Source organism: Colias philodice, chromosome 10, assembly GCF_061535455.1.
Source record: "Colias philodice isolate Cphi_HAF_F1 chromosome 10, ilColPhil1 Martin Lab GWU primary, whole genome shotgun sequence".
In the NCBI taxonomy this organism is placed as follows: Eukaryota; Metazoa; Arthropoda; class Insecta; order Lepidoptera; family Pieridae; genus Colias; species Colias philodice.
The window spans coordinates 5031204-5156612 of NC_143095.1; the positions used below are offsets into that span (position 1 = coordinate 5031204).

The following is a 125409-nucleotide window of genomic DNA, read 5'->3' on the forward strand; positions in this document are numbered from 1 at the left end:
AAGTCCGCGATGGTATATGTCTATCTCTAATGGATAACCCACAATAACTTTTTTTTGTCATTGTTTTTTACGACAAATAATGGCTAATTTTCGATGCGATTTTAACCAATACAGCATTAATTCTTAACCAATTAAATACCTTGAATACATTGTTCATATAATATAGATCTATATGGCCCTTTACACCGTATGATTTAAGTGAATATTTTCGAAGATATTACAGATTTAAAAATTGCGGGACGTAGCGTTTGCGGCGGTACCGGCCGGCCGCGGCGGCCCGGCTATCTACATGCTATCTACCGTGTATTTTATACCCGTGCGAAGCCGGAGCGGGCCGCTATGTTTTTTTAAACAACGTTCACAGTTTTTCTGTAGTGTATTTAGTATCAGCATTGCACCCGTGCGAAGCCGGGGCGGGTCGCTAGTTACTTATAATTGTAAAGCCGCCTTCCACCACTTTTTTAACAGTTTATAAACTGTCATGTGAAAGTGCCCGATGTCGGCATCTGGTGTGGCCTGCAGCGGTGGCGAATCGCGGACGCCTTGCCCGCGTTTTCAAAGAAAAACCTGCATAGTTCCCATTCCTGTGGGATTTTCGGGATAAAACGTTCCTTCAGCTACCTATATACCAAATTTCATTGTAATCGGTTTAGTAGTATTTGCGTAACTAACATCCATCTATCCTTAGGTACAAACTTGCATTTATAATATTAGTATAGCTACCTACCTAGGAGATAAGTTTTAATTTTATCATCAAATCTAGTGATTAATGTGAAGTTAACAGAATTATTTTGCTTTGTAGGTCGCGCGCTTGAACGGGTGGTGCCGTGGTGGTGATGGTGATGTTTACGATATTTATCTAGCTTATCTTGGAGATTTTTTTATTATAATTGGATTAACTTAGTCAATTGTCTTTCTTTAACATAACTACCTAGGTGAATAGTTCGACTTCTTAAATCATAATCAGCATAATTCAAGTTGGTCTCATAGTTCCTAATTCATGCACTTTAACATTAAAAGAATAGGTTTATAGAAGTATATATTTCAAAATAAAATGTACAAATAAATTAATAAATCATCTCTCACACTATAACATCGTTGTATATAGACAGTACAGAAAATACTTAGGTATTTTTTAATTTTATGAATTAGACACTCTTGTAGACTGTAGAGAAGGTGATGGTAAAATTTCTTCACGGCTTGAAAATGTAAATGCTATCAGGTCGACGATAAGTAATACTGTATTTATCATAGGCAGAACACCGTTAAGAGCAAGAGCAGGCTGTTTGTCAGTTATCCCAGAACCTTTCAATTCTTTAAATACTGTGAATGATAATGAAATTTGGACAACACAACAAGAGACTAACGCGTAAATATGGAAAAACCAAGAGGCGTATGCTTGTCTTAGAGATCCTAGTATGAAAATAGATATAACAATATAGGTAACCATAATAGCCGATGGTGCTATAAGCGCATGAGACATGGTCAATGTGGGCGTAGCTCTCTCGTTGATTAGATTTCCCGTGTTTATAACCAACGTCAATATCCTTATTTTTAATGAGCAACCTTCAACGCTCATGAAAATGTCAGTGCTGGTACTATCGTCTCCCTTCATGTGTTTATTTTAAATGTTTGAATATATTATGGCATATGGTAAAGACTTGACAAAATTTTTATTCTTGTAGTATTTGCGGTTATGTTAAAATTCAAAATATGTAAATAGTGTCAAACCCGTAAAACCACTGATAAGGTAAAACCATAAATAAAACTCATTTTACTAATAAGGTAACCTTATAACTTTTAATTTTAAATTTAGCCCATGTTTCATGGTGAAGATCAAAATATGGCAAAATCCATACTAATATTATAAATGCGAAAGTAACTCTGTCTGTCTGTCTGTCTGTTACTCAATCACGCCTAAACTACTGAACCAATTTGCATGAAATTTGGTATAGAGATATTTTGATACCCGAGAAAGGACATAGGATAGGTTTTATCCCGGTAATCCCACGGGAACGGGAACTATGTGGGTTTTTCTTTAACTGCGCGGGCGATGCCGCGGGTGGAAAGCTAGTAATTTATAAATCAGTTCGGTAGTTCTTGAGTTCATTCCTAACGTACAATAATAGTTAATATTTTTTTTTCTTTATAATATTAACGTAGATTGATCTTTTACCTTTACCCTGCTTAAATGTTTAGCTTATTCTAACGCAGCCGTATATGTTCTTGCTATTACGGTATTTACGTGTTTGTTCAGTCCTTTTCGATGGAAATTCTCGTTCAACATCTTCGTGAAATATCAGGAAATGAAACAACTTTTTTTATTATTCAACACTTTTATTAAAATCGTTTTCGTAATAACTTAAAAACTCAAAAATTGAAAACACTACTCATCAATAAATACTTAAATACTAATTTGTATGCGTGGAATATTATACACTAGTTTCATAAATTAATTATAATAGCGAATTACGATTGGCCCCATTAGAGCATAAAATTATTATTGAGAAACACTTTAACTTTACTGTGTACAAGTAAATTGGACACTCTGCTAATAATAATAACTGGAAGTGCCAGCATAAATGGCACTTATTAGCAAGAAGAGACTAGATTAAAGCTTCTTTGAAATTTCTTGTGATATTTACACATTTTGAGAGCACCCCTTAAATTTCTTGTCATCATTTAATATCAATATCATAAAGCTGTCTCTAATGTACTTGGCGATGTTTTTCCTCTTTCTGGAGAAGCTTTGCTCCTCGTTATGGGTTGTGGTCGCATAAAAGATGTCAACGCTGGGGGAGATAATTTTGGAGACGAGTTGAAAAATTCTGCTCTCTTTGCCTGTAAAATTTCTGATCTAGATAGTCCTTGTGACATTGTACATTCACTCGCCAACGGAAACACACCTTGACTAACCGTATCAGAATTGGCTATCTCTGTATTTTGGTTGGATGGTTCGCTTATAGGAATTAGATTTCTACGCGCACCGAAATGTTGATTAGTAACTATAGGAACTGTATTAGATGGTGGGCTGATAGGAGATGTATCGCGTTTTTCACCTGAACTGTTAGAATTATTTTCATCTTCATTATGTGCCTCTGGTATAGGTGTAGATAAAACGTCAGATCTTGGACTTGAAAATCTCCACTGCGATTTTGGCGAAAGTAGTATTTTTGGTGCATTTTTATGATCCTTTAACAAAGCATTGGTTCTTCCAGGTGATAGTGGTTGATTTGATTTCATCATCTTCCTCTGCGCGTATATTTTTGGAGACGAACTGAGATCAAGAATATTAATCTGTGACCTGTGCCCAGGCGGAGTAACGGGAGCCTGGATTTTTTCTTTTGATATTTTTAGTTGCTCTACTGCTGATAATTTATTGGACTTGTTTTGAGGGCTTAATGTGTTTAATTTTACGCTATGCTGAAGCAAAAGCTTTTTAAAATCTAACCTTGAAGTTTGTTGTATAGGCCCATAGCGATCAGCGCATGTGGTTTCTTGCTTTTGAATCCCAAATGTATTGGGAAGTCCACTATGTTTGTCAGCAGGAGACCATGACATTCTACTTTTTGGTTCCCCTAAATACCCAGTTTCTGGATGTCGTTGCGAAGTTTTGGTATATAAGGATGTCTCGGAACTAACTGGCGATAAACTTACTGTCGAAAGGGCTGGTGAATCAACTCTATCAGGTACTTCCTTTATGTTTAATTTCTTTTTACTTTTGTGTATTACAGCGTACAACTCTTCGTTAGTCATTGTGGATTTCACCGGAGACACGAGTTTAGATGTTAAATCAACAATATTTTCTTTTGTGGTAGGCGTAGACGACTTGAAGGTTGAAGATGTTCGAGGATCTATTGGTGATATCCTTATCGACGGATCATGTATTAATGCAGAATTGTTTTTAGTGCTCGATTCTGCTTTAGTGACAGAATCTGTGGGATATTTAGGGTATTGCAGAGATTTTGGGTACAATAAATCAGCCTTCAAGTTTTGCTGCTCAGTTGTGTTTCGCTTTGGTAGAGTCCAAAATTTAGGATTTGAGTTGTCGGTCACATAATTATTTCTACCACCATATCTCCCATTTACATGAGCTATGTTGTTATGTCGCTGTGTATTGGGAAGCGAATTAATATCTATTTTTGGCCCGATATTTCTTACAATATTTTCTTGTCCGTTGAGCAAAGTTTTGTCAGCATTGGAATGTAGATAGTCTGAAAAAAATAAATATTTTATTAATTTTTTACGATATAATGTAATGACTCCTTAACTCCACATTTAGGTTTTTTTTGTTTGTTTCATACTTTTTACATTTAAAAGCTTGCAAAAATACAATATAGATACGCAGAATATCACGCCAGAGGCCAAGCTTGCTGTACAATGCAGTGCATAAGGAATATTCTTTAAGTCGTCTATATCTACGTTAGACTATTGATAATACGTGTATCTTTTTTACTTCATTAACATAACCCATATAAAATATTCCATAATATGAATAACGTAGTTAAATAATCATAATATTTCAAGTACATAGCTTAAATATAATATTGTGCAATAAAGTTTTCTAATGTTTAGTATCACTAGACATATTACTTTTTACGATTGTAAGTTAATTTTATATTAGAGACTATACACAGTAGCGCATTACAAGTGCATGGTATTATATTCTTATTCTAGAAATACTCTTTTTACATTACATAATATATACCTATTGTTAGTAAGTATGTGTTTATCATTAAACTATAATAAATGTTAGGTGTGGTTATATAATATATATTAAATTTGCTTGTATAAGGAAATTCAAGTAAAGTTAGTCCAGAAGCCAAAATACACCGACGAGCAAATAAATTAACGCATGCCAAAAAGCAACAAAATCTTTACCTTCGAAGATCTCGATGTTAAAATGGAAACCATTTGAAGCGGTCCTGTCGACTGTGCAAAAGCGATGTTTTTAGATCATTTTGGGAAAATAAATAATTTTCTGACTGAAAACATCCCTTTTCTAGGGTGTACATTGTAGTGTATTTAATTAGTTGTGTTAAGTGTTGAAATATTATTTGTGTAGGATTTGATTGCATTGTGTTATTTACAATTTAAATCACTAATTAATTTATTTAAAACTTTATAAACATAATTTATAAAAAACATCGAAAAATTTTTTCACCATATTAGAAATACTTTATTAATAGAACTTCAAAAGCATTGTGCATGTGATGATGAATGCGGTGAGGGTGATAGAAGGAGTGAAAATAAATGAAAAGTGCAATTATTAATATATTTTCTATTAAAACATTAATTATTTACAAAACACAAACATACAGAATATCACACCATGCACTTACAAACATACGTAAGAACACATAAGCTGGGCATATTACGGCGAAGGGCGCCATGCAATATTTTATTTTAGTTATAAATCTTTTATTTATCTAAAACTTTCACTTCAAAAACATTTTCTCATGATATAAACTCTAATAACCACAAAATTAACATTGTAAACATGGCAAGGAAGACGAATTTATTATTATTATTAAACTAGGACGGATCAATTTAATAACCTATTCTAATATATTAACTATGAAAAAAAAAAACAAAATAATTTCATTTTATTTGAATAGTAAGCGTACTTTAAGGCAGGTAACTGCTGAATGCTCACCAAGTAAATTTTACCATATTTCTGTTCCATAATCAGATTCTGATAGTGACAATATTCGTGCTCTATGTGAAGTTGAATCAATGGGTAGAGTAACTTTACTGGGTGATAGCGGACAAGCGGGCGGAGAGTGCAACACACAAATATTATCAGGATCAGAGTCTAATATGGCTGTTAACATATCTAAGGCGGTATCTCTATTATCAGAAATCAAAGTCATAGAATGTCTTTTAGGCATGGGAGTTGTCATTGGACTGAAAGTAAGTGCCTTCAATTCTTTTTCGAAATTATTGTGATCAATACATGCATTTTGAACATTACACTCACAAATATTAAGACCATCAAAGACATTCTTATGGTGTGCTTTAGGGGAAACTGTAATTGGATAATTTATTTGCTCTCGTAGCAAATCAGCGGTTATTTCAGCCTGAATCATTTCTAATGAATTCACTTTTTTGGCATTCGCACTAAAACTATCTAGTTTTAAAAGTTTTTTAAGTGGCATTAAAGGCGAATTTGCTAACTTGTAACTATCACTACGTTTTATTTTGTTATTTGATTTAGAACATTCAAATAATTCATCATTAGTCTTATTTGTAAATAATCTCATTACTTCTGCTACTTTTTTACTGCCTAACTTATTTAAATCATTGCCACATTTTGATTTAATCATAGGGGTTTGAAAGTTAGGAACGAACGGAATGATATCTTCACCAATACTGGGGGATCGTTCAATGTTTCCTAAATCATGACACACATTATCGATCGATAAATCTGAATATATATTCTTACCTGTTGTATCATCTTTCGTTGGTGATAAGCCGACACCCTCTGCATCGTGTATGTTTACATATGCTCCAGTTCTTGTGATGGCTTCAACGATTCGTGGCAAGTCTGAATTTTTAGTTGGTACCGTCATTGGAGGGTTATTGGCAAGAGTTGGCGTTTCTGTTACTGGGGTAGCAGTTATTATAGTACTTGGTTTTGGCGGTGGCAAGGTTATGAACTCTGTTGTTACAGCCCCATGCGGTTGAAGAGGAGCTTTAATAATCATCTTTCCTAATTGTGGTGACGTCGGTTTACTGGATGGAGAAGGTGGTTCATAAGGAAAATCTATTTCATCTGTTACTGTAATAACATCTGCGTTTTCGCGTTTAATGACTGTCGTTGTAGGTGATATTTCTTGTACAAATGGACCTGGCTCAAAAGTGGTATGTGCTCCTTTTCTTCTCTTTAACGTGTCTGAGGAATAAATGACTTTACCCTGTGAATCTAAAGTGACTTTGGCACCCCTCATTTGCATTTCTTCCATCGCGGCTAATTGTTTTTCTTCTAAGCCATGATCCAAATAGTCCTTGCTTCCGGTTAAACAATTAGGGAGCTCATTTAATGAAACATACTCAGTTTCTGGTTTTCCAGACAATACCGACTGGAGATTTTTTCCGATAATGTCATTATTAACATAGCTACCTCTGTTAAGGCAAGTTTTCTGGTTATTGTTTTTGACATCAGCTATAGTAACGTAATCTCCGGTATCTAGGAAGTCTTCAAAATGATTATCTTCTTCTTTCATGATTGGCGACTTTTTATTTGACAATTTATGTGGCAAAACACCTTTTAGCTTACACATAAAACTATTGAACGGCTGCAATGATGATTTAAGATGGCTTTGCGGTTTGTTGTTTTTAACCGTCTCATTGGTTTTAGGGTCTGTTTGTTTTTCAGACGAAGGTAAATCTAACTTAGGTCGAGTCTGGAATTTATTCGTGTGATCATTAGGGTTTTCATAGTGTTGCTGTTTGTTGGAATCTTTATGGTTTACATCGCTCTCATCGTCTGAATTTGTAGGGGTAATGACACACATAGATGGAATTCTCGAGCTGTTAATAGTAGTTTTATACCTGATTCGTTCTATTCTGTCAGTACCTTCTAGATCGGACGATTCAGAGTAATCTTGCTCAGAGAGGCTATTTTTACCATGAGCACTTGATACAGAATCTTCAATTGGAGAGCTCGAAGTATTGTGACCAGAATCTGGAGAACTAGTTCCTGTGCTCTTTTTTGCACATTCCAATTCAGTTTCTGTATGTACTTCTGCAACTGCGGTTATTTCACGATGATTTCCCATATTTCTTGTATTAGGCATTGAAGGATTAGAGACAGTATTAATTTCTGGCGATGATTGATTATAAATATGTTTATCTGCATATGATCGCATTGCATTGTAACGCAAACTGCTATAAGGAGACTTACTAAAGTTAGACCCTCTATCTAAACTGGCATTTGCACTATGAATATTATTGCCTCTATTACGATTTATTTTAGTTAGTGAACTTTTACGTTCAGGTACTGTTGGACCTATCGCTAAAGATCTATCACTTCCAGCTGCCATTAATGTCGTACATACCGTTCCAGCGGAACTTGTCGTAGTACTTGTTGAACCTTTTCCAAATAATTCATATTCATTTTCGGCTGTTAGGTTTTGGCTATTGGAAGAGTTAGAAGATAAAGCAGTCGAGGTATGTAAAGGAGTACTAGGGGATATTTCTTCTTCTTTTAGCGTTTTAAGCCCAGAATCCATATGGAAAGACGTATAATAGCCTTCGGTGTCACAAGAAAATTCAGAGCTAGTTTCTAGATCTTCATGTAAGTCGTGAATAATATCAGGCGTAAGAGTGCCTTCGCTAGTGACACTACCAGAACCTGAAGTATTGAGAAATCTTCTTCTACTAATAATCGAGCTAGGTGGACCGTGATGAAAATTAAGTGAGTTATTGGACGTTGCCGCGGAAGTTGTACTTTTCGGTGGAACGGTTGTAGTCGTTATTTCAGATCCTATACTAGTTCGACCTGATTCAGAACTTGCAGACCAGTTTCCACTTGACGAGTGAGGTTCTTCTTTATTAACAGCCGTTCGCCTCAATCTGCGCTGAGTAGATGTACCTCTTAATTTAACTCCACTATTAATAGTAGCTGTTGGTGGTACATTAGCTGGTACACCGATACTCTTTTCAGATGATGAATAAGATGCACATCTTTGATGCGTTCTTCGGTCTTCATCAGTAGAACGTTTCTTTCGCATTGTGACTGTCGTTTCGGGTACATCTTCTGTTGCTGATGGAGATATAGATTCTCTGCTCTTTTCAATTTTAGATGTATCTCTGAAACTATCTCTACTGGCACTTGGAGATCTTCCGATCAATTTAAGTCTGTTCTTCCCCCATTGCTTCAAGCTATTGAAATGACCTTTCTTTATAATTGGGTCTATGGGACTTTTCTTAAGTAGATCGCTTGATCGTGATCTTATTACAATGCTATCTTCAACATCTTCAGAAGCCTCAGCATTTGGTGTATCACTATGATAAAACAAACCAAGCAAAGCATTAGTCACACGCTAAAGGCAATTTATGAGTAAGATCTTTAAAGCACTCTGCTTAGTCTTGTAACAGCTGAATTCTTTAAAGATATAATTGATAATAATTCTAATGAATTTGGCACTTTTACTGTTATAAATGCACAATTTTTAACTGTGATATTTTATTTGTTAAACATTAATGACAAGTGGGCAACGACAACCATAAACAAAAAATTATGTATTCACAAAAGCACGAATAGTATTATTGACAGGTTAAGGTGCTCAAGTTTAAAATTAAGCTTTCCACACGATACTGTGCTTTAAAATTACGTATTAGGTTCAATAAAATTATATTATCTACTTCCTTGGGATAAAATATTCATTTAAGAATGTACAACGTAGATAATATAATCTTCTAGATTGTGCAGACTAAAAGCTTACCCAGCAATAGCCTCTCTAAGCTCTTTTTGATCAGTGCCCGAAATGGTGTTTCGTCTTTTACCCCGTGGTTTTCTGGTGCGAGTCCGCCGTTTTACTGTGTCCGTCTCACCAGTACTTATTTCTACGTGAAGTGATTTTCGGGAACTACACATTCTATCGAAGAACTTTCCAGACGTATCTATGGCTACTAGTTCGGGAGGGAATCTGGAAGAGAGACAGGTGCAAAAATTATTACAAATGTAGCAGAGCATCCGAAGGCGTGAACAGATTGAAAATATGTCTCGCCTTTTGTCTAATAACAACTATTTATGGAAATACAAAGAAGATTATATGTATTATGATAACTCCGATAGTTAAAGTCCAGCTAATATTTTGTATTACTCTATGTAAAAATTTATATGACAAATAAATATTTATATTTCTGATTTATTATATCACAAGATCAGAAACTTAAAAGTCAGGCAAACTTTAGAGCTTACAAAATTTGAATTTATCAAATAGTTTGATGTTTTCTATGAACGTTCGTTCTTACTCTGAATTTTCACTTACTTAGAAGCAATAACGCGCAGTTGTTCTTCAGGGCTCGGCAACCTGTGGTCTATCGGCTCTTCGTCCCCAGAGCCGCACTCGGAAAGCTCATCCGGGGTCAACGTGACGCTGCTCACGATCCTCATGGACGAATCCGGCAGCGCTGTGACGTCGCCCACCGCTTCCCGTGACGTCCATTTCCGAAGGTGCTCTACAACTGACGGCTGCGGAATTGGATTCGTTGTTATAATGGTTTGGTTAATACATTAAGTATTAAAAATGGCTCTTTCTTATCTTCTTTAGATCTATTTATTCATTTTTATGAAGATTATAAAAGACGCAATTTAATTTTCTTTTTCATTTTTTATTCATTTTTATTCATTTTATTCAGCAAAATAACATATAAAGTTACACATAAAGTTAATATCATAAACTTATTTGAAAAATTATACAATAAAAATAGGAGGAACTCCGGTATCTGTGGTAGTAAAAACTGTCACTGCAATCATAATCGGCTGTAGAAAAATAAACTAAAATGAATCCAAATTGTTTATTTGAAGCAATATAACGTACTACTGTACATAAACTTAATTAACGTTTAAAAATTGAAACCAATTAAAGATTAAGTAAGCAGTGGCACAGGTGCCAACGCCCGCCTCGATACATGTAATTAGTTTCATTTCGTTTGTAATGCGGCTGCGAATTATACAAATTTATAAATAGCCTTGCTGCAAATCTAAATCTATTCAGTATTTATATGCATGTTATAATATCTTTTTTAATTAATAATATTTTTAATAGCGCATCAAATCCGTACAAATAATTAGATAAACGTATACTTACAATACGAGTTTCGATTTCATCAACTTTATGATAGACACGTCTTCTTTTTGTACTCAGTACGGGCGTACACAGTAAGAAAGGTGAATACTGCGAATCTTTTCTGAGTTGATCAAGAATCGACGCCGAAAGTCGGTCGGTAGTTGCCTTTTCGTACAACTTGCGTAAGCTTGCAGGCCTGGAATTTTGTATAACGTATATTGTTATAAGATTCTTGGGTGCTAAGAGTTTTATAGATTCTAAAACAATAAAACACCGGGGAAATCAGGTTATCAAAACTCGTTACTCTATGTAGGTAAAGTAATTTACAATGTACCACAATGTGACTTATAGCTCTAGCGTTCGCTGGGCGAACAAATGAATTCCGGTTGTTGTTCGAAACAAATATGAGCAATTTGAATTTTTAAAGTTTCTAACAAACCAAAGTGAAATCATGAAATTACATATTACATTTTTTTCATCAATCATCAACGACGATTAAAAAAATTAACCAACACCAACATTCGCAATCTATCTTATGAAATAATTAATTATTTACCTCGTATCCGGTGTAAAAAGTTCTTTCTTGAGAGGGTTACTAGCCGTGTAGTGGACTTTGCGTAACGCAAAGTCAGACAGGCTTCCCTCCGCTGAAACAAGAGATAAAACTTTAACATCCATGTGAAGTGTATCGACGTTTTATATTGATGTTGGGTACGTCTACAGAGCTGTAGAGTGGTACTTTGTATTCATTAGGGCATCTAGTAGTACTCTAAGGTGTTATGTAAGCTATTTCCAGTGAGATGGTTACAAAAAAAGGTACTAAATGGAACTTTTTGGTGCCTTAAGACGAACGTGATCGAAGTTCCACTTCGGTCCGTTTCGTGACTGAATGTATTTCGAATTCCGGATAATGAACACAAATTACAGGTTCAATTTGCTGTTATTAGGATGGAGATGGACGTTCTCGAGAATACACTGTATCGATATCATATATCTTAGGATAATTAGCACGTAATCTTACTTATATTACAATGTCGTCACGCAATAACAGTGTAAAATGTTTTTTATTATGTCATAGTAATAATGAATAGACGAGATACAGAAGATTTCTAATGATTAAGTAAACAAGTACTTATACAAATATGAAATAGCAGTTATAAAATTCAATAAAATGCTAGTATTTGAGACTGGTATAGCGAGCACTACAGTACGGTCGACATTCCAAAGCAGTCGTAGAGAAGCGCATAAATTTAAAGCGCGACGTAGCGTTTGTGTCGTCCAACTTAGACCAGACTATTAGATTCCGATTGCAGTTGGAGAGAATATTTAAATATTTATCTTTACTCGAATCATACGGAAGCGATAACAAATTGACTATAAGTAAATATGAATTCATTGATACTTCAGGTTTTATTAATAGTAATTTTCAAAAGCATAATGACCAAAATAAAGAACTTAAAATGTTTGTAAACACTAAGAATGCAAAAGAACAAAAACAATCGACCGCATGGGATACCATCGACTGCATTTCCTGAGCTATAACCATCCTGAATATTGTTTAGTTGAAAACAAGGCATAATAAAATTGCTTATTGAAATCCCGTCAGCATGCGAGAGGGGACCGGCCGCGGAAACTAGTTCTATATATAAAACAGATAGTAAGATTGAATAGTATTGGATCGCAATAAGAAATAAGTGAGCCAAAGGTATTGTGTAGCGGCCTTGGCCATCGCCGGATCAGAAATCAAGACGACGTGGGGGGCATACCTCCAACACTTTTTTATAATGTGATCGCCATCGGTACCTATTGACTTGTGGTTATCAATTAATTTATGATTCAACTGATAGCATAGTGAAGATTACGTATTAATGAACATTATTGGCTACGATAGAACGGAAACACTATACTTTTATTTATTTTCAATTTATTTCTTCCTTGGTGAAAGCCCAAGTCTGGAGAAAATAATGAAATTTTTTGTTTTTTACTTTAATATCCATTTTAAACACTATTTATCTAGTCCTCTATGCTTTTTTCCAGAAAAATAATCTCCTTGAAAACGTGTAGGTACATATATGGTTTAAAAGATACGATGTTGTAAGTCAATATAATAGGATAGCTTGGAGAAAGTATCTACTTATGGCAGACATGAAGGTCCTGCCTGGTCACGACTTTGAAAAGACCTCGCAAGGACACCACAATATTATCAGAAAGTAGAACTGCGAAAACTTGTTTGGGATGCACAAGGCAAAGGAATGTAGTTATATAACGATTCCTGAAGGGAATTTTAAATTTTTCTTCAAAATTGTTTGAATTGTTATCATTTGCATACATAATATCTTAAATAATTCGTACAAGAATGTAAAAACCATACAAGTAATAAGTGGTAACCGCAAGATGTATAGTCAAATTAAAGCTTAACAATCTTGTTGGCTTCTTAGGAAGCATTAAATATTCATGGAGATAGGGTGTCGGCAACTTTTAAATAACAGAATGAAGCCTTTATACGTACATACTGGATTGCATTACATGGATTAGTGAAATCATGTGTGTCGTGTAAAACTTGAAACTGATTACGTTTGGCCGTACTGAGCTCAGGTAAAGTTTGTTCTTTGGAAATGTGTTTGGGTGGTCGTAACTCGTAACAAGTAAAAAAAAATATTGATATAAATTCCTTTTTTACTAGCTACGGGCACGCGACATTTAACCACGACAATTAATTGAAAAATATGTCTTGAGACTCTATCAGAGTCTCATTTATCAAAAATAAATCTAAAATAAATCACATCTATACCTACAGTATCTTATAAAAATATTCCTACAGAACTGGAAGAATCCTCTTGCAATAAATGCAACGTATGTGACATTATTGAATGCATGTACATATATTTCTAGTGAGTCATTCGTCTTAGTGATGTGTATTTTGGGATCGTCTGGGAATTGCAGTACTAATGTCTGAAGAATCTTTGAATGGAAATCTTGAGATAATTAAAGATACGGCGCGGCTTTCGAGTGCTTGATTATTATTACTTGTTATTACCAATTTTGTCAACAGGAAATTTTGTTCATTATGGACGGAACATAAAATCCCGCAATTGTACGAAGTAAGGCAACACAAATTACTAGACATATAGATACGCTAAAATATATAAACTATGGATAACGAGCTTTCTATTTTGTGCATATTTTGTCTCCATAAATGAAATCAATAGAAGGGTGTATTTACAATATCGAAACAAAGATTTTTTTAGAGACTAATAATTTTGTATTATTGCTCTTACTACATATAAACGCAATGTTTTCCGCCCATAACCATACGATTTATAAAAGGAATGATGAGAATTGTCTTTTTCTAAATAGGATAACGTTAACCGCAGGACGCTGTAGGCTATTGTCAAAAGGGTAGAGCAGCCGGGTTTGTACGATTATGGTCGGTCACATATGTGTGAGAGTTATCACTTGGACATAACCCTGGGATGAAAGGGTCCGACCCGGTAGCTCGGTACCCTATCAATATATTTTACATTTCCCGAAGTCCCTTTTCTTATTGGAAATGCTTTGAAAAGTAAAGCGTTCAAAATACCGGCTATATAGTATTCCTCCAATCTTTTAATCAATTTTTATTTTCATTTTGAGTTTGAAACAATTATTTGGTTAATTCATTTCAATATAATTACGAACAAAAATTGTCAACGTTATAATAAAATATAGATAGAGAAGCTTAACATTTTAATTGCATATGTATTTTAATTGTAACATGCGTTCATTCATCAATCAACTTAATGCCATTGTAAGTTGTACAAAATTTTACGAGCTTAGATAATATTGATTGATATTCATATCGATAGTGACATACTTTGAGCATTATCTGTCGCGTTGTGAAATATGATGACGACCAAATAATATTGAAACTGACTAAGGATTTTAGATACAAAATAGCATGCATGTTTTTTTTTCGTCACGTCGGTTTGTAAATTGTTTTTTAAATTACTAGTTTAGATACCTCGTTATTTACAAATTAATAAAGAGTTTAAACCGATGACAAGACAACTATAAACGTAATTGCTATTAATAATTATTCCGCACCTTAAAACTTGTTTTACTGGATTGTGTCAACATGGTATCAGCTCTTATCTACGATTATCTGAGCGTGAAATAATATGGATTACGTTGTTTTTAAGTAAAGAAAACAATTTAAAAAACAGTGCAAGATGTCCTAGATAAGGGTAAGGAAACGGTGTGCTAGTTACGTCTACTATAACCGCGTGTCACAACACAGTATAGGTACTAGTACATACTTTCTAACACAGTCACATACGTAAATTAAGGCGCATACATTAATAGTTAACTCGAGTTGTGAAAAGCACTTGCGTTGATAAAGATTATGTATAAACTACATATTAGCGATAACTGCGATAATAGCTTCAAGCGGAAGGTGACGCCAACTTATACTTAGCGCAGCGGCAACCATAAAATGAGCCTGGAAGTTGGAACCCACGATTTATCCGACAACTTTCCCAATCAAATAAGATTAATACACTTAAGATAGTAATCTTAATTGCTCGTAATGCTAACATTTTCTGATGTTTGCATGAGTTTATACTGCGCGGTGTTCGATACAAATATATGTTTTAATTATTGGATGCGAAGTGTTGGTGCTGTAAAATATAGGGAATAAGCGGGCAGCAGCGCTCGTTTAAAAAATTTACGATGTAGCTGCGCAAAAAGACGCGCTCCTCAAGTGGCTTTGAGCAAAGTAATTATCTAAAGCAGTAAAGATTGAATGAATTTTAAATTGGTTGCCTCTATTTTATTGTTTGCTTTCTTAAAGTCACATAGGAAACTTGTTGAATGGCACTTTTTCCAGCATATAAAAGTCTGAAAATCACTAAATCACTGCACATTTATTTACTCGTTTTACTCAAAATTTGGATTCGTATCTTTTGTTATAGCAAATGCGAGATATTAATTGCGTTTGTCAGGGACAATTCAGATAACATAAAGTATGCGGATTAAAATAAAGCACACAGCGTAATGGCTGGTTCACACTTTGATTAGTGCGAGTGCAGGTGATTAGTGCGAGTGCAGGTGTGTAGTGCGAGTAGTGTCCAATTCAACTGCGAGTGCAGGTGATTAGTGCGAGTGCAGGACAATGGTGAAATTCGCGACGCTACACACTACGCTAAACACTAAACACTAAACACTCCTGTCCAGACGTGTTTAGGCAGGCACACTGCGAGTGAGGGGGAAGGGAGGGCGCGCGGGACGTGGCTACTCGCAGTCCACTCGCAAAAAAATAGAATACGCTTCTATTCACTTTACTACACAGCCTACTAAACACTCGCACTAAACAGTCGCTGTCCACACGTAGTACTACTCATCACCTGCACTCGCACTAATCAAAGTGTGAACCAGCCATAACACAAAGTAGCAAAACGCAGAGCGCATATTGTGCCAGTTCGTTGACCAGTAGAGTCAAGGCAATAACGATTAGCCACTTCTTACGGCCTCATTCAAAAGGCGTGGCAAAAAGTTGAATCGAGAAAATTGTCCGTATCAAACGTAGCATAGGCCCATTTAAGGATCATAGCAGGAAGCTCTCAGGTTCTAGTTCACTCCAGGTCGTCTCACAGTAAAAATCCAAAGAAAAACTAAATGGCCTCTAATTAACTGGACTTTCGTATAAGGGATGCTGGATTGTAGTTAGAACGCCTTGTACGCGAACCTATCAGAAAATCCGCTATGTGTTCATTATAACTGTAATAAAAGAATAAAATGTTTGTAGCCGCGGCAATATTTACCCGCTAACGATAACATTGTAGAGCCCGCATCACATAAAACTGACGATGGTATGACAACCATAACTTGTGCAAAACAAAGGGGCATGGCCGGAACGACTCGCAAATTTTATTTGCGGTTTATACACAATACCGCTGCCACTTATATTATTTTCTAAATATTGGATACGAATAATAACATCGTTTTGTTTGTGCTGTAACAAAAAATAGTCAAATATTTCTTATACTTAGATGATAAATTGTTTTGATAATCAGATATAAATATGGACGCTTCGTGTCTCAAACTTGCAAAACTATTGTAGTTTCAATTGTATCGAATTTGGTAGCGACTAGCGTCCACGTATTTATGAGAAAAAGGAAATTCAAATCTATAAGTTATTTTTAAACGTTTTATTGAATGAAGAAAAAAAAAATGTTGTGTGGTTTTATGAAACCACGGTAAAAGTGAAACTGTTCGAACGGTTCCGAACACTGCACAGTATTTTTTTGACCCTTCTTTTGCGACAGCCTAATTTTATTGAATGAATGTATGGATATATACATGACAAACGCAAGAGTAAAACTCCCATGAAGCTCACTATCATACTTTTCGAAAAAATTCAATCTGAATAAAAAGTACCGGTATTTTATATAATTCAATTTTAATTTTTTATTAATTTTTCTACCATTATAACACATTTTTTTGCATTGCGAGCGTCAAGGCTAGCCATAGGGCCAATTTTCGATCCATTCGGGGAAGAGCTGTGACTTCGCAATTTCGAGATAATCGCATAAATAACAAAATTTCATTTCTTTTTTTGTGACTGAACTTTTAAGAATAGGCAAATTATTTTTACTTCAAAACATAGTTATATGTATGGACTACTTCCACAAAAAAACCGATCGCGAAAAGAGCGGGATTCGCGAGATATTAATTTCTGAAAAAGTACCGGTTCTTTAACGAATTTTTTGTATAAAATCCACAATATAAATTGAACTTATATAGAGTTGCGTTTCTCAGATGACGGAATACTACAGAAAATTTGATGAGACATATTGTTAGTAAATTGAAGTGTCTATAACAAAATATAAAAAATAAAAAAGTTATAAAAAAAATTGAGTTAAAATTAAACAAAATTTCTTTATGCAGTAAAATTACATCATTTACAAATTAATCTTAATTATTTTTTTATTGATGTTATTTAGCGTTTATCGCGACATAAGGTGTTATAATAAAAATGTTTTTGCTTTAAAAGACTTTCAATAAATTCTCTATTTGTTTGGTCGGATGACATTTAATTAGATAAATAAAAATAAATAGTTCAAATTTTTTTTATTCAACTCATCCATCAATTGAAATTGCTTTCTCTAGGCACTAGATATCAAGATTACGACTATTTATTTCAACTTATTAGTTGACATTATCGGGGTGTGTGGAGTTTTCGCAATCCAGACTAGAGGGCGCTTTTGCGCGCTGAATCGCGCTATTGAAATGTTTTGTTAGTTACATATAAGGTGTAAGCTGATTTCCATGAGTTGGGTTAATTGGTTTGGAGAAATAAGTAAAAAAAAGTAAAGTTGGTAGTTTGAAAAGTAAGGTTGGTTGAATTAGCGTTTTATCCGCTTTAAACGAAAAATCGGTTGGTTTTATCGGTCCAACCGTTTCAGTTGGTTGGTTGTGGGTCAAAACCCTAATTAAATCTTCTATTTCGTTTTGTAAAGCCATTTATTGGTTGTTGATTTTTGACTTTTCTTTTTTACTTTGTTTTTTAATTTCTTTAATCCAATTATTTTATTTGATTAAATACTTTCACTGCCATTCATACAGTTTTGTATACGTAAAGGCTATGGATAACGCTGTAGCTGGAACCTCTTATCCTTCGGAGGTGGCCTCATACAGGCTAGATGTAGAAACAGGCTGCCATACACTAACTCGATATGATATATACATATATCTGGATCAAGAGAGTAAAAAACTCCATGGTCGCTATGGAAAACCGTTTGACTTATCCAAATCGGAAAGGAATATTTTTGTAAAATCGATTTTTGCAACTATATTAAATACACCCCTTTCAGAACCACAGGAGAAAAATTTTAACATTGCTATAAACCGTTTTATCAACAAAGTTGAGAAAAGATATAACGATAGCAACAGAATTTTGTCACAATTTCGAAAAAAAAATAACGCTTGGTTGAATAAGCCTTTTATAAATGATCTTCCTCAAGATGTCATTTCGAAACCTTCTGAGGTTGTGAATGTACCACCTGCCGTCTTGGATGTATCGCCTATGGTTTTGGACGTGCCATCTGAGGTAGCCGATGAACACCCAATAGTTCCCGATCCTCATCGCTTGGTCTTGCGTGAAATTGCCTGTTGTAATAAAGATGAAGAATACGCAAAACTTCATAAACGAACGCAACTTAGAAAACAAAAATCACTAGAATTATTGATTCAGAATGAACCATCAGCAAAACTGATTTCATCATTTACTAAAGTCATTAAATCTCATGACAACAAAAAACTAAGCAAAAAAAGTGCCCATGACTTAGAAGCTGTGATAAAGATATGTTTGGAGTCTGCAAATAAATCAACTGAAGTGTTGGCAAAAATAAATCAGTACAGTAATCCATACTCTCCAGAAGAAGCGCTTGGTATACTTATTGACCGAAAATATAGTGTCGAAACATATAAATTTTTACAACAAGATTTAAATAAAAGAGGTTTTAAAGCTTTTCCACCGTACAGACTTGTAGCAAAAGCAAAACTGGAGTGTTACCCAGAGGATGGAGTCTTGGCAAATGAAGTTGAAGCTTCTGTTTCGCTACAAGGTCTGCTTGCACACACATTTAAAAGAATTGTAAGTCTCTGTGATGATGTCATTAATGCGTATTGCGAACGAATGGATTTGGACGAATTGTCTTGTAAATTTGAAGGCTCTTGGGGCTTTGACGGCAGCACAGGCCAATCATTATATAAGCAGAAGGCACCCCAAGATCCTTTGTATGATGAAAATACTATATTTGCCACAACCTTCGTACCATTAAAGGTCATGGAAACGTGCAGCAGTCAAATTCTCTGGGTAAATCCAACACCTCAATCATATCGCTCTTGCAGGCCTCTACATATTCAATATAGAAAAGAGTCAAAGTCTCTTATTCTCAGAGAAAAACAGTACGTTGAACAACAATTAAAAAATTTGTCCCCTATCGCAGCAGCCACATCAAAAGGCTTCATAGTAAAAACTATTTGTAATCTTACATTAAGTATAATAGATGGCAAGGTGTACAATATCATCAACAATACCTTTTCTCAACTAAGGTGTCCAATTTGCGGGTTGACAGCAACTAAATTCAATGACCTGGATTTGGCGTTCTCTACACAAATTAATAAAGAAGCTATAAAAAATGGTCTGAGCCCTCTTCATGCATTTATAAGATTTCTAGAGTTCTTACTCCACTTGGGATACAAAAATGACCCCCGAGTAAGACAGTGGCGAGTCTCAAAGTTGTCACCTGCGGGCATAATTACTGAAGACCGAAAAAAAACAATTCAGGCGCAAATACGGGATCGTCTGGGTATACTAGTAGATGTTGTACGTCCGAACTCTGGAACAACTAATGACGGAAATACTGCTCGAAGAGTTTTCGCTAATGAGGAAAGTCGCGGCATATTTGCAGACATATTAGGAATAAGTAGATGGCTTGTAGATGACATACACGTAATTTTAGTGGCAATTAACTGCGGTCTACCGGTAGACTCAACGAAGTTCGGAATTTTTTGCAGAAATTTAGCCAAAAAATATGTAGCTAATTACAACTGGCACCCCATGACGACGACAATGCACAAAATCCTTATTCACGGCCAAGAAATTATAGAAAACTCGGTACTGCCCGTAGGTGTTTTATCCGAACAAGCTGGAGAGTCCAGAAATAAATATTGGCGATATGACCGCGAACATCACAGCCGAAAAGACGACAGAAAACACACAATGGAAGACTTATTTCATAGGGCATTGGAATCGTCCGATCCAGTTATATCGAATACACGTTTGAGTATGCGCCAAAACAGTATGAAAAAATTGCCTTTGCCCTCTGCTGTTATCGAAATGTTGAAACCATTTCAATTTAATGAAGAAGAAGATGAACACAACGAAGAAGAATCATATTGTACTGAAATTGAAGACAGTTCACTCATTCTAACAAATGAAAATGACGTATTTTTAGTTTAGACATTTTCACATTTCATTTCACTCCCTTAGCTACATATTTTTTCCTGCCAAATCCAAGGTCAAGTTTATTTTAATAATTTTACAAACAAGGAAACTTACAAATTTATGTAATCCTCTTCATAGTATAATGTGGTATAAGTATATAAATAAAGAAAAGAAATAGTAATTGGGGTACCTACTTACCTTTATATGAAAGTATGAAATAAAAATATTGATAAAGTGTGATTTAGGATTTTATACAAAAAAATCGTTAAAGAACCGGTACTTTTTCAGAAATTAATATCTCGCGAATCCCGCTCTTTTCGCGATCGGTTTTTTTTGTGGAAGTAGTCCATACATATAACTATGTTTTGAAGTAAAAATAATTTGCCTATTCTTAAAAGTTCAGTCACAAAAAAAGAAATGAAATTTTGTTATTTATGCGATTATCTCGAAATTGCGAAGTCACAGCTCTTCCCCGAATGGATCGAAAATTGGCCCTATGGCTAGCCTTGACGCTCGCAATGCAAAAAAATGTGTTATAATGGTAGAAAAATTAATAAAAAATTAAAATTGAATTATATAAAATACCGGTACTTTTTATTCAGATTGAATTTTTTCGAAAAGTATGATAGTGAGCTTCATGGGAGTTTTACTCTTGCGTTTGTCATGTATATATCCATACATTCATTCAATAAAATTAGGCTGTCGCAAAAGAAGGGTCAAAAAAATACTGTGCACTGCTTTGTGTAGCGCATGTCGCGTGCCGAGTAGGTATACCTACTCGGCAGCCGCGATGCACGCGACATGCGCTACACAGACCAAAAAGTTTGAGACGATGTAATAAAAGTTTCACTTTAATATAGAAGTGCAATGTCAAAACCTGTGTTCGAGTAATAAAATGTATTATTCCATCATAACAATCATTCGAATCCATTTAGTTGCATCGTTACCGTTTATATTACGAACGCAATGACCATGCGAATTCATAAAGTCATCCTTTTTTCAATGACATGATCGTCGTTAATCATAGTATGCAGAAATGTTTAACTGTATGTACTTTTGTTGAATATTTCTTATTATCCCTATAATTTATTACAAATAATGCACATATACTATAATTTTAACACCTTGACAGCGGCAGGTGCAGGATTAATATACGCTCAATATCAATATGTGTTTATTTTTGTTTTATAAGGAGAAAATTTATGGGTTTTAATGTTAAACTCGGAAAGACTTTCGTAATGACGTTAACTACATTTTTTACCTGCTATAAAGAATGCGAAAATAATTAAGTACAATAATAATTATTTCAGAATAAATCTATTATTCTTCCTATCCAAGATTCATGTTGTTGGTTTTTCCAATTTCATGTTTATTAGATTACATCTGAACCGTAAAATAGCTTTTAAGATAGATAATTGAAACACAATTGAAAAAGCACAGGTTGGGATTCTCCTAACAGTAAATAAGACTATTTCCAGCTTATTTAATTGTTGGTATTTCACAGTTTCAGAAGCGTTTCGTTGTCGATTTTATCGGCCCGTTAGGGTCCAATTATAAATTTAAGACAGGCACACAATGGACAGGCGTGGTTCCAACTGCAATTCATTTTTCCAGATAATTGCTATACTCACCATCGACTTACTTTTATTTATTTAAATACCGTCAATTTACTTGTCATCGCTTACAATAATAAAAAATGTGTAACCTTATAATGACTACAGTTATTGCAGCAGGTGCAATGGGATAATTAAACATTGTAAAGGTTGTATGTTATATTCAATACCATATCTATATATTTCTCGAATCTATTTAAACAATATAATTTAATTCACGTATTGAAAATGTTTTGTAACTTTAAAATGATTAAAAAGTGAAATACATTAAAGTATATTAAAACAAAGTATAAAATAAACCATTATAAGCATGTGTTACAAGTTATGAAAAGTAACCCTTTCGTGATGAATTTGCTAACGATCACCACTTTAAATTATTGATCCATTTATATTCGACATCGGATGCCATCGCAATTGCTAACGCTGTCACGCAAGCACACTCTTTCAAAATACCAATTAACTTTGAATGATGCTTTTACAAACGCCGATTCGGAATATTTGTATAAAATATGCGTTCAGAAATACGACGCCGATGACCAGGCAATAAGCTTCCTTAGATATTGGTTGGCATTATCATTTCGATCCCAGCAAATCGCATTTAGTGATTAATGCAATAAGGCTCTTAAGAATATGTATATAGAGTGTATAGTAGAGAGTGTTAGGACAGCCGGAGGCTTTACGCTACATTGCCTCGCTTGCGGTGCCGGTATGGTATTGAATGGCCTGTCCTTATTTTACGTTACATTCACGTCAACGTGAACATCAATGAAATGCGTTCTATTGTGTATTTTCAATTATTCACGCCGCCACGGAAAAGCTTTGCCAATCGAGCTCATATAAAAAGTACATAAACTGATCTGACTTCTTATACAGAATAAATGCTGGGGAATTATTTTCTTTCTTAAATTATTTTGAAGACTAAATTATTCAGAATTATCGAAACACTTAAATGTATTTTTTAACTCAGTCAGTTTTCCGTTTGGATCATCTCTCAATCTAAGTCATAATAATATTCAAATATACCTAATTGAAGAAATACTTGAAAGTACCTCTATAATTCCGTTTGATTGTTTTATATGTCTTTGAACTAAAGTAAATAAATCATTTGTTTGGCATCCGTTGAGGAAACACGGTACGGTGCGGCAAACCAGCATCCCACGAGGTGTAATGACCTTTGCCACTAGGAAACCTAACTCGAAATTAATACCACCTCCGCTAGTAATAAGTATTAATACTTTTGCCATATTTTTATCTTAACAATATAAATTCCCTAATTTCTATGAAAAGGTCAAAGATAAATATAAAATAATACGAAAATTTTCAAATGCCTTTAAAATTTCAGTGATCGTTCAAGAAATTCCTATTAAAATTAACTACCGACAATAACGAAATTTAATGCCCATAATATTCCACATCTACTCTAAGTTTATTCGAATGCTAATTCAGCAATCACGATTTAGATTTTATGGAACGGAAGTTAATATCTCTCTCACGGTTACGTACAGACACTAAATTCATCAATATGACATATCACATTCAAAATCGACGAGCGCTACGGGGAATTGGCTAAGAATCCCTTGAGGCTGGTGGGGCTGAGACGACGATGTAAATCATTCAATGTTCAACTTGATTGAGGACTGATAAAATTTGAGGAAGGGTTTTATGGATACGATTTAGATACAACGCCATGAAAACGCCGTGTGTGGTTCGGATGTTCCATTGATTCGAAATTGTATCTAAACATCATAGAAAGTTATCTTATTATTACGTAGGGATATTATAAAATAATTTGGAAAATCCAAAAGTGCACGCCTCATAATTTTTTTTTAATAAATATTTATTAATTATTATTTTTGTTTATTTAATAACAATTAAACCACATCGAATCAGACCCTGAAAAATGAAAGGGTTCTATTCCTGAGCATACTCAAGCGTAAGAGAAAAAAAAAGACTCGATTAGTAAAGTATTTCGGTCGCTATCGTGTTAACAAGAAAAAGGATCCGCACATACAGACACACGGACGTCCAAGACAGAACTTTTTTAAACTGTTTTTTAACTAGTTTAAATAACAAAAATGACATCAAAAATATCATGAACGTTAAAAATAGTGTTTTTTCTTAATATGTGTGTGTATGTATTATCTTACAAGTGCAATGTATGATACATAAAGACATTTTAAGTTAGAAAAATCAGATGTTTTGCGCGAAGTGACAGTAGTACCCACCTCAACGCTTCGCTTATGAGGCGTGCAATAAACATGTAGTTACGTAAATTCATTTTCAAATGTGACTTAAGAACATTCGGTCGAAACTATGGTCGAAACAAAAGAAATAGTATTACAAAACAGTTACGCTTCAAGAACACTGACAAAGACTGCAGTTTATTTATCGCCGTGAGTAAATAGTACGTTAAAAGAAAACCACCAATGCAGTGTTAGCGGTATCCGATGTTTGAGCACGCTCTTTGAAGTGCCGATGTGCGATGTCAGAGCCAAACAATGAGGCTTCATAGACTCAACACCTCAGCTTTTTAACGTCTTCAACGCTGTCTGTTCACTGTCAGGAAGTGTGAACAAATTGAGACATAGTTTCACGTCACGCCTGCAGTTAATACCATTATATCTACGCTACACCTCTAAAATGTTACTTAATAAAATTAAGGACATAATTGTTATTTATTGGTTGATTGTTGATCTTTTGTTGATTCATAAAAAAAAGGTAACATTAAAGAAAGACAATATTTAATTCTTACACAAAATGAATATCTCTATTTTACGATTGATTTGAAGTACTTCATGAATTTGAACCAGACTAACCAGATGATCATATTGCGCAAATGCAGGCTTGAAATTGAAAACCGTCTGGTTTTCTTTACGCTTAAAACACTGAAATTTACCGTTTTGTGTATCATGTATAGTTTGATCGACTTCGATTGACCTAATCATGTCAAAATGGTTTACGTTGTGGGATAATTAAAAAGATTTCTTGTTTAAAAATAGACAGCACGTGCGCAACGAAACTACGTAAATATTATTAAAGCTTTCATTATGGATATTTCGGAAAGCTACCGTTAATAATTTCATAAACATCCCGAAAGTGATGAATCATATACACGCTAACCGTTGTGCGGCGGCTAAGATTTCCTGTGCTATAATATATTACGTTTATTCACAGCTTAGCACTTATAAGGTGATTTAATTACCCTTCATGTTTAAATGAAGGTTAATTAAATAAATAAACATGTCTCCATATTGGAAGAGAAAGATGCTCAATGTGCTATCCTCCAAGGATGGGGCTATCTAATGTTGTCATCGAAATGAAATGTACATAATTGTAATTTGTAACCAGCACATTGTTAAATTTGCAACAATCACCGACAAAATACAAGCAGCGGATATGAATCAAGGTTGTTAACCCCCTTCCCGTCACGCTACGTTCAGATACTATCTGTTGGTCTGGCTGTTCTGTCGCTGGTGCTCTTTGGCGAGCATTATCAATTTTTTATGAATTTCATCTTGAGTATTCCTATTCATAAAATTACACAATGTTTTCCATATTTCATCCAGTAAGATTTTAATTAATTACCGCCGCGGTAGAGAATATTAATTACTGTGAAAGACAGATAAAAGAAAAACACGATAGATTTTTTATTTTTGAGAATAAATGCTATTGTTAGGGGTGTTGAATTAATTAGTACAAGTCAAAAGCATTTGAGAGAACATTTCCACTCACTATTGTTAAGCGTTCAATATCACGTGCCGCATGGGGCTCTGCCAAATATGATGTTTTGAACGTGCGGCTTGTTGTGATGTTTAGTAATATTGGGTTGTATGTCAAAGCAAATAAATGACTTACCCCCTTTGGAGAGCTTTTTCTACAAGAGTTGACTAACAGGGCTTTAGGTTTTTGTTAGCTTCATATTCTTCACTCTTTACTTCAATTAATTTACAGACATCATTACTCAATTACATATTACTTTTATACATTTTTTATACACTCGTGGGTACTAATGTGTAATTTTTAATACAACTTATTCAAAGCCGTTGGTTTACCGAGAAAAAAATACTCATCCGGCTTTTGACTCCATTCAAGGCTTACCCAGGCTTACGTATGCGGTCATAAAAATATTGTCACGTATCCTCAGCAAAATCTCTAAATATATTTGGTATGACTTCATTACATTTTGCACGAAGTATATTATTCTGCTTTAGGGAAGTACAGATTACAGATTAAAGACCACGATTAAAGTAATAAAATCTCCGAAATGCATAGAATCGATCGTGACACGGGATTCAAAACAGCGTGTTTCGGGTATAACGGCGTCTAGACCAATTGATCATGGGCCAAAGTCTGCGTTCTTATTTGTCTATAGCAAAATGTTTTAAATATAACTTTAACCACTTTAACTCTGAACCACCGAGAGGCTAGATCCGACCGCGACACAATAGATTTTCTATTGTGTCTGTGATTCCGGGGCCTGATGGATTAAACAGCACTTCGTACTCACATCCTAAGTTTAAAAGTTTTCTATAACAATTATAGAAGCTTTATAATTAAACAATATTAGGTTGTATTTAAATTTAAAATGTATCGTCAGTTAGTTGGACAGTTAGTACACATTCTCCATCCACCTGGACAGGTAGGCGTTAAATGTCAATCAGGTAAGAAGCAGAGCTCTTCCGACATTCCTGCGGGCGCACGAATGAAGTACGTTCACTGAGACTGTAATAAATTTTAATTTAACGTGCAAAATAGAGCGAATATAGATATACAATCTTCTGGTACAGACGAGGAAAAATACAAGGCTAAAATATAATATTAAGTTATTTTCATACACATCTGGTATCCTTGATTATTTTACTTTGCTTATGAATTATCTGTTAAAATAAAAAGATCTTATTACGATTTCTAACCTTGGCCTAAGGCAATATAAAATGAGTATTAAATTGTAATACATATATGTACTTAGTTTGTTATGTGTGTGGTCTCTGTTACATATTAAAATTTAAACTATTCATAAAGGCTGATCTTTGATTGGTTACCTCTACTTTTAATGAGGACGACATTATACCGTAAACCGGTATCGCTCTTTGTACATCTGAAGCGATTACTCTTAAATTATCGCTAAGGTAAAATCTAAAGTTACGAGATTAAAAGGTCGCGGGAAATCGCTGAAAGTGGACAATATTATGAAACCAGCCTCATTAATATTGATTTACATATTGAGACTAAATAATACAGGCCAACAGTGTATTTTAGATTCACAAGTTCAATTTAAAGATATAAGGTTGACGTTTTAATTCAAAATTAATTATCTCGTTGGTATGGCTTTATTAATCTTATTTTGTTCTACCCACATAAAGTCGAAATTGTAACTCGCGTTTCGTTTTGCGACAATCGCGCAATTTCCTTAAAGTTGGTAGAACTTGAGTAAATTTAATTATTGCAAGTTTGTCTCGTAACGGCGACTAAGCATGGAATATGTAGATTACAATTTGTACTTTGCCTACGGCAAGCTGTGTTGTTCACCTTCGGAAGGTATTATGATCTGTTTGATATACCACTCGCTTTTTTGACATTCATATACCTAATCGGTGTTTGAAAGATCTTATCTGAGAAGTAATAAACTTTTAGTACGGGATATTAAAGAAAATAAGAATAAGTCCTAACTACGTTTTCCTTTAAAAACAGCCGAGAGACCAGGAGAAAAGCAGTCATAAAAGAAAATTGGATGATGCCAATAATAGTTGAGTGTTTAATAGCAAAACTTTGTGAATAAATTACAGTTAAGTATTTAGAATACATTTATTCAGAATATTAAAACATTGTCTCAATTTAACTGTAGCATACTTAGTCATTTTCATTTTTCGTTATGTATTTCTGATCCACATGGTGAATTGTTTTTATTTTTATTACGGTTTTTAAGATACCAATTTGGCGTATATATCTAACCCTAATTAAAGTTGCAATACAAACAGAAGACACGAACACAAAGTGTAGTTCGCTTGCCTTTTGTCAAGCATCCACGTTAATTAATCAAAGCAAATTACGGATTTAAATGGAAACCGTGCTGCGTCAGACGAATTTGCTGAGAACGTAAAACATTCGTAAACACTAAGTCAACATGAAACAATACCTGGGGTTCCTTTTCATCCAGCTATTACTAGTAACATGACTTACCCAATCTACAGCGTTCAAGGAAAAAAAGGCTTTTGCGTGTCAAAAGCCGTTCGAAAGGAAAGTTTCTTTGTTCCGATATGGACGTTTCACAAAAGAACTTCGAAAGTATCCAGCATTTATGATGTTTCAGGAGTTCGAAGGAACGTTGTGCCGTAAATAATTTTCGATTTGGTATTTTCATTTCTATTGATGATCGCAGTTTGCAAAGGGAAGACTTTAAACGTTAAACTTGTTAATTAAATTACGATTTGGGAATTCTTGTAATATAATTTATGAGAATGGTTATTGTTTACCAGTCTATTTAATAAAGAGTTGTTATGATTTAGTTACGGACAGAAGCTTAGGAATCAAAAAATCTCGGTAACATAAATCTATATAATAAAAAAAGACTTCCTGCTACAAAAAAAAAACCCTCATAAATAACACTATGTTTTATTGATACAAGATGTGACATTTATTTAATCAAATTCCAATTAGTATTAGCATATAAATGGTTTTAAGTTAGTAGAAAAAACCCAATCTCAATAAGTCAAGGTGAGACCGTGGCTTCTAAGTTCTAAGCAAACTAGTTTTGTGCGTTCAATTCAAATGTTTCAAATGGGAAATCATGTTTCTGTGAGAGCAAAATCTAGTTTCGAATTCCTTTAGCTGTTCGCTGGACTAAAGTAAACCGACAGCTCTAGTACCAAGACTTGTCCGTTCGGGACTCAGGTGTTCTGACGTCACGGAGTACTTAACTCTTGCGGAATTAAAATTATTAACGACTTCAGATCAAATAAATTTTATTTAAATGAACTAATTTAACGTTATGAATTACCTGTACGAACTACCTGCTACCAATATGAATGTAGTAAATTTAAAAATATACTAGTACAATCTGCCGCCAAAGTAGCCCGAATGAAACATTACATCATAATTTTACACCATAAAAATCACTTACAGTTGAGAACTCAAATGCAATTTACTTGTCCTTCGTGGAATTCCATTAAAATAATGATTACTCGTATTCTACCAACAAATGTACTTTGACGATAATCTAACTAGGATGTTATGCAAGTAACAATAGATTGTTTCATAAAGAAAGCGGTCAAATGTCAAGGAGATAATTGTTTGTGCAGGAAATTAAAGGCGTTACGTAATTAGGCCAATCTAACTGCATGCCGCGGCCGCTCTCTACCTATACTTGGAGTTATTAGTCTTCCGATAATGGTTAATACGTCGGTGCTAGCTTAAGGGTGCTTTCCACCAATAATTAGCGAAGATGTTTAGCGAGAAATGTGTTTGTAAATAACCAATAGTTTAGCTTCAAGCGATAAACGCTTCAACTTCAAACTAAATTAAGCGATATGATTGGTTCTTTACAAACACATTCCTCGCTACACATCGCCGCACATTATTGGTGGAACAGCAGCCTTATTCTCTGTGCACAATTTCAAACGTGTTATAGCAGCTAACGTTTATGGTACATATTAAAAAAGTTGTAACAGTCAAGTTAATTCGTTGGTATACAGGATGTTTCCACATAACATTGATTGTAAAGGTGAAGTCGTAACATTTAGCGGCCGTAACATCTTGCCTAACAAAGTACACTTTAGCTTTCCGCTGATAGAACAGTATAAATAGTTAGTTACTTTATGGTAATGAAATTAAATGAACAAAAGCACACACCTGAAAATTTTGTTTATTTATAATTTATGTTCCTACTCTGAGATATTTATTGTTTGAATGTACGAATGCTGCACCTGGTTTGGAGCTCATAATTTTGACTTTGAAATCAATGGTGAAATAAGTATATGTACATAATATCAAACTAAATCCACGAACTGAAAGCACTTTGGATAGATAACTTTAACCTTAAGGTTTGATTTAATCATCATTTTATAATTTTAAGCTTCCTACGGAGCTGTCCTCCTATGTTTATGTTTTAAACTAAATAGTCTTACCAAAGTCCCTCCATAATGTTTTAAAATTTCGGTTTAATTTACATTCGACAAATCTGTAAATTTCAATTTTTCATCGCTTTAATGTTTTTGACAGCCCTAATTGTACCTTCACCTAAACGATGAGCCATTACATGCAATTTACAAAATTGATCAGCCATTATAAATAGGTGGCATATAAATAGGATAAATAGGGGACTTATTTAGGAACCTACTAATGCAAAATGATGTACAAATAGTGTGTGCTGGTCATCTGTAAATAACTATAGTACCGATTAGACGTGATAATGTCTACCTCTGTACTAGACAGTACCATTATGCCTAGCTGATCGGAAATGTGAATCATGCTCGTGGGCGTCCGAAGTCTATTGTCAATTTCATTAATTGCATTTCAAGCCCTACTTGATTGACCACTTACATAATGTACGGCTTCAGTGCCAAATTACTAGAGAAAGAAATGTACAAAAAATATATACGTACTGTACAAAACTAATCGATATTATGTAGAAGATAGATAAGATTATGTAGGCGAATAAATTAATAATATAATAAGTAAAGAGTTAATTGAAATATGCAAAGTACCTACTCTTCCTGATTATTCAGAAAGTTACTACATAATGTAATTTACTGTCGCAATACAAATCGAATGAGATTATACGTGAAGGAATTGCATATTAGCCTAGACTATACTCATAGTTGTGAAATCATATTATAACTTCTACCTGCAGAACGTAAATCACGTTCTGCAGGTAGAACAGGTAGAACGTTCACTTCATATACATATATCATCGTAATAATTACAATCAAATATGTACTTCAAATTATACTTGTATTCAAAAATATATTAATTGGTTTGTGTCTTGGTTTATCATGCATCACAGAAACACATATGTATAATAATGAGTCAAGTTCATTAATATTATTTTTAGATATTCTCTGCAGTATGTGATACGAGAAAGAAGGAATTTCATTTCCTCAATATAGAGAATTCATTTTTTTGTTTATGCGTTTCACTGATCCGTTTTACTATAAATATTTATATTTAGATCTCATTGCATTTCTTCCGATGAAATACCTTTGTCTTCATTTCTAGGTAAGTACATAATTTTCTTATGTTATAACAACATTTATTATAAGTACATGTACATGTATAATGTACACGTGACAATTGTACCCGCAACTTGATTATTTTATTAAACGTAAGTGACTCAATTATATTTTATTTCTGTCCCTGGTAAGAGGATTGTGTACAATTTTGGAGAGACTGCTTTCTCCTTGTACTTTGAAGTACAACTTTTTGTGTGCTATTCAATAAATAATGAGCAACATTTCCAATGTCATGAATATAATTTCTTAAATTCGTAATTGTGAAGAATCATTAAAGCAATCTTATTTCGCTTGTCCATTATAATAAAGTTTTTGCATGCTATAAGTATAATTTAAATCCGGAGCTTACAAACGCGTGACTAACCTCATCCTGTCTTATGCCAAGGCTATTTACAAACAGTATTTGGTGAGGCTCGCAAGGTCGTCTCAATGGAGCAGTCGTTCCATAAACCAGATTCGTTTAATAAGTATTCATTATACACGCACACAACGAAAGAATGATAGAATGGAACTCATAATTATAAATTACTATAATGGTGTTCTGTTATTGGAATAGATGAAAAAATAATCTGATGAATGGCACGAACATAATTGGCGATATGTCGGTGATTACAGAGGTTTCTTAACAAATGATGCAGCGTAGTTCTTCTTTTATATATATGTATATATGTAGGTACTTGTGTCTATAAGTCTCTGTTAAATCATCAGAGAATTAACAACATCAATTAATTTTAGTTGTAAGTTGCGACAGTGATTTGCAGCAGCTGGTACTTACGGTTTAAATAGGCTTACATCGGTGACATTTGAAGTCGTGCGAACAATGGTGCGATAACTTATCTTTCAGTGAAAGATTGTGGCTCGTTAAAGTGGGAGAATTTACGCGTCTTCCTGTTTGAATCATATCCTTAATTTTGGTTTTGGTTCATCAGTATAATGTAATGCAATGTATATAAATAATGTTCCCTTTTAAATAGTAATATCAAGATTAACTAAATATTTCACAGCAATTTGCTGGATACGAAGTAACCTAAATTATTTTCAGAATATAACAGCGTAGCGTCGCTAATAACAAACTATTTAGTAGATATTATATTCTGTTAGTTATTATGATGGCCCCAACTGCAGGTAATTTACGCTGACGAGAATATTCTCCAGTTTCCCATATTATTATTTAATTAAAACAGCGTTTGAAAAGACGCCGCCAATATGATGCTGTCAACAGACTAAAAAAACAACAATGACGACGATTATACAAATAAAAGATGTCTTGTATGAAAAATGCTATTTATGGGAAAAAATATACGACAACACATTTTCATTTACTGAAAACAGGAAGTCTTCTAGTATCTTTAGCGGTAGGAATATTGTTCAAGACACGTAGAACAAAAGATAAAATTAATTTGTAAGAGAGATGTTATCATCGAGTTTAATATCATGATCAAGAACGTGTTCAATATGACCCCCTGCTGAAGTGGTCGGACAGTAATTACAAGTTGAAAGGCTTCATGTTTGCGTGAAATTTTGCACAAAGGCGCTTATAGGAATTAAAAGTCTGAGCTTCTTTAGCTTTACTAGAGCATATATTCATAATTTCATAAAGCATTGTTAGAGGTCTTGTACGATCCTGGTATGCTTTAATTACTGGATAGATTTGAATAGTGTAAATTACAATGGGTTTTACGAACAAATTCGTAAGGGATTTAACATGAAGATTAATTAATCCTTTCCGTCGATAAGAACCTTTTTGGATAAAAGTCATTTGGAATTGGTAGAGGTTATCGTCGAATTGAAAGATAAGCATAGTCCTTTTATCGTATGTAGACCTTTAATGACGGACCATTCCAGCAGTAATTTCAATTAAATCGTTTAATTTTATGTTGATGTCTGTAACATCGACATTTCTGTTTTTATTTTTAATATTCTACAATAAATTCTATAAATATGTAAGCGATCCTCCTTCATTGGATAAAAAAATATGTTTAGAAAAAAAAGATTTTAATTGGGAAACAATTGGGAAATATAACCATGACATTAAAAAAGACAGTAGAACAATAATAATCAGCGAACATCAGATAGTTTACAGATTAACTCTACATTCATATCGCTTAAAATATATTTTAACAATGGAGTTACGAATGTGCTCCAAACAAAAATAATTAAAGAAAATCTTTATACCTACTATCATTTGTTTCAACTATTTTAATGTTAAAGAGCGTCTGATTAGTTGGCAGCCCTATTGTACCCGGAAACAGGCCCGTCGGCAATTGCGACAAAGGAAGTCTTGCTGGCCGAAACAATTCATTACATCATCAGGGTTTTTTGGTTTAAGTTTTACTAAAGGAACTTTATTAATGTGTTGTGACTGTATGCATGTGTAATTGTAATATTAAAGACATTAAGATATTGTATTTAATATTATATAGGACGTGTTTAGTTATCCTTCTGTTGATTAATTATTATATTTGTAGCATTAGAACAATCGTAACGACAAATACAAAATGTTCAAGACATCTTTGTAAAATTATGTTCCCTAAAAATAAGCATAAGCATTTTCAGGTTCAAATCCTTAGATTTTTTACTAATGATTATCGATATAAACAGTTAAGCACATATTTAACGGCCCCTTACGATTTCCTTCTCAAAATAAACGCATGACCGGAGTAGGCGTCGGCGTCATCGGCTAGAATATTAATTGGTGGTGATTACTACCACTTTCGCTGGTAAGCCATGAACTGGGAGGGAGGTGAGCCGTACTAATGAAGGTATGTACGTATTCGAGGAGAAAGTGCACAGTAATATGGAAGGGTTTTTATGTGTATTGGCGTTTATATGCAGAAAACTTTTCTTGATGTTATAGGAATATGGAACGTGGTTTAGGTAAAATTTGTTGAAATCATTCAGATCAAATTCAATAGTGTGAAAATAAGTTCCAGGAAATGTCTATAAATTTTGGTTATAAACTTTTTATATTATCAGTCATATCTACTAAGTAAGAACTTAAGCAGTCATGAACAAACTGATATTCCATGCTACAAAGGTATTTCATCGGAAGTATTCATAAGAAGATTATGAGGTATGATCCCATAAAGCAGCAAGGCTCAGCTCAGTAAATAGTCTAGATTGTGTATGTTTTATCGTGAGAAAGGCATAATATTGCATCGCGAGACCCGCGGGGTTGCTTGTTTATGTGGCATTCGTACACAAACAGACAAACGAACGCTTCCTCCGTGCCCTTTCAGTCACGCCGACACTCGTGACTAAGCTTGATGCGCATTGAGATAAGCCTACAATGTTATTATTTATGCGGTGAATATTATTCGGTCATTCGTTAACAAAGTGATGGGATAATATCGTCGGAAACCAATATAATACATATTGATCGGCGTTGCTCTCTAGTTTACAGCTCCGTCATCATTAAGCTGACATCGCATTAAGCTCATTAACTTCGAAGCTATGCAGAATACAATGTAATTAAATTTAACATGCATTCGTATTTCGTAATGATTTCAATCGCAAACAATACATCTCAAATGGCACTCAATAATTGAAGTCGTATACAAGGGAATCAAATAATCATTTTGGAAGCTTTTTATTCTGACAGACCAAGGAGCGGCTCGGAGCAATTTGTTTCGCAATAGGGTCGTCGAGCCCCATCAAGGCAAATGAAGGGTCAGCAGATAGACCTTAATTAAACTCGATGAATTTGTTATCTTGTCAAAGTTTGTCCAATACTGACGAAGGTATCAAAAGCTTTATAGAAGTCAAAGTTTAGCGCTCTTTAAACAAAAGTTACAAATGCAAGAACACTTCGTCAAGTACCTACTTACAGCTTTAACTTCCTTCCTTAAAACTGATAACAACTTACAGAACGTTTTCAAATAACAATAGCAACGCACTGGTACTTACCTGGAATGCAAAAACATAATAAATACATGGCATATGGAAAACAAAATATACATAGAGTAGGTACCTAAGTCTGTTAGAACTTAAAAGCTTTGGATGCTTTTATTGTTTCATGGAATTCAATTAGAAATACTTTGAATATTGATCCATAGAAATTACAATGCGAAAACATATGAAATCTGATTGATGTAATTAAGTAGTTAGAGATTATTAAAGTACCTATTAGAGAGATAGTAAGTCTATGTACATTGTAAACTTGAGCAACACATTAAGAGCACATTTCTATGTACTTTCACTGCACACAATAGGATCTAAGTTAATTCTAATCACCGATCAAGGGTTCATTGTGGCTATGTCGGCGCGCGCGCATTCTACCGTGAAAATGTAAACTGATCGGAATTGGAATGCAATGATAAGTGAATAGGCTCTAATTAAAACCGAGGGTCGAGATAAATGTATCGTTCACGAGTCACGAGGTAGGGGCTTTCGAATGATAGACAAACAGATGTTCTATCACGTGTCTCCAGCAGATGTTTGCGAATGTTCGCTTACACGGATTTGCATTGTATCAATGAACTTTATAGAGATGATCTATCTGATATCCTGATAAAACACTTTGCGTTTGAAATGAATACTTTTATTTATTTGCGTTTATGTTAAAGTCATGTGTATAATTATCCGAATAAAAATAAAAAAGTATTCTTTTAACATATGAAACAAACTATGTTATAACTATATTCTTAAATATTCGTACAAAGTTTGAATCACATTAGAAACATCGCACACACATAATGGAAAAGGCCCGCCAAAACATCTGGCATGTGTCACGTGTATATTTCGTTTTGATAAGCGTGACAATGTGCACATCGGCTAATGCACCGCCCCACACATTACAGAGCAGACCATTAAACTGAGATTACATAATGCAATGACTAATTTCACATTTTCCAATACAGGGGCTGATGAAATGATCATCATAAAATTTGAAACAGGTCTGCGGTCAGCGGCACGTGTTCAAAGTCAATTATTGTAAAGCATAAAAGGATTTAATGGCTATTGTAATCAATTTAGAGTGTCTTTGGTTTAAGGGACAATAAATTAAATCTTGATGTCATGCGTTAATAAAATGTATCCTTTAAATTGGATTTAAAGCTTAAATAACTTTTACTTTTTCATTTTATTACACTCAATAAAGCTTATTAATATTTCAATTTACATATAAAGAGAGTATATTTAATTTTGTATCAATCTACAAACAACAGCGTCGGAAATTTCTCAAAGAGTGTATGATCGTGTAGTGAACAGGAAGCATGAATAATCTATTGAACTATACCAAATGGTCAATGCACGGTATCCACTTGATCTCTGATATAAACGTGATTGTACGTTTTTCTAATAATTTATAAGGTTGAGGAAAAAACGTATAAGTATGTGTACAAAAAATATCTCAGAATTGCACTATGATGCACTAGCCCATGAACGATCAAACTAATATCAAGATCAAAATCGCCCTCCAAACATTATCTACTAATGACATTACCAACGAATTAAACATTTAACTAATTAATTACTAATGTATTTAAAATGGCCTGTTTACAACGCAATTAATTCAGACAGGATTATTTATTTTGAATGTTTTAAAGCGCGTGCTCCTTCCAGCTGTTGTGGCTTGAAGTGAATATAAATGTTCAAGCCGATACGTGTATTATTCATGCAATCATTTTCAATCGGCTATTATTTGCTTTCTAAAGAGTTCCACATTGTCCGCTCGGAGCCATGTGGTGATGAAGCACATCTATTGTGTTCCGATGCAACTGTCTATTTAGTTTTTTATAATGTTATTTATAGCAGGATTACAGCTTGTGCATTTTTATCTCCTAAAGCTAACCAACAATAAAATTGAGAGGTTTGACGTACACTTTAATTATTCTTAAAAAGTGTTCAATATAGCAAGTATGGGCATACATGAACGGATAATACAGTTCTTATTAAATCCTGTAAGTAAGATAAGAGTGCTTATGGGTAAAGTGGCTTCGTAACAATAGTGCAACGAAGCAGTAGATTAAGCTAGATCAGGAGCTTTAGACGTGCTTGGGAAAATCAGGTTTTAAATTTAATCAACCTCTATGAGCTGTTTCTTGCATGACACATTATACTTGTAAATGAATCTGTTATGGAGTTTATCAACAAACTAAACAATTATTTAGCTTAATCATGACACAATTATATATCCACGAAATCGTGCGTCGAAATAGTGTCATTGATATAAAATATATGATACCTAGTGGCGACTAGATTTGGCCGCATAAACGATCGATAAATTAGCACAATGAACCAATAATCGGTTGACCCAGTGCATGCACTTCTCATTCAAACAGTTTTTATCGATCTAATAAATAAACTTATCTAAGAGGACCCGAAAATAGCACAAATTTTAAAGCATATGCGTGAGTATGAATGAAACGCATCACAGGCATGTGGTGCATTATTTTGTTTGGTAATAAAAAGTACATCTGTCGTGTTTGAATTATGTCTATTTCCTTGTTTATTTAATAAACACTATGATGCTCGGAACTACATAAAACGCAATTTAATTACATGGCAGTAATGATTTTATGACCAATAAATTGATAATAAATTATCATTAAAGTTATTTCATATTTGTAAAATATCGTTTTGTAATTTTCATTCATACAGACGTGTGCATGTGTGGGTGAATAAAATGCTGGTAAATTTTGCCTTATTTTTCGAAAAGCGGTTGTTAAGATGCAATACGCAGAAAATAAATGCCTATCCGATATTTGGGACACTTCGCCGCCCGAGGCAGTCAATTTTCTCAACGTCGGTTTTTCGAGGCCTAACTTATTTCATGGAGATAAGATTATTTTACATTTTGAGATTTTTGGTTCGCATGTTTTTTTTATCTATCAAGTATCGCATTAATAAATATACCTCACTCATTCAAAATGTATAAAATGAAAGTTCAAAATCAAACAGTTTTTAGGTAGGTACCTATGTACAAAACAATTGAACAACACAGTCATTTGTTTCTTATTTATGCTGTGGATCATTTCCATACGTAGATACTTACTTCCGTTTCGAATACTTTCCTTACGTTAACATAAACGGGGATACAATTCTTCGTAATCTATGTCATAAAACCACAATGTTGATGTAAGAAACGCGTTCAAAGCAGGTCGGCCCAAAGCGTCAATCGAATTTTATGCGTGCTATTAAGCGTGGTGAGCTCAGGTCATAAACAGCATCATTTTGCCAGAGAAAAACAAATAAATTAAGTTAAGGAGCCACATCAAGCACGATTTATTTGCGTCAAGTTCGCTAGCGGCCATAAGTCATTATTATGGAGTAGTCGGTAGGAAGTGCGGAAGAGTTATTGAAATGTATTACTGTAATGTGCTGTTTATTCTAGGATTCGCGAGGTTGTCGACCGCATGCAGACAAATAAATGTCGCCCGTGGCTCAACCTCGTGCACATCTATTAATGAAACTTCAAAGTGCCGGACAATTAGTCTATTTTAATTGGAAACTACAATGATGAGAGCATGTATGACTTCGGCAATAAATCATCCCCACTAAGATAAGACGTCCATTATTTGTCAATTGCACTCAATATTAGGCCATTGAATATTAAATTAAATAATACAGCATCGGTAATTTATCTAAGAGGCGCCGAAAATAGCACAATTTACAATGCTTATATAGATAAGCATTGTAAATTGTGCTATTTTTTTGTTATAGAACAATATAGATATAAATCCTCTTCAAACAGCATCACCCTGAAATTATCACTGACGTTCACAATGCTAAACATATTCTAAAGGTAATTTATCAGCGTAGCCTTCTAATAAGGAATAATGAGCGAACATCAACCCCCACCTTGTTTGTTTCCAACCCCTAAGCTTGTTCGTGTTGTACGATTTAATGCGGGCCTGAATGTACACGGACAATTTAATATGATAAATTTGGTGAATTGTCAAAGCCAGTGTTAATATACTAAACAGTAAACACCATATAAAGCAACAAACATTGTGTTAACGTTTTAGCAAATACACACAAATAAATAGAATATATTTTATTACATCGTGATCATTCTTCATACATGATTGGATTCCTTTTAATGGCGTTGTTAAAAGACACACGGCGATTGTTTTCAGTAGCTTTTACTGCGACTAATTATGTCGTAATACTTATTCTCATAAACACGCATCTTTGAAAACATATCAGGTGTCACGTTAAAAAGAAAGAAGCGAGAATAAGCCACTTAACGCGTGCGTATTTGATTAGAAATGTTATACGTATTGCGTTATTTAATATTAACTACTTAATGTAGTTTCATTACGTAGTAGGAACACGAACGGTTGTTGAGTAATCCATTTGGTCTCAAGTTCGCTTTTAAGATATGATCTTAGTGGGTGTTTGTTTTGTCCTGACGTGAGAGCCGCAGGCGCCGGCCGAAGCTGTGTTCTTAGCTCTTAAACCGCCATTACTAAATCTCGCCTAGTAAATATACATTACGCTTTGGGCAGTGATTTATTGTTTATTTTAAATCAAAACAATGGAGTTAGAAGTTCCAACACCGTAATTACCATTAGCCCGCGTTACGTGTACCTACAACTGAACAAATAATTTCTAAATCAATTTGTTTAACTATGTTTTAATTTTAAACTGTCTTTGTATTCTTATTGTCTAAATAAAAATTACGCTCACACAGTGTAATTTGTAAAAAAAAATACATTAATATTAAAAAGCAATAATGTGCAAAGTAACATCATCAAAATCGATTTTGTAAAATGTTCTGACAAGACGAAACCCGATACGCTGTATAAATTGTAGAGTCAGCTAAGTAAATGATGTCCATCATATTTGATGCATGTCACGATCAAACAGCTATATAAAACCCACGTATACTCCATAGCATATCTGGTATCTATCTGGCTTGAGAAAAATTCAATTTCTATGGCCGTAGTCATTTAGTACCGGTTATTCTTACGATCGTCGAGAAAGGTATTTGGGCGAAGCTTGGCCGCGTCTTATTGAAATGGGAGTTTATGTTTCACACATTTGTCATGTGAGTGATAATGAAATAAAGAGAGGTGTAAATACTTTTATGATGAACAAATAATGTGGGACTATTTTGTCTGTTTTCAAGTAGGTTTAAATTAGCTGACTCTACCTTAAATTTTACTCGTTGTATGAGTATTTTACGACATCTTCCTAAATATTTTAAATATAAAAAAAAAAAACATTCTTTGTAGTTATATTATAAAGTGAAACGACTTAAACCAGTCAGTTTATAAAGCGAATGGGTTAATCCCCTCTTAGACAGAAATTGTCTATTTAACCTTTGTTAATCCTTATAATATATCTGAAGCTTGTAATATTACCGTAAGCCTTATATATATGGGTCATTATACAAAAATGGGGTAACTTTTGAGGATATTTTGTTTACTATATTTTTTATATCAGATTGTTACAAATTAGGGTGTATATGATAGCTAATCTAATGAATATATTGTTCCAAATCGGGCCAGCCACTTTTTTAAATAGATTGTGAGATATTTTAAATTTTCTGGATTTGGCCTCCAGGGGACTGACGAGGCTAACATGGCACTGATAAAAAACTATAACTTGTAATATTCTTAAAGAAATTCAATGAAAATTACTACAAATCTCTCAGTTTTAATAATGGCACATGTCTTTTACGTACTTAACACGTTTAAAAATGATAATTAATAATATGTGATACTGGGAAAAAAACAATGTCTCAATTTTCAAAACAGCCTTCTGACATTTAACGCAACGTGAATATTCTTACTCTCTTACTTAACTTTGACTACTTTGACTTAGTTTTACTTGATATTTCAAGTAATTCACAAACAATAGAAACAAAAAAACGGCCAAGTGCGAGTTGGACTCCTAACAAACCTATTTTTTATTATGTTTGTAACTTAAAATTTACACTTTTAGCAATTTTTCCTTTATCTGTGTTATAAGACGTTGCTATTTACCAAGTAGAAGTAAACTATAGTAGATTGTATACACGGCAAGCATCCTGTGTGTTTTTTTATTCCCTTGCGAATATTGAATTTTGTGGAAATTTGCATTATTAACGGATGTAGGTATCTTTTGATTACGTTGCGTTATAAGTTTGATTTTTTTACAGCCCCAAGGGTTCTGAATCTTGAGTATCCAATATAAATTTCAGATTGATACCTCCACGCGTTCCAAAAAAAACGTCTTAACAGACAAACGGACAACAAAGTGATCCTATAAGGGTTCTGTTTTTTCCTTTTGAGGTTCGGAGCCCTAAAAATCTACCAATATTTATGTTAAAAGTACTAATTATAGTAAAATTAAAAACCAAAGTCTCGAATGAAAGTCTCATCTGAGTTTTCATAAGAGCCCCTTGACATTTTTATAATGTTATTAAGTATATTAATTAACTTTTATGTTATTTTGAGGTAATTTTACTTCACAGTAATATACGTATACGTATTTATCTGATAAATATAAAAAGCTATGCCCTGAAAGCATCAAAATCAATAATTAAAATAAAATAAGATCTTTTTTAATAAAATTATTAGTAGTTTGTTTCAATAGATCTTTTCTTTGCTACTCTTTCTTAAATTTTTCTTCCCTAGTCAAATTCAGGTTCTTTTAGCGTGGCGCATGATGTTTTAAACTGAAATATAAATTAGAAATGCTTATACCAATAGCAATCAAGATAAAAGTTCTCAAAAACGACAGAATCATCAGTACTATGGGGTCGCGTCAGTCCTCTGGCACGATATCTGACAAAGGACTGATGCCAGCGGATTGATGAAAAGGGACTTAATATGAGGTTATAATCACAAATTATGTTTTTTTGCCTAATTTCTAATATCAACAAACTATATTTTTACAAATCATAGTTAACCATTTATAAATGAAAATAAAAATCGGATTAACAATAAAATAACGACTCACCATAGGACTGAAATGTTGACTGGCGCAGCAAGATTTTAGAGGACAAACACAACCCTAGCGCTGGTACAGTTATGACGGCCGTCAAAATATGCGGTGCACAAGTAACTTCATTACCAACATTAATACTTAGACAGGGATTTGACCTCGACTTGGTGATATTTAGCGAGAATTTCGAATTTAAAAAACACACAACGGACTGACTAGTGAAAACGATGACAAAGTTTAATTTTATTTTTTAAATAAAATGGAAAACATTGCGTTATGAAATTTGTAGTATATAATACTATGTACATCAAAGATTGTAGTGTTTTTGTAAGTTTTCTTAAATCGATGATAATGTTTAAACAATAGTCACTTGATTGTTGGTTTTCGGAGTTGTGACATGCCAAAGTACTGACATTTGAGGTATTAATTTATTTTTTTTATTCATTTGTATTTTAAATAAAGAAGTGAAATTGAGTGACCAAATAAAGGACGCTTCATTGTTTTAAAATAGATTGTTATTTGAATAAAATATAATAAGACTTTGTTTAAATTGGCTGATGACATCGAGTTACCCCATTTTTGTATAATCACCCATATATTTAAACGCTTTCAACATACGTACATTTTTAATGATAGTAGTTGGTATCTGTCAAGCCTGAGAGGCGTTTTATCAAACAAAACAAATAGAAGAAAGTCAAAACACTGTAGAAGTTTATTTATTTAGTTGACTCGCAGTAAAAAACGTGTTTCTCAGGGAAGTAATCATTACATGTTTAGGACACGTCATTAGAATGTTCAGACGTATTTATTATTGTCTTTATGTTAACTAAAAATAATATAATGAAGGGAGGCCATGCTTGCGTTATTTCACTTCGCACCTACGCCGTGTAATGTCATGTACTTCGATTACCTAAAGAGCACGTAAGCTATTTTCGTATGCAGGGGTCCCATCACCCATGCGCATATGCCACGAACAACTGCGTTACCTTCGAAACTAAAAATTAACTGTTTACAGAATCACTCGTCAAACGGGAATTAAATACAGTGATACTTTACACAGAAATACGGTTTTTGAATATATTTACATTCTTAAATGCGTGAACTTTATTTATTTTGTAGGCAAGAAGAGTCTCAGTTTCCACGGTTATGTTTCTTGTATTATAATTACCTTAATTAGTGAAATTTCATGTATTACTAATTACAAAGAGTTTAACACTTGAGTGCTGTTTTTTTTGAGATATAATGCTCGAGATTAAAACGATCGATCGAAAAAAATCCTAAGTAATTCATTTTCATTAAAACTTTGACACATCGTTAGTAAACCTACGTTAATTGAAAAATTACCTTAAAACTTAACATATAGTTAGTCATGCGCGGAAGTGAATAGAGCCACGTTACGCAACATTAGATAAACAAACTTATAAGGCAATTGAATGCACCGTAGCTCGTAGGAGTATCAGACGATGAATGAAGCAGAGGTCGCCCACTCTATAACTGTACACCATCAAACATGGCCCACCCTATCAATGTTAGGTAATACGGACTGGTTTAACGATATAGTTAAGATGTGTGAGATTAAAAATATTTATAGACTGTTAGTTTTAAATTGTGTGTCGTTTCAGGTAGAGTTTTAGGTAGAGGTGACTTGATTATTGATATAATGAAGTGCACTATTATCTGTGATGCATTTAACATAGGTATTTATTGCTTTTCATGCTGAAAACTGGCAAACGAAAGAATGAAATAAGTTTTATTTTTTAACTAGCTGCGCATCGCGGATTCACCCGCGCGGCTCCGCTCCTGTTGGTCTTAGCGTAATGATATATAGCCTATACCTATAGAGTATAGCCTTCCTCGATAAATGGGCTATCTAACAGTTGTGTGTAGTAGTTACTAAGATTAGCGCGTTCAAACAAACAAACTCTTCAGCTTTATAATATTATTATATGTACCTAGATATCTACTGAAAAACAAGAAACTATGTTCTTTGAACTAAGTAAAATAAGCGAATATTTTTCGTTTCTTTTTGAGATTCTATTTGAGATAATTGCGTTATGATTTATTCATTATTTATTTTTCACAGACTGCAATTATATGAGTGGAACTCAGTCTATTTGTAAAGCCGTCTTGTTAAAAATTATGGTGGTCATATAGTCATTAAATATTATAAAAAAATGATAACAAATCATTAATTCAATAGATAAACATTCGCTATATTATAATCAACTATTAAATAATTTTAAACAAGCCGACTTAACCATGTAGCATAAAATGAATGGCAGGTAGTATTTCACTCAAGGTTTAAAACTGGTCCAAAACAACCCTATTATTTTAAATGAAACTCAATTATGGGTTGTTGAAGTGTAATAACACAGTTTTCAAATTCATTATTGATAGGTTGTCGGTGAAAAAAGTATAAGTAGATACCTATACGCATCTTACACGCATATTTAAAAAAAGTATCGGTTTGTTTCGTTGAATATATATTACTCTATTTGTAACTTACTAAATAAGGGTTTAGATTTGGTTTTGACTGAATTTCAAAATATGTAACACAGAAAGTTGATAATACCTGTATAAAAATGTCCGTGTTAAGTAGTGCAAAGAAATACAGAAACTGTTACATTTAAAGTCGTCCATATACATTAACAGTTTTATTAACCAATCTAAAACGCTTTATAAAACAGCGTTTTTATCTCAATCTGTAATTAAATTTGGGTCCGTAATTGTGATTATCAAGACGGTGGCGTTTGAAATTAACCAGTATATTTATGGGCATACTGGACAACAACGTTTTCATTTTTATTCTGTGGCATCACTGAATAAAAATGCACACGGAGGTTTTTATGTCACGGCGACCACGTGACTCCAAAAACGTAGTTTTATGAATAAGTTAGGGCCGATTTTTCAATGCTTGGATAAAACTTATCCGTCCAATAAAGTATTACACGATAATATTAAAATGTCACGTAAACTGTCAAATACGGGCAATTAGAATAAGTTTTTAAAATGGTAGTTTTATAAATTATTCGACGAATATGTTTTAACCAGGGATTGAAAAATCAGCCCTTAAAGAAACAGTGTACGTTTGTTCATTACTTAATATTTAAATGTTTTTTGTCAGCGGAAACATGATATGACGTTATGTTACAAGAAGTGAAAAGTAAATTTCATACATTTCATTGGTACGTAAATATAATGTTTACCTAATTAATATTCTTATTATAGATAGCTCACGTGTAGATATCACGGATTACTAACTTATCCTTCATGATGTGCGAAACCTTATAGGTTCACACGGGCCTACTGAAAACAATTAACTACTGCATTGCAAATAAACAAACAGCGAAAATTACAAGAAAATGGCATAACACAAAGAAAATTATCAGTTGGTAATTATTATCTAATCATTTGTGTACGTTAGTACACATTCTTCGATAAGATAACCTCGTCTTCGTATTAAAACAGAACATTATAATATGGTATTATAACACTTTTTTGGATGTAATTCATTATTCAGTTATCACCAAACGTAAAAACATTTTTGTGATATTCTTAGTACATACTTACCTATAACTTCTTGGAAATATGTTACAAATTTCACCACAAATAAATAGTTTACACTCGCTATCACTTTATTTTTCATACATATTAAATTTCATGTAAAGCATCAAGCCCTTGAAATAAAGTGATCTGTGATCAATCAAATCAGTGGGATGCGGTTATTGAACTTGACCATGAAGTATTCCATTTATTATTCGTATGGTAAAATGTATTAAACAATTATTTGAATGGGAAAAATATTTTTGCATATGCAAATGTATGTTAACTTATGCCGTCATGCTTTGCTCCTCTTATAATCACCAAAAAAAAGTGTAGTTCTTTATTTTAAATATTTTATAGGTACCTAACGGTAACACTTCGGTAACACATAAAAGAGTTGATTGATACACTCAGAATAGTAACACTCGATACGCTTAAAATATGTTTTTGTTGGTATAAAAAATACTTGAGTGGATCTTATCAACATTGATTGATATATTGCGCTCTTCACTCCGCTGATACGGAGTACAATGAGAACGAAATTATTTCCTATTGTGTACCTTAAATCACTTCTTTAATTTGAGACCTTTCAACATCACCATGGGTGCTCGTAACGTCTATTGAAAGTCCGTATTGACTATTGAGCAAGACCGACGCGACGTGATACGGTTCGACTTTTGATAACTGAACCTTGAATTGAATGTTACTCCGCTCGAGTATCCGCCAAGTTATTTGCGGGATTTCTTTGTCATAACTTTTATAATAGCCATTTGTTTCCAAATTTTCTGGCTGCTGAAAATTGGCCACAATGTGCAGATTTTATCAACAACGTCTATGGACTTTATGTAAGTTTTGTCGTTTTATAGAGCAGTGAAGATAATGGCCAAAAAGGGCGAGGGCCGCTACAATTTGTGTGAAAATAGGCCAAAAATGCCGTCGACGACGCATTAGCAAGCAAGATATAAGATAATTAAGTCAAAAGTTCTTAAAGAATGTTAATTTATAATAAGTATCAAGTTCTTAAGTCGAGAAATTATGTATTCCGCTAAAATTGCATTAAAAAGCTTGCTAGATTCAGCTTGCAATATGAAAGTTTCACGGTAAAAACTTGAAAGTAAATTCTAAGACGTAAACCGTAAAATTCTATAAATTATTAAGATTCCAGCTTAATGTCAGTCACAAAAGGGATACTTCAGTTTTCTCGCTATCAGCAGAGAAACGCGTACACAAATCAAGTTCTGTTGTGAAGGCCAAGGTGTCATGTGTCGGCTGGAGTCCCAACAAAGCGCTATGGAACGCTGACTGTTTGCTTTCACTGTCCATACGAATGCTCGAAACTCTACACCCACGCCTGTGGCCGGGATAAACACGATGAATTAGGTCGATTACACACGCTTCGAGAACTTGCTTAAGTGCAGCTTGCTATTAAATCTTCCAGTTGTTGATTTTTATTCATGTTTGTTGTCATTTGTTATGCGTTGACGGGATCCTCACGGAATAATAATGTTACATCTTTGTAAATGTTACATCAAACAATTAAGTTGGTGTTGGTATTGGTTTGTGCCGTTTGTGGGCGTATTTATTTTATTGTAGAGGTGGCTCTACCACCTCAAGGAGAAATAATTTAGGGACAGTTGAAAATTTATCCAACTGTACTTTAACTACAATAGCGCTAGAGATGGAAAGGTTGGATGGCTTAGTTCGAGCAAAATATATGTATCTGTATTAAATCATTGTTAGATAGTTAATTACTGTGTTAAATTCATAGTTCAGCTACCATAAATGTATATAATGTTATGAAAACTTCTGTGTGTGTGGCAGATACGCAGGGTTGTTTACATTCCAACTAAGAACCCTCCTTCCAGCATCTATTGTACGTGATCAAACCGTATTTACATCACAAAAGCGAACTTTGGCTAAGCGCCATGCACGCGCTCAATGCTCACTAGTAAAATGAGGTGAATTTTGCAAATTCTCAATTGCTGTTCAAATTTTCATTCAATATTGAAGAAATTATAGAGCAAATAAATTTGAGTTAGGCTCGCCTTTACACAATGGAACAATGAAAATTTAACAATATCACGGTAACAGTTAGGAGATTATGTATATCATAAAATTTGAAATATACGTGTAGGTAAAGTTATCATTTACTGCACTTTAACATTTTATCATTGGTCCGTTTTGTGGAGAAACATTCAATTTGAACTAATTTTGCATACAATTCTATACCTTTTTTTTTATAGTGGAGAATGCATTTAGGCATACCCAGGGCACTCGGGGGAAGAGCCCTGGGTAATACAATTCTATACCTACTAAACTAGGTTGTATAACAACACAATACTGTGCTTCTATTCGGGTAATTTACAAACAAAAGATAAATAAAATTGCCGTCGTTCGTACCGCACCGCAGTCGATTGGCTTAATCAGCGTGATAAATTAGTGATTTATGACCCCAATGATTGAATAGGTTAACAATTCAACATTCATTCAGGAGCAAATACTTTTGTATTGTAAAAGTATAATGCAAAATTTAAGTTCATGGTCTTAAATCTTAATATTTATGGTGTAATTTTTCACAGACTATAAGCGATAATTTCGCGGAAGATTAATATTCCTGGGTCATTACATGGTTCCCTTTCGAGTAATCTATCATAAAGATTTTTCCCAACCCTCTTGCCGCGCTAAATTAGGAAGGTACGAATCATTACCAACGAAATACGGCGTGTTTAGAGTAAAATATTATATAGCTAATGTGGTTAATGTCCGCTCAAGTTTCATAATAACCCTATTTCGATACTAAATTATACGCTCAAGTAGAATGGGTACTTAATCATGAGAAAGTAATTATTGTTCGTAATGAGATAAATAAATATCTACGTTCATTAGCAATTCATATTGGTAACGTGAACCGGCCGTTGTAATCGTGTAACTGTTATCTGGCGAGTATTTATTTGAATTTAGGTATATTTTAGTTTGATATATAAAAGCTAAAGGTGACTGACTGATCGATCAACACCACTATGTTGATTATGTTGATGAGTGTGGGTGATCCGCGCAAGAAAGGGAAGCATGAAAATGTATTATGCCCATCGCGGGCGAAGCTGCGGGCAAGAGCTAGTCTCAAATAAAGATTGAACGGTTATTATTTTTTCTTAAGAAGTTATTTAATAACAATGGTCGTCATATGAGGCTTATTACAAGTTGATATTATATTGTGTATCAATATACAATCGCATATTATCTTCTCAGAATTAGGTCGATTACACACGGTATGTGGTTCTTGATAATTTTTGTAATTTGATAAAGAAAAATTCGACCTGTTTCAAGTATTGATAATTATAAGTGGCGTGCTTTGTTTATGAATTAAACAATTATATTAATAAACCAGATAACGTGACTTCGTCCTCATTTAAAGAGAATTATATTTTTTTTAATATTTGATCGTCAAAATAACCGTTTCTTTGTGTCGTTATTAGTTAAATAATTAACGACAAATAATAAAGTTTTGTACGTTGTCAGTTTATATTTAACTTCATATGGCTTGGATTTGTTAAAAATTGGTGTACTTATACTTATTATTATATACCAATTTTTAACAAATCCAAAGTCAACGCAATCCAAAGTGCAACGCGATTTTTCCAATTTGTTTATCAATGAAATGAAATGATAAAACACCAACCTGCATTTTATACACCGACGATAAATAAAACGTTATCAATCTCGTAAGCCGAATGTACTTTCACACTTCAGTAATGTCCATACAGAAAGGACCGGTGGTCACACTCCATGTATCAGATGTCGCAACACAACACGATCACAACTCGACTCGATGTGGACTCGATATCAGTTATCAGTTATCACCCGCTGTTTGAGTTACGATAAATGATCGACTCGGCCATGCATTCGCACGTACTAATGTTTAATTATATTATCAACATTACACATGTTTAAATTTACTTAAGGTATTTGAACGATTTGTATCGCTTACCTTTCATTGAGCAACTCGGTTTCCGGTGTCATTTGATAAGGGAGAAATTACATTTTAATGTGTATTTGTTTTTCTTTGTTGATATTAATTATTAACATAAGTTGCTCGCGTGGATGTTGAGTTATCGGAAGATACAGTAATATCGCAATGTTTTTATTCCAGAAAGCCTAAGAAATTTGGTAGATACCGAGTTTATGCCTTGGATTAAAACTGTGTAGGACACATGTTGCCTCGCTCCCTTTTCGAATAGCTACCTAGTGAGTTTATTATCCATATTAAATTCTTCATAACCATTCATGCATACATGCATGTACCAACTACCAAGTACAGACGGTGCATAAAAACGTATACTACACGCGGAATTTCACAAAAAGTGTGAACACACGTCCGGGCATACGTCGCGCTCGGTTCAGTGGGCGCAGGTGGACATAACATAACGGTGCTCAATAGTTGGCGAAGTGACTGCCGAGTGGCGAGGGGACATTGTCAGGGGACGGTATAACCTGCCTTCACCTTTAACGGTCTCTCGCACCTTCGTAGGGTTAAATACGTTATAATTTGAATGTGAGAACTGTCAACACTCTGACTCTACAATTGTAACCATCTAAAAGTTAACTGGTGGTTTTCTGACGCCATTATTTTCGACACGAAATGAGGTATATTTTTAATTAATTGCCGTAATATATTTAAACTAGAAAGTTCTATGATAAATATCTTATTACCTACCTAGGTATAGGTAATAATTCATTTACAAATTTATGGCAGACTGCGCGTGACCGCAATGCTCAGTCTCTACAAGATTAAGATCGAATCACGAAAAAAAACAAACGAGCAACAAAGTAACTCACCGGTCTTGCCTCCATGGTCATACTTTACATAGATCTTATAAATTAAAATTATACTTGATTCATCGCACGAATAAATATAATTTAACAGTTAAAGAGTAAAGACGTATCGAAACAGTTGTATAAAATGTGAATGCATAATTTGAACACGCAAAGGTTCGCAAATCATTTAAATACTTTCCTTATCTATAGTTATTAAAAAATAAAATCTAAAGCTACATCGCCTGTCTGCAATAATAAAAGCATCATGCGAGTTTTAGACACGAAAGCTGACAATAGGGCTCACCCTTCTGTATCGGTCTCGTTTTATGGCTTTTAATAATTTGGTGTAAGCTGCAGTGATTGTTGACTCGCAGCTGTTCCTATAGAATCCGGATTAACGGTAATTTGTCAAGTTTTTTAAACGTTTCCTACGTTAAATGCGGTTATCATAATATTTCCTCTGTAATTCATAAAACAGATTTCAAAATGGTCCGCCTAATCGAGTGGGAGAGTGCGATATTGAAATTAAATACGTTATCGGCACAATGTTTAGGCATAAAGTTTATTATATGTATAACAAATGAAGCGACGAAAGCGGCGGTGTCTTTTATTGCGAATGAATGCATTCTTGTGTTCATTTATGGTCAATATAATACGCGAGTGTCTGCCGAAAGTCGAAACCAGTAACGGCTGAGTTGCGCAGTGACAGGGTTCGTTCACCGGCGTCGCCGCAGCTCCGAATAAATCATTACTGGGCTTGGGAATTGTGACATAATACTATGAGACCTGACCATAACATATTACACACGTTTTTATATTTTTATTTATTGCCAAGCTTAAATATTAATGCTGATTAAATTAGATAGGTAAAGAAAACATTATTATTCATGAGTAATACGAAGCTTAGCCACCAAATTATTAAAATACATCTCAAGTAAAATTTAATGCGCATTTAAAGTAACGTTCACGGAATATTAAGGGGTGGGGTCCGATTCGTGCAATAAATAGTAATTGAACCGCGAAAAGGCAGGTGTTTCACTTAAAAGACCCGTTCTGCTGTACAATGTTTAGCCATTTTATATCCACTTTAGGTTCAAGTAGGTACAAACTTTATAATTTCTTATTGAGTATCTATACATAATATCCGCTCACTATTTGCCAAATAAATGTATCTAATACATATTATAAAGGCGAAAGTTTGTAAGGATGTATGGATGTATGGATGTATGGATGTTTGTTACTCTTTCACGTAAAAACTACTGAACCGATTACAATGAAATTTAGCACACATATAGAGGGTAACTTGGATTAACACATAGGATAGTTTTTATCCCGGAAATCCCACGGGAACGGGAACTATGCGGATTTTCCATTGCAAACGCGGGCGAAGCCGCGGGCGGAAATCTAGTGTAATATAAATATGCAGTTTCCGTAATACAATATGTTTTCAATTATGCAGATCGAATCCACACTCAATGGCCATGTAACAATATACTTTAAATAGTATATTAGGAGGTGGTATTTTAAATAAGACATGCTCGTTATTAATAACTTCGTTATCGACCTTGTATCCCATAGCTACGGCGCACACGCAGCCCTGCATACACTATTTACGACCGCCATTACTATCGTGCATCGGTTCATATCGCCAACACACATTCATTCAAATATTTTCAACTTATTTGGCTGTCACGGCATAAAAAACTACGAATATCATAAATTGTAGAACACTATGTCATGTCACGATACAATGAAATTATTTGTACAACAAAAATAGTGTTCTGCACGCTTCATACTTACTAAATAAAAATATTGAAGTTGGAAAGATTTCACCGTATAGCGGCCTTTACACGCAAACTCTATCGCGCGTTCTGTGGATCGTACAGGATTACGCGCGAGAAAGCCTGAACGCTCAATCGCTCGCGATTACCTTTGTATGTCTTAACTGCGACACTTGTTCTTTCGCGCGCGATTATTCGTGTTTGCTTTCCTTAGCGGAATGAGCGGCCGTGTAAAGACTAATCGCCCGTGATAGACCGCGTGAAAGAGGCGCGTGTTGGAGTGTGTGCAATGCACACGGTTTTATCGACAACCGCGAGTGATAGAAGTGAAAAAATGGAGACAAGATATCGGGTGGCGCAAGTTATCATGTTTGCTGCTTTAATTGAACTCAAAAAGAAAAATAAACGTTCAGTGTGGGTTAAAAAATATAGACAGCAATATTGTCACATGCCTTTGATTAAAGAATTAAGAGAAAATTATATGCTTGGTCTTTTAAATTCTTGTTTTTGTACTCCTCCGATTTAATTTTCCAGAGACATGGGAAAGATCTGTATAAAGTAATAAGTTCCAATACTAATTCCTTGCTCCACGTGCGTATGTCCGCCATCTTATTCGTGCGCGAAAGAATTTGTGTGTAAAGGCAACCACAGTACAATCGTGAGTGCGATTGCGCGCGCGACTGATGAGCGCGGCATGTGGTCTTTCCTTCCGCGCCCTACACCCTTTATACGCACGTTCTTTCACGCACGATTGCTGTTTCATGCGCGATAGAGTTTGCGTGTAAAGGCCGCTTATGTTAGGTACGCTTGTCAAATTTTAGGCAATGAATACAAAATATTGTCTGGTCTTAAATACCATTTCATCTTCCGTAAAGGTGATCCAAGGTCAAGGATAAACTCTAGTCACGCTACATAATAGAGCTGCTCTAGTAGATGATCCGTTTAAATCCAATTGTCTAATCTCGAACTGGTTGGTAAAAGAAACATGTACGATATAATTGAACGTAGAAAAACGTGGGAAGCAATTTTATAAATTCACACACAATAAACACATGATATCCAAAATTTAATTTTGTTCTGCAATGTCATTTTTACCGTGGATAAAATAAGTTTGTTGTAATTGGAATTTTGTATGCAATGGAAGTTGAATAAAAAATATCTCTACACAACTAAACGTAGTGTTCAGTGCAATATCTGAGTAAAAGCGATAAATAATAATATGCAACGAAGGAATTCACAGAATAGATACGTTGGTAATATTAATGAAGTGATCGAGCCTAGGGTTTGCAATATTGATGAGCACGGTCGGTTTTGCCCATACACTCTACGGTATTGGTAGTGCTTATTATTATCGGAATTTCGAAAATATCATAGCATACAACTCAGTTTTAATATAAAATTAAAAAGGAAAAGACTTCAATAATTTAATAGCTTTCCAGATGGAATTTGGGATGTCTTATCATATGATGTTGAAGGAATCTTTCGACGCATGTGACTAATTTCCTGTGATGGCGGCTTTATTTCAACTACATTCCCATGGCCGATGTCACTTCTCTATGGCCTATTTATTATAAAGAATGTTTTAAATAATTGATATAATTATTTTGACATCGTCTTGAATTATGAGTGAAGCGTGTTCTGTTGAAATAATAAAATTTCGTTTAACCAGTTACTAGAATATTATAAAAAACGTTTCACCATACCGGAAATCTAATGGGAGGGTCAGAAACAATCAATACGGATTACAATAGAATAAAACGGAGTAGATGTAGGTATTTTACATAGACGAGGCGAGGTACAAATTTATTGTAGGCGACAAAGGCAATTTTTTGAATAAACCACCTCCGTATCTCGAACAATCACACGCTGCGCGTGCGCCGTTGCGCCGACCATTGTGCCCAAATACGTTGAATAATGGAGCTTTCCCGTTTCGTTCGAATGTAAAGTACGAATATTTTGTAAAGAACAATAGTGCGTAATAAAAATTCGTGACCACAAAAAAACATCAGATAAAGACAGGAGACCAAATGTGTTTTTGTTTGGGGGGGGCAAGGGGCTATTATTAAAATTGTATTCTTATAGTATTGAATATTGATATTGATTAATGTAGGTGATCACCCCACTTCCTTCCTCGTGCGACAGTGTGGTTATAAGTGGAACAAAAGACGGGACTTCCGATCAGCTGTCGAACACCCCTACTTTTTTGTGGCTTCGTCTAACGAGTTTGTTAGTCATGCACTATAATAAAGTAAAAACCATATATCACGCTTAAAGTATTAATATTATTGCCAAGTTCTTCACAAAATGGAAGAAATACCGTCTGGTATTGAAAGATGATATTCAAATACTATATCTTTGTTATGTATAATATACGTTGTGGATAAATAATTACATACAAGTAAAAAAACCTTCATTAAAGTCTAAAGTTATAACAAAAACCAGTTGATGAAGCTGATAAGTCAAGTACATTTTTGTGGCAAAATTAATCGAATTGTAATATGATAAGCTTCGTTTAACGTGGAAGCAAATTATTTACAGTTCACTGGCTTAATTTGGAACTTTCTTTATTATTTGCATGGACGTATAAAAAAAGACGGACGGTATATCGCCTAAACATTGAGTGAAGCCTAGTAATGGCGGCGAAACATCCATGTGTGTGTGCCATGTTGCCATGGCAACAGCTGTCCTGATGACAATGGCGGCTGTATTTTTTTCTATAAATTTTGCCGTAATAATTTTGTCATTAAAACATAAAAGAAATAACTTGTTTCCCTGTGGAATGTAATCCCTTGATTTTTGTTATTTAAAATTGTACTGTTGCGACACCATTTAACCACACAAGATGACATTTTAAATATTTTTTGTGAAACAGTGACGCAGTTAATCAGTCGGTAGTTCACGACGTAATGGCGGCCGACTAGCTTACTATGGTGACAGTGTGTGCGTGTTTATTGTCTTTACACGATCGCTAGCTTACTATGGTGGCTTCACGTTGTTTGTTCGTAATACGGCGTCCGTCTTTTTTTATACGTCCATGATTATTTGTACATCCTTTCTCTTATCGATTTCCGTATGGTCTGTTTGTACATAATATGTTTCTAGTCTAGCCAAGAGGTATCAAGTTTAATAAATGCATTCAACGAGGCGTTTATGTTCATTGGAATTGCCTTGGTATGTTGAGACATATACCAGCAACGAGTCTGGCAGTCGTCTCCGAAGACGTGTGGGTATAATTAGCGTGGGCTTCCAAAGGTCATTGTCACTGCCTAGACTACTTTAAATTGAAACACACCTATTGTTCTCGTCTTCAAGGTACCGATTAATCGGCATATTATGAGAAAAGCACATTGCACTGGTTTGGAAAGGACATTTTAACGAATTCAGTTACAAGGTAAACGTGTGTGTACTTTCTCATATCTACTTATTTCAATTATAGATGATACGTTGATATAGTTAATAGAGATGCAACTCATTTGCTGGCAATGGAACGTTATTTGAACAAGAAACACAAACATCGGAGCGTGTCAGTCTGATAAGAAGTTTAAAGAAAGATAAAACCAATAAAACTATGGATTAATAACATTTGACATACCTACTTATAAATATCTTCCATGATAGGTAGAGTTCACGAGTTCATAGTATTAGTTTAATGCGGCATATATTTTTTTGTCTTCTAGATATACATCGAGGGTATCTCAAATATAGAATTTCGTCAAAGATGTTGCAAAGGCAAAGGCAAATTGTATTATTTAGCTTAATCAAGACTGACGCAACCATTCACAATACGTGCTTTGATCTGTTGATACCCGTGTGAAGTTCATTGTTTATAATAAAGGTATTTCTATTGTTGTGTTTTGCTTCATAGTTACTTTATGTTTAGCTTTTAAATATATATTGGTATTACTCAATAATTCAAGCGCAATCTACCAAGTACAAATCAAATAATTTCAACATTGTAGGTCACTACTCACTGGCATGAACTTACTAAAAAAGTTTAAGGACAGAAGGGTCTTATTATATCTTTTACTAGCGGTCTGCCCCGGCTTCGCCCGTGGTACATGTTTACGTTTTCTCTACATAAGAACCATCCTCGTACTTCAAGGAATATAATAAAAAAAGAATTATCGAAATCGGTTCAGCCGTTCTCGAGTTATGCGCTTACCAACACATTTTGCGATTCATTTTTATATATAAGAGAAGATAATTATACCTACTAAAAGATTGTCATCATTTAAGTATTCATAAATACGTCATGATAAACATGCAATAAATTACATATCACTGTAAAATTAGCAATTAGTCAATCCATCGGGACTGATGAGTATAAAATCATTTAATCGAGTTAATTGCGAGGTATATATCTCTTGTTTATGTTTACAAACCTTTGACAGGTTTATATTGACATTTTATTATGAAGTGTTTATTCACACGATGTTTTAACGTTAGCGATATTTGCTTTGAAAATTCGCAGCATTACGAACATTGATATCTATAATAATACATATGCCAGCTGATAGAGGTACTTTACTCGTTGTAATAAATATATTATCATTGATATGAAGCCACATTTTTGCAAATGTCAAAAGCCCTTTCCAGGCCAGGGTCGGCTACCTGAAGGGCTTCGTTCTCAGAATTTATAAAAAAAATCATTCGCTGTTATACTTTCCCACAAAGACACAGAGGGGTGAGCTTCTCAAGTGGGCTTTTTGTCTAAAATCACATTCATAAACGCGACAAGTATGTTCTAAAAAAATATGTATGCAATTCTTTAAATAACTTCTATAACATGAGTCTTAATTGTATTTTGGGATTCAGAACTAGTAAGTATCATATGTAAAGTAACAATTATCTAACACTTATCTAATAAAATCATGCACATTCGTGCCTTTCTAAAAGGGTTTATTTTCGCAATATCTCGGGCGTTACATATTAGGCAAACACAGTGCCGTTAGATTTAAGCCAGGGTTCCGATTACATGCAATGAATAGTTACTTAATACGTAGCGACTTTAGTCATTCTATAGCTTGCAAAACTACACCGGTCCGAGGAAAAGTATTATTGGGGACGTAAGGCGACACCGTCTTGCGGCTACCAATATGAGTCTGTTTTACAAGCATTATTCATTGTAGCTGAATGAACGAGCTTCTAGCTGTACTAGCAAGTTTTAGCTTTCGCAGTGTACGTGTATGAGTCCATAGAAAGTGTTATTAGAAACCTATTTAATGTCGACTTCATTAGTTATTCTTCAGTCAAAATGTGTCAAAGTGCAGCTTTAATACTTCATAAGTTTTCGCTCGCTCGTTTTCAAAAAGCACAGTTTTTAAATATTTAAATGTCGACTTTGATTAGTTGAAGCTTACTTCTAGCCACATATCTAGAAGTACCTTTTCACAATTTTTCTTGCTCATTTGTAAAAGTGTCCTTTTTCCTATGTTACTTCATTTAATGTGTATTCAGTAAAAATATAAGCGTAAAATGGTGAATAGTGGTAAATTTCTGGGTTAGCGTACACGTTAATTACGTACATATAGATACGCTAGCTTGTTATATATGCTATTTAATAGGTAGATACGTAAAATTGGGCATTCATCGTATTTACGTATGTTACGCAAAATTAAAAATAGGTATGTATTTACAAAATAAGAGAGAAATGTTGTTTCAAGCATCAACAAGATATTTTTGGATTTCAGTTTCAAAAGCATCAGTGTGTGATAAAATTGTGTTATGAGATTAGAATTATTATCATTGACGGCGATAAATTTATTTTTGAGAATCCTTAATCTTATTAAGCAGTAGACGTGCCCGTATTATCTAACTATACTCTAATTGTGATAGACGGCCTTCCTACAGGACATAAGCTGACATTGCGCTTCCATCGAAATTGATTCAATACAGAACTTGGACGTTTTAAATATTTATATATATAAACTGGGACGAAGCTTTCGCTGTCAAAGTTGATAGCATCTCACACCTAGCCCCTCTAATTTACCTGTCAGCTTTATAATTTATTTGCGATGTAATAAACTCAATAATAGAGCCTGCTTATGATATAAAATATATCTTTCTAATAGCTATCAATCATTTGAAGTTCGCAATGTTTGATCAAAAGAATTAATTAAGCCATAAATAATGTGCCAAAAAAAATATGTATACTACTATAGTACTAGAAATTTCTATAAAACTTTTAATTTTATAACGTACCAAAGAATTTGACCGACAGAGCCGTTTAGTTGGATACGGAGTATCATGGGTGTATCTAATAGTTTTGGCGAACTGTCGGTGCCAAAAGATGGCAAAGAGGGTGAATGGACCTTCCTTACGGAAGAAATAAATCAATCCAGTCATGGGAAATCCGAGGTGTAGATCTTTTGTGACTTTTGTTCGGTACCTTTAACATCCGATAGTAGGGAAGTTTTCTTTTATCTATTCGTGTAGATACTGTGGGTCTGGGTTATTGTCGTTTATCAATAAAGAAGAAATACAAAAAAAAATACAGGTCTTATAATAATCGTTATAACTAATTCCAAAGGAGCTATTGTAACTTTAAACTTGTGTTTCACTTAATTGATCCCTTGTAATGTCTATTGTATCTAACACTGTTAATAAAATTACTTAAGGCATCACATGTAGCGCAAAAAGTATTTTTGAATGTCTCATAACGCTTTGAATACCTATTTGCCTGATAAATACCTCATCTTATTCGTAAATTATTACATTATAGTCTGTTACTTAATATTAAAGTCGGATGCGTACTGTATGCCGTTTAATACTGGCTAATAGTAAATGAATTGGACAGCATAATGCGACAACTAACAAGTCACAACTGTCGAGCTATCGCAGGTGAAAGGTTGTGCAATGAATCGTGGTGTTTACATTCCCAACAAGACCGATGTCAGTATCTTAGTCACTTGAATTTATTTCCTCCAACTCCCAGGATATACCATCTGTTTGTATTTCAATGTAACTACTAAATAATTTTTACTTTATTTTACCTGTACGAACTAAATTAAGTTGACTGGTACAGTTACCAACGTGATTAATTGTATCAATCCCAAAGACAAAAACTCTATAATATGGGAATAATATAATTGCTCAATTTGAACAGCAGTAGTTAACTTAGTATATAAAGTAAGAAAGCATTTCTAATCGCTGCTTTCAAGTGCAAAGATAAATACTCAAGCGGGCGAGACTGCGTGCGGCGCGCCTGCATTATTGGATGTTCTTGAAATTATCTCGAGTCGAGACGTTTTTATGGTCCGCATTGGAATCTGGATGTTTTTTCCCATTGCGGGCCATTCGAACGCCCAAACAGGTTTTTAGATAGCGCTCTGTAATGCATCAACCCGGTGCGTTTTTGTGAGGCGGCACGCTCAAGGAGTAATGTAATGAGGTTTACAAACGATCATTTTATCCAACGTGCGTTAGACGGGTATTATAATTTAAAAGCGTGGTTGCTCAGTAAGCTAATGGTTTAGTTTATAAATTTATATAACCGTCTAGTAGGTAGGTCATAGAACAGAACTTTTATTCGGTTGGGCGGTTAATGGTTGCCGGTTGGTACCTTCATAACAAATTACGTGACATTCATTTTCATTAATGCAATTTGTTTTGTTTGTCGTGTAATGGACAGTAGATTAAAGCATCGCTTTATAAAAAAATAGATAAGCTCTCTATGAATAAAAGCCAAATGTTATACCTACCTACCTATTGAGAAAAGAATGCGTCGTACGTACGCGTACGGTATGATGAGGAATGTTCGCTCTTTTAGGTAAAGAGGTGTGACCGTGTGGTGGGCATTCCTCGTAAGGTCCTTCCTAAGTAGGTACCTACCTACATTATATTTTTCCTTGATGTTACGTACAATTTACCTTATGTCAAGGCTAGATTTCATGTTTTATAAGTCAAGTTTGAATCCTCATGCAAAGATAGAGACAAGTCAAGAAGATAGGAACTAATGCGAATTACGGTTTAAGACATTTATTTCTCAAAAAGATTACATTTGAATCACTTACAGAGAAATAATAATATAAATTATAAACATTTTTGATTTGAGAATTGATTATTTATTTATGTTCATTGTTTTATTAAATAATATAAAGTCAAGGCCAATTTATGCCTGATCAATGCCAATCAGTTCTGTCGGGTAGGAAATCTTAGCCACTGTGAAGATAGAAAAGTGAATTTTATATATTACCTAGGTAGGTATAACACCTTCTTAAAATACCTACTTACGCGTTAAAAAATTACACTATAAAAACTTGCAAACATAAATTTAGAATATACCTACCTACTTACATATTATGTTTTAAGGTATTGTTTATTATTACGCATACGCAGGTAAATAGAAACAAACGCTAACATTTTAAAACATTGGGGTCACGAAACGGTAGAGCACTAAGCATTTCGAATGTTTACAATCGAGAACAAATTAGGTATCTGGGTCAATCAATTTTTAAAGGTCCCGATCATAATTTTCTCGTATTTTTTTTTTTACTTAATTTTCAGCATTTTACTATTTCATTTAGAAGATAATTCTTCGTAGATTAAGATTATATAAGCAGCAGTGATGTTGATTAAATACATTTGTGGATTTACCTTCACGAACCGATCTATTCACGGGAAATAATGTCCTTTGGACAACTTACACAATAGTACTTTTTTAAATGTTAAATTCCCTTAAGAATTAAAACAAATTCTTCTAATATTAAATAATAAATAATATTTTGATATTTGTTCTATTTACACCCAAAATACGAAATATTTTTATTAAAATTGAAACGAATGATGTCTTTTGAACAACCAAATAATGTTTCATATATAAAAAAGTTTCAGTAAAGCGGAAATAGTGATATTTTTTACAAAAAAACTATTAAGGCGAGGTTGTTACGTATCGCATTATTGATTTTACTTAATTAAAATGAACTGATTCTCGATATAACTGAATGAATGAAGTATAATGTGATTTTCATATGGGGACATCTTAGTTGTAGTAGTAGCGTCTTGATTTTTGAAATGTTAAAATTACAATTAAACTAGACATAAAATCGCGTAATAAAAATGTGTTCCCGAAACAGCCGAGTAATAAACAAAACATGAATTATTTAACTGTTAAAGTATAAGTTTTATATAATTATTGTCCTAGGGACAACCAAATTGTCCATGGTACAACCACTTTGGTTGGCCCAGTGACTGGTTGTCCGCGGGACATTTTTAAAATTTTGAGCCGCCAAGCAAATACTATTGTTATTTTATATATTAATCTCAGCTCACACTAAATTATAGACGAAAGCGCATCTCGTGTAGTATAATTGATAACAATGCATCAAGTACTTATGTTTTAATCACAGTTGTCTGACGGACTGACAATAAAGCCACCCCACACTCACCAACATCGCTCGGACGACTATTGCCGTGATTTTATACAAATCAAAATGGCGTTTGAGCCCGACAGTTAATTATTGTGTTTAGCTTGTTGTTTAGGAATCTACCGCGCCATTTGTGTTTTGTTTCCATAACTAAATTACGGTTGTCTGTGAGACCTGTGCCATGTAGATGATTTATGGGGACAAAAGTAAAATGCCTGAAAATCGTATTATATCCAATAAAAAAAAAATATTTGTATGTTTTTATGTCAATAATCATGAACTGAAACAAGAAGTGTATTTGGTATTTATGGTCGTGATAGTATGTGTTCGTGATGCGAAGTTTGTTAATGCATTGTAGCTTGGGGACAAATGTGATAGTACTGGAAAATTGCATTTAGTCTCTGGACAACCATGAAACTACGCACAAATTAATAAAGCAAGTAAAATATTGTTCACAATAATGTTAGAAAATATTAAGAGGAATATAATTAAAACCAATTTAACTCTTTATGATTTCATGTTTATTAATTATCGTTCAGGGACATGATGCGTGTACCGTCGGACCATTAAAAGTTGATCGACCCATCTACTGCATTGGGCAATTACTGTTACCTACATTAAACAAAAAATAGAATGCTTAAATTAAATATTATGAATGAAATACTTACGGACTGGCACTTTCTTCGGGTCATAATTTTCAACCAGCTCGCTGATCTTCCCGATTTTCCCGTGAGCAACCTGGGACCGCTCTGTGATACCTTCGAGTTGCAATGTCAGCTCATTAAATATATCCTCGGCTAGGAGCACGAGGGAAGCGAGTTGACGGAGAGCATTACTCAATGTACAGTTAGTTACAGCCTGGAGTTCTTCATCCGTGACTTTCTGTTTCCCGTTTTCGTCCCGTAAACTAGTTCTCGAAAGAAACTTCGGTTCTACCACCCTTTCAACGAAAGGCATTTCGAAAGTATCCTGAATAAACCCAACCACTTATTCATCCATTCCCGCGCAGCGAGAGCGAATTAAACTTAATTCCGCCATCCATTCAACACACTTCACAAAAAACGTCAGGTAACCGCCACTTTAAATTAACCGACATCCTGACCGGTGGGCTTTCATTTATTAACGTTTATATTTATTAAAACAATTTTTTTATAAAATATTTATTATTTGAGTATACTTTTCGTTCATAACATCGAAGTACAGAAGTTTTTAAAGAACTTTTCATATCGACGAACTCCCGCCATTATGAGCGGAAAACAACACATCACTTACTTCAAGCACTGCTCTTGGCAGAATGATCAATGAAGTTGAATGGAAGTTTTACCTGTCAAATGTGAAATGAGTGCAATGCATGAATGTTGCCAGTTCTTATTTAAAATTTGGTATAATTTTCGTTTATTTAATGTCTTCGAAGAATATATTTTAAAATAGAATTACTTTATATTTAGACAAAACTAATATAAATGTAATAAAATTAATCAAATAAAGTATAAGAATGCAACAAGTTATTAATTAATGACAGACATTTTAATTTTTACTGGAATGCAAACCTAGGAAATATTAGCCATTTTCTTGCTGACTGACGATTGCTTTTCCACATTTCAAATATATAATAATTTATATTTTCTGTAATTCTAATAAAGTCTTACGAAACCAAACCATGTAAAGGTAGTGATAAAGCCTTTAATAAAAATAGAAGAATTGCCTTAATGTTAGGAAATTTCTCAAAGATGGGAATAATTTAACATATAGTTTAACGCCATCTATGAAAATGTTCTGTTACTTTTACTCTATTTGGCATGAAGCAACATAGAGTATTTTCTAAAGTTACTCAATAGATGGCGGTGTAATTAAAAAAAAAGGTTGTCATATAATTGCATATTTCCGCCATCTATATATTGCTCAATGAACTATTAAAGAACAATGAAATAAAATTAATCTAGGTTAGTTTCGAATAAAATTGATAGATGGCAAGTAAATATATTTCGTTAAATTGCTTAATTTTTTATTGTGGTTTTGTATGAGTACATATTATCTATATTATATTAACAAGAGAAGCTTAAGTTTGTTTGAACACGCCAATCCAAGGAACTAATAGATCGCTATAGCTTATGCCTTATAGGTATAATTATGTCCATCTCATATAGGCTACCTACATCTTTTTAGAAGTGAGATCTGTGTTGAAAAGCCATAGAGAGTTTAGAAGGCATACGAGCTTTTCACGCATTCAAAATCATTTAAATTTTTAATGATCTAGATCGTAGTGGCATAGGTATTGGTTATCCATGAAATAAAACAACGTTATAGCACAAATAATAATATATTTCATATAACAAAGCGTACACAAAATCCGCAATATTATAATCTTAATTGGGTACAATAATTACCATAAACATTTCGCTAATTTTAACATTCAGCAGCGAACAACAACAAAATATGACTAGATACATATTCTACTTAGTATTATCATTATCATTGTATATCTAGTTCTTAAATACTATATCGATTACACTTTGCTTGGGGATTGCAGATAGGTAGGTAGGTAGTGGAATGTTTTCATAAATGAGGGCAGAGGGTCCTTAATCTATAAGTTCATTAAAATTAAGCTATTTATTTATTTATATAACTAAACAACATATTTATACATATAATATTCCAAGATAATAATAAGATACTAAATTATACAACAGAAATAAAACGTATAATTTTGTTGAATATCAATAATATTCGTCTCTCTAACTAAATAGTTACCTAAATCCTGAAATACTGGAAAAATTGGATTTATTTATTTTTCAGTGACAAAAATTTTTACACATTACTTGTAATTAAAAATTGCCAAAGTAAGGTCATATCTACAAACTATAAAGTATAAACGAATGAAACTTTTAATTACAAAAGCAAGCTCTACATCTCAAAACTCGCACTTTGTATTTTCTTTGAATGATTCTCAAGACACTTCACGGTTTATAACCATGAAGTCGAAACAGTGAAGAAAAAATTACTGTACAGTCAGTTTCTACATTAAATACCATTAGATTTCAGGAGACCGCATTTTCCCTTTATATTACGGCTACGTAGACGTAGTATCCTAGCATGAAAATGGTACAGATATTACTTTTTAAAATTCAACGAAAAAATAAAAGACAACAGTATAATATTTGAAGGTTTTTAATTACTATTAATTCTATTTATTATGTAATATGTATGTCTACTATGGTAGAAGTGGGTTGCTCTTCTGAAATGGATCAGCACACTACCGATTATAATGTATTTGCATAAAATTATGCAAGTATTTAGTATTTACCTACTATGGAGTTTAATATGCACTAACCTACCATGTTATTATATACTATGTTACACACATAAAGCAATAACAAGCTTTCCTAAATACATTATGAATTATGATATAGACATGATATAGAATATCTAACATATTATATAGGTATTTTATGAAAATATACCTACGATGGATTCCTCATATTAGGTACTATTTGACCTTTTCAGGCAAACTATTAAAAGGTTTCCTTTTATGCTATATCAATAAGGTTGTTCGAACCGTGGTAATCAAGGTGTTTCTTTTTGATTTATCAAGTTTAAATGATATTAATTGTAATGATAAATGCTTGTTTAAACACCAACTTATTACAGTCAATCACAGAATCCACGGGAAAGGTACCATTGGATTGAATATCGGCTTTCTATGGGCTTTATGTAGCAGGAGCTTTATGTCCTAGGTTTATGTCAAGTTATTTGCTAAAATGTTCTCATCAAATCTCCCGTTTGAATCCCAATGCAATCCTAATATTACATATTTTTAATGTTTTTAATGTAGTTAAGGGACATAATTATATTTAGATATATTATGGGATTTCATTATCAAGGTAGCTAGCTATATTATGAACTACGCGGCTACCTACTATGCATATGTGACCACGAAATGTGGGGAATGCGGGTTAAAGGTATAATATAATATAGGTACTTTATACATATACTGATAAGCTTATCGTGACCTTTACATTGTAGGTTTGTAGCACATTTTATGTATGGCAGTGTTTTCTTTATTCTATTCAATTTTAAATACTACAAGAATTTTTTCAGCATTTTTAATGATTTCTTATCAATGCTATTATGAACATTTGGGTATTCATTGAGTAATATATTTCTACTGTTCTATTTAATATAGCCTCACTATTTGCTTTCAATTTTGTTTTCACTTGTACAATTATATTAATAATACTTAAATTTACGTATATATTAAAACTACATTACAATTTACAATATCGGTATAGCAATGTTATCATTTAATTTGATCTCAAAAATAACAACTTTTTGTAACATATTAAAAACATGATTTTGATATTACAATAGGTACGATATGCTTTGTTTTCTAAATGAAGCAGAGTTAAAAAAATGATGGATATATCTAAATTACCAATATAAAGATATCTAAATTTCAATACGTTGATGAAAAAACGTACATTTTATATGATATCATAATTATGAAGTATTAAGTTTCACTCAAAATTATAAATGGATACTTTAAAGTTAAGATTTTTTTTAGAATTATTTCCTGGCTACTCGTATTTATTGAACACACACAATGGCGTTTTTTTATAATATTCACAGTTCACACAAACATGCAAAAACTTAGCTTATTTTAATTTTATTATTACAATAGTAAAATAAAACTTTAAATGACATCCTTGCATAAAGATACCCAAAAAATATATTTGTTTGAATATATTTTGTAATGAGTAAAGACCTAATATAGAAATAGGTACATATTATATTAAACAATAATTTTGTTCGAAGATATGTACAAGGGAAGTTGAAAGTAATATAGAATTAAAAAAGTTGATAACACAATTAAATGATAATACACAAAATAATTTAATACACATTATAAATATACGAATACATACTATATTCTGTTATAACTTCTACCACTATTTTAATCTAAAAAAACTACACAGAGACTGTATATTATGCTAATTTACTCTACATACCAGATAAATGACTGTATTTAGAACTGTATTTCAAATAAATAGTGTGTAATTTAACAGTAAATACACCTATAGAGTTTTTACATAATAATGATATCTAATGTAAGATATGATAGACATTGATAGACACTGACCTACAGAATGAATAAATGTCAAAGCAACGCAAGGGATCAAGGACGAGTACTTACACTAAACACCAATCTTACGAATTATAAAGTCCAATGAAGAATTCAGCGCAAAATAAACGAGTACTCGTCTCACTACACTCCGCTACCTTTAACTTACCCAGAATCAAGAAGGTTTACCTTTGAATAATGTTTAACTTGTAAATATGTTTTTTTTTGCAAATCCAGCATAATTTATTTGTGATGGCATTAACGATTTGTTGAAGTGCGTTGTTAATCTGACTTGTAAAGCAGAATTGAGATGGGAATTATTATGTATCAATAGCTTTATTTTCAGATGGAGGCTCTTATTGTAGGAGGCCAAGACTCACTTCGGGCCTTGCGTAACTCTAGTAACTTTAGTAAGTAAGCTTTATTTTCGACTCTGCTATAGTGGTAAACCATCTTCCATCCTTTCTGCCTAGTGTCGAAACCGCGACCGCGAGCGATCAGTGATAGAGACCCTCATTTATTTGCGGACCCCGCGCTATGGGTCCACCTCGTGGCAAACCTCCATGTAGTCAGGATCATGCATAATATCCTTTATCATGTCCTTCAGCATTGTGTATCGTGGAAACATCGGATATACTTTGGAACTTACGTAATCTTTCTGTAATGAAAAATTAACGATTTATCAATTATTCAATTCTAATTTCTAACAGCCATTAAATTTTAAGTTTTATAAATGGCTGAAGTTGTTTTATAATATTTAGCAATAAATTACTAATATTACCTTTAGTTCTCTGATCAAATTCCTCAGGCCCGTATATTTCTTCAGAAGTCGATATAAATCATTCGTCATTTGGGTATTTTCGGATTCTATTTGAGAAGTTGTCATATCTAAAATGTAAAAAAAAAGTTAAAAACACTTACAAATATATTTTCGAAATCGACGTTTCCCAGTATTCAATGGTCGCAAAATGAATAACTAAAAACAAATTATAGTCTTATATTAAACTAGAACTATCTTCTTAGCGCCAACTGCAGTTGTAGCTTTCAAATTAATATACCCCGAAAACCACTTAAATAGGTATCGGTGTGAAACACAAGATTGTGTTGCTTGCCAAAATTGATGCCAAACCATTAATAACACCACAGTCATACATTTCCATACGTACATGATGTACGAAGACCACTATAATACGAACAGGAATAATATTTAAGGAGTGTTTTGCTATTTTTAGTCTAAGTATATCTAAAACATAGTTAAACTTTTGTTTAAATTGTTATATGTTACACTAAGACTCTCTGTTAAAGCTGAATTATAAAAGTTTGGTAGGGATTTTGTTAAATCTCCAAGTATTTATCAGTTTCAGACCAAACTGCCATATACAAATTTCTACCCCTAATGACTGACAGAAAAGTTTGTTTGACAATTCTTCATTTGAGTTGAAGTGCGGAAAAAAGTCAAATTCATTTGATTGAAAGTGTAATTTATTCTAATTGTATTAAAACGGATCTTGTTTTGAAAGAAATTAAAGAATTGTGGAAGTTAAAAAAGCATATTGTGTTTGTTCATTTAATTGTAGATACTCATATTGATACAATAAAAACATAATATTAAGGAGAGAAAGATAGTGAAATTGTAGATTTATATTTTGTATTTTAACCTTTTTAAAATAACTCGATTTATTCTTGACCATATTATACAGTTAATTAATACATTGATTATTGATGTTAAATCATAAAGTAAAATCTTCAACATGTGTATTTAATATCGCTTGTTTCTGAACTGCATGCTCTTTGTAAATATGGATGATGAATATTGAAGCAAAATATTTTCATAGCAAATGAATAAGGATGCTTTCGGACATGTTTCTTTACATTATTTATATAATTTATTTTTATTTATTTTAATAAAATGCAACTTTTATAGCGATTGTATGCGCTTGGAACAGTGGAGTTTGAAATGAAGTTTAAGGGTTCATTTTAAAGTGAATATCTCCGGTGTATTTTACTTTGGAATGGTGTTAGGGCTATGCGTATCATATACAAATAAATCTTTGTTCATTATGGGTATCAAAAACTTTCTTACTGCCATAACTACTAATATTAATGAAAATTACCAACTATGTAATCTTAATCTTAATCTTAATACTATTATAAAGGCGAAAGTTTGTATGGATGTATGGATGTTTGTTACTCTTTCACGTAAAAACTACTGAACCGATTACAATGAAATTTAGCACACATATAGAGGGTAACTTGGATTAACACATAGGATAGGTTTTATCCCGGAAATCCCACGGGAACGGGAACTATGCGGGTTTTCCTTTGAAAACGCGGGCGAAGCCGCGGGCGGAAATCTAGTAACTAATATAACATTCCTAAAGCATAAAGCTTTGAGTAACTTATTAAATGCGTCCTACCTAAGCATTTTGAATACTAGTGGTCCTAGTAAAAAATGTAGAGCTCTTAAATATAACAAAATTCAAATCAATTATCCAATTCTATAAATTAATAAATGTAATAAATAATTCATACAACTTTAAACCCAATAAAGGCTAAATTAACATAAATTGTTTGTTCTAATGCTAAACTTGAAGGTCGGTCCACAGTGAATTAGCAAAATCTAATTAAGAAAGAACTTAAACTCGTGTGTGTCGGGGACGAGGATTCGGAACGTTTGTTTTGTCTACAAATTGGCGAGAAGCCAGGACACAGATTCATGAAATTGTAATTAAGGGACTACAATGTTATCTGTTTTATTCCCGATTTGTTATCTTGGAACGTTATCGTTTAAACGACTAAACTGACTGACTGAGATATCTCAAGTTCTTGAATTCGAGAGAGTAACTATACATGAAAAGGTAGGTACTAAAAAAGAATTATGTACTATGAATAAGTTTAATTAATACGGTAATAAATTGTAAAAAATGCCTATAATTTCAAGTGTTTACCCGTAAAAGTATTCGCACGTTCTGAAATTAAATTTAACTTGAAGGAAAAAACAAGCGATAGCCATAAGCTTAAGTTAATCATATGTATGTATGTAGATTGTAGCCTATAAATTATAATTCCACTACATTAATGGAAACCTGTATTTCATACCAGTCATCGTACAAAAGGTATACGCTACCAGTACTACTTAAGCCCTCTGGAAAGGTGTGGAGCTAATCGTATGCGAGCGTGACCCAATTAATTCAAAAGCATGTTTGATTCGCAAATATAGTAAAACCACGTAAAACTACCAACTGTATGTGTGACTATAGAGTTACTTGTTTATGATTCACGCGAAACTGAAAATGACACGGTCCAAATATTACAGCTAACAAGAAATAGTGAAAACGTGAACTACATTTTAGAACTCATTAAATAATACATTGTACCTATACTTGTATACTTTGTGTAACATTGTATCATTTCAACTTGTGTCTATATTTAACTAGGTGTGTTCCACAAACAGACAATGTCACAGGGAAGCCAATAATACCTATAGATTTATAAACATAGAACATCAAACTATATTTGATTATATTGTTACAATTTGCATTTACATACATAAAATTAAAACCACAACGGATTTTAAATGCGATTTATTCAAATTATTTAAGCCAACGTTTCGAATATTTTACAGCGAATGTATTTACCGGGTAGACACTAATTTCAATATGCACAACGCTGGCTCGAATCAGGCATATAAAATTATTAAATATTCTGTATTTGTATTAATTACATATAGCTTTTTCAAGCGCCACTAAAATTCAAATGTTGTTATTAAATATAAGTATAATAATAACTAAATTCGAAGTCTTTGTGAATCCTAAACAGTTTCAGGTATTCATTCAGGTACATTTACATTTAATATGTATGTAATTACTCGCGTCTATCGTATTTCAAAGTGCAGGTACAGGGTTACGTACATAATAATGACTTGCCCACGGTCACTAGGTTTCAAGCTTTATGCACAGTTGTATCCAAAATATTGTTTTCATTTAAATATGAACAGCAGTATATATATTAATTTGAGGCGAATGGGTTCATTTAAAAAAAAAATCACAAAACGTTGAATAATAAGTAGGATTATTACAATTTTGATTGTTTAAAAAAACGATGAGCTTCTGACATTTGTTTGATAAAATAAAACAAGAAAAGGCTTACTAAGACGTTTCATTCTTCATTACCAAACATAAATATTCTTTTAGTTCTGTGGTGATCAAAGTTGCTCTCCGCCCTTTACAGTATTAAATTGCTATTAAATTACTTCAAACATGGTAAATACAAGTTTAATTACCGCTAAGTCTTTCCAGACGTTCCCGTTTGTCGGCTGCCTCCTCAGCGAGCTTGGCAGAAGTTTTAACCCCCTCACCAGACTTCTGAGTTTTCTCCATGATGGCACACGCGCGCAGCACAAATGCTGGTACGGTTTCAGCTTTTTCCTGCTTCGGAATCTCCACTAGAGACCAGTATTGCGTCTCTAAGCGTATAACATCCTGGAATAATTGAATGTATTTTTATCTGTGGTCATTGTTGCCATAATATGGGTAAGTTGGTAGTGAAGTATAGAAGTTATTTGGTAGAGCCATATAACAAAAAAAAATTAGATAAGTTTTACAAATGTAAGGGTTAGAAACCGTATTGCAATAATTTGGGGTATGTGTACTTCAATAGAATACAATGAAGCGAAACAAAATTGTATGCCACGAATCAATTACGCGTGCTTTTCAGTAGCCGTGGATAACTTTTATAAAAGGAAAATTTCCACTTTTTCAACAAATAAGTACCAAATAGCGCGAAGATTATCCTCGATTTAACTTAATTTGAACAAACTGCTATCATCGAAGCTAAGTGCAATCGTGTTTAAAGTGCATAAGTTTGTGTTGGAAGTTTTCCAATTTTAGCCGATAAAGACTTTCGCTCCCTTATTTTGTTTTATTCAGACGAAAATAAATGTTAGCTGATATTGAGATGTGTACTTGAGATGAGGTAAAATTTATACACTTGAATATTCTAACCCTTTATAAATTCCATTTTGTGCATCAACGAACTTGCAAATATTTCAAAGCAAAAGCTTCCTGCACATAGCATCTTAAACATTTTAAACAAGAAAATGTTGTTTAAGATTTATTTCATTTGCCTTGGTTTTATTTGCTTAATTCAAAAAGTTTAAACGAGTAAAATGAACATTTGTTTCAGTTATTTTGAGTAAGGGACTGTTAAACACAATATTTCTGTCGTAACGAGAGCCCAGTTGGGTCGGCCTCGAGGGTAAACTGGGAAATGAACGCAAGCATCCGTTGGGACTTTTAAGAATTTGTTCTAGAAAGAAAATCCTTTGAGAATTACACGAGTTTTAGATTGATTTTATCGTTTCAATTCAATGTAATAAGCTGGTTTGCTTATTTGAAAAAGTTGTTTAATGTTCATTCGAAAATTATCTGCACTAGGTACTTTATATACTTAAGAATGGAAAGGAGGAAAGAAGTCTTAATTCAATTGATTTCAGTGAAAAAATCACTAGAAAAATTTTATAACAAAGGAATTGCGGTTTTAACTCAACTGACAGAACAGAGTTGGGATAACGAAATGAAATTGTGTTAGCGCAACGTTTTGCAGCTTGTCAATATCCAGTCTTATCTACCATTTCTACAAAATCGTGTTTAGGTATGATTGATTTGGTCTGAATACGTGTCTGAATCTATAAATTATTATTATTAATCGATCATCACATTTATGAATATTAATTTTCGCATAATATATTTTTTGTTGATGTGAAGTTACACGTATGTTACCAAAAATGTACGGCTGAAGTAGCTTCTGCCGTTCGCTACTTGCCGTTCGTCTGTTAGAACGCTAAAATATGTCTCATGTTATTATGCATCAGTTGCCTAAATATAAATTGCTAAAACGATTTTAAATCTGCATGTGAAATATTTTAATGATATTTGTCAACAAGTTCCGTGACAGTAATGTATACGAAAAAAACGACTCAATTGTGTTTTAAAATGCACTTAACATTTCACCAAAAGTTATTTAAATGTTAAGGTCTTCTTTCTAAGTGGTGATCAATTTTATTAATGGAAGATAGAGTTGATTCACAGGATTAAAATTGCAATAATTAATTTAGTAAGTGATTGAACATATAAAGGTTCTATAATTGAACTTTGCAAACCACTTGAGAATAAACAGTACCATGTATTTTAAAGTTGGACGTAAAAGCTCTTACGATTGTGAAGAGAACTTCGCTGTGTAGTGCAGTATGGCAGTTGAGAGGCTACTAAGATTTTAACTGCTTAAAGTAGGTAGAAAACGAGGCTCTTGGATAGTAGATAGTACAACCTGTATTACTAAGCTTAATGTCGTATCCTTATAATGTCGTATCCTTAAAATGTCACTTGTTTGATAAACGCCAAACAATATATAAAATAAATCTACAATGTAGTTTTAAAGTAAAACTTTCTACTTAGAGTAAATTGTTCAAATGACATTAAAAATCTGCTCTAAAACTTTAATTCTAAAAAATCAAGAAACGATAATGGAATATTCCATAGCCCCACCAGATTCAGGTGTACTGTAAGTATTCATAATACGTTCTGTAATAATGAAACAATAAAATTCGCACGCATTTATTAGAACTTATTAACAGTTGCGGCTTCGCCCGCTTGGTCTAAAACCTAATAAATTATATACTAAAACCTTCCTCTTAAATCATCTATTATAAATAAATAATATATATATCTATTATCTATCTATTAAAAAAAACCCATCAAAATCCGTTGCGTAGTTTTAAAGATTTAAGCATACAAAGGGACATAGGGAAATAGGGACAGAGAAAGCGACTTTGTTTTATACTATGTAGTGATATGCTACTTTGGAAGAAAATCTACATCTGCAACATGTATCAAACAATTTTTTATTTTATTACCACGTTACTAATTAAATAACCAGTAGCGCTATAATCTCGTTTGAAACATTTAAATATGTCCTTCTTCGTTGCAAACGCTAAATCACATTACCTTGCCTTTCCCCAGTTTTATAATATCCACACGATTTCAATATTTGTAGCTTACACTCGACTGAAGAATCACACGGTATTGACTACGGATTAATTAATTTTGCTAAAGGTTGATTATATTTATAGTTTTGCCGTGTCGTGGTTTAATTCATTTCGCTTTGCACCTTGTTCTTAGAGCTTTAACCGACTTCAAAGTACCTTGTTAAAGGCTGTGTGCATCGCGTTGAAAAGCGGAAATAGAAAGTTGAATACAACTCGCTCCAGCAACTAAGTTAAATGGTTTTTATCGGAATGAAGCTGTACACAGCGGGATAAGTTATATTTGTTTTATTGTCGCTGGTTTATAGTTGGTTTGATACAAATCTATATGTACTTTGTGCTATACGTAGATATAGCACAGAAATGAGAGTTTTATGTGGGGGTGAAGAAAGTAGGTAGGTAGATAAAGATTATTAAAAATTAATCTGCTAAGAGGCTTTACCCATAGATGGCACTTTAATCTATAGAAAAAATATATATGCCTTTTAATGATTATATTATAAGAAATTATGTAAAAAGACTGGTTAGTATTAGAATTCTTATTGACGAAACCACTTCTTAATTGAATTAGGTAGGTATGTAACAAAAATCGTCTTCGAGTTTTGTTTATGTTACCATAAATATTTATAACATGTCTTAATTTTATGGATTAATTCGACTTTTGTAACGTTAAATGTTTTTCATCTGAGACGTTTTTGTTGAAGTACATATAATTAATAATAACATATAATTATTTTATGTATAATTTTCTTTTTCTTAGGGTTCTTCATGAAAGACGTAGGAGGCACTTTTTCCAACTTAATCCTCTATAACCGTTTTACTTAGCTCGTAAATCTACAAATACCACATATAAAATATCTCTTAAATATATTTATCGTGTTTGTATATTATATATTGCGATTCTTTATAGTTATTTTGGAATTGGAGCAAACTCAAATTATCTATTAAAAATAAGGATAGAGTACAGCTTCTATTGCCCGTACTCTAGATATTTCTTTTTTATTAAATATAGACTGGGGTAGAAGCCTTTGAAAATAATGAAAAGATAAAAAAAATCGCAGTCGGATGAAACCCATTAGAAAAGGAGGGGAATATGATAAAAATGTAAGGAAAAATAAATTACGGTCAATCCGAGTTCGGGAAGCGGGAGGGGGGAGCTTTTAAGAGAAAAAAATGGTTTCTCTCGATTTCCGACAAAACTACAAGTCCTATAGAAAAAAGTTCAATGGCAAAGTTGTAGGTAATTAAAAGTTCTACAACTTTTGTATTCACAATTTTTTCACATAACCTAAAAATTTAGGTGAAAAATTCAAAAAACCAAGTTTTTGGTCTTTTATTTCTAGTTACTTCAAAATTTGTTTTTTTTCTACGAAATTTGGTGGAAACTTACTTTATTATGTCCCAAATACACTGTAATTTATTTGATTGAAAATATTTATTTTTTCGCCTTATTTTGAATTAATACCAAAAAAACAACCTAATTTTCAATCGAAAAGTCACCCGTCAAAATATCAGCTTTTTTCAAAAACTTGGGGTGCCTTTTATTCATTGAAATCTCTACTTTCATATGGTGTAAAAAAAAATAAACACCACCATAGTAAATGTTCTCAGGAAATGCATACAAACAGTGTGATAATGAGCTTTTACTAAATCAGGCACACTTCTTGAACTCTATATCTTCTCTTGTATCGGCTTTTCAGTAATATTTCAAAAGAAAAATAATTACCTGTTCTAAGTTTAATATTTTACAGCATATTCAAAAGCAAAATGATGTCGATAAAAACATTTCAGGTAGTTCGAGAAGTGTGCCTGATTTGGTAAAAGCTAATGTTCAGACTGTTTGTATGCATTTCCTGAGAACATTTACTATGGTGGTGTTTATTTTTTTTACACCATATGAAAGTAGAGATTTCAATGAATAAAAGGCACCCCAAGTTTTTGAAAAAAGCTGATATTTTGACGGGTGACTTTTCGATTGAAAATTAGCTTGTTTTTTTGGTATTAATTCAAAATAAGGCGAAAAAATAAATATTTTCAATCAAATAAATTACAGTGTATTTGGGACATAATAAAGTAAGTTTCCACCAAATTTCGTAGAAAAAAAACAAATTTTGAAGTAGATAGAAGTAAAAGACCAAAAACTTGGTTTTTTGAATTTTTCACCTAAATTTTTAGGTTATGTGAAAAAATTGTGAATACAAAAGTTGTAGAACTTTTAATTACCTACAACTTTGCCATTGAACTTTTTTCTATAGGACTTGTAGTTTTGTCGGAAATCGAGAGAAACCATTTTTTTCTCTTAAAAGCTCCCCCCTCCCGCTTCCCGAACTCGGATTGACCGTAATTTATTTTTCCTTACATTTTTATCATATTCCCCTCCTTTTCTAATAGGTTTCATCCGACTGCGATTTTTTTTTGTTTCAAAAATTATCTACTCTAGTCTAATAGTCTTTAATTTATTTAAAAAAGATTCAATATATTTCGACCTTATAGCTCAACAGGATCTCAACATTGAATAATTAAACACGATATTTCATGTAGTAAACATACATACACAGCAAAAGGATGATATTATATGTTGGAACTTGGAAGGTTAAAATAATTTTTGTAACCTTTGGCTCAACATTCAACGTAAGTCCGTTTCTTTTATACGGGATTGTGAGTGGAGTGTAGCTGTCAATTATTATTTACTCAACTAGACCCGCAAATTAACGTGATAAATTTTATGGTAAGAACGGTCTTTTCGTGCCAAAGAGTCGCAAAAGGTCACGTCTCGAATAACTGAATGACTGATTTGTTCGTGATCCAACATTCGTCGTGGCCAAGATTGCATCTGCCCATAATTGGACAAGTAAAGGAAGATTCTATTGAATTACATTATAAATGTTTTTATGAAGGCTCTTCATTGATCGATTTGTTACGGTTTTTTAATAGTACATAAATATTCAACGCTTCTTTAAAATTGGTTTATTACTGTTATCATTGTTAGCATGAATTCGTTGCAACCTTTTAAATATACAATGTTCATTTAACAACAATGCGAATTGATTTATATAATTTAATAAACTCATTTTAAGTCCGTTCATTAGTGCACAGATATTTTTAAAATATAATATGTTAACACTTTTTTATAGAAGCAATATAGAAACAAAATAAATAATATATTTACTTAAATTCATAAATTAACGTTTCCGAAAAAAAAAACTAATTTTAGCCTGATAAATAAACTCCATTAACTACTACTAAAAAACTAATTCTTAGACTATAAAAACAAATTGCCGGAAATGTAAGTAGGTAACTCTTCTTGCGAAAATAATTAACTGTACCGTTTTCTGAAGACAAAACTATCTGGTTTTTATAGTTTTTAATACATTCGTTTGTATTTTTAAGATTATTATTTTACTCGATGCTCCCTGTTTTCATGCGTTACCTTGTTATCGCTAGTTTAGACTTGCCATACAATATACACGAAGCTTCCTATGGTAATCAATTGTATTTATGTACCGTGATTAATCATCAGTAAACTATTAAAAAATATATCAGACCGTCAGTTCATAAAAGGTGATAATTTGGTGTGTGTCGAGCACACGTTTCAGAAGTGAAAATTCTTTGGGAAGATTCAACGATATCAAAATCCTCATCTTACTCCATGACGTGACGGTATCGCCATGACACGATAAGTTTCACTTCAAAAATCTACCAGTGATATACAGTAGTAACATAATATGTCCGTTGATCGAGTAACATTTGAGAGAGAGCTAGCATTTAAAAGAACGATCACTCAATCTTTTCCTCAAACTTTTATCGGGGTTTTCAATCCACTGAGTTGCTCATATTCAATTGAAATGCTTGACGACGATGAACATGACACGGACTTAAAACCATGACTACAAAGTTTTTTTTACTGATTATTAGCAGTTGACTCACGTACTTCTTAAAAAGGGAGAGGTTCCACCTACAAGCAAAAATGATCTAACAAAATATATAGACCGGGAGATACTGACACAAAATTTCGAGTCATTTGTAACAGGATGGCGGTTCTACAGGGGTCTTAGTACGCAATGACAAAAAGAAAAACGATGGCGTGAACGCTGGTACCGGCGGCTTAGTCGCGTGGGCGTTAGTCGAACTCGTCGGAAAATAGCGAAAGTCAAACGATTTGTAACAGTATGGCACTTATTTTTCCTGTAAGTTTGAGGATCAACAAATATAAATACAAAATTTCAAAGATCTATGTGTTGGAAATCTTCACTTATATAAATTAATAATAAATTAAGTTTTCAAGTATGACAGCACTTTTTCCCCCTACTAGAAGTATGGCAAATATAATAATGGTCACATTTTATCAAATACTCTCCAAAAATCCAAATGCAATACTGGTACAAAAAGTTTGGCGAAATAAAAATTTTTTGCAGATTTTCGGCGGTATGGCGACCATTTGGAATCGTCCGAAAAGTATGGCATGGCGATTTTCGTAAATGGCTGCACGACGATAGTTACCTGTGCAAAAGTTAGCCTGGTACAAATGGTTGAATGATTGTTTTATTTAAATCAACACATTCGCGTCGGTATGGCGGGCTGTAAGTCACACCGGAAAAGTATGGCATGACACTACCGCCTACTACTTTTTTATGGGCTATCGGTAAATTCTAAAATTTTTGTGTTACAAATCGTTTGACTTTCGCTATTTTTCCGACGAGTTCGACAAACGCCCACGCGACTAAGCCACCGGTACCAGCGTTCACACCATCATTTTTCTTTTTGTCATTGCGTACTAAGACCCCTGTAGAACCGCCATCCTTGTTACAAATGACTCGAAATTTTGTGTCAGTATCTCCCGGTCTAATAATACAGATAAACAAATATTTTTTGGGTCAAAGTGATCCTAGTCACGTCTGTTCATTGTTTGTCAGTCACCCGGGCTTTCGCAGTAGAATCAGTGCTATATTATATAGGAACATATTATTATTTTCGGCCTCTTACCTATACTATCACTATTTATGTTGAATTACTATAATTTACTTGTTCTCATAAAAGCAAGTAATGAATATAACTAATCTTATATATAAAAATGAATCGCAAAATGTGTTGGTAAGCGCATAACTCGAGAACGGCTGGACCGATTTCGATAATTCTTTTTTTATTATATTCCTTGAAGTACGAGGATGGTTTTTATGTAGAGAAAACGTAAATATGTACCACGGGCGAAGCCGGGGCGGACCGCTAGTGTTATATATTTTGGTGTTTCTTAAAACGTAAAATATACATTAAATTTAAAATAAAATCAACTGCAATTGTTCATAAAACAATAAATATAGCTCCACACTCTGTTATTGCGTGCTAAAATTTTACACTTATCCATTTATCTAAAAGTTGAAAACCCGTTAAAATGTTATGGGAGATAGTTATTGCAGCAAAGCCTTGCAATTTTTATCACTGAGGCAAAGTTGGTTAACTGAGTAAAGTTTTAATTAAAAACAAGATCAATGTGACAACAGACTTGTAGCGTAACGGAAGGGAAAATGGGGAAAAGTTAGTGCTGTGAAGCAATTTTTATAATCGGCAAACACTTTAAAAACTATTTTCTGAGTGTAGGTTTAGACACTTCAAAGTTTTATTAAAAATAACTTAGGAATTCTGAACTCTGGTATTTTGGAAGTCAAGTTGAAATTATTAGAATAACCTATTCTAAGAAACGAAATATCATTATAACAAAGAAATATATTATGAAAAATATTATTTCTAAATGACATTTTCTTATAATGAGGAAAAACCCAAGTCACGTCAAGTAGATTTGAAATTCATCCAATCTTTCAGAAGTAGGTAACCTTTTAAAATAATTACTGAATATTTTATTGTTAATGTCGCACTAAACGAAGAGCTAAGGTACCAATTAATGTTAATATGTATGTTATTGTGTATTGTTATTGTGTATTATAATAATTATACTAATAGAACTTACGACTTTATGCTTAAAAAAATAATTGTTACTGACTTTATATAATTTAGCCATTTCGGGTGGTAAAAAAAAATCCGCAAAATGTCAGCTTAGTCAATAATATTTATCTCGGTATTTATTTGCATCTTCTGAAGCATTGGTATAAGGTTAGCCTTAAATATCAGTAAATAAATTGCGTAAATATCAAAATAGAGCCACTCACATTGTAACACAATGTTTGACGTGCATGTTTACATAACACCATTGTAACATTTTTTGTTAACAAATTTATTATAATAAAATTAAATAACGCACAATTGCAATAGGAACTTGGAAGTTGGAACGAATTGTAAATCATATGTTGTTAAAGAATCATTAAGAGCAAGTTCATATTTATTTATATTTATTATTTTTAATAAAAATAATAGACGACAAAAGTTGTTTTATTTTGTACTAACAATATTACGTATTGACTTCTTAATATAATTGTAGTACATATTTATTTGTGTATTCTGAATATTTTATCAACTTTTTAAAATTAAATTAAGACCATTCCATATTAATTCACCACTCTTACTCAACATATATTATACATCGTATGTTTTTTTACACCGTATCATTTCATTGTAAGGGGAAATATACTCTTAAATCCAACCAAAACATAAGCAATTAGGTACATTTTAAAAATATAATAGCGAGTGTTCCCTTTTTCTAATCATTTATGTTTACTGAATAATCAAAAAAAAAAGCACGAAAAAGGTTTAAATGAAAAATCACCAAATGAGAAACGTAACCATTAATTGCAAAAATCATTGCGAAATACAAGGCTTTACCGCTTCGATTTAGCAGAGTCGTCATTGCTGTCTAATTAATAACTTTAGCTGAGCATCCATGACATAGGATAACCCTTAATTGGAATTCGATCATTAAAAAAATATACAAGAACGGAAAGTCCCGTTTAATTAGAAGGATACAGTAAATCCTGCCGGGATCAATTTGCAGTCGGTGCTGAATTTTAAAAAGGGTAGAGTTTATTCTTTGTTTGTCGTGACAATGGTTCCGATGTTGTAAGGTGATTAGGTTCGGTATTAAGTACAATCTCCCGATGTAAGGTTCCACGATTTTTGCAAGCCTAGTGTTTGTTTAGCAGTTTCGGTTTATGTCTATCGGTCTTTGTTGCTAAACCCATAATATTATATTGTGTACATTGTACGTAATCTTGGCAGATGGTCCGTTATTACAAGCATTACGTCTGTAAGAAATCGTTAATAACCGTGTACTAATAATATGTATCAGTACAATTTTCTCTAATTCCATGTCCCATGGAAGCTTCAACATCCTGATACAATTGAACCTATCTTGCAGCTACTAAATTATTAACTTACCTTAATCATAGCCTTGAGAAGTGCGTATCTCGTGAAGATGTTCCTCTGTGCTTTAGATTCACTGTACCTGGCCATCAACGTAACGAGAGCTTTCTTGGCTGTATCGTAATTTTCATCGAGCCGTATGCGCACTGCCCGTAGACGCTCATTTGTTTCTATTACTTCTTCTTTCGTCTGCCCGCCTGGTACGATTTCATTAAAATTATTATTACATTAATATTAAAATTACTATTTCGAGCCTGAAACTTAATTTAAAAATTATCTTAAAAAATAATGGCTACGATGAGCACGTACCTGTACATTGTAATTATGGATTGGTACTAGGATTTAAATATAAGAATATTAGAATAAGAATAAGAATACAAGAACAATACTTGTTCTATTCATCAATAAATGATACACATACTGCGCTCAAAATAAGTAATCTTAAATAGGAATTATCAATTAAGATTCGTGTATTTAGTCGTAATAGGTCTAAGTGGTGTCCCGTGTCCTGAGTATGGAGTAAATGTTTTACGCATCTAATTGATGCGTAAAACATTTACTCCATATGCACATGATTTTCATTCCAGATTATGAGACATTTCATTCAGTCAGGATGTAGAAATGTTTTAAGGTCGTAGCGCTAATTTGCTAATCCAAGAACTAAAGAGCTGCTTATGCAATTTTATGGGTACATACATAATTGTTTGTAACGTGCAGATTTTCTGAGAGAATGACAGCATAGCTCTGCTCCTAAAGTTTGCTTCAGTAACTTGAACGAGGCGTTTGAGAAAGCGAGGTCTTTATTGTCAGAAAATGTGCTTTATGTCAGAGATACGCTATTTCGAAGCGAACAAATTGTTGCCCGGGCTTCCTTATCAAACCTGTACATATGCATATTGCAACTCTGAACTGAATTGTTTGGATAACTTGCAAGTTTATAAACACTTTGAATACGTGGATTTAAATGCAATAACGATTTTAATTCCTTCTTAAAATCCAATATAGTTATGTCAAAATTATTGTTTCATTTAGTGAAGATACAACTCAAAATGACGAATGTTTGGACTTCCAGATAAACTCCTAATTTAAAACCACTGTGACGACAATACCAATTGCACAAATCCCTTATAATTATAATTGAATTTGAAAAGAATGTTAGAGAAGTGAAGCCAGGAATATGAAAAGGCACTTTATTCAGTTCATAAAGCCAGTTTTTATTTCAAGTGCTCACAATGAAAAGCAATACTCACTAGAGGCACCCTCGTCCTTAACATCTTGTACAATGCGACGAACGCTTTGAGTGAACTTCCCGACCAAGTTAGTGGAGGCTGTAACAATAAACACGCAGTTTAATATTTATATAGTTGTATCGATAAACAATAACATACATGTGACATGTGAACAATAAACAAGTTGTAGTATATTATCTATTATCTACAAGTTGTTCCCTTGCATTGTATAATCAAGTTATAATAAATAATAATACAGTAGCGATTACATTAGTAACTATTTAGTTATCTGTGGTAGCGACGTCAGAACAATATGATAATTGTCTAATAAAAATAAAAAGTATGATTTTATAACTTTATATTGAAGTGAAACTTCTTTATCGGGGGTGGACAAAAATTTTGTGTAACATTTTTGCGTTACGCCGCGCGCGTGACATTTTTGCGTTACGCCGTACTCGTGACATTTTTGCGTTACGCCGTACTCGTGACTATATACATTATACATGTTATATTAAAGTGATCAGCAAAATCAAAGGGTTTGTTTTAATTCTAATTCCAGTGAATTTCTAAAAAAAGTAAATAAGTAATTACATCTATTTTTCTAATACTTAGGTGTAATAATGGTATTTATTTTTCTAAGTTATTTATGATTAACCTCACTTTTTGATTGTATTTTTCAATACACTAACACGTGGGTGGAATTATGGTATCAATTTTTTCTAATACTTGAATGTTGATTGTGGTATTTATTTTTCTAAAATTGTATTTAAAGTTAACCTCAGTTTTTGATTGAATTTTTTAAAACACCAACACGTGGGCGAGATCATGTTATTTATTTTTCAAGTTATTTAAGCTTAACCTCTGTCATAATATGTATATACTATGTGCGTCATTAATTTCTGACTGTTTCGAGATTTCGACATTAGGAATTTATATTTATTACCTCTATTGTTCGAACAAAAATAAGTTACCGCCTTTAAGAACTTGCCGACAATGTAAGTACAGTATTGTTTCTTAGAAAACATTTTAGGAGTATACGATAATAAATCTATGACTCACGTTAACACGTGTTTGCTTGATTGGTGTTCAATTATGATTTTGTGAATTCAATATAATTTATAAGAATAAACCTCAAACTCTTTATGTCCAATCAAAATCCGCCTAAGTCGAAATCCTTTATAAGTTGAAAACTCTATATACTTAACTCGAATTTTTTGGCGTCTCCCTTGGTCTTTTGAGCTGAGCGAGCGAAGCGAGCGAGTCGCGGCAGTGGCCGGCGTAAATATTCAAATAGGTAGCGAGGAGCGAAGCGACGAGCATCTTAGGTTAACTTTTGAACTACCGCACGAGCCGAGCGAGCGAAGCGAGCGAGTTGCAGTAGCGGCCGGTGTAAATATTTAAATAGGTAGCGAGGAGCAAAGCGACGAGCATCTTAGGTTAACTTTTGATTTTTGAACTACCGCACGAGCCGAGCGAGCGAAGCGAGCGAGTTGCAGCAGCGGCTGGTGTAAATATTTAAATAGGTAGCAAGGAGCGAAACGACGAGCGTGTTAGACTAACGTATTTCTGTAATATTGTATACAAGCTGTGCCGCGCGGTTTCACCCGCGTGGCTATGCTCCTGTTGGTCTTAGCGTGATAATATATAGCCTATATTACTCGTGGATAATGTAGCTTTCGAATGGTGAAAGAATTTTTAAAATCGGTCCAGTAGTTTATGAGCCTATTCATTACAATCAATCAAACAAACAAACAAACAAAGTTTTCCTCTTTATAATATTACTGTAGATAGTAAATTATTTTTTGAAAAATAAGGTCATAAAGAAGTTTCACTTCTTACGTGTGTACTCTAGTACACGCACACATTTTTTTTTTTAATAGCCAGATTAAATGGAAATATATTTGACTTTATTGCTTTGATTGATTAATGATATAATCCCGCATAAAATTATATGTTCTATAGTAATAAGTTGTTTATGGCCATTAGTACATACATTACTCGATAAAGTGATTGATTTATAAGTTTTTTGCACAATAATATTCCATAATAGGCTATCTGTCTCGATCCACGCATCGTGATGAACATGCAGGGTTAAATATTAACTTTTATCTTAATATATATCGGAAAATTCGTGCCACATCAACCTTATTTACAATCATAGCGGACTTACAGAAAATACTTATATTTTATTGTTTAATTTGCTATAAATTTATATCGAATATTATTACAATACTGAAAAAAACATCTATCTGCAAACAGTATGCTGTGAAAATGCAAGTAGGTACCTACTGATATCTATACATATAATAAAATCGTAGGAAAGTCAAAACTGTACATTGAATATTTTTTTAAAAGAATACTTGGGCCGTAATCTATAATCGATATAGAAGCCAAAAACATAGTTTTTAGAATTTTTGTCTGTTTGTCTGTTTGTCTGTATGTTTGTCCAGGCAAATCTCGAAAAGTACTGCATAGATTGACTTCAAATTTTGCATGAATATTACTAACAGGTCGGGTGAGGCTTTTTTAAACATATTATCATGCTATCACCTCCGGGGGAGGAGCTGTGAACCTTTATTTTTCTTACGTATTCCGTGTACTACGACAGCGTACAATCTAAAGACTCATATTTAAATGTTGTTTTTGAGTAAGCCACGCTATTATCTAGCTTTACACTATAAAAACTACGTCATTTATGTAATTTTGGCAGAGAAACAGTTAAATTAATCTTAGCAGTATAAAGACAAATTAGAAACAGCGCCATCTATGAAGTGTTATAAAAATCAAACACGTTAACTATTGGAAAATTTGTTTTTGAGTAAGCCACGCTATTTTCTAGCTTTACAGTTGAGACTATAAAAACTACGTCATTTATGTAATTTTGGCAGAGAAACAGTTAAATGAATCTTAGCAGTATAAAGACAAATTTGAAACAGCGCCATCTATGAAGTGTTAGAAAAATCAAACACACGTTAACTATTGGCAATTAATAATCAAATCACGCATATATAAATGTTGTTTGACAATATCTAGATTGACACTATAAAAATTATGCGATTTAAGTAACTTGGGAAGAGAAACATAGTTTAAAGAATGTAAGTTGTATAATGTTAATTTTGTAACAGCGCCATCTATGAGATTTCGTAACAATCAAATCAATTTAGATGTTAACACTACTGAATACACAGTTGGAAATTAATAATTTAAATATAATTATGTTATTTAAATAACTCTTTAGCCCATATCTTCCCTTCCCTATAAGGTATATTTCGTGTAAATAATAAATATACTACATTTTTTTAAAGTGAGGGTAGATGTTTATATATATATATATAAGTAAAATTAGACACCATTATCATTGACGGTTATCTGATTATAATATTTATCGTTATGGCTATCGAGGTACCGACCGTACTGGGATCAGAGTACATGATACAGTTCATCATCCGGGATTGCTAAGAGCATTTTAACACTGAAAAAGATGTTTTCTTTGAATCGTAGTTGCTTCATTTATTTATTTTTAATCATTTTACATAATATTTTTTATATTTTATAAATATAATATCATTTTCATTATTTAAGTAGATAAAATAAATTATGTAACGGTTTTATAAGAAAACACAGTATATTTATTAGGCTACGGTGATTTCTTCCAGGCAAAAGATATTCATCAGCTCAATAAAATTGAATAGTATGTTGTTAGTTATTCTTTAGATTCACATTTCCGCAAGCAAGTTGTATCGTAGTTTAGATATATCATAGTTTTGACATATTAAAGTTCCAACAAAACCCTCAAATTTTTGAGCACGGTTGAGCAAGATAATTTGAAAAATGTGCCGTGTTAAGTATTATAGAAAAGGTTAGTTCGTTGGTAATTATTATTTCTTCTTCATTTACATGTTGTTAGTAAAAATAAACTTTGACTGACAGTCAAAGTATATTTTAACTAATACTACTTAATATCTATTATACCTACTTATGTTCAGTATTTATCTGTATTATTCATCATCATCAGCCCATATACGTTCCCACTGCTGGGACACGGGCCTCCTATGAGAGTACAGGCCATAATCCACCACGCTGGCCAAGTGCGTGTTGGCGGATGACACATGTCATCGAACTTTTTAATTCTTCGACATGTCGGTTTCCTCACGATGTTTTCCTTCACCGTTCGAGCAGTGGTGATGTTACAACATGCGCAGATAAATTGAAAAATCAATTTATTTCCTGCGCGCTCGCCTGGTCTCGAACCCCGGACTTATCGATTCGAAGTCCGAGTTCTCACCACTGAGCCACCACAGCTTATCTGTCTATTGCTTGGTAATTAATATATTTTCATGTCGTATACCTAATTATAAACATAAGTTTGATGTGTAATTAGTTGGATTTATTTTTACACACTCACAGACTTATATTTTATGTTAAAAGAGTGTTAATAGTGTAAATCATGATATTTTTTCACAATTAATAATAATCCTTTTTTCTAATGGTGTTGGCATTAAATTAAACCGCGCTGTCGTTTCGTTCACAAAAAGTGATGTTATGAGGAGCATATTCCTTCCTCATATCATAAAAAATCTGTGCGAAAACAATAAACACGTGCGAGGCCCTCACGGCAGATCGGGGCGGTCTGACGCGAAGTGGGGACAGCGTTGTCACTGTATCACTCTTGCCACGCTGTTCAACAGACTTATTCGATAGTTCAATTTTGTGTTAAGACCGCTGTGACAACCAACCCGTGAGACAACCAAATCCGGTCTCCCCTACTATCCCGTGAGACCGAAACCCTCACTGAGAGGGTATGACGTCTCACAGCTGATCGCAAATGGCATATTGTACTATCCCGTGAGACCGAAACCCTCACTGAGAGCGGAATTACGTCTCACTACTGATCATGACAGTCATATTTTATCTCGAGAATCTGAAACTTTACTCACTATGAAGACCGTTTGACAAATGATAGGGTGCATCATAATATTATTCGATCTCTTGAAGATGAACATGAGTATAAGCAATGACTAGAGTAGGGACGCGAATATTACAATTATATGAGACAAGAACGATTAATAAGTTTGTTTAATGAAAGATTAAGAATTGAAACTATTCGGTCTCTGGAAACGGACGAATAGCGAGAGGCCGGCCGTCTTACTGCAGACAGATTTCGTCATAGTCTTAATGACTTGAGGTAAACAATCTACGAATTCGGTGGTGTGGTCTGACAAATATAAAAGTGGGTTTGCTTATAACCTCACAATTGATTACAGATCATCTTCTGTAAAGGCGTAGTATGTTCTTTTTGTAATGCTTTAAAGTGTAGTAAGGAGTCGGCTTTCATTTGAAGATACACCGGAACCTTTGAAATCACTACTTTTAGAGGAACATACTGTGCAATGTAAACTGTTATTAGACAATATTCGCTCTTATAGTAGCGCGTTTCAAATGATCCTTTGGTGCTCAATAATTATCAGAAGGTCCGTTCATGCTTACTTTTAAGATACAAGGTCAAGTTTACCATTTGATAGGATCCCTTTTGCCTGTAGGCCAACCTAAGTTTGTTTAAATACCTATATTTTGTATTCGACTACAACGAATAGTGGAATACAAGAAATCAATATTTCTCAAATTTAAAACTTAACTCATTTCACAATTTTAGAACAGGTTAATTCGTATGTATGCAGTTTTAAATCGACATTAGAAGCTTTTCCTCAAGATGGTGATATCGGCACTCAGGAACTCCCTGGACGTGTTATAACGCCCAGGCCACAGTATTACAAATTTTTCCTAAAATAGAGCAACAAATGTATTTTCGCATAGCAACGGAGGGGAACTCGCGGGGGGTCAAGTGACGCGTCACGCGGGCCACTTACCACAAACATGCTTAGTTTGTGGTACCGAGCGCGAAAGAAAGTCATCCTGTTTTTAGTAAAGTTAACTAACGTAATTTAATACTTAAGTACATATTCTATAATGGTGTGCTCAAACTGTTAATCTACATTTAATTTAGATTATTATATTTTGATACTAAGTAATGTAGAATTTAAATCACATTCATTCATGTTTTCTTCAGATTTTAAGATTTTCTTATCAGAGTGTTCAATTTTGATGTAAGTAGTTAAATTTTATAAGAGACAATAATTAAGAACATTCAAAAATAAAGTGTCACGTATTTTTTTAAACGACGAATGACGAAAAACGACCTAATCGCGGACGAAGTCGCAGGCAACAGCTAGTATTATAATATAACGGTAAAATCATTTACAGGTGAAAGCATTCTTTGACAAGAACCATAGAATATAATACGACCAATTTCAAAATCTTCCCAAAATTCGGGCATAAAATTATAAACCGGGCGAATCCAAGAGCACACAGCGCTTTGTATTCGCAACTGAGAGGCCACAATGTGCATGCGACACGGTTGTGCACTCAGACAGCGCCGGCAGCTAAGCCGAGCGCAACGTGAATACTGAATACTAAGCGATTATCAAACTTCCATCCAGATGAATGTAGCTGTCTCCAAATTTACCTAAATTCAATGTACTTTACGCATTGTTCAGGTAAGGAGCTAAGAATTTAGATGGAGTTGAAAGCTTGTAATGCGTTTCACATCAGGCATTTTAGAAGGAGGAGCTACCTTCATATTGGTAGGAAAATTTACTCAAAATACATGCAAAATACAGGGATTTTTTGGAGGAAAAAGGACATGAGGAAATCTCACATGGATTCCTTGCAATTTCGGGGTAGTAATATTTAGTTATATCAGAGACAATGGCATTATAATATTATCTCGTTCTAAATCTCACACACAACCGTAGTAACAATTTTATATTATGTTGTCTATTATGTTCATTAAGTATTAAACAGTATTTAGAATTCTCATTCAGATTATTAGTTGCGGATGTTGAACAGTGACATGTATTGTTATCCTAACTGGGTCAACTACTGTAACACAATAATTTAAGTGTATAACTGGAATATCCAATTACCTAGTTTAATATGTAATATCAATTTTATTATTATATATTGAACTAGCTTTCCGCCCGCAGCTTCGCCCGCTTTATCAAAAACCTAATAAATCATACACTAAAACCTTCCTCTTGAATGACTCTACCTATCTATTAAAAAATGCATCAAATCCCGTTGCGTTGTTTTAAAGATTTGAGCATACCTACATACTTAGGGGACATAGGACTTTGTTTTTTACTATTATGTAGTGAAGTTGCAGGATATATGTTTGTTACATTTTCATGCAAGAATTGATTGGAACTAGATGACTCTGTTATACCATATGAGTAAAGCCCCAGACTCAAGCCAGTTAGATTGTATTTTCACTACGTTTATTAGCATTCGCTGTCCACCGCATAATTCATTGATTGCGGCTATAATTTATCCTATAATGTACTGAACAAATTTATCTGATTAAAAAATAATACCCATTATAAATTAGGGAATAGTACATTTATATTTCCCATAGTAACAGTCAACGGCATTCAGAGTTTTTAAAGCAAACTTAATCAACTTTTGTATTTTTGTTTGACGATATTCTGTGTGTATATAATCCGATCTTCATGAAATTTTCTTACCGTAAATGTTTGCCGATCGTACCTAACAACCCAGAATATAAAATAAGTAAACATTTTTCCTAAGAAAGTCATTTATGTTAAGGGCAATATAAAAATATTTTTTGGTTAAATTTATGTTTCCACAGGCGGTATATAATTCATTCAGTGTAATTCTGCGCATTTTAAAATTGATTATCATTTTTCGATTATATATATTATACAAACGAACAAAAAATTAAAAGTTTTAAAAAATTTGTCGATATACGATTGTTGTAAATAATATAAAATATGACCTAGATTGAATTGCAATTTATATACTACGTACTTAGCTAAATATATCTATGTATTTGGTAAATAACGTAACGGCACAGTCAGAATTTAACTAAAAAATCGAAAAAATATTTGTAGAACTAACTCAGTTGAAAAAACGAAAAACATTTTAAAATATTCGCTATTTCCGTACATTTCTTGGCGTGCAATTTAATAATTTGGAAAATTTATTCGTACTAAAGTATATTTGCGTTTAATAACGTCATTACAAATGCTAGGTCATTGAATTATAAGTGCCATTTGGATTTTAGCGTTTCCCTCGAGTGTGAAGGTTTATTTATTTTATGTTTATTTTATGTCTAAAGTCGACGAAGACGAAAATAAACTCCTCATTTATATGTACTTCTAATTATCTGAAGTAATTAAATTATATTTGTAATACAAATAACTTACTTTTGTTTAGCTGAACACAATTTCGATAAAATATATTTCAAAGTGTGTTTAAATTATAAACGTCATAAATCACAATCTTTTTTAATACCACCAATAAAAGTATATTAATTAACTTTACTTTTAACCTATCTAGATATCTTTATAAGTAAAATAATTTCAAACCATTAAAATTAAATTTGTAACAACATGAAACATTAACGCAAAACGCTTATAACGAAGTCTCAAGTCAAACGTTTGTCTACGCTGTTTTACAAGCATACACAAAATACTTATGAACTTCGTTGTTGTATATCGGAGCAAAGGCTAAGCTGTTTCTCTTGAATTATTTATCCAATCATTATGGAACATGCACTTTGAAAACTACACTACAGCAATAGCTTTGGTACATTTGAAATGTATGTATGTATTTGATTAAAACGAGCGACATTTTTAAATTTTCAATATGTCTTTGATCAATATTAGGTAGCTCAGCTAACTTATGCTATATAAATTAAATTTTGTTTCTGTTTTTTGACGTGACAACGTCTTATAATTCGATAGAGCCGGCTACACGCACGAAAAAAACATGACTCATGCGGTGTTACCTCGCTCTGAGGCGTTCCATGTAGGCTTGAAGTGCAAGCGAGAGCGCGGAACGAGCGACAAAGAAGCACAATCGGACGTTGTCACGTTCAACAGTATCGTCAGTAAACCGACTTTACAGCTGACAACCATTTTTTATCCATATGGTTTAATTTTTTGACGTGACAACGTCTTATAATTCGATAGAGCCGGCTGCACGCACGAAAAAACATGACTCATGCGGCGTTACCTCGCTCTGAGGCGTTCCATGTAAGGCTTGAAGTGCAAGCGAGGGCGCGGAACGAGCGACAAAGAAGCACAATCAGCCTTATGACGTTGTCACGTTCAACTATCGTCAGTAAACTGACTTTACAGACAACTATTTTTTCAATGGTTTTTAACCTTTGCTTCGAATGCAAATAAATCTCAAAATATTACTTTTTATCGTAGGTGCAAGGTCGACGATCGCCCAGTAGGTAGTCTAAATTCTCATTCTAGTGACCCTCACCTGCGTTCCACTTTACAAACATATCAAGATCAACATGAATAATACATATGTATCTCAAATCTGCATTGTTGTATGGAAACAAAGATTGTATCAAGCCCACACGAAATAATAATCACTTTTACTGCCTTCAAATAAATGGGACCATCTGGAAGGCATTAAGAAAAACATCAAAACCGGGTCACCCAGTTGAAAGTTTTGAGGTAACAAACTCAAAAAAAGTTCCGTCGTATTGAGAACCTTCTCCTTCTTTGAAGTCGGTTGAAATAATAACATAACAGTATAGAACTCATAGCTCAATATGCAACATCCAAATTGACGCTAAATCTCGTACAATTTTATAGTTTTATTCGGATGTTAACCTTCCACTAGCCAGAAGGGTTAACATTAAACATGCTGTCATGGCTGCCATAGATCGCAGCTCTTAATTGACAAAATGTGTTAATGAATTGCCGTCTGTGAATCTTTTGTCCATATATAATAACGAACACTTGAATACACATAACGATGATACACATATGATATCATCACTTTAACCTATAAGTGGGAACACTTTATTGATTAATATTATAACACCGCCATAAACCCTCAATACTTTTTATAACGTCACGCTTTATATGTTTAAAACATTTTTTATCACAGAGTAATCAGACAACATGTACATTATAGTGTTAGTCATTGTGACCGCAACGAACACAAGTCAATAACTGCGTTAAAAACAACCGACTTCAAACTTGCACTTGCAACATTTACAAATACAGACAAAAATGCTCATAAAGTAAAAACTACTGGGCTCCGAATATCCGAATAAAATTTTTATGGGACCAATTCGACACCATCCCGCATCGAACAAAAAAAGAATCACGTAAATCGGTTCAGAAACCACGGAGTAATCGGTGTACATACATAAAAAAAAAAAAAAACATACCGGCCGAATTGATAACCTCCTCCTTTTTTTTGAAGTCGGTTAAAAAGAAAACATCTAAATTAAATATCTTTTTCTATATTCACCTTTTCACGTGATACATATATATCTACCAATTTAACGTGTTATTTGTTTATGATTTGACTTATATCACAAATTAAAGCAAAACATACTTATATTATTGTTTTTCTTCTCCTATGGGATTTATTTCCCATTTACCCACCGTCGTTCAAACGATGATTGCAATTTAATAATACTTTCCCAGCCATATTAAATTGCAATAATCTATACATAAAAGTGGTTACGTGCCTTTTAAAAAAATCTATTCGCAATGTATTGAGAATAAAGAAAAAACCGGAATGTTTACGTGAGAGCCAGTCGACTGCGAAATGCAAATGCTGCACACAACCCTCTTTTTTGAGTACACTTTTTAGTTTTATTTCAGAACTACATTTAATCTATTTCCAACCACTTTGCTTCCTCGGATTTGATTACCTTTTTAAATCTGTATGGAGATCGGATAACTTTTCGTATAAAATGTGGTAGCAACGGAGTGGCTTTTTGCCGAGAAAGCAATTGCAATCGTTTGGATGTGCGCTTGTGTGAACAAAATATAGTCTATACGCATCAAATGATATGAGGATATTTAAATAATGATGACATTGCACACTAACTCTTCCTCATTAGTAAATTAAGCAGAGTCATTGTAACGGGAAATGGCAATTGGAACTACTTTTTGTGACGCACAAGAATCGATTCAAAGATATATAGGTACCTTTTTTTATAGTGGGGAAATCTTCCAAAGATACCCACGGCCCCCGGGGAAGGAGCCGTGGGTTATGTCGGATTCTTACCGACTAAAACCCCACTGTGTTCCGTCGAGCCGCTTTAATGATGGGGCCGCGGGTATTTGTTAGAATTCTTCCGCGACAGTACCTACTTCGTTCGAATTTGATTTCTCTGAGAAATGCTCTGAGTTATCTGCCTTAGTTTAATAATAATTAATAACAGTAGTAGATACCATGTTATTGTAATAAAATGAAATAAACATTTAAAATCGATTTGTTTCCTTTTTAATCGGTTTCAAAAATACCTTCTTTATATTTGCATCAAATTATGTTTCGCTTATTAACTATGAATTTATCGTTAAAGCAAAATCACTCCTGAATCTTTAATGTATCCTATTATTTCGTCTAAATTGATTGAGCGTTGTGGGTATAATACTCAAGTATGTGCATTTATAGACTTTACAAGAGCTAATTTAACGTTCCTGGTTTAAGCTTTTAGGACGTTGCTCTTCAAATAATAAGATTATAATGTTAAGAGCCCCTTGTACTGAAAGTTTAGGCATTTTAGGCACTGAGATGGCTCGCGCCCGCGTTGCGCAGGAGCCGGCGCGGCATGAACTCCGGTGACCTATGAAGGCGGGCGATTATGCCACAGTATAAATAAATCAGTAGTTCGATTTTATTTGCTATCGTAGGAATGTTGTTGATAAATAAATTTACTACTTATCCTATACCATTAAACGAGCAATATTTGCATATTTATATATTTGTTTGTATATATACAGTGTGGAAATTTTCGATGTGCCCTGAATGGAAAGTACTTGAAATACTAGGGATAGCAAATTTTTCTGAAAGGAAACATTCCTTTTTCAAATTTTATTTTATTATTCAAATCGATAGAAACAATATAAAAGATAATTTATTGTTAATTTCTCGTAAAAATTTTTTGGTCTATTTTATACATACATTTAAAGTTTAAAATGAAACTCTCGTTCTGGATACATTAATTTATTTTCTTCTGAAAATATTGGTAATAATAATTAAAAGTAAAACAAATAAAAAAGGCAAAATAATAATTGAATATAAGTATGTAATAAGTAAGTTAGTGTATTCAACCAACTTAAAAAAGTGTGACTATTTTACAACAATTTGAATAATAATCAATTAATGATTTGTATTATTGTATACAATATCGAAGCTTTTTAAGAAATGTATAAAATACTTTTTTATGAATTATTAATTATTATCATACATCATAATATTATGTTACCGGCAATATATTAAACCCTTCTTAGTAAATGTATGTTATTCCGAGAAACGGTCGGAATGAAATAAATTATATTCGTCACATTACCTATGATATCTTTAAATCTGAACTTTTCCTAAGTAGCAAATGTGGGTGGTTTTTGGGCTAGCGATTAACCAATATGAGGTCAAAACTAAAATCCAAGATGGCGCCGACGAAAATTTGAAAGGAAATTTGAAAAGATGAAAAGGATATTTGCTATCTCCAGTATTTCTAGTACTTTCACCCAGGGCCCATCGAAAATTTCCACACTGTATTTACAAACAAATATATTAATATGCAAATATTGTTCGTTTAATAGTATAGACTATAGAATAAGAAGTTAATTTATATTTACAACAATAATCCTAGGATAACTAACAAAATCAAACTACTGATTTATTTATACCGTGACATGCTCGCCGTTTTACTCGCCGCTCGGTTCTAATACGCGAGCGGCGACTGCAACGTGGTCGGGAGCAAAACTAGCACAGGTCCTCCTTCGATGACGTCCGGCTGGACTCTGGCGGCACTGACGTGGTGCGCGCGAGTCGCATTTTACGTATTATATTTTATATAGAAAAAAATAAGGGCTAAATTAAAAATCTATCCAAAAATTTCCCTGTAAAACCTGATTAGTAAATGAAATGTCAAATTTTCATAAACATAGCGTTCCCCTAATTCTCATAAAACTGATTATGCTTTTAAAATCGATGTTACTTCTGATTTTTTTTTGATCGAGTCAAATGTTTAATATTGTGTTTTTATCCAAAAAAGTCACTAGATCAAACGTTTATCTGTGCTATATATTTTTTTAGGATTTTAAATATGATGATTTCTATCCAAAAACCATGATTTAGAAACATACATTTCGGAGCAGGGCCCCTTAATCGAAGTTTTAGTGTTTCATAGAAATAAATGCTTATCTTTTGTAGTTTCTTAAAGCTATATAAAATGTTTATTACTTACATCCATTTTTTATTAACCAGTAAAGATAGAAAATCGATAACAATATAATATGTCCACTCTCCATTCTCCAAGCTTCCGTTTTCTAACTAATATTATAAAAACGATTCTATGGATGTGCTTACTCGAATAACAAAGAATGAATGAATGTTCCTTTTAATATTTTTATTTAACTTAATCCTAAATCGGTTACAATTACAGTCACATGACATACCTATTTTTCAGTATAAAACACGCAATAGATACGAATACTTAACCACTAGGTAACAATTTCTAAAAGAACGGTTGTTCTAAACATAACATAATCAGGAGGAACATAAAAAATGTGTTTACTAATGAAAGAATAAAGTACCCTTTGCATTTACCACATCCATAAAATGTGGTGAGGGTACTTGTGCAAAACCTTCTTAAAAAGTTATCTTCTCTTTTATTCCTGATTCTTGATGTTGTAATTAAATTGGGCTTATATCGAAGGAATGTTTATTTTTGTAAAATAAGGAAGCTTGGAGATTTTCAAGTATTATTATAATTAACACTTATTCGTATTATAAGTGACATTCTATTTAGTTATTTTAAATACCGCTATTATGACATTATGATAAGGATGATGATCGCTACGATAATACTTTTTTTTACTGCGTTACAGTTTACGAGTTTTGTTATTATTAGTTTCAAATGTTACTGACTCCGAAATAGAGAATAGAGATATATATATACGATTAGATTACGACTTATTGCATATTCTTCTTCTTACATAAACAATATATTAGAACTTCGTAACAACAATCATTGGGCATAATGGCTAGGTATTTGGTACAGAAAGGTTGATACATCTTCCTATGGGTGTATCTTAATTCTTACAATACCCTCAAATTATAATTAGAATGACATTTATGGTTCTCTACATGAATCTTAAATACATGATCCCTAAACTTTCGTGAATGCTTTAAATAGTAGTTGTGAAGATAAAGGTCAGATCCTCTCCGTTAAGGATTCAACCCAGAACCAATCAACTTTCATACATTAATGTGTTGAAAATAACTTATAAACGTTCATTTTTATCATGAATAAAAAGTATTGTTAAACAGACAACTAGGAAATAATAAGAAATATACGAATAGCTGGATACTGACAAGTTGCAATGCGGATACAACTAAGTCCTGTCTGTTACTTTCAACGTTGTGTAATTCTAAGAAAACTGGAAAGCATAGTCAAAATAAAAACCTATTATTGTGAATTAAGTTGTGAATGAATAATTGTCGGCTACGAAACTGTGATCGGAAAATAATTTGTTGCATGTCTGAATTCATTAATTTTTAAATGACTATAAAAAATAAGGAGTTTCTCAATTCGGACGTTTTTTTATTAAGTGAAACACTCATTATTAATATTTTTATAAGGAAGCTGATAATTCTTATATGGCCTATTTTAAATATGATCACGATTTTATAAATAGTTTTTGTTCGCATTGCGTTTATTTAATGTTTATTTAATAGACTTCGACTACATACAAGCTGTTTTTATTACGAGTCAAATGGTAAAATCCTAAGCAGTATTGCAAAAATTAGTATATATAGTAAAAACTTAATTAGATATTAAATGAAAAGTTTCAAGTTCAAGTTTATTAGTATGAAAACAATAATAATAAAATATATTACAATGTTTGTAGGATTTGATAACAATATTTTCTCACAGAATAAGTTATAATCAATTAACTTAGGTACGTTAATGGAATACACATTGTGGAGCTAAAACTGCTTTCTCATTTCGTATGGCAAAAATTATTTGGTGAAATTAATAAAGTTTCAGTTGGTAACGAGTATTCTGAAATATTCGTATTAATGTTCATTACTTTAGCGAGTTGTTGTGTCAGGATAATTTATAACTGGGCCTTGTTTGTTTTGGAGCTTTCTTATAAGATTTATCATAAAAGTTTGTCATTTTTTGAAGCGATTGTAATTTTATTGAATCTTTTTTATTCAAGAACCTATGTCTTTTGATCTCTATTATTTAATGTTGCTTTTATAAACGAAATCTGTCTCTCCAAAATATGAAGAGAAACTACTTTCAAAGTGTAACAAATAGACAATAGGTAATTATGAATAATAATGAGTATCATATTGTGTTAAAATATGTTTCGTGTGAGTAGATATAAAAAAATTTCATCATATCTAACTTTACGTTTTCATATCAAGTAAAGTCGTGGATAATATGTTTAAAAAATACTTTTGAACCTGACTTTTTTAATACTTTATACATAATTTTGGAACGCTTCATCCTCGGTTGTATCCGTAGATCTTTTCATAGTGTCCCTGCAATTTCCCGTTTACGATTTGACTCAGTTTACAACCGCTATATAAAGCGGAGTTGTCATTCGTCTCAAGCGTTAACAAAGAATTAACAAATTACACCGGCAACTAGACGCTTCAGCTTCACGAAGATTTATAACGCTTTTCTTGACGTCATTGTCGGGATTAAACCAGTGCTTAACAACGTTACAAGGAGTTAAAGTAATTGAAAATGTTTTTGATAGATTAAAAACGTATGGACTTTGATGCGGACACTTGAAGGTTGTTGAAAAGAGATTATTATGATAATAAAGGTATGTTTCATATTTATTGAAAATAAAATTCCAAGAAATATTAATGATTTCTTTATTAATACAAAAATAAATAATATTATTTATTTAATACAAAATTATTAATATGTATTGCCACAGTAGGTATTGCGAAAAGAGCAACTAGTAGTCCATTGAATAAAAAGTTCTAGAGTGCGTGAGTTAGTAACGTAAGATGTTTCTTCGGAAACATGTCAAGAGTCCCTAGGTAATAAACATACTAAAACCCCGGGCCACTAGGAGGAGCCCCGGAGTGGGGGGAGGGGGAAAATGGGTCCATTTTTTCATTTTTCGCTTAAATCTCAAAAACGGTACATGTTAGAGAAAAACTTTCAAGGAAAAGTTGAAAGGCCATAAAATTATCTACAAGTTGTACCTGAATCATTTTTTCCTATATCCTACCGTTTCTGAGTTATACGCAGTAAAACATGATTTTGGCTCAAACAATTTCCACATCAATCGATCAAAAAATATTTCTTTCTACCAAAAAACTCAAAAGTGCAACTTGTGACCGGTACTGATAGATTGCTCTTAATTAGGTCTATAATTGGTAAAATAAACACATTCCTCCATGGAAGCCTTTAGGAGGAATCGATTGTCAAAATATTATATTATGGTAGTTTGAGTTACTGAACTTGATCTTTTTATTTTTTTCTTCCAAAAAACTCATAAGTGCAACTTGTGACCGGTACAGATAGATTGCTCATAATTGGGTCTATCATTGATAAAAATACCAGATTACAACACGGAGGCATTTACGGGGAATTGAATTTTATTAGGGTAGTTACGATACTTGAACTTTTTATTTTTTTTCTCCAAAAAAACTCAAAAGTGCAACTTGTGACCGATACTGATAGATTGCTCTTAATTAGGTCTATAATTAGTAAAATAAACACATTCCTCCATGGAAGCCTTTAGGAGGAATCGATTTTCAAAATACTATATTAGGGTAGTTTGAGTTACTGAACTTGATCTTTTTATTTTTTTCTTCCAAAAAACTCAAAAGTGCAACTTGTGACTGGTACTGTTAGATTGCTCTTAATTAGGTCTATAATTGGTAAAATAAACACATTCCTCCATGGAAGCCTTTAGGAGGAATCGATTGTCAAAATACTATATTAGGGTAGTTTGAGTTACTGAACTTGATCTTTTTATTTTTTTCTTCCAAAAAACTCAAAAGTGCAACTTGTGACCGGTACAGATAGATTGCTCATAATTAGGTCTATCATTGATAAAAATACTAGATTCCACCATGGAGGCGTTTACGGGGAATTGAATTTTATTAGGGTAGATACGATACTTGAACTTTTTATTTTTTTTCTTCCAAAAAAACTCAAAAGTGCAACTTGTGACCGGTACCGATAGATTGCTCATAATTAGGTCTATCATTGATAAAAAAACCAGATTCCACCATGGAGGCCTTTAGGAGGTATTGAATTTTATTAGGGTAGTTACGATACATGAACTTTTTAACTAACTACCCTAATAAAATTCAATTCCCCGTAAACGCCTCCATGGTGGAATCTGGTATTTTTATCAATGATAGACCTAATTATGAGCAATCAATCTGTACCGGTCACAAGTTGCACTTTTGAGTTTTTTGGAAGAAAAAAATAAAAAGATCAAGTTCAGTAACTCAAACTGCCCTAATATAATATTTTGACAATCGATTCCTCCTAAAGGCTTCCATGGAGGAATGTGTTTATTTTACCAATTATAGAACTAATTAAGAGCAATCTATCAGTACTGGTCACAAGTTGCACATTTGAGTTTTTTGGAAGAAAGAAATATTTTTTGGTCAATTGATGTTGAAATTGTTTGAGCCAAAATCATGTTTTACTGCGTATAACTCAGAAACGGTAGGATATAGGAAAAAATGATTCAGGTACAACTTGTAGATAATTTTATGGCCTTTAAATTTTTCCTTGAAAGTTTTTCTCTAACATGTACCGTTTTTGAGATTTAAGCGAAAAATGAAAAAATGGACCCATTTCCCCCCTCCCCCCACTCCGGGGCTCCTCCTAGTGGCCCGGGGTTTTAGTATGTTTATTACCTAGGGACTCTTGACATGTTTCCGAAGAAACATCTTACGTTACTAACTCACGCACTCTAGACCCCCCTTGGAGGGACTCATTCAATGGACTATAGTGTTTCGTGTCTGTTCCTCTCTTTAGAAACAGTATGCTAATTGAATACATATTTTTTAATTTTTTCCATTTAATGTTTTATTGAAAGAATGAAAAACAAACTTTTATAACAGGCATATCCCACTCACAAATTCTTCACAATTATTCACATAGAGTAGGTTGGTTGTACTATAAAATATCCCCATAGAGAAATGTATGGGCGGACATTTACGTGTTAAACTCAGAACGTGAATCATTACTATATTCGTACACGTATCTTTTGAGAACATGGGTTTTTCAATCACGCCTATCGTAAAACGACTATTCATATTAGAAACATCTGCATTACGTACAACTACGTTTAATGACTCATAGTGATTCATAAGCCCTACCCATTGATAAGCAACTTGAAAGCAGTCATTGTTGCTCGAAATCGGGGAGCAATATGCGGAAAGATTACGATCATCCAACCGTTCCTTCACAAGGGAATTTTAAACAGACAATAATTCTGAAACGAGTATAATATAAAAATGTCATGACGGTTGAAATTCGCCTCCATTAAAACATGCTTGGAAAGCCATGCCGCCTATAATTCGAAGATGAAAGAGCATAAAAAACCTTTATTTATGTCAATACTATAGTCACAAGGCAGTCTTGCGTTCAGTAAAGACGTAACTGCGGTAGCATTTTTATTTGAAGGCCTTATTGGATTCTCTAGTGGATTTTTTGCCGAAAGTATTCAATATTCAACATTCCATTCGATTGAAAATTATTTTACTTATCTTTCAAAAGGATACATGATTGCATTCTTGTTCTTCTTTTTTTCTGGACAAATTCTGTCTAAATGAAATATACTAAAAATACATAAGATTACTATTTACTCCCATTCTATTATTGTTACAAAATTTTATAAACGTTTAAAAATGTTTAAGTGCCCGTTAAATACAACATATTTATAACATTTATTTTTACTTGAAACAAATTGAACAGCCGGTTTATATATGATGTCATTTGTTTTTGTAATCGAGTCTGAAAGAACAATATATTTTCACCCATAACGGTCGGCGATGTGATGATGTATTGCCATATTTTACTACGATATTGTGAAATGATCGCAATGTATATTTACAGTTACGTGGATATAAAATTACAGGATTACATTTAAATATAATATTTCTAGTGTATGGGCGATAGATAGAGAGAGAAGGAGAATGTTTCTAAAAAAAAAAGTTGAGATTAAGAATCAATCTTTTATATTTTCCACAGTTTCTGTTTATTCCTATATAGCATATCGTATCAGTTTTGATTCTCTACATTTCATAAAAGATATTCAATTACCCAATTTAGACAATTATCACACTCTTCATCATCTAAATCGAGCGAGGTCATCAGTCCATCATTAGAGAATGTAACGCCAGACAATGGTTGAAGCCTTGAATCTAATCTCGTAATATACAACAAAGGCTCCCAAAATGTTATCGCGTATAATAGATCAATGGAAGATTTAAAAGATTGCAATCTTTGGCTATATAGACACTTTATCATAAGACTTACAGATTATATTCGACCACGATGGCCCATCTCAAACAAGCCTACGGCACAATGCAGGAGATTTAATAGTGGACTAATGTATACGCAACCCAGGCTCTAATTTATCATTTTCATAATCCAGTGAGCATTCGGCACAATATAGAAGCATTGAACGGTTAGATCAAACGCTAAATAGACAGCTTTGCATCGTTACTGAGATTATTAATATACATAGTAGTAGCAGAACTAATTTAGTGTGATAGTCCTTATTTTAATGAGCTTAAAGAAAAAAAAATCATCGATGAAAAGCTGTGAAGTATTTCATAAGATATAACCAAGTTATAGCACACGCTATTCTATTATAAGTAATTCGAATGGCAGAATTGGGATTAAACATTAAACTTCGTAAGAATAAGCTCCTCTTTACAGTTCGATTGACAATTTATTCCAAGCTGTATAGAATTTTATATTATCAGAGCTATGAGCAGGAGCTTTCCTCGGATTGCAAGTTAGTATTTTCATTTTAGAAAATGTTAAAAGTCTGAAAATCGGAACTTTATGAAGGTACGGTGTACAGATAATTCAAACAAATTTCAAAATCCTGTATTGCCGATTGCTCTCTCCACAAATCCACATTTATGCTCCTCATTATGAAGATTTACAGCTAAGCTTGGGCTAAATGTAATATTCCTTTTATCTTTTACGAGATTTGATCCTGCTGCCACGATAATTTGAGCAAGTATTATTACTTGAATGTTAAATTGACCGCAATAAACAAAAGCCGGGACTCAATGAGAATACCAAATTGAAAATTGTACATTAAAAATATATGAAGCGCGTTATAAGCTTTTGTATATAACTTCTAATACAACATCCAACCAAACTGAATTTTAATTTTATTTAATTAGGCATTTTATTTCAATTAAGTACATCACTGCCGTTAAAAGAATTTCATTATAAACTTCAATTGTTATTATTTACTATTTAATATTTATTTCGAATAATTTTATCACATATAAGAATAATGTATTCAATAGCGATGTGGTTATTGTTCGAACTGGACAAAAAATTATTTATGTTTCAGTTTGAATAATCAAGGAACGTCAAAACATTTAAACTTATTATTTAACGAGACATGCATGGAAATTAAAATAGGTATTTAAATAATGTTCGTGTTATTTATTTACTCAAATATCTCATCGTCTACCGGGCAACAAATATATTCTAGAAGGTTGCATGATGATAGTTGCGAATAATTTAAAATATTAAAAAAAAAGTTGATCATCTTAATTTGACACAAAAATTTTAAATTGCATATTACATGATACAAGTTTTCAATGAACAAGGAATAGGGATGACTGTGCCGGACGTATTATTTCAGCACTTGCTGATTGCTCTCACAACTTTATCTGTTTCTTTCTTTATAAATGCGCCTTTTCATTCGCCGGCCAGTGTAATTGATTTTACCGCTGCGACTTCAATGTTGACGGATCTGCAATAAGCTGTGGCCATAAGCAAGATTGGATTTTGATTTAACAATAAGTAGTCTTGAAAGAATGGATCTTTTCAATTAAGTAATAAGTTTTCTTTACTCTTGCTATCTATGTTATGTTCTATAAAGATTTAATTTAAAATCATTTCTTTTCAATGTTGCTTTATTATCCGTGTAACTCAATTACACAAGTCGCTTTAGACGTCGGGATATCTGACAGAGTAGGTAATGAAAGTAGAGCTTTTAAAGTCGCACGGCAAAAGAGCAGAATCGATTCCACGCGTTTCTAGGGAAAGAGTTTTAAAGCTTTTAGAGTTGGATGTTTCACTTAGTCATTTCGTTAATAGGCATTTTCGAACGTCTTGAAAAATATTATCAACTTTTAATGACTGTTAGTAAATATCAGAAAGTTGATACTTTCTGAAGTTCTCATGACAGCACAGAGTCGGATAAATAAATTACTTTTTACTACTCACTTTTCATTTACAAAATGAAATATGACATGTTTGGATATAGGTAAACGTTAAAACTTAAAACTATGTAAGAATTCTAGTTACACATTATATTGTATTGAAAGAATTGGATTTTGGTGTTATTATGTAGGTACTCCAACTTTATAAAATTATATTTCAAACTCTACTAAGGGATTCGAAAAGTACTTCAATTTGGCCCTCACATTCTATACAACAGGAAATTCTTACTTAAAAGTTTACATCATTTTTTAGTTTTTGAAAACGAAAGAGGAGTTATGTGATGAATAAGTATGAGCTAAATTGTAAAACTTTTCAAGACTTATAGAAAATGCATTTAATAAATGAACATAAACGTAACATTGATAGAAAGACAAATCATAATATTATGCACAGAAACAAATGAATTTAAAAACGTTTATGAATCAGTGGGAAATATTATGAACAATACATTCAAAAATCAAAATTGTGAATGTCATATTTAAATTAGTTCACCCCATAATGTTAATAGGTTCAGTGCTGTCTGATTGTTTTATAGACGTTGATTGTTTTTGTTACTCTTAGTTATGAAACGACAATACTAAGAATAAGGTTAAGGCCTTAATTGTAAATGATTTCTATTAATTGAAAATAAGTATGACATCAACGACAGTAAGTCTGATTTGGAGTAATAGATATAAATGGATTTTTAATCTTTATTTTTTAATTCTATTTTACTGTATTAATAGATGATGATATTTTAGAAGTAGGTTCTCTTTAAATATAATATACTAGCTTTCCGTCCGCGGCTTCGCCCGCGTTTTCAAAGAAAAAAACCTGCATAGTTCCCCTTCCCGCGGGATTTCCGGGATTGAACCTATCCTATGTGTTAATCCAGTATATGTGTGCTAAACTTCATTGTGATCGGTTCAGTAGTATTCGCGTGAAAGAGTAACTAAGAAACATACATACTTTCGCATTTATAATATTAGTAAGTAGGACTTACGAAGAAATACTCAACATTCAAATATATTTGCTGTGGTACTTGTAATCTCGGATTATTTTTACGATGCGATATTTTTGAATTAAAAGTTTCGTAGAGAATTCGTTCGTTTATTATAATTAATTTTTCGTTGAATAATATTGTACCCCGTAACTTTGAATGCAAATAATATTACCACGTTCATTGTTTTAGCACTGAACCATTTTCATAAATTAGGTTTTATTATGCTAACATTTTATTTCATCGTTAAATAGAATTACGCAAGCTTCCCATTGCCTCCCATGTTCTGTTACGGTATGAATTTTATGACTTTCAGCCCCTAATTTTTAATTTAATTGCGTTATTACTTTCTAAACAAAATGATTATATTATAATGTTCATAGCAATGAAATTTTATTTTATGTCTGAACTTATTATTTAATTTTGGCCAAAATGTTTCGAAAAATTACTTTCTTATCACTTAGCTTATTTCTTTCCACTACTGGGACTAACGTGCCCTATGAAAAATACAAAATCCACCACACGATATAATTTTTCAGTACACGAAACGAAAGTAGGCTGTATGTTTGATTTGATGAATTATATGAATATTAATAATCGGTAATAAATATATATTATTGATTATAACTTATATCAAAGATAAAGCTTGCGTTCAAGGAATCCATTTATTCTACAGAACTCGACAGGCTTTTAACACCCGAGAATTATTATAGCTAATGTCTAACATGATTTAATCAAGTATTTGATGTTTATTTATGGTATAAATCTTAAACCTATAAATATGAATCTAATCAATACAATTGCAGCCTTTATTGACAATGACATGAGATCATTTTATTTATAGTTTATAAGAACAAAATTGTTGTGCAAACAGTTGGTAATTGCAAAAAAATGTTGCACATATGAAATTGAACAATATTGATTATATAAATATTTATTTAAATTTTAAACAAAGTTATATAAACCCTTGTTCCACATAAATTGTACTCTCATTTGACTCCATCTACATTCCAATTGGACTTTAAACCTCAATGAATTAATACAATTGCCGAATTCAAATGGAAATTTCATTAGCGAAGCACAAAATTTACGTTAGTTTAGTCGGTTTTGGTAACGAGCCTCCTTCTAGGCTGTTTTATTAAAACACGGGCGATATTTAAGTGTCGCAATTAAAGGGCACAAAATGGCGTCGCTAGAGGACCCTGTTAATTAATATGCGCGGTTGTTGACTTATAATTATTCCTGAGACACTAATGATCCGGTAGTGGCAAAGGGAAAATGTCGCACCTGGCGGCTAATTCTCTTATAGACTCATTCCCTTAATCTTGTAAGAGATATCCTCGCCTTAATACATTTCTGTGTGACAAAACTGGAAAGGCTGCGCGGCTTGTGTGGGAAAATGGAATTAGAATCTAAATTGTATTAAGCCTCCATACCTTACTTCGCGCATGTTTTATTGAACCAGCAAAGATAACCATCTTTATTTAAACAGCTACTTTAACTTTATCTTTTAACAATATGAATAGATCAAACGTGAACTAATAATGCGTAATACTGTAACGAATCTATTCGCAATCGTGTAATTATTAAGTCAACGTATTTTCCATGTGTGTTCCATGCGTTTTTCCGTTTTTACATCATTAACGTTAATTATATAAACCGTACTAAATTGGTATTTTCCTATACGCAATTATAGGCAACGTTTGTATAATGAACTCGTTCAGTATTTGCCATTGCTAATTCAAAAAAATGGCGACGTACTGCTTCATATTTTCAGTGTTGTTTTACCAAATTTTAATTTTTAAAACGCCAAAAGTAAAAAAAAACAAAAAGATACGAAAACTGTGCATGAGTCGGTCATGTAGAGTCGCTTGTTAGTACTTCAAACCAGAGTATAACATGGTATAACATCATTAAAATGCGTTTGCCTTTTTGGAGCTCAAATTTTGGAGTCTACACTTTGTTAACTTTTTTATCTCTAATCAATTGATATGTATTAAGTAATTAATTGAATCAATTTACCAGTAGTAGGTAAGCGGTACCATCTGGTACAAGAGCAGAACATTCATCAATCATTCCCATTTAATTTATATTATCGTCTAGACTGAAATCTGAGATGGGTTGCTACGTCAGAGATATTTTACATCGTGTAGTGAAACGGGCTTATATGGGTATTGTGAACGCTCATGTTCTATTTTTGACCAAGGATTGATTACCCATTTAATATATATCTTATCATTCAAGTAATATTAAATACCTACATAATAAAAAGGCGGTTTGTGTATATAACATTCGAGGTTAAAATTTATATTACACAAAAATTACAAGCGTAGGATTTTGAAGGGCCAATAAACTTCAAAGTGCCCATTTAATAATATTTCGAAATCGTAAATGATTCGTGAAACGTTGAATTTTTTCTGAATGGGTCCTTTTAATCATAAAACTGATACATAATTATATTTTTGTTAATTGAAGTAATAGTACATATATTCATTTTTAGAAAATTAAAAGAATTCAAGAGAGATATAAGATACGTATCTGTATTGAGAATAAAAAAAAAGATTTGATTATAAGTACATCTAATATCTATGTACGTATGTATTTTCTTCTGTATTTATTATAAAGTATAATGGGCGGGCAATAGGCGTTAAGCTTGCGAAGTGCGAACACATAAGTGTTTTGACGCTACATAGACTAACCTCTTGATTGGGTTCAAGTACCGAATTCGTCATGTTTAATTTATTTCGACAACAAAAACCTTGAGATTGTTTGCAAATGTCAGCACAAGTGGTAGTTACTCATCAATTACAAAAGAGGCGATTGTCGTTTACGTTGGTCGTTAAGTTTGCGACTGTCATCACGTATCCTGAATAAAATATCACGACCATTATGTAAAAGTTTGTAATGTAAACAGGGTTTCAAAAAGTAGAAGTTTCGCCTTGTCAAAATTATTCTGAAGTTTCAAGCGTGCATATTTTTTAATCTAAGGAAGACATTCTCTGACTATATAATAGTAGAAGTAAAGCTATTTCAATGCATACGATGACAGACAAATTGCTAACTGTTAATAATCCACCTCAAATTATTTAATCAAGATACATTTATTATATCAAGTAACTATGCAGCCTCATTAATTAATGAAATTCTAATTAATGTATCGCAGTCCAGTGGATTGATATTTAGTGCTACAATGTTACGCCTCTCGCAAGCTCTTGTTCATTCCATGTAAAATCAACTCATGTGGTAAATCGTTAGCATAAAGTCTACTTTTTGAAGTGAAACTTCTTTAGGCGCGTTGAGAGTAAAATTTCAAAGTCGCGTCATGGCAATACCATCACGTCATGAAGTAAGGCGACGATTGTGGTATCTTTGAACCTTGCCAAAGAAGTTTCACTTCTGACACGTGTGCTCAGCACACACGCTCTTTCCTTTTTTTTCTAATGCTTTATTCAAGCTTTAAATAAACATATTACTAACATATACTTCTGTATATTTTTGTAAATTAAGATAGGTATCCGATTTGCATAATGAGAAGAAGTGTAGGTTCATAGATACAAGGTATTACGTGCGTGCCATCAAATTTAATCAGGGAAGAATAAACAATAGGCACACAATAAATTTCATTATTGCGAAACAATTGCTTACGGGTGCTACGGTTTATGCTACAGAATGGTTTCAGCCAGTATAGTAACCCATCTTAGTTCATTTTGGATAGAATTATCACTGTCAAGGTTATCTAACGTCTCTGGGTTGAATTTTAGCAGGTACTTTTTTAAAAGTGACAAAATAAATGATAGAAATTTAAACATTTTCATTTCTCAACATCTTAGCTCAACATAGAGCAAACAATTTAATTTGATCGTCCTGGAAATCATTAAGGAAGGTCTTTGTTCAGTAAAAGATATCCAAACGCTGAAACACATCCGACAACGAAAAATAAAGGTATTAAAAGAAGGATGAATTCAAGCATGAAATCAAAGGAAGCAAAAATTCAAGCATGAAAATTGATATTTCAATGTATGTAATAAAGAATCATAAATCGTAAATAATCGATTTTAGTGTTAAATAAATTGTGATCTGTAGAAATTTTTCTTTTTAAATACACCATGAAAAAAATGGATTACGTAACATTTGTTATTGAAACAATTGAACTGAGTGGTTAAGTCTTTTTAGTGATAAATGAAAAAGCAATGAGTCTCTCCATTCAGGCAATCTTGAAGATTGCTTAAATATAACTGGGTTTACTTTTTATCATTATACTTCCAAATGTAAAGACATCACGATATATTTCATGCTTTACCTATATACAGTATCACATGAGCAATAATGCTACGAGTATAAACATACCAGAAAAATGTAGTTTATAAATAAAATAGATTTGATTTTATAAAATTATTGCATTGTCACCGATCCTTGATATGCAAACAAATTTTGAACTAAATCTGTCCGTTTGAAATGGGTCAAAATCGAGTCTTAAGGTCTTAAGTCAGTTACATTCAACATACAGATGAAGCTTTCAAAAGCCGAAAGCGTGTTAAAAAATACGAACGTCTCGCCCTAATCTTTAAACAAGGAACATAATGAACAACTAATATATGTTTAGAACATTAATTAATTTTTTGGCAACGACTGTCGACAAACAATAGTGTGGCATTGGTAAGGTTACTGAACTTGGTCGAAGTAAACTTAGGCTATCTTTTTTGTGACCATTGTTCGACATTTCGAGGTCGAACATCGTCTTGTTTACAGTTCCTTATATTATAATACATAAGTATCGTTATGTTATTTTTTATACATACCTATGTTTAAAATTAAGTTTCTCATGTAAGTGACTTATTGTCTTAATGGGAATAAATGTCTTTAAACCTTTTTTATCGAGATGTAAATGATGAAATAAATTTAAAACTGAAAACAAAAAAATACTGTGCTACTGATTCAACAGTCAAGTTAGAGTAAATAAAATTTATTGTCATGCTAATTCACAAGTGTTTAATATGTATAACAGAATAACGAGAAATTAACACTGACATAACAAAAGAATTATGTTACCACGTAATTAGTAATATCACTCTGGAAAAATGTACATATATAACGAAATCAAAAAATTATCAAATAGCATCTTAGAATGAAATATCATGTTACATAATATAAGTACCCGGGATACAGTATCATTAAGAAATATTTTGAAACCTCAAAGTGAGCTCAACGAAAACTGCGAAACGTTAAGTCTCACTTTAAAGTAATCGAGGTAAAATAATAATGTTTAAAAAATGTAAAGAGCATGCTGATCACGATTTTATGCTCCTATTGTAATTTACAGAATTCCTGCTTCCAGCTAACGTGATGACATACCAGATTCAGTTTATGGTCACGAAACGAATATTATTGATAATATCGGAACATTAATAATGGAATTTGTATTGTTAGTATGCAGATATCCTGAATTGATTACAATACATTAAACAATACTGTAGATGTTTGTACAAAAACATGACAATTAGAAGTTTAGTTTGGTCAAAGCAAATGGAATAAAACGTGTGAATGATTTATTTACATTTACACGCATTTTTAACAATATTAATATGCTTGTATATAATTTTTACCTTAAATATATAATATATAAATAATAAAGTCATATGCACAACAACAATTGTATGATCTAATCTAATGAATACCTCAAATGACTTCGCAATAACACGAAAAGGCCATGCAAATGTCACATAGAATTATATTCATTATCATTACAATAAATGCTTGAGCGAATTTGTGCAGATTGCATTCGACTAATCACTAAAGCATGATTTGAATGGATTAGTAAATAAGGCAGGGCATCTCTCACCATATTTTTGAGAGAACCCTATAGAACATAACTCCTTTAATTCTGGAAACAACACTGATAAAATCCGAAAGTGAAGTCTCGTGTCTCCTAGTGGGGTATGGGGCAGATACATCATTCAAACATCTGTTTCACTGATCGATTTTCTTTAGGGATAAGTAGGTGATCAGCCTTCTGTATCCAGGCTGAGACATTTTGGTCTCCACCGGGATTCAAACCTAGGATAATACCTGATACATATTATTAATTTATATATATTCGTTGCGAAACCGAAGTATGACCTCTAGACTACCCGCATGACTTCATGTGACAACGCAAACCACTTAGACGTAGATTCGATTTTTTTTCCGAGGTGTAAGGTCGCTGTTAAATTGTTCTAAAAGTCGTTGTCACTGGCTTTTTTGTATAGAAAATCTAACATTATACCAGGAATATGTCTTTATTATGCATATGCTTCATTTCGATGTCGTTTTTTGAATAAAATGTTTTTTTTTGTCATGGTAGACTAATGGCCAACATCACACCCATACAGCGGCGCGATTATCTTACATTTTATTTAAAACACCAAAAATAGTCTTTTCATATTAAATGTTTCTTAATAACAAATAAATCACTCGCATCAACCTCCTCCCTAATTTGAAGTAAAACTTTTAACTTTCTCATCACTTTTCACTCAACTCTAAGGTGTACAATTAAGTATAAGTTAAATTTGTACTACCACTTTAACTTAAGGCATGATAAAAATATCATGCCTTATGGAGAGTTAGCGAAATTTGATCATTATTTGTCTACGTATGATAATTTAATTCTGGATTGAATAAATTCGAAAAGGTTTTTCATTAAAAGAAACAACGGCGCTGTAATTGCGACCGCTCACCGATAATTAAGTTTATTGAAGCGCACTCAGGCAAGAACACATAGGTGGAATTATATTGTAAATTGTACTGATATACGCTTTATTTCTGTAACTTTGATATTCAAAATATGCTTGTTCGTGTATTCAGCAATTGGAATGTATCTTCTAAATATCAAGAATGTATGGTATTGTAATTTAATACGACAAAAACGTGCCAAAATTAAGAATAAGAATAACCAGCTTATTAGTAACTAGCTGTACCTCGTTGTTTTATCAGCATTTCTCCACTCCTATTGATCTTAGCATGATGTTATATAGTCTATAGACTACATCGATAAACGGTCTATCAAATGCTGGAAGAATTTTCAAATCGGACCCGTAGTTCTGGAGATTCGCGCCTTAAAGCAAACAAACTCTTCAGTTTTATATATTAGTAGAGATGACTATGTCTTAGATACCATAAAAATCAGGGTAGGTGCCCAATTTAGAACATCAAATCTCTGCGTTTTGTCATGCATGAGTCATGTTTATATTTTTATTTCAAAGGGAATAAATAGATACTCGGGCTCGAGCGATGTTTCGTAAATTTCGTAATAGCAATTTTTACGAAGATTTATCTATCAATATCTTAATTTAATAATAAATTCCGCTATGTAGTAGTTCAGTAAATCTGGACTATCTGACATTGTAAACATCGTATTGTGCCATTTACAATAATTCCCATCCAGTAATTCCAAAAAAAAAAGTCCATAATGCCAGTGCTTGGGAGAATATGCAGACATAAAGTTACCACAGATGAATGATTAGGATAGAATATACAGGTACGTACACTGTACAGGGTGTAATTGTTAAGTGTGCAGCACAGGCGATTATTCCGTAACTATAACAGACTAGCGGTCCGCCCCGGCTTCGCCCGTGGTACATATTTCGCAATAAAAGGTAGCCTATGTTCTTTCTCAGGGTCTAAAGATTTTCTGTGCCAAATTTCATCAAAATCGGTCCAGTAGTTTATGCGTGAAAACCATACATGCATACATACATACAAACCTTTCCTCTTTATAATATTATTATTATATTATTATATTAGTATTATATTAGTATAGATATCAAAAACTTTAAACTGATATTGAAAGTACTATGCCTAATGACAATAATTTTAAAAATGACTTTTTAAAAATAAAACGAGAAATGTCCAAAAATGTTATATCAAACGCTCCGCATCGCGAAACGCAACAGCATCTGGCGGGCTAGCTAATTAAACATGGATTGAATTATTATAAATTTATTCAAATACGTTCAGGTATGAAATAGCGCCACTAACTTATTTCTAAAAATCTGGGTAAACTCAAGAGCCTTCCTAGAAATGTTTGTATTACGTCTATCATTTAAGCTGATTTTCAATACAATTTTAATCCGCGACTTCTCAATTAATTTTATACCTTGTTACCTACGTTATAAAATCCATTTTCATATTAATAGATAATAACACGCGGTTAGTTATTTTGATTAATGAAATGTAAACATTTGCAAAAGCGTAAGAGCTCGCATTCCGATAGCAACAGTACACTTCATAAATCTTGACTGTAATGACTCTCCCCAGGGCTACATGAAATATGACCGCATTAGCAAGACTTTGTTATATATGTGTTATAATAAATATGTTACGATAAGGAAATCTAAATCATTTTTTCATAATATGAGAATGTTAATGAAAATGGTGATTAATTCCATAAGTATCCTAATTCGCCAATATATTATATAGTTGTTTATATGTATATCTTATCCACGGTGAATAAAGATTAAATTGCTTTTATTTACTTTATATATAGTCAGTCATATTGTTAGTGCTCTTTATAAAGTTTACAACAAGCAAATAATAATACAAAAAGGCTTCAAAAATGTATATATGAAACTTGCAATCAAGACGAAACCATCAAGCAATATATCATGTAATATGAGTCGAGCGTGTCAAAAATAATCGAAAAATACAACCCTCCTTCTGGTCCAGTCGGATGAAAAAAATCAACATGAACCTTGAGAAAGTGGTAATTAATCAATGTCCGAAATAAAATCAATTTGGAATCATTTGCACGCATGTTGCCTTTAGCATTCGTAAGTATTGTATATCAAGCAGCCATGTTTAATTAAAACCTTTGTATTGAATCTGCTGAAAATAATATTTAAATAAATAGATGTGGAAAATACACGCATCATTTATTTTTCATTCTTTTCATGAATAAAGTCGGTCGAGAAATTCGTAGACTTAAAAAAATGTGATAAAATTTATTAAACTTTTATCCATTCATCTATAATATGTACATTGTACATATAATAACATGAAAAGGTAGATAAGATCTACTCTTAACTCTTAAGTATAATAATTTAATTACGTCTTCAATTCTACTAACGCTGTGGTGACGGCATAATGTAGTCCTTATTAAAATGATGTCGTCATTTAAAGCTGCGTCACTTAAGGCTCCATTTTCTGAATAGCCTATAACATGGTACGGTCTATAAAAAATACGAATACGAATTGCGAACTTTCCGACGTTTTTTCGGGTAATGCTGTTAAATACTGAATACATGAATAAACTTCACGAAATGAATATAACTTAAAAAAAATTGTAGTAAAAATTTAAAAATAATATGACAGATATTAAACGAGATTTACTTTATCACACTAAATTTTTCCCAGTCTAAAAACAATTCCATCATTAATATAAGTCGTTTCTTCTAATGCATATTGTCAAATCTTAAATTGTAATACATGATCATTTTATTCTCAAAAGCAATAATACTAATAATTCCTTATTTTTGCGTTGTCGTAGCCATAAAGGGAAGTGACAGAGTTTTCCGAGTCAAATATCCGCTGTACTAATGCAGTGCTTTTTATTAAGGTCTATTGTTTTACGAGCCCGGAGTCGCTATTAACCCAGCTTTATCTTGACCCTTCTTTAAGTATGTGCTAAACACATTGTTGTTATCAAATACAATGATTTTTGTACATATTTACCCCAATGTTAAGTTTAATTTTCATGCAAATATTTTGAAGGGATGTTAATAGGCGTTTTTTAAAATGAAAAAGATAATGCGATTAGCGTTACTCCTGTAATTATCCTGGGATATGCCTTTCCGTTTTTACCACCAATTAGGGATTTTTTAAAGATTTTAATTTCTATAATACTTACCTGCGTATTTTTACCATCGCCGATATAGAAAAATCATTAACTAGTTTGAAGATACAACATTACTTTTGGTTAACATTGATTTCATGGGTCATGTTTTTTTTATTTTCTTTTATGATATGTCTCTGAAAAATTACAAAAGAAGAAAACATAATGATCTGGTTTTTTAATCAATAATTTGTTAAAACAAGCAAGGTTAGAACTTGCTTGTTTTAAGAAATTATTATAAATAGGTAAAAAAAAATTAGATTTAGCCATATAGGCATACCTTTTAATTTTCTTATGCACAAGAATATTATAGGTCTAGCTGTCTTTTTACGATTGAGACAGTGTTTGCACATTTACAATAATGTCACATTTCAAGTTTCCCTTACTTTTTGTGGATATTTTACTTCACATCCTTTTGTTATGAAATAATTTTCGATGTCCGTAAATATATACTAATATTATAATATTTTAAATAAAGCTGAATAGTTTGTTTGTTTGTTTGAACGCGCTAATCTTGGGAACTACTAGTCCGATATATATCTCGCTAAGACCAACAGGAGCGGAGCACTACAGGTAAAACCGCGGAGCACAGCCAGTACTTTATAAATTGCAAAGACTATTCAGCAACCTTATCAACTTACAGCCAAGCATTCAGCATTGAGTGAATGATGTGTACTTTGGCATAAGAATACATTCGAATTTAGAGAACTACATATATTTATTATATTTATGAATATTAATATAGTAATGGTGTGAGAGGGGCCCAAATGTGAAATTCAGCGTGATGTAGGTAGTTTTCTAACGGCCCCTTGATAGAAATGGTGATGGATGTAAAAAAAAAAACTTAAGCTGTTCCGATGAATATGAATAAATCGGTTAATTAATCTGCCTATGCAGCTAATTCACCATTTAATGATAAGGTCACGTCGTTTAAATTGAACGGAATTGTCAAACAAAACTATAAATTTGCAGTTTATTAACAATTCGTCATAATAGAGAAAATGACGTGAATCTAAACTTGTTTTATTAGTAATTAGTAATGCGGAAATAAATTCTGATATTATCTTAAAATGAGTAACTTCAGTATATTCTGATAAACTTTATAATCTTTGTATTAAAGGAAACACGTAGATATATAATTAAGTACGTAGGTACTATTAATAATAATTATTTAAGCGTGTAATAATTTGTATGTCAAGAATGTTGTTAATAGTTTAACGATCACATTTTTATAATTTTTATGTCATGTTGTATTTAAAATTCCCAAAGCAAGGGTTAAGAAGAATAAATACCTCTTCCTCTATAATCATATCACTACATAGTATAAAACAAAGTCGCTTTCTCTGTCCCTATTTCCCTATGTCCCTTTGTATGCTTAAATCTTTAAAACTACGCAACGGATTTTGATGCGGTTTTTCTTAATAGATAGAGTGATTCAAGAGGAAGGTTTTAGTATATAATTTATTAGGTTTTAGACAAAGCGGGCGAAGCCGCGGGCGGTAAGCTAGTATATCATATAATAATTACCAGAAAATATTATCTTGGTAGTTATTAAAAAGGACATAGGTAATTCATTGCTAACCGAAGTTCTCGATAATGATATAACGTTCACTATTTTTTATTACTATATTTTGGTGTTGAGAAAAATAAATTCTTAAATGGACATGAAGAGGGACCAAGTTCTTTTATTCTTTGCTAGCTTCAAGCTTGTAAGGATTTCAAAACAAAGTTTTATTGAACTTAACATCAATTTTTTCTATATACCTATAGTAATTTATAAGTCGACAACTATAACGTGGTATACGAAAACTTAAATGTCTGAAATAGTTCTCATTATGTTTCACACTTTACGTTTTTACACGCTTTATATTAGCTTCACCTGTATGTTTGTTTGTTTGTAACCGACTTCTTTGGGCGCGATTTTGACCCACTTTAAACGGCCAGATTTCGTTCTAACTTTGTAGATTTATTGAGGACCGATGACAATACACTAATTTGATAAAAATTTTCTATTTTTTAGTTCGGCTTTCTATAAAAAGCGTGTTTTTTAGTTTTTTTAAACTATTATTTATTTTACCTAGTTAATGAAGACCATAAACAAGCGTCAAAGAAAAAAACTGTAAAAGAAAGAATGGCTCTACTCTTTGCTATTTTTCCCGTTGATAGCCTGAAAGAAAATACTTTTTATGAATTATAACCCACTTTACACTGTAATTTAAGAAAAAAATGTATCCACACATATTTTTTTATTATTATTATTTATACACAAAAAAGATAGGTACATAGTTCTGCATTTACGTTATATTTTTTGATGAATTTTTAAATCAATGTACCTACAATGAGTGTGTTATTTAAAGAATTCGGTTAAATATTATAATGTGTTTCAGTTTAACCGTTCCAAATATTTTTCTGCATTTACAATTTATGATTGATGACATAAGCGGGTTCAATGGAGATATTTTTGAAGGCAATAATTTTACACGTAAAGAAAATATAAAGATAAATAAAATTAGGTTTTTATACGTCTGATGTAAAACTAGACCCTTATCACTGTTCACACGTATGAGTCTGTCAGTCTATATGAAACAGCCTTTCTTCTCTAAATCTAATGAACGCCTAAAAGAACTTACCGAAAGTCCTAAAATATGTGGTTAATAAAAGTTTATGGTATTACGACATATATTTTAATATTATATATGTTACCGGAAATGTATGTAATCCGTCATTGTATACAATTCCTAGGAAATGTATATAATTCCTAAAATCGCACGGAAATGTGTGAAATAAATTATTTTATACACATTTCCTAGGAAATCTATACATTTCCTAAATAGCTATCGGAAATGTAAAACATTTAAGATGTTGATATGTCGCAGGCTAATTGTATATAATCTGGCCGTTTACAAACGGTCGGCATTTTGTAGTAACTATGCCGATAATTCGTAATCAGAAATTTTTTCTTTGGATAAGGGGTGGGTTAGGTTAGGTTCGTGTTTTTTAAAACTACACAGAAATAGGAGCCCCACGAAGTGGGGCTCCGTCGGCTCGCGACCGTCTTTTTGTAGAATTTTGGAAAAAGACGAATTTTCGGCATATTAAAACAGCTAGCCGTAATGTAATATGGCGGATTATACAATCCGACTGCGCCAAATATACGCGGGGACAGCGGGACGAAGGGACTGATTACTTGCCAAATGAAAATTTGATTTTATAAGAATAAATATAAGTTGATTTTGTGATATTTACGTTAAAAGTTAGATAGTTGATTTTTAAAATGTTAATTAGTAAGATAATAATATGAACATAATACTATTACAATTTTACGGTATGTCTGTTACCCGATTGTATCAATAAGAGCCATAATAAAAAAAATAACAACGTGTTTTATTACAGAAAGCATTTACTTTACACATTTCCTAATACGATATTGGAATTGTATACAATTCCTAGGAAGATAATACATTTCCTAGGACATGCATGCATTAAATAGTTTTTTATACAATATTTTATACATTTCCTAAATGGTATCGGAATTGTACACATTTCCTAGGAATTGTATACAATTCCTTGATTTCATACATTTCCGGTAACATATACATTGGACTGATGGACGTAGGATATATTTTATTACGGGCAGAACTGCAACGAACCTTCTTAAATTCAGATTGTTGCTTTTAAGATCAAAGAATAAGGCAAGATAACTTTTTTAGAGTTATTTTTCTATTTTACCTGGAAATTTAAATACACCATTGAGTGACCATATAATATTTGGCCCCTTTTTCTCTGAAATCAAAAAGATCAAAATTGCCTATTTAATATTGAAACTCAAAAATTCTTCAATCTTTTTTACACCCAGAATCAGTAGGAGGCAGGAGCTAATAGCATTCTTTCTTTAACAATAATTATGCATAATTAAATGAAACAGGCTAAACGACTTAAAATGATTTCAAGGTGAATTGCCTATTTAAAAATACGTTTATTAGTAGTCATTTTTTAAAACCCAATTCACGTATTCAGATGTAAAATACAAATCGATATTATTGATATAATGGCTGGTAAGAATCTCATAGTAATGGGAGACTTCAATGCAAAAATCGGCCATCCTAAGTCAGAAGAAAGTTTGTGCATGGGAAGGTATGGTTATGGGCAACGCAACCAAAGGGGACAACAATTAATAGATTATGCCATTGAACATCAACTATGTATCATGAACACATTTTTCAAGAAAAAACAAAATAGAAAATGGACATGGATGTCACCTAATCAAAAAGTTAAAAACGAGATCGATTTTATTATGACCAACCAACCGCATATGATCAGCAACATCGAAATTCTTAACCAAATCAGCTTTGCTTCTGACCATAGGTTATTAAGAGCAACACTCACCATGTATCCTAGAACGAAAAGTAGGAGAAACTTCAAAAACTCTATAACAAACCTAAAAACCGAAAATGAAATTAAAATATACACCAACAACCTGAAAGACAATTTAAAAGACACAAACTTAACCAAAAACGTTCAAATATATTACAATTCATTGGAAAAACACATAAAAGATAGCCTACAAAGTGACCCTAACATTGAAAAGAAAAAGAATAGAATACTAAGTGACCATACCATAAATCTAATTAAAAAACGCTCGGAATTGATACTTTCTAAAAATAAAACCAAACAACAGAAAAAAGAACTTACCCAACTATTTAAAACCACGAATAAATCAATCAAACTTGACTACAATAAACATAGAGAAGAAATAATAACAAGGAATCTAAATACGAATAGAAGCGCTAAAAGAGCTTATAAAGAATTGACCCTTCAAAAGAAATGGATACAAAAACTAAAATACAAAACAAATGAAACCAAGACAAGAAAAGACGTGATAGACCATGCGACAGAATTTTACAGAGAATTATACAGCAAAAAAGGGAAGGAGATACAATACTATGGACACAATAGCGAAGACAAATATTCAATTGAACCAATAAGAGAAGGAGAAGTATACTCACAAATAAAAAAACTTAAAAACGAGAAGAGCCCTGGACCTGATGGATTGACGAATGAATCTCTTAAATTAGGAGCTCCTTTCTTACTGAAACACCTAACAAAACTATTTAATATGATACTAGATACGGAAACAATACCGAAACAATGGTGCTCATCTGACATAGTTTTGATATATAAAAAGGGGAATCCGCTAGAATTGAGTAACTACAGACCCATCAGCCTTCTACCTAGTGCATACAAGCTCTTCTCTTCTATTATATTAAATCGAATTGCTAATAAAATTAACCTCACGCAACCAGTGGAACAGGCGGGTTTCTGTTCAGGTTTTAGTACAATCGACCATATTCATACAGTGGAACAACTAATCCAAAAATACGAAGAATATAATATGCCTCTTTATATAGCCTGCATCGATTATAGTAAAGCCTTCGACAGCATTAGCCACAATTCAATATGGAACGCACTAAGGACATCAAACGTGGAAGACAAATACATTAACATTATAAAATGCATCTACTCCAACAGTACCAGTAAGGTAAAACTAGAAAGAAGAGGTGATCCTATTAGAATAGAAAGGGGAGTTAGACAAGGCGATCCTTTGTCGCCTAAACTTTTCATGGCTGTGCTGGAAAGTATATTTTCTAACTTACAGTGGACAAAATATGGTATTAATATTGATGGACGACGCTTGACGCATCTCAGGTTTGCAGACGACATCATATTATTCTCTGAAACAGCCAAACAATTACAAGAAATGCTCCGGGAGCTTGATAAAGAAAGTGGCAAAGTAGGCTTACAGTTGAATAGAAGTAAGACAAAAATCATTACCAATAGCATTAAAATACCTATCAACATAAATGGAGGCACAATAGAATACGTCAATAATTACATATATTTAGGAAAACAAATATCATTCAATAGAAACAATAACGAAGAAGAGGTAGAAAGAAGAATAAATATTGCATGGAAAAAGTTTTGGTCACATAAAGAAATACTAAAAGGAAACTACAGTATGAAGATGAAGAGAACGGTAATGGATACATGTATCTTGCCTAGTCTACTGTATGGTTGTCAAACATGGACCTACACCAATAAAGTTAAGCAAAGAATAAATACAACACAAAGGGCAATGGAGAGAAGTATCTTAAATATAAACATTAGGAACAAAATAAGTAACACAACAATACGCCAAAAAACAAAAATTTTAGATGCACTTACCCACGCCTTGAAGTTTAAGTGGCAATGGGCAGGTCACATTTCGCGCTACACTGACAAAAGGTGGACACTGCTTACTACCAGATGGAAGGGACCAGTATGGGGCAAAAGGAATGTTGGACGTCCATTCAAAAGGTGGTCTGATGATTTTATAGGGGTCGCGGGGAAAAATTGGATTTATAAGGGAAAAGACAGAAATCTTTGGAAGAAAATGGAGGAGGCCTTTACTCAAACGAGATCCATACCTCAACTAAATATACAATAAAACTAACACTTACTAACTAGCATAATAATAAATACTTACTAATAATACTAACACCATTTGAAATGTAAAAATTTGAGTTATGGAATAAAGAAGGCTTTATTATTATTATTATTATTGATATAAGATTCATAATAAGAGTGCTGTTAAAATTTTAAAGTGGAAAACATTCAAGTTGTTGATTGTTTATATAGAACAATTGCTGATAAGTCGTTTATTGACATACATTATAAAATAGTACTGTATAATGTATATTATATAGAAATACGCAAGTATCACTTAGTAAAAGAAAAACCTAAAAGCTCCCAATTAACTATTTATCACAAATAATTATAAAACAATTAAAAGTGGGTGCGTCTTATATAATACGTACCTAATATTATATCGTCATGTGTATACAAATAGGTAAATAGTATTTAATATGCGCGGGCGCAGTACTATTGGCAGTGCTGAACTGCTGATAATTCCGATCAGTCTTTCTCAAAATGTCATGAAGTGCGCACGTATGTGAGTTTATGATAAAAACAAAGCGCGATTGTGTGTGTGATTATCAATTAAAAACATTACCCTGAAGTAAAAGCAACACCAGTGAATAACTATAACTTGATTATAGGATAAATACATAGGAGAAACGCCATTTTATCGTGAATTCTTCCTGCTTGATCAACATATTTAACGTTCAAGGTATGTCTGCAAGTTATTTATGGATATTATAATATGTCTAAATCGTTAAAAACATTTGAATTTAAAATCAAATGAGCCATGAATATTTTTTTTTATTGTAAACTTTTTCTTGATAATAATTTGTCACTCATATAAAAAATTAACTGAGTAAAAAAACTTAAATTTCCAAAAATTATTAATATTTTTTTGATTTTATATCAATACGAAACTAAGACAAAATATTAATTAGAATACAGTAAAAACTTAAAAGTAAATAAAATCAAAAAGACGCAACTGTCGCGTCGTCTTGTCGTTGCGGTTATCCTTTTGTAACAGTATTTTTCCTCTATAAACAACCTTGATGTTATAGAAGCAAGGTAAATTTTTGCATAGCGGCCATCGTATTTGCTTTTCAACCGGTAGTGTAAGTAACGGTTTGGCAAAAGTTTTTCTCCATTCTCGTTAATGACAAATAAGAACGGTACATTTCAAATATGACTGAAATAAAGAAAAAGAAAGATACATATGGATATTAGAATAAAATACAAAAACTATTTTGTTTTTTTTATAGATGAAGCAGTTACTATTACTTATTGGAGTAATTTGTATATTAAGTATCGAAGCTCGCAATGTTCAAGAATCCGAAACCGATGCGACAAGCGATGACTCTGAAGAAAACACACTTCTGAAACATATTAAAGATCATGCAAATGGTCAAATGCGACACAGACGACGTTCAAGACAATCGCACTATGATTTTTGGAACCCTTATTCATTCGATATTAGAAGAGATTACGACAGACGCCAAGATGATGTGCTTGCCCAAATATTTAGACAATTAGAGGAACTGTCCGCTTATGTCAAACGCCCTCCCCCTCCGCCTATCTACATACCGTACCCAGTCATATATTCAGTGCCACAGTACAGTCCTTGTAACTGCAAACCGAGCCAACCGAATATAACGGATAGGCTTCCTGATATAGAAGACGAAAATCAAAATTGGGGCCCCGTACAAGAAGAGACACCTGAAGGGGGTTTCGATTCTGATGACGATGGCACTCGGCCAATTGTTTTAAAGCCTATTGGTTCGAATCGACCCTCACAAAGTCTACCGCCTTTGGAACATGGCAGCAGTCAAGCTGGGGTAAGTTAAACAAAGCTCCCATCTGATTCAAAACGAATATATGTGTACAACGTTAAAACCTTTGCAACCTAAAAAAACTTATATTTCAAATAGTATCTTTATTATTTGTATGTTTTTTTTTCACTTGGCAAACGAACACCTAACCTTCAGGGTTAGTTGACATCAGTTCTTTAAATACTGTAATACTATATTTTAAAATGTGAACTAAGAACTGTCACACATTTCAACATATTTGAAATTTAATCTTCCATTTTTATTATAGCAGTTATATTATGTTTGTTACCTCATCTGCAAAGATTACCTCATTACTTTATTATAATTTTTGATATTAAAACTCTATGACTTTACAGGTGGAGACCACAACTCGAGCATCAGTCAAGTTGCCTGGAATGTGCCAAGCTGCTGTATTGTTTTGTTGCAAGTTAGAGCAACAGCAAAAGTGCTTTACTAAATATGGTTGTCAAAGGACATATAGATCAGGACTGGCTTGTAGGCCAGAAGTGATAAAACGCGTTATAGCAGAATTCGCTGAAGCATATTCTCCCATTAACTAGTGTTAAGGATATGTATTGTAGTCATTCATCAGTATTCTCTTAATAATTTAGATAGGATGTAATTAAATACGAGAAGAGTACAATAAAGTGAGTTTCAGAGGCGAATTGTAATAGGGTAAAGTCATCGAGTAATTAAACCACCAAGCCGAGCCTTTTGTTATCTATCGCTATGAGAAACTTCACATGAACTGTATTCAAGTGGCGATTAACATAGCAGAGCATAGAAAGAATTGCATCAATTGCTCGCAATACTATTCTTTGTATTAGGAAATTGAGATTCTTCTCAATTTTCGAACAATTATTATCTGCTTTCTATTTTTGTAGCATTTTATTTTATATTAATGAAATAATCGTTAATTTTAGGACGAATAATTTATTTTTTTATACATTCTAGCATTCAGGACAATAGAGATAGGAAAAGAGTAAAATAATCAATCTTAAAATATTTTACGTCTGCCTAGCCGAACAAATGTTTTCCCAATGTATTTTCAAAAATTCACCACATCAAATATCAGAATTTTATTCAATAAAAATAATTTTCTACGCATTATAAGAACAAGTACCGTACGTACCAAGTACGTTATGAAAATAATACCTTTAGCATTTATGTTATTTTAAGTACTATTTTGTACCTAGATTTATATTGGCAGCTATGTTCCTAGTCTAAATAAAACTTATAAAGAAATATGTTTTTCATTTGCCCCCAGCCCTCATGGACATTTGTTCATCAATATGACCCATCATTTAATATTGTACATCTAAATATATATAGGTAACTAGAGGTCCGCCCCGGCTTCGCCCGTGGTACATATTTCGCAATAAAAGGTAGCCTATGTCCTTACTCGGGTATCAAAATATCTCCATACCAAATTTCATGCAAATTGGTTCAGTAGTTTAGGCGTGATTGAGTAACAGACAGACAGACAGAGTTACTTTCGCATTTATAATATTAGTATGGATTCAATATGAACTACAGAATCAATATAAATTACACTAATAATAGTTAATGACGTGCGAAACATCCTTCAAATTTAACGATTGAGTAATCTACAAGGTAACCATAATGAGTTTAACATTTCAAAGTAGTATCCCAATATATCTAAATAAATTCTAAATTATTATGTTTTGCTTATATTATATTTATTTAAATGCTTTTTTACACGTTATCTTCAAACCTACCTCAGGTTTAGGATTAAAGAAAGAAAAAACATTTAAAAAGCGAATAACTTAGTTTAAGTATTTATATGAGTGCGCTGTATGACGTTCACAAACACTTTATTTAAAGGGTCATTTAACCCTGTAAAGCATCTTCGTCATCTTAGATCACTAGACAAAGACATCAAGTTTTATAACATCACTTACAAAATGATCTACCTGTATTTTCAACAGGTTCTATACATTGCTGTAATTTGAGGAAATTTTTAAATATTGATTTGTAAAATAGTGTATTTATTGCATATTCTTCTGAA

The 125409-nt window shown here is 32.8% G+C and overlaps 3 protein-coding genes across 4 annotated transcripts; 1 reads left to right on the top strand and 2 right to left on the bottom strand.

Moving 5' to 3' along the window:
• Positions 1-2303: 2303 nt before the first annotated feature.
• On the bottom strand, positions 2304-63298 carry gukh (NHS actin remodeling regulator GUK-holder). 2 transcript variants are annotated; one of them, XM_089699928.1, is made up of 8 exons: positions 62675-63298; positions 11356-11446; positions 10821-10995; positions 9999-10201; positions 9450-9653; positions 6446-9009; positions 4882-4932; positions 2304-4214 (listed from the first exon to the last, which is right to left on the bottom strand). In XM_089699928.1, exons 1-8 carry the CDS (start codon positions 62961-62963, stop codon positions 2695-2697), a joined length of 5097 nt encoding a protein of 1698 aa, XP_089556054.1. In that variant the 5' UTR covers positions 62964-63298; the 3' UTR covers positions 2304-2694. The 2 variants fall into 2 exon arrangements, with proteins under 2 accessions (XP_089556054.1, XP_089556053.1); XM_089699927.1 differs by lacking the exon at positions 4882-4932 and having other exon boundaries at positions 2305-4214.
• A 994-nt stretch (positions 63299-64292) lies between these two features.
• On the bottom strand, positions 64293-82944 carry LOC149485179 (uncharacterized). The gene is made up of 5 exons (XM_089699965.1): positions 82726-82944; positions 81491-81672; positions 71408-71606; positions 67907-68013; positions 64293-67783 (listed from the first exon to the last, which is right to left on the bottom strand). Exons 2-5 carry the CDS (start codon positions 81563-81565, stop codon positions 67661-67663), a joined length of 504 nt encoding a protein of 167 aa, XP_089556091.1. The 5' UTR covers positions 81566-81672; positions 82726-82944; the 3' UTR covers positions 64293-67660.
• Positions 82945-122029: 39085 nt separating this feature from the next.
• Positions 122030-124623, top strand: LOC149485180 (uncharacterized). The gene is made up of 3 exons (XM_089699918.1): positions 122030-122263; positions 122814-123386; positions 123737-124623. The coding sequence occupies exons 2-3, from the start codon at positions 122814-122816 to the stop codon at positions 123938-123940; spliced, it is 777 nt and encodes a 258-aa protein (XP_089556044.1). The 5' UTR covers positions 122030-122263; the 3' UTR covers positions 123941-124623.
• Positions 124624-125409: the final 786 nt, after the last annotated feature.

Bases quoted from the DNA above. Each gene is read 5' to 3' on its own strand.
- gukh (XM_089699928.1), bottom strand. From the start codon at position 62,963: ATGCCTTTCGTTGAAAGGGTGGTAGAACCGAAGTTTCTTTCGAGAACT. The intron at 11,447-62,674 runs GTAAGTATTTCA...CTCTTGTTTCAG, and splicing joins CCCGAAGAAAGTGCCAGTCC to CGGAGGGAAGCCTGTCTGAC. The intron at 10,996-11,355 runs GTAAATAATTAA...ACAAAATTCCAG, and splicing joins CTTTTTACACCGGATACGAG to GCCTGCAAGCTTACGCAAGT.
- LOC149485180 (XM_089699918.1), top strand. From the start codon at position 122,814: ATGAAGCAGTTACTATTACTTATTGGAGTAATTTGTATATTAAGTATC. The intron at 123,387-123,736 runs GTAAGTTAAACA...ATGACTTTACAG, and splicing joins ATGGCAGCAGTCAAGCTGGG to GTGGAGACCACAACTCGAGC.
- LOC149485179 (XM_089699965.1), bottom strand. From the start codon at position 81,565: ATGGCCAGGTACAGTGAATCTAAAGCACAGAGGAACATCTTCACGAGA. The intron at 71,607-81,490 runs GTAAGTTAATAA...CAATTATTCCAG, and splicing joins TTCTCAAGGCTATGATTAAG to GATGTTATACGCTTAGAGAC. The intron at 68,014-71,407 runs GTAATTAAACTT...TTTACATTTTAG, and splicing joins ACGTCTGGAAAGACTTAGCG to ATATGACAACTTCTCAAATA.